The sequence below is a fragment of the Calonectris borealis genome, chromosome W, assembly GCF_964195595.1.
Source record: "Calonectris borealis chromosome W, bCalBor7.hap1.2, whole genome shotgun sequence".
Taxonomy (NCBI): Eukaryota; Metazoa; Chordata; class Aves; order Procellariiformes; family Procellariidae; genus Calonectris; species Calonectris borealis.
Window position 1 is genome coordinate 5215514 of NC_134351.1, and position 141908 is coordinate 5357421.

The 141908-nt window shown below is 43.5% G+C and overlaps 4 protein-coding genes and 1 long non-coding RNA gene across 5 annotated transcripts; 2 read left to right on the forward strand and 3 right to left on the reverse strand.

Moving 5' to 3' along the window:
* Window positions 1–642: 642 nt before the first annotated feature.
* LOC142074833 (ectopic P granules protein 5 homolog) lies at window positions 643–57589 on the forward strand. The gene is made up of 44 exons (XM_075135728.1): window positions 643–763; window positions 4537–5466; window positions 7307–7550; window positions 8427–8563; window positions 9116–9223; window positions 10236–10309; window positions 12078–12186; window positions 12715–12829; window positions 13395–13545; window positions 14533–14688; window positions 15047–15204; window positions 19226–19380; window positions 19959–20099; window positions 20309–20473; window positions 21653–21772; window positions 23301–23560; window positions 25261–25401; window positions 26130–26274; window positions 27092–27289; window positions 27818–27928; window positions 28691–28810; window positions 30420–30586; window positions 30788–31015; window positions 32874–32997; window positions 33790–33931; window positions 35020–35191; window positions 36170–36332; window positions 36920–37062; window positions 38677–38833; window positions 39822–40016; window positions 41118–41334; window positions 42130–42290; window positions 42410–42617; window positions 43294–43369; window positions 44286–44389; window positions 45322–45497; window positions 46355–46540; window positions 48801–49010; window positions 49148–49292; window positions 51341–51583; window positions 52442–52661; window positions 54183–54398; window positions 55370–55484; window positions 56805–57589. Exons 1-44 carry the CDS (start codon window positions 710–712, stop codon window positions 56985–56987), a joined length of 7743 nt encoding a protein of 2580 aa, XP_074991829.1. The 5' UTR covers window positions 643–709; the 3' UTR covers window positions 56988–57589.
* Window positions 57590–61170: 3581 nt separating this feature from the next.
* Window positions 61171–72064, reverse strand: LOC142074661 (sialic acid-binding Ig-like lectin 15). Its single transcript, XM_075135432.1, has 5 exons — window positions 72013–72064; window positions 68908–69291; window positions 65424–65783; window positions 64383–64413; window positions 61171–63010 (listed from the first exon to the last, which is right to left on the reverse strand). Exons 1-5 carry the CDS (start codon window positions 72062–72064, stop codon window positions 62914–62916), a joined length of 924 nt encoding a protein of 307 aa, XP_074991533.1. The 3' UTR covers window positions 61171–62913.
* Window positions 72065–81251: 9187 nt separating this feature from the next.
* LOC142074772 (uncharacterized) lies at window positions 81252–96862 on the forward strand. The gene is made up of 3 exons (XR_012670703.1): window positions 81252–81676; window positions 94927–95103; window positions 96724–96862. It is a non-coding gene; the product is annotated as an uncharacterized LOC142074772 (long non-coding RNA).
* Window positions 91018–98980, reverse strand: LOC142074770 (urea transporter 2-like). Its single transcript, XM_075135637.1, has 8 exons — window positions 98833–98980; window positions 97936–98125; window positions 97456–97584; window positions 96189–96381; window positions 94677–94824; window positions 93936–94070; window positions 92924–92973; window positions 91018–92217 (listed from the first exon to the last, which is right to left on the reverse strand). The coding sequence occupies exons 1-8, from the start codon at window positions 98978–98980 to the stop codon at window positions 92041–92043; spliced, it is 1170 nt and encodes a 389-aa protein (XP_074991738.1). The 3' UTR covers window positions 91018–92040.
* An 18449-nt stretch (window positions 98981–117429) lies between these two features.
* On the reverse strand, window positions 117430–129096 carry LOC142074771 (urea transporter 2-like). The gene is made up of 8 exons (XM_075135639.1): window positions 128931–129096; window positions 126429–126618; window positions 125830–125958; window positions 123224–123416; window positions 122227–122374; window positions 120538–120672; window positions 119194–119243; window positions 117430–117699 (listed from the first exon to the last, which is right to left on the reverse strand). The coding sequence occupies exons 1-8, from the start codon at window positions 129094–129096 to the stop codon at window positions 117430–117432; spliced, it is 1281 nt and encodes a 426-aa protein (XP_074991740.1).
* Window positions 129097–141908: the final 12812 nt, after the last annotated feature.

Sequence of the window (141908 nt, forward strand, 5' to 3'; positions counted from 1 at the left end):
ACTGGGAGAAGTCACTTCTGCTCCCAGCAGGGCTTGGACTCGGTTCCCGCCGCGGGTCCCTGGGGACGGCTGGGCACCAGGGCAGGGATCAGAAGGGACAGTGGTGCCCGGCGCCCCGGGCTGAGCCAGCAGCCCCGCTGTGGCTGGTGGTGCCCCAGTCGCTGCAGGACAGGCTGGCCCACTCCAATGGCACTTCCAGCACAGGTAGAAGAGACCTCACACTCCCCATCCTCAATAGCAGGGGCTTGGCTTCTCACTCCATGTTCCCTCTAGCAGCAGCCTGGCCTCCTCGCAGGTCCTTATAGGGGAGCCTGGCCTCCTCCCAGGCTCCTATAGAGGAGCTTGACCATCCCATAGGTCCTTACAGGAGAGCCCGACCTCCCCACAGGTCCTTATAGGGGAGCCTGGCCTCCTCCCAGGCTCCTATAGAGGAGCCTGACCATCCCATAGGGCCTTATAGGGGAGCCTGGCCTCCTCCCAGGCTCCTATAGAGGAGCCTGACCATCCCATAGGGCCTTATAGGGGAGCCTGGCCGCCTCTCAACCCCTACGGCGGCGCCGCACCGCGACTCGGTATGTCCCTCCGTCCCTCCCGTACCTGCCGCGCTGCTGATTGGACGAGAGCGCCTGGGGGGGGCGGGCCCGCCCCTTCCGCCACCTCCCCGAGCCGCCGGGGCAGCGCCGCAGCGGCGGGGCGCAGCGCGGGGGCCATGGCCGAGGCCGTGAGGGGCCCCCGCAAGGCCCGCGCCAGGAGCAGACCCAAGGTAGGCCGGGGCCGGGGAGTGCCTCACGGTATCGCACCGCCGTCCCGGGGCGGGGGGTCTGGGCCCAGCGGCGGGTCTGTCACCGCCGCCTCCTGTTTGTGGCGGCTCCGGGCGACGGTTGCAGCAGCGAGGTGGGTTTAGTGCAAGGGGGTGGTGTGGGGGGGTGTTATTACGCACCGAGGGACCTTGGTCGAGGGGTTTGGCTCGTGTTTAGGGTTACTGCTTTTTTTTTCGTTTGTTTGTTTTTTAAAGCAAGGGAAGAGTGGCTGCTGTGGGCGGTGTTTGTATCCGTGTTTGTCCTCTTCTGCTGAAAGCAGTGAGGCCGGGGGAGTGTGGGTTTTTCTAAGGAGGCTTCTGAATGTCTGCGCTTTTCTGGAGCGATGTAGGAAGACCTAGAGTAGTTGGCAGGCAGGTGAAGGGTTGATAGGCCCTGTGCTGTGAAAAGGTGTAAACAAACCTTTTATTCTTACGGTGTATGGTCTTCTCAAATAGCTCTGCACAGCCAGACGGCTGGGGTTGCCTCTGCAGCGAGAGCAAGCTCAGGCAATAGAACTTATCGGTGTTTAGCAGTGTTTTACAGCTTACGACAGTCTTACTCCATCTCATATGTATAGGTTTGGCTTTGAAATGCTCAGAATATGAGGCTGCGTATAGCAGTTGTCAGTGTTGGATAGGATGAGAGGAAACGGCCTTAAGTTGCGCCAAGGGAGGTTTAGACTGGATATTAGGAGAAATTTCTTTGCTGAAAGAGTGGTCAGGCCTTGGAACAGGCTGCCCAGGGAAGTGGTTGAGTCACCATCCTTGGAAGTATTTAAAAGATGTGTAGATGAGGCGCTTAGAGACATGGTGTATGTGTGGGTGTGGTGGTGTTGGGTTGATGGTTGGACTTGATGATCTTAGAGGTCTTTTCCAACCTTAATGATTCTGTGATTGATTCTTCATTAGTCACTGGTGCTACAGTTGTTAAGTATCACTCTTCCTAGGTTTTAATCCTGTTGTGTGTTCCTTGTTCATGATGTTAGTACCGACAGCTTTCTGGAAGCTTTGCTTTCCTTGCAGCTGTGCTACACAGAATTTCAGTAGTTTGTGGAAATAATCTGAACTGAAATATGTTGCCTCAGAGTTGAGCCAAAATGGAAATATTTCCCTTAATTGCTTAACTTCTACATGTTGTAAACTGCACCACATAGAGCAAAGGCATTGAAGTCATGGCTGTTAAAGCCCTCTAAAAATAAATTAATGGATTAATTGACCACTGTTTTGTAAAACAAGGGTTAGATCCAAGTATCAACTTGTATTCCTGAACTCAAGGCAAGTAAAGATTGGAGGGAAGAGCAGTCCCAGAAGAATAAGTGTGTCATTGTTTTTGTTTTGATTTAGCCCCATAGCATGAGCAAGGCGGTTAACTCCAAAGACTGCTGCTTAAGAGAATCAGTTCCCTGCAGGAAGGCAGTGAGTCAGAGATGACGCTGGTAGTTCATTAACGACACGTGTACGGTGACTCCAGCGGCCGCTGTCTTCGGCCGTCCCTTCCAGGTGTAATTCACTGTGAAACAATTCACTGGCCATGTCACGTGTGAGAATCCAGAATCCTTCAGTGTTACACATGACCCATTCCTGGTATTTTTGTTGCTATTATTATGCTCAGCTCTGTTAATAGGCAGAGGTGTTTAAGAATGCAGTTTGGGGCCCAGTTACATTAAGAACTTTGCCATTCCTGTGCCTCAGAAAAAGCCATAATCCTTTGAACAGCTGAAATTCTGGTGAGCTGGGGGAAAGGCTGGCTCAGCTGCGGAGCTGCCAAGTGGTAGAATGGAGCCCAGGGCTTTCTGAAAATTGTAGCCCCAAACTTAAGCTTGTCCAGCACCAGTAACACCAGACTGATTCAAACACAGTGAGGTGGCAAAACCAGTGAACCTGGAACTGGTGAAGATGAGGCTGTATGTCTGTTTGCATGTCCGTCAGTAGCACTCAGTTACTCCAGAGACGTCTCCTGAAAAATAAGAGGTGTCCTTAGAGCTTGAGGTGTCGTTCACTGATGTGCTAGGAGAGGAGAATGGTTAAGCACGGGACAGGGCTAACGAGCAAGTGTCGTCTTTGACTTAAAGGCTAAACCCTCAGGAGAGAACAGCAGGTTTTGCTTTCATGTTAATTTAGGACCTGATTTCTGTCATCCTTTCTCAGATGAAATCCCTGTTAACGATTATGGCATTTTTCTGCCTTGGAAAGTGAGAACTGAAAGGCACTTCGTAAATTTTAAAAGAAACTATTTTATCTAACAGTAGCATTTGGGAGAAATACAGAGTGCTACTCAAAGATAAAGAGAGTTTCTTCTGAACAAGGACTGCAAGAGGGAACTTTGAGATTGTAGAGGGGAAAGGACCAGCATGTGTTTGTAAAGTATGCGGATCAGTACACTGTCAAAAATACGATCTCGTGATGTAGTATCCTGTGGAAATTACTGACTTTGAGTTAATTGTCAGGACAGTTTTATTATAACTACAAGCCCTAGTTTAAAGAATTGTGCTAATCTATTTTTAACCTCTCACCTGTAGCTTTAGCTAGCCTTGCAGTGTGTCAGAAGTGTTTTGTGATCAGAAGTGTTTACAGCTTTTAATACACTGGAAAACGCAGTCTGAAAGCAAAGCCAGCGTATTGCCATTTTGTAAATGAGCTGTGAGCATATGCTTGATGTAAAAGTAGGCTTGAGATTGAGGTTAGCTGGGGCTTTCATTTGAGCTGTTTTCATATATGCCCTTTCATAAGGCGAAATCACAACAGATGCTTAGTGAAAGCACATGTGATACTGTCAGCAGGTTTCCAAAACTATCAGCTTTTCCTCAATCACGGAAAAGTATTGAGAGCTTTTCCTAATTTCATCTGTGTTCTTTGTTATATTATCTGGGTCATCAAAAGTGGAGCGCTGTAACCTGACTCTTCATTTTGCTTCTAATAAACTGGTAGGTGTACACAAACAATTTACAAATTGCCAAAACACTTTGCCGATTTTTTATTTTGCAAATTGGCAAACGATTTACAAATTGACAAAACCATTGTTGATTTCCTGTGCAGTGTTATTTCCCATGCTGTGCTTTGGGAAGGAGGCTAATCTACACCTTAGACTAGGTTTATGGGAACTGCTTACTCCCAAACTGATCTTAATTTAGAAGTGGGCAATCCGTTTACAATTTTAACGTCACCGCTAAGTTTTTCTACATCTCTAGTGTGTAATAGCTATTGAAAATAGGTGTTTCAGTAATTGTACAGATGTTGTGATGGTTTTAGAATGTAATTAGGGGATGCATTCCAGACTTTGTTTGTTCTGAAGGTACTTTTTTGAAAATAATTTTTCATTCATTAAAACATTTCTGTAAAACTTAAGACGAATCACAAAGTAACTTTTTTTTTTGTAATATGGTGAAACCTAATGACTCTTTTTAGAGATCAGGGTCCTGCTATTTTGATTATTTTTTGTGTTAATGAAACATTCTGTCCTGTGATATTTATAGCTTTTTATGTAGAAATGTTGAAACATTGTTCAAGAACTGACCAAGAAAATAGATACTGATAGACAGTCTTCAAAGGGCAGCTAAAGAACAAGCAACTGTTTGGTACATTTGTTTTTACCTTTACTATTATGAAAATTAATGTGATAAGAGGAGCTTTTGGAGTTGTGATGTTGACAAATACTAGTTTTGGTGATGGTGGGATTTGGGATGTGAGGGGGAGAGATTCATTTGGTAGTGACACTGTTAATTTTTTTTTTTTCCTAGGAAAAAAAGAAAAAAAGTGAGGAGTCCCAGCTACAAGAGTCTGATGATGTCTTCTTCCCGCCCGTGGCAGAAGTGTCTTCTCGAGCCAGTAAAGTGCAAGTGGAACATCCTGCAGAATTTACAGAAATTCGTCTCAGTGATGAAGTAGAGGATGGAAAAACTATAAATGATGTGTGCGACATCCCCCAGAGTAATTTATCTTCAGCAAATGAAGGGTCTTCAGCAGTGACTCTAGAGCCTCCCACAGATGCAGGAGAGCTCAAAGCTGATCCTCCCCATGAGGAATGTGGGGAGGATGTTGAGAAGAGTGGAAAAAGCAAGTCGGACAAACCTGAGAGCCCTGTGGAGGCGGTTGCTAGCGGATCAGGAAACTCTGATTTATTGAGTAGTACCTCTCATTCCAGTGCTGCTGGCTCTCAGACAGCCTTTGTACAGGACAAAGGAACTGAAAACGTACAAGATGTTAAAAATCCTGTTGTCCATTCTTCAGAGAAGTTTCCTCTTAGTATCTCACAGCTCTCGGAGAAATGCAAAACACGTATTCAGCATTCGGGATTGAAACCAGTTTATCCAGACTTGTCAGCTGAATTGTCCTATGAGAGACCCACCGTAATAGCAGTTAAACCGCTGTTGCACAATGAAAGGCTGTATCCAGAGCTCCCAACCGAACCAGAACTGGTGCCATTTACTAGAGAACAGCTGAAAATTTTTGAGCCGTGTTCATGGTTGGAGAATGTTGACTCCTATGCAGAGGAATTTGAAAGTGTTGCTCATCAGGACAGGCATGAATTTTATGAACTGCTCCTGAACTACATGCGCTGCAGGAAGCGGCTGTTGCTGGCTGAGGCAGAGCTGCAGGCTATGACGACAGACTGCCAAAATGTTAAGGGGAGATTATGGACTTTTAAAGAAGAACAGAAAACTGTGCAGGTGCTGTTGTTGAAGCTACTTTTGAACCCAAACTATTTGGACGTGATTCCAGACATTAATTTTACTTGCTGTCACGTTTAGCGTATTTAAGCTGTTTTATTCTAAAAGAGATGATTGCCTTTGCTTTTCTGTCTCCACTGATCGCCAGTACTTCAAAGTATCATCCTGTTGAGATTTAAGACAGTTTATTGTTTGATTTTTTTTTTTTTTTTAAAAACCCTGACGAGTGTAGGGTAGTGGGATCTCTGTTAGTGATCTTTTCTGGAGTTGGACATGTTTGTAGTCAGTCAGAATGAGCCTGTGTACAGCCAGTTCTGCCTGTAGTGTTGGGTGAGGTTTGTGCCGCGGTACTTGGGGTAGATGCAGGAGATACGCGGTGCAGTAGGACTTCAGAATGACTGTAGCGGTGATGTCCCATCTGGTCCGCTGCCTGCAGTTTTTATTGACGTCATTCCTCTCTGTCCTGCTGTCAAGGCGGCAGCTGCAGAGGAGCTTGAGTCATGCTCATGGGCGACCCTGTTGCTCAAAGCATAGGGAGTGTGAAGTCCATCCGCTTTCAGTAACTGTTGCTCCATAAGTGGTGCTGTGGTTTTAGCTACTTCCAGGGTGGTCATGGTTCTCGGTAGCGTTTCTGTCTGCAAACCAGAGGCGTCTGGGGAGCTCTTTGGTGCACGCATCAGAAAATTTTTTCCCCCAAACTCATTCTGTGTAACTTGTTTTTGGAGCTGGACGTTACAGTGGGAGGGAATGAAATTGTTCTGGCGCTCTGATGCTGTTTATAGCCAACACACCATCAAAATTGTCCAAGGGTGCTAAGTACCTATGTATGTGGTGGCTTTTACTATTGTTTCTGTGAGTGCAGTGCCTCTCCAGTGCAGCTCTTAGGAGTTGAGACCTTGAGGGACTTTCACTGAACAGATTTGACTCTTTTCCTTTTTACTAGGGAATAACAACCCATATCACTGAACCTCACTGGGCTCTCAGTTTTGTGTTGATCACTTTCTACACTGAAAGCAATTTTGGTTTCACTCTTACATCCCCGCTGGTCATGACACAGTTGGCCAAGCTTGCTGCTTGCTTTATTCCATCCTGATTCACTACGTATTTATTGTATGTTCACAGTAATTGTTGTCTTTATACTAATTTAAAATTCTTATTCTACTAACTTAGGAAACACAGGGATACTTTCAAGTTAAGCTTCCAAAGTGCTGATTCTGAAGCGTGTTTCCTGATTGTGTAAAAGAATAATAGGAATGTTATGTATTGTGGTTTTCTTGTGCTAAAGAATTAGAGATAGGACAGAGGAAGACTAGTTTCAGCTTTTAATTCCGGTTTGGGAAAAAGTTAGACCACAGTTCATTTCTGAAAATTTTAAATGTATAATGGGAAATTGCTGTAAATATTCAGTTCTGGGAGCTTAGAAAAAAATTTATCTTGTTTCAGTAGCTATTTCAGCTTTAAAATAGCAGATCCAAATATTTATGGAAATCTATAAACTGAGAAGCAGGTGCTCTCACTGGGGAGTAGAGAGACCTGGTTTTGTATCACTGACAGATGTGAACAGACAGGTCACTTCACATCTGTTTCTAAATCTGCGTTATTGAAGGTTTATAGAGTCATTTTGTCACAAGTCAGGGATATGCATCTTCAGTAATCAGCAGCTCTAAAAAGTATGTAGGATGTTCCGACATGTTTGTCTTTTCCACCTGTGAAGCGGCCCCTTTTATTAAAGCATTGAAATCTGTTGAGGGGAGGGATCTGTCAAGGTTAATTTCTGTAAGCACACTTGACCCGACAAAATGACAAAGACCCTTAAATAAAATAATTGCTTTCTTTTCAGGGTGTCTGTGCAGATCAGTGCAAAGTGACAGGTCATCATCGCTACCAGACAGTGGAGCTGAATGAAAGTGTGTTGGGGGAACTGAAAAAGCTGTTTGAAGCCAAAGCAGAGCATGTGCATCAGACACTGGCGCTGCACTCGTACACTTCGGTGTTGTCCCGCTTGCAAGTGGAGTCATATGTCTACAGGTTGCTCAGCAGCTCGTCCCTGCTGAGATCAGTGGCTCTTCAGCAGCAAGAACAAGGTGTGTTGCTGATCTAGACCGCTCCCCATGCTGTTTAGGGTGCCCAGCACCTTGTTCGTGTGCAGTTTTGGAGTCTTGTGGTGGAATTTGTATACTGGAGTGTTTCTCCTCTGATAGTAAAACCTGCTGATCTTATGTAGGGGTCAGTGAAACCTTTTTCTCACAGGAAAAACTCCAATTCTCTTACCTTATTCACCTGGAGAGTGGAAGCTGAATGCAGGAGTGCTGCCTTCTGTCTAGGCTGTATACTGCCGCTGATTACTGTAAAGGAACACTGGGTGGGGTGGAACACCCAGACTCTAATCTCTTGTTGTCAGAGGCAACGTATAATACAGTCCCTTTTCCAAATTGATTATGCACAATTCTAAAACCAGCTGGATATTTTTCCTGCTTTACTTCCTCTTGGAAGGCCATTTGAATCTTGCAGCTCTAATGCTTGGAAATCTTTTTGGTTTTCATCCTAAGTGTATTACTTATTTGGGTTTGTGCCAATATAATCTTTTAGCTAAAGTATTCCTCCCCCTTCCTCCCCAGATATTTATCCTTCCTAGTCCTCCTCCCTTTGCCCCCCACCTCCCAGATAGTTTATATGTGTAGTAAATGGTGGTTCTTACAAAGTTTATGTTGAGGGAAGGCCTTTTATGAGAGTAACCATAGTATATTCTTCTTGTAATTAGCGTCCAGTGCTTAATTATAACATTAAATGAAGTACTCTAAGTGTTGTTCTCTGTCAGATTTAGCAAGCAGCTGTGTTGAAATATCTTGCTTTCTGTGTCTATAGATATCAAGCTTTCTATATAGCCCCAAAACCACTACTTATGCTACTCTTCTAAGAGCTGCTCGTCAAAGCTTCTTAATTCTGTTTTTAATTTACAGTTTCAAAGCAGTCAGAAAATCTTTCTTCAGACTTGGGCCACTTGAAGGAATGTATCAGCGTCCTTTTCAGTTTCACTCGCAGAGTTATCGAAGATCCTCAGTTTCAAAGCGACCTTCTCATGTGGCTGCAGAGACTGGTGAGGGAGTAAGCATGGGTATATCAGTTTGATCCAACACGTGGGATGAATTCAGGAGTCATTTCTGAAAGTGTTACTGTTTCTCTCACTGTCCCACATGCAATGATTTTTTTGGGTTTGTTCTACCTGAGGAACAGAATCTGTTAGTGAATCTGTAGAACGAATTCCCTTGCCTGACGAAGTCAGTGGAGGTCAGCAGCATTAATGAGGACTGGTACCTGAGCAGCCAACACTGCTCAAAGTGGACTGAATAATCAATATTCATTATGCTTTTACTTATTTTGAAACTAAAACTATCAGACTTACTTTAATTAAGTAAATTAATTTTTAATGCAATTGTAAAGTAAATAATTTTTCAAAGAAAACGGTTTGTGGCTCATAAGCCAAGCAAGCAGACTTTTAAATATTGTTCTCCTGTAACTTGCTCTGAAAATGGAGGCTTGTTGTAAAGCATGGGAAGAGAAATGAAAAAACAGTATTTCTCTAGTTAGCAAGACTATAAAGGAATGAACCTTGAAATCGTTTACAAGATTCCAATACACTTCCCTTTAGGTGTCAGTGTTGCAGAGAATTGGCTGTCCAGGTGACCATCTCTTCCTCTTCAACCACATCCTTCGGTGTCCAGCTGGGATCAGCGAATGGGCTGTTCCGTTCATTCAGGTGTGAATGTTTAATTCTTCATTGTCGGAAGGTTGGAGTGGGAGTGGAGTGGGTAGGAGAGGAGAGTGTCTTGTGCCTGGTCAATCCCTCATGACCGACACCATGTTTCCAGGTGTGTGGAATCATGGTAACAGTGAGGGGTTTGTCAAGGGATGTATTTACCCACGTTAGCCCAACCATGAGCAGGTTAACAGGGAAACACACTTCTCGTTCTTGGCTAGAGAGACCCCGTGAAAGGGAGTCAAGGAGGTGCGGTGCGGCTCAGGCGGCCTCATGCAGCAGCAGGTTTTGAGAGTGCTCTCCAAAAAAAGGAAAGAATATTTAGACTTGAAGCAGCAACTGGATATGAGACAAGTGAGATTGGAGCCAGCTCGGTAGCGTATAAGGGATGAGGAAGAGCAGATTTTTATATCTTGTACGTTGAAATGGGACTGGTTTCCCTGGAAAATTTATTAGTTAGGTAATTTCAAGGGCAAGGGTTCACTTTGTATAGAACAGAGGGAGTGCAGGTATCCAAAGGCACTAGGGAGTTCTTGCAAAGAACATTTTTACTCCTCCAAGTGAGGAAGATGTTGGAAATCTAGCTGTAGGAAAAGGATTGCAATTACACTAATAGGGGAAAGGCAAGCAATGAAATAAAAGGATGATTGGAGGTAGCGTCCTAACTTCCCATGTGCTCAACATTCCAATTCCCCTTGGTGCCAATGTACACATGAAATGAAGAGAGAAGTTGTCTTTTTGTGAAGCTTTTGATTTTTTTTTTCTTTTTCCTCCTTTATATTAATTTCTATACACACTTCTTTTGGAAAACTCCCAATATTTTGCCATAGCAATACTTTCTCCAGGGTGCGGGAACTGTCTTTTATGGATACTTCTTAGTCTGAACAAAAAGCTAGTGAAAAATGTGAAAAAATTTGAATTTCTCTGATAAAACTAATTTTCCCTTTGTTTTACTTGGAGTGTAATTTTATTTAGATTTACTTAGATTTTATTTTTTTGCGTTTAATTTCAGATCAAGGTCTTGGGTAACCCATCAGGTGTCTTTCATTTCATGCAGTCTCTTGCCTTGCTTATGTCTCCTGTCAAGTAAGTATGAATATGATTTTGTAAATATGTTTTGATTATTTAAGAGTAGAAAATACGACAGAAGATCTGCTTGTAAAACCGTGAAAGTTCATTGCAGGCAAAGTCATAAAAGCAGGCACAAATAAGAGATTCACAGTTTAATTCAAACTCCTTTTACTCGTTTATCTTCAAATACAGCTTTGGCAGTACATTCTCCTGCTGTGCACAGTATGATGCAGCTTGCTTTCAGCTGTCAAATAGCTTGTGAAGGTTGACATACCCACATGCTTTGTTACTGTGACTTCTGAAATAAAGTTCTTGCCGTGCACGATGGCCTGTTTGCTATACTGTCTCTGCAACAGAAGTCCTTGAGTAAAGGGTTTGCTAAGTCGGTGTGTGTGCTGATTGGGCTTCTTAATTTATTTTTCATCCTTTTTTTTTTTGTTATCTAGAAGGAATAAATGGTGCTTGCCTCCCCCCCCACCCCGGCCCAAATTTTAATGTCAAAGAATCAAACTGCTGGTATTCAGGGTTGTCACTGTGGTCTTGATAGTCTTTGACCCTGAGTTAAGTGGAAGTCCTCTATATTGGAGCCTATTATTTTAAAGGGTTTTGTTTTCACTTCTCCTGTCTAGAGCTGCCTGGGGAAACAAGTGTATCCTGAAGGCACGCATATTGCCAGTGCATTTTGATCCTTGTGTTTTGAACAAGGGCTAACTTAAGGTGTCTGGAGTGGTGCTCTCAACTGTTGATACAAGAACGCAGAGCCTCCATAATGGCTGTACTTCCTGGTAAAAGAGCTGAGCCTTGTCTGTTACAGCTGCTGCTTGTCAGGAACAAGTTTGAATTTTGAATTTGGTTTTTGAAATCAGTATCTTAAAACTTACATTTCATTTGTAATAGGTTCATATGATCAGAGTGTAAGTTCAAGGAGATCAGGAGGGAGATACTATGGCGGAGTTTTGTGGCACTGTGTGCAGAGTTCTGCCGGTGCATTTCAAGCTAAAAGGAAGTTGGATGTTAGATTTTAACTTAGAATCATAGAATTGTTTAGGTTGGAAAAGACCTTTAAGATCATCAAGTCCAACCGTTAACCTAACACTGCCTAGTCCACCACTAAACCGTGTCCCTAAATGTCCATCTACACGTCTTTTAAATACTGCCAGGGATGGTGACTTCCCTGGGCAGCCTGTTCCAATGCTTGACAACCCTTTTGGTGAAGAAAGTTTTCCTAATATCCAATCTAAACCTCCCCTGGTGCAACTTGAGGCCATTTCCTCTTGTCCTATTACTTCTGGGGAGAAGAGACCGACCCCCACCTCGCTACAACCTCCTTTCAGGTAGTTGTAGAGCGCGATGAGGTCTCCCCTCAGCCTCCTCTTCTCCAGGCTAAACACCCCCAGTTCCCTCAGCCGCTCCCCATCAGACTTGTGCTCCAGACCCTTCACCAGCTTCCTTGCCCTTCTCTGGACACACTCCAGCACCTCCATGTCCTTCTTGTAGTGAGGGGCCCAAATCTGAACACAGGATTCGAGGTGCTTCAGAACAAGCCAGGATGCCGTTGACCTTCTTGGCCACCTGGGCACACTGCCGGCTCATGTTCAGCTGGCTGTCAACCAATACCCCCAGGTCCTTTTCTGCCGGGCAGCTTTGTGACATGCTTGTTAATTTCTTGTTCTTGTATCTGTGGTTTTTTTTTTTTAATATCTTCTTTTAACTAAAAGATGACTTAGTTCAGAATTTCTAATTTTCTAATTTTTTGTAAACTTGATTTTTCACTTCAAATCAGAAATCGGGTGGACTTCATGTGCCATATGAAACCAAGTGAAAGGAAAAGTTCCTCTTCATCTGGGAAAGAATCTGGAAACTGGACCCTGGTAGATGAAGGAGGAGAAGAGGTACAGCAAAAGACTACTTTTTTTTTCTTTTCTTTTTTTTTTCCTTTGTGCTTTTGCTCAAGATTGTGGTATTGATTTTGTGAAATGGAGAAAGAAAAACTGACGTTCAGTTAAAAAGCATCATTTGAAACTTAGATCTATTTTACTCTCCTTTTATCTCTGTGATACAACTGTAGATAGTGAAGCTTCCAGGATTGAGTATTAACAGATAGAATTTAAACATTTGAGCTATTGCATGCAAAAGGAGAATGGAAGTAGACGTATGTTTGCATAGGAGCTTCCCTTCAGAAGCTGGTTGGACTAACACAGCGTTGCCTCTAGGTCTGTTTCCTAGCTGATGAGGGCTTCTATGTAGAAGCACAGAAGAGGAGTTTAGAAGGTTGTGTGTGTGAAGGAGAATTAATTTGGACTTTCTTTGTTTTCCTCTTACAAGCAAACTGTAATCAGTACAATAGTGAAGCCCTTCTACCATGTGTTGTATTGTATATATTTATTAAAGCTACTAAAAGCGACTGTATTTGTCTATAGGATGAGGATCCTGAAACAAGCTGGATTCTGCTTTTGGAAGATGACTTGATTTCCCTCTTGTCACAGTTTCCATTTTGTGAGCTCTTTCAGCAGTTCCTTGGATTTAAGTCTGGAGGTAAATCAGTTGTTAAAGAGTTATTCTTCATTTTGCTTATGCTAGTTATATTAACGACTAAAAGTGCCAAGAATGCTACTGCATTGTGAGAGTCTCTGAGTGAAGTAATAATGAACCTGTGCAACGGCTCACTGACTAAATAGATGAGGTGGAAGCGTGTGCCATGAGTATGGCAAAACGTTAGAGTCCTTTCCTTAGTTTTGATCTGCCTTGGTAGTTATACTCACAGATGTGCTTTTGGAACTAATTTTTCCTCTTTGCCTCTTAGCTGTAATGTTACGGTGATTTTTCTCCCATTACTTACTAATTCTTTATTTTGATAAATTTCTGGACAAGTACATAAGATAACGGCTTGCTGGAGGTCTTATAACCTGCATAGTTTGTTTGTACTTTCATACTTAACAGGTATTTATTGTTCATTTTGTAAACAAAACATAAATTTCAGTTCACTATATAGCTGGCAAACAATGAATTGTTGCTTTGAGTCCTTGTTAAATTACTTAAAAAAAAAAAACCCCAGAATTCACACTTTTTTTTGAGACTTGTTTTTCTGTCTTTGTCTTAGGTGCTTATTTTCCTGAAAAAACAACTCCACAGGAGATGATGAAGATTTTTGCTTTTGCAAACTCCTTAGTGGAACTTCTGTCTGCTGGGTTAGAAACATTTAACAGAGCACGATACCGACAGTTTGTGAAGCGAATTGGTCGGCTGATCAAGTAAGAGAATATCTTCTGTGTGGTACGATTAAATCTTTTTCATACAGTCTGGTTTAAAGTTCAGAGCTGCTAACAAAAACCACACCACCAAACAAACAAAAAACCCCAAACCGCATCAACCAAAACAAACAAACCGAAATAAAAAACCCAAACAGTTCTTGGGTAGATTTTGCTCTGGGAGTTGGTCAGTTTAGGGTTAGCTGATCTGGGAATCTGAAATCCCAGGGTTCCTGACTCTAAAGCTGCCTGTGAAGTGGGGAATTGCAGAGTCTAAATGCTGTGGGTACAAAGGAGCCAGGTGAGTTGTGGAACACCAGGCTGACTTCCATCGAGGATGTGCTTAGGGCTTGTCTTGGAAGGTCACTGATATCCCAACAAACAGTTGCTTGAATCACCCCTATTTATAACTAGTGTTACTGGCTTCTTTCTGTTGTAATACAGAGTTGTTCTAGGGTTTTTAATTTCCTCCTTGAAAATCCTCATATTGTTGCAGTAAGCAACTGTAATTGGAACCTGAAAGTTGCTCTTCATTTTCAAATCACTTTATATGGCTACTAAGAGTGTGTTTTCAAGGGGGGTACAGTTAAATCAGAAACAAAATCCATGTTTTTCTTTGTGTTATTAGAGCAGTAACTTTCTCAGTGTAATTATTCTTGTATGAGCTCTTTGCATGTACTGCCACTTCAGAATGTCGGACTACCTTAAGGCTCCAAAGTTCATACACAAACTAATTTGGTATAACAGAATATTACGCATTGTTTGGTTGCAAAACCAAGGAAGGATAACACAGGAATTTTAGACTAACCCTGTCTGAAGAGGGGAGGGATTTATATTTCCATATTTATATGGAAATCTCTGGAAACCAGAGGAGAAAGGGTTGAACATGTCTCTTGTGACTAGACTCTGGTCTAGTTGCACTTTCTGTGGTTTTATATGGTGATGACATGCTTAATGATCCTTCCTTGACTTATTTGTTCTGCTGTGTAGGATGACACTTTGTCATGTGAGTGACCAGTGGGCCCAATACGTTAGCAGCAATAAACAATATGGATCAGTAGCGCATCCCTACTCTGTGGAAAAATTGCAACTGGAGTTTGATGAGCTGTTTTTTAGAGCTGTCCTACATGTTCTGAAGGCAAAAAGGTAGGCTGTCCAATGTGATTGATACTGGCTTTGTCTTGGAGGAGTTAGATATTTGAAACTGGGAATTTCGGTAGTTTTAAATACTTAATGGTTTAAAGAAGACTGCAATATGCAGGATTTTTCAGCATATTGGTAGTATTAAGATGGGGAGGAATTACACCTTGAATTCTAGCTTCTAGCAGAAGCTGTGGGGACTTGTTCAGTTCAGAATGAGGCTAACTCAGAATGTGAGGTGCTACGACATATCCTCACACTTCTAATTCTGTTATATGGCAGAGATGGGGGCGTATGTCTCCTTTTCAAATGTTGGGATTTATCAGGGTGAAACTGTTTCTATCTGCCTCTTCAAATCCAACAGGTTGGGAGTCTGGTTGTTCATGTCCGAGATGCCTTATGGAACGTTATCCAGCAACATGCTTTGGAGGCTCTTCTTTGTCATGCACTGTGCGGAGAGTGAGCACCTGGAAAAGCTCTGCTCTACTCTGCAACCTGCCGACTGCAAACAAAGACTCAAAGGTAGAATTCCTTCACTCAGAACCAATTCTCATAGATTCAGCTACTGCTGCATCAGCTATGGGTTTAATTCTTTGCAGGTTTCATTGTTAAATACACCCTCAGCAGCAGCATGACTGGTCCAGAGGCCTCAGAAATGTTTTGGGCAGTGCATGGGCTTCCCGTACTTGTTTGACCAAACTTTCATTTTAACAGGAATTGTTGTATCTACAGTCCTTTTAGTTTTTTCTCTGACAGTGACTGCTACTGGCTGCTCCAGAGAGCTGCAAAAGCGCCATGCAGTAGGTACATCTTGTGTATTCTTGTATCAGGTCCCATCTTGACCTTTGATTGTATTTGGAGAGTGAGATTTAAATCCTGAAATAAAGAATTTTGTATCATTTAGGAGAGCTGTTGACTGTTGTCGACTGTTCAGCTGTTGACTTGTATAAATACCCTAGTCCTCCTTTTCTTTTACCCCCCCCCCTAAACTTGCTAGTTCTGGCTTCAGTAACTTACATTGTGGGAGATCTGCTAATCTTCCACAACTACAGATGTTTCCCTTATCTCAAGCCGCCTTCTGATGCTTTTCTTGTCCTATATGCCACCTTTTCTTTCTATTTCCCCTTGACTTCTGTCCTGTGTTGATCTCCACGGTGATTGTGGTGGCTTCAGCTATAGCAGAGTTATTTAGAAGCCAGCTGGAATGCTACTTCCCCTTTGCTGCTGCCTTCATGGAAAATATTTCAGGACTTGATTGACAGGGAGACAGGTAAACAAAGCAGTTACTCCCTACTTCACAGCCTCTTTGCTGTCTTCAGGGAGAGCAAATCTCACTCTTAGTCAGTTTTACTGTTCAGCTAGCTGGTAGCCCAGACAGCTGTCACCACATCAACCAAGTCTTTTGATGGAGAAGCAGAAGAAAATGGCGATCTTGAGAGGTTACTGAGCGTATTGACTCTGTAGAAGCTCAGCTAACATTTAAGGCAATTTACGCGGAGTGGGAGAGGGATATCGAGACTGTAGCTGTGTACACTTTATGAAGTGCTCATCTGTTTTGGCTGGCAAGTGCTAATCAGTAACAGTTACACTGTTTCAGTAGGACTGTATTTTTGCTTTTGCAAGAAGCTTTTACTGCATCTCAAACAAAGAGAATGTAATATGATGTGGTGGGTTACAGCTCTGACAGTAACAAACACTGATTTTTTTGTTTTGTTTAGGCTTTGTTTTGCTTCTAGCTAACTTTTATGTTTTAAAGTCCCTGGTATGCTGATGCACGATATTTTTATCCACTTCATTCTCCTCGATGGGTTATGTCAGCAAAATACTATTTTTCACAACTGTCTAGACAGAGAATATCAACAGTTCTTTCAGTGAAATCCGTGTAATCTTCTGAAATAGCTTCTTTTGACTGACACCAATATAATGCTGAATTAATTTCCTGTAATTCAGACTCTAGAAGAGCATGGCATTAACATTCCCTTGGGAGAGAACCTTTTTTATTGATTTCCCTTCCCAAATTAAGTTTGAGAAGTGTTGAGTGGTGAATCTATAGGTCGTAGCAAGCCTTGATAACTGATGGAAGCTTTAGGCTTGCACATATAGAGGTGGGAGCATACCTGCTTTTAAGGGATAGGTAGAAATAACATGATAAAATGGAGTGCAGTGATGAAGTTGCACTTAATAAGATGACTTCTGGACTATGAGACCAAATATAAAATAACCCCCTGGGGAAATATGGGAAGTCCGGTTACTTGAGGTATTCTTGAGTGGACCAAATGTTAATAAATTTACTGTGGAACACACATTTTCACTGACAAACAATGACCTAGTAGTTTCTTCTTGATGTTGAATACCTGTGTGAGTGCAAACGTGTTCTCTGTAAGTTTTATAAATATGGGATTAACAGTTCTGTCTTTGCTTCCATTGCAATTGGCAATGAAGGAAGAACAGCGTTTCTGGTTGCAGTTTCTTTACTGCTGTTACCAGGGTTTGAGGAGCCACTGATTTTTAGGGTGTCTCTGAACTTGAATTGTAGTGTGATCAAACGTGCAGAGGAGGAAGTGAATTGGCTCATGTAGCAACTGTGTAGTGAAGATCTCATTGCTCCACTGTGAGATGATAGGATTTTAGTAGAGTCTCTCTTCCCTTTTTCCTTGTCCCCATCCGTCTGTCCCAGGCTGTGTCTTGGTGTGGGTTTGAGGTTGGCACGGTGCCTGCAGCGTGTGGAGCCCACAGTGAAGAGGAAGGTGCAGCTGAAGCAGGAAGCTGGGAGATTGCAGAGCTGTGACTGGCAGCAGAGAAGGTCTAGCGCACATGGGCTCAGCAGCTGGCACCAGCCCTCCTCCTTCCATTTATGGTCTTTGTCCTCAACTTTACCAGATCCCTTTTTGTTCTTCTGTCCCCCTCCAAACCCCTTCTCTGTTGCTTAGCTGGTCTATGCCTAATGAAGCACAGATGCACACATCATGGTGCTAAGATGACAATTGCTGTCATAGAGTCATTTGTTACTTGCGTATCCTACCCCTTCCCCTCGCTGTGAGTCATTCTGCTCTGCCTTTATATATAGTAATGGCATAGTCTTTTTTTTGTCCTTCTGCATTACCTTAAAAACCCCAAACAATGACAACAAAAACCACAGTGCTCTGTAACTCCTGATATAAGGATAAAACGTAGCATTAGCAAAGGGAGATGAATGGATGGGACCTCCCCTATATGTCTGCTGTATCTATCAGGAGTGATAGATAATAGTTTATCTTACAATATGGAAAAACTCTTTACTTAAATTGCACAATCCTCTAGCACACTGTTCATGAGATGTTTCTGCTGTACAAGTCTGACCTTCTCAGGTTGAAGTACAGTTGCAAAATTCTTGAAAGCCCTTAAAATAGAATGTAACGTAAGTGGAAGTGTTTAATCACAAGCGAGCTGAGTGCATGGCTGTGCAGATTAAGTAGTTGAGTGGCACAATGAGTGCTTTTTCAGTATATGCAACTGCTATGATAAGATCACTGTAAAGGTGTGATGCTTCAGAGGAAGCAGACCACTCTCCAAACCATTTTACAACTCAAATGCAACTTTCAATGCTTGTTTTGCTGCACAGACTCTATTTAAAGTTATTTGGAAGAAATAAAAATAATTTTTAAGTCCTGTTCAGGTTTCTGTGTACATTTCCCGTCCTGTTGTCCCCCACCCCAAGGAATGAAATGTTTATTTGCATTTGGCAAGATGTCACGCTTGGCTTCAAAGAGGAAACCTGCCTTGAATTCAAGTGAGAGCTCTCTTAGCCTTCCTGTCCTGTGCAACTTCAGTTCTCTGTTTTCAGAGATATTTTCCAAACAAGTGCATTCAGTAATTTTCTTGTATTGAGTTTGAGAAACTGAAACAGTTGCTCTGTGACTCTTGGACATAATCTGGGCCCAGGGCTAGACGCTTGAAGTATTTTTAGTTGTAATCATCATAGAATGATCTCCCCAGTTTAATTGCTGCTTGAGATCATGGTATGTGGAATCGGCGGAGTCTCTCAACTTGATGAAAACCTCTCTGCTGTGCTTGGATGGGCTTAGTTTTAATCTTCTCTTGCCTGTGTGCTGATTAAAACTAGAATCTTTTCATATAATTTGGACTTAATCTGTGGAATAATATGTGGATTTAATCAGCTCCAATATGTAATGGAAGCCAAAACCATGATAACATTTTTGAAAAGCAAAAAGACTCAAGCAATTCTTCCTGTGGATGATCGACATTGCATATTTAAAATAATATTAAAAATTGAATTCCAGCTGTTCTTGAAGCAGTTTTAGCTTTCATTATGAATTACTAGCGTATTTACTGAAGCATATGGACTCACTTGTTTTAACTGCACCTGGTTTTAAAGCAGCTGATACCAGCGACTTCTGAAGAGAGGATACTAACCCAGTGGTGATAATGCCTTTGTCACTGATTCCTTCTCTGGGATTGGACTGTCAGTAAATGTATAAATATTGATGATGTATGTCCTATAACACTTCTTTTATCACGTTTCTTTCATGTGACTTTTTTCTAGACCCAGACCACCTTGAAAATTTTGAAAAATATCTCAAATCAATGAACTGCTCGGAAGAAATTTGTCTGCTCACCACGTTTGCTCAGATGGCACAAACCAAACGGGCTGACGTTGATGAGGATTTTATCAAAATCATTGTTCTGGAGATATATGAGGTGAGTAATATTACTGGAAAAGGGTGAATGTGTTCTTTTCCTTTCTAACAGTGGAAGGTGTGAAACATTCATGGCTTCTGTAGTTTGTTCTACCATGGAACTAAGAAAGCGCTACTTCTGAGGTTTATAATCTAGTACTGAATTAAAATATCCTGAAGTGCATATTTTTCTGGGAGAAAGAACAGCTTTTCTGTAGACTAAGCCAGCTGAAACAAATGAACAAAAATATCTTTGTTTTGCTTTACTTTTCTCGCACAGGTCTAACTTGTAGCTCTGAAATTCCTTGTGTGGTGTGGTTGTTTTTTTTTTGTGGTGTGTAGTGGTTTTTTTTTTAATGTTTGTGGCATTGTTGTTCCTTTGTTCCTACGATTAGTTTTGGACTTTGTTTTTGGCACTATGACACAATAATTTCATTATCTTCTAGGGCAATCAGTTTCAGTTTTAATATTGGCTTTTATCAACCTTGTTGTCCAGGATCACCAAGAGCGATTTGGTTCTCTGTTTTCCAAAAGATATTTTATTGCGGTGTCAGTGAAGGTCAGCCATAACCAGTAACTTCCCTCTGCTCATCTTCTCAGGTGTCTTATGTTAGTCTTTCCACAAGAGAGACATTTTCAAAAGTTGGTCGAGAACTCCTGGGAGCAATTGCCAGCATCCATACACAGATTATTTCTGTACTGCTGGATCGAGTTAGAGAGACCATCGAGAAAGTTGGGATGGTAAGTGCTAATGTCCATCATTTAAAGCAGGCACCCAGTTAAAACGAGAGGCCATACCAGACTGTGTTATAAGATACGGCTTGGTATGAATGGGTCGTGTTAAAGTCCTGTCCATGTTTTTTTGATCATATCACTCTTGGAGAAGGGCATAATGCTGTTATTGTTCCATACTGAGTACTGATTAGCCTTTTTCTTTTCTGCCCTCAAAGGTTTCTTTATATCTGTTTAAAGAACTGCCGTTGTACCTGTGGAAGCCTTCTTCGTCTGAGATAGCACTGATTCGTGACTGGTTATTAAATTACAGTCTAACGACAGTGGAGAATAAACTAGCCTGCATTATCTTGGAAGGGCTAAACTGGGGATTCGGTGAGCATGTATGTATTAAAAACAGGAGGCCTGAACCTGGTCGGTTTTTCAGAGCAAAAATATTACTCAACCTGGGGCTATAACTGAATTTGAAAACAGTTAATTACATGCTTTTATATGATGGCTGTACTCTTGATGGCGTAGGATGGGAGTAATTTTGCAGGATTCTGCCTGAGGAGTTGCTTGTGCTGCAGCTGAGATTGAGAGATATTTAAGCAGGAGTTTCCTCTCTCTAAACAAGAGGAAACAGCTGACAGGATAATTTTTTGAGTCACTTGATTAAGATATCTGCGACTGCAGAAATAGAGGAATCCTCCAAGAGGTGTGTATGGGACTGGTGTGACTGTAGTTTGCAGGCTGATAGCAAAGTATGTTTTTCACAATGCAAGAAAACTAATGATTGAAATTAGCATTATTTAAATGATTGGAAAATATTCCATAGAATTGGGTTACTCCAGGAGCTCCATCAGTTCAGAATCCAACTGAGGGTGAATGTTTTTTCAGAGAGAAACAAAAATTAGATTGGGGGAAAAAATCCTGTTGCCTGTGTTCAGCGATCCCTTTTAGCATTGTAATCTGTGCATTTGATCGGACTGAACTCTTCTCTTGGCTGTGCTGATACTTGTACATGACGATTGCCTTACTTTTTCTCCCTGTTTCTTGGTGACACGTGAAAACAAAAGAATTGTAGGGAAAATTGACTGTGAGTTGTGTGCTGTGCAATAACAGTGTCATGTCTGTACCCTTTGATATGGGGAAAAATAGTTCTTTACGGTGGCAATTGGTAAGAGGAATTACTGTGTCTTGATACAAAAAACATGATATGCTTTTTTGGTTTTATTTTGTTTTTAAAGGCAAGATTTTTTAGCGTCTCTACTATGCCATCTGCGGATCTTTGGATTAATTGCTATAAATCCACCAAATGCACATGAGAAGTGATTATGGTCACTTTTTTCTGGAAATAATCCAGCTGTTGAGCTTTGTATTGCCCAGTGTGAGCTCTTTATTCTTCAATGTTGGGCCGAAATTTTTCTTACTGGCCAAGATTTTGCTTAAGTATTACAATACTTAATTTGAACAGCCAGAAGATGATTAAGATTTCTTTCTCTGTAGTGCAACTGAATGATATAATTGTAGAGACATTTTAAATGAGGCAAAATTTTGTGATATGATTCTGTTTCTAGCAGGATGCTCTTCAACTGGATCCAGCTGTGCATTCTGAAGTTGCACTGATGGTCCTGGAAGCGTATCAGAAATATCTCTCTCAGAAACCATATGCTGGGCTGCTTTCTGAAAGCATAAAACAGGTATTCCTTCTTCAGAATGACAGGGAATAGCTTATTGATAGTGATAGACAGGAAAAACTGCAGGGCAAGACCTTGTTTTCTTCTTTTCACTTTAAAAGCTATGCTATCTTGATACTACTAGAACATCATAATACACCAACTCTCAGTATTTTTGTACCCACAGACCTATTTGAAGATACTGTTAGACTTACATTGAACATCTATATGAGAAATAGAAATTTTAAATTTTTCCCCCTTTTAGGTTTGCATTATTAGCCAGCCTGTAGTTGGAGAGTTGCAAACTGTTCTTGCAAAACATCCTTTACTCATGCAGAGTTGGACAGTACTTGCTTAATGAAAGACTGCTTACTATTACTGGTGAACATAAGAGACATCCTTCCTGTGTCTCCAGCTAATAGTCTTACCTCATTTAAAAACTCAAGGTTTTAGGAGCTTTTCAGTAGTGATCAGTGCTGTGTTACCTGAACACCCTACAAACATTTATTACATTGATTTTACAGCACACTGGTGACTGAGGAAGGTATGGCTCCAAGTTACAGAAGGGGAATGGAAGGATAGAAAGACAAGGTTAAAAATCCCTTTTTTGGATATTCAATCCAAGATGCTTCTATTTATTTAGAGCTTTTAGCATTGTGTTGTGCTTTGACTTCTCAGTATTTCTTGTACAGTGCTTTCTCCTCCCCTCCTCTGTGCTTTTTTCCCCAGTCTTTTCTTCCCACACTTTGAATGTTCCTTGATGTCTCTGCTCTTTTCTGACTTGCTTCTCTGCACTACTTAGTCAAGGTTTGTTGTCTTGTGCCAGCTAGATGAGCTGTCTTTTTAAGTCTATTTCAGCCTTGGTTGCCACTTGTATTGGTGAATCTGTCCTGACTTGCATGAGCTCGGAGAGGACGAAATATCTGCATTGACTCCCAGCTCTGCAATTTACACTGTTCTCTCAGAGCATGTACAATATTTTTTCGCAAAGATTTATAATTCCTTCAATCTAGACAGGGTCTTCGTAATAATGCACACATGTACATGACACAGAGACTCTGCCTGTCCACATTACAGACTTTTTTCTAAGGAGAGGCTGCCAGGTTTTAGGTTTCTTGTTGACAGATGTTATTTTTGTATACGGATTTTTTGTTTTCCTTTCACTAGCAGTCTTAAACATCACTGAAGGTTGTGTGTGGGTGTTTTTTTTGGTGTGGTTTTTTTTTTTAAAGTGGTAGAAATAAAATTTAATCCAAGACCAGTATCTAGTTTGGAAGACTTTAGCCAAACAGTATAGGTTTTACCTAAAGGGACGGGTGGGGGGAGAAGGGAGGTAGAAATCAAGGCCATAGAAACAGAGATTTCAGATAAACTTAATTGATGGTGCTGTATGGTATGTCTGAAAAATAACTACTGTTGCCCTGATCTAGTGTCACGGTATTGTGATAGAAGAAGAAACTCATCCAAGCTGACCTAAGCCCTAGACTAGTGCCATACGTGCTGCAGTATGGCTGTGCTTCCTCTCACTCCTGTTCCTGCTGCTTTGTTCCAGGTCTCCTACTTAGCCAGCATTGTTCGTTATGGAGAAACACCAGAGACTTCCTTTAATCAGTGGGCATGGAGTTTGATTTTGAGGTTAAAGCTGCACAGAAATGACCGTGGCATGCAGCATGGCTGGCCCGCAGTCCCTGTGTCTAACAGCGTGCTCGACATGACGGAGTCGGTCACGCTTCACCCCCTCCTGAAGGCTGTTAAAGCAGGCATCCCTATCGGCTGTTACCTGGCACTGGCAATGACCACGCTAGGTCACAGGTGAGTGTCCTTTTGCGTGCTTGCCTCGGATGGATGGTCCCAGCAACCTACCTAATGATGAACTGAGGGCTATTAACATCTTTATGCTTGTTTAAAGAATAAAGGGCTTCTGATGCAAGGGATTGAGCAGGCTTTCAGGGACTGTAGTTCCAAACAACGTGCCGTTTTCTTTATTTTCCTAGTACTATATTTTTGCCTTCTGCACGTTAGAGTCAAAATAGTAATTAGAAATAATATTGAAACTGAGGGATTAGCATGATTGCTATGGATGGGAATAACTTTTAACCACACTTACTGAAAGGGTTGTTCTACAGGTAATTTTTTTAGCAGGGCTGCAGCAGAGAATTCAGAAAATAGTGAGGAGAGAAAAACCACTCATGCCAGTAATGATAAATAGAGAGCTTTATAACCTTGATACTGAACCTCCTAGTCCTGACCGTGTTCCAACACAGTCTTTTCCAGTGCTTTCAGCTGGTTTGTAGGTAAGGCTCTTGAACATAATCAAATGTACTAGTTGATTAAAGTACAGAGCCAGGCATAGATTAATCAATCTCTCCCAGGTCTATTTTCCCTGAATCTGTCATCTCTCTAATTATCTCTTACTCATATTAAAAATTTTGACTAACTTGTTTTCTGCATATAATATTGTTTTACTCTTTAAAGAGAAATTGTCTTGGCTTTCTTTTCCTTCCCTTCCCCCAGCCATTACTTGATGCTAAGGTTATGCCATAGATACGTACATGCTTCTTCAAAGCACTAGAGTAATTTTAAGACTGATATGAAGGTATTCTGGTTTGAGAATGGAAGTTTTTTACGTGACTTTGAGCATGGAATGAAAAACAAGAAACCTCTTTGCTTCTGGGTGGTTCCCCCCCTCCCCTCCCCAACCACTCTGTTTGTCCTTACAAAGAACCATTTGATATCCGTCTCCTATCTAAAGAATAACACTGATATTTACCACACGCAAAAGTTCAAGGCCAGTTATGTTAATGAGCAGAAGAAACAAAGTGGTGTACTGTATGCTAGTGACTTAATAGAATATTTCATTTTCATGACCTCAGAGTAGACATAGGATTAACGTTTTACATCTTTTCCTAATGTGCAACCCTTCTCAGTTAGCACAACTTGATGCAGAGCAGCGTACCAAATAAGCTGCCGCTAGTGAGTTTTCTGGACAGTAAAGGTAGGATTCATCTCAGCTGACTGCAACCATGTAAATACCTACTGTAAGGAAACCCTCTGAGCTCCATCGGTAGGTAGCGAAGAAAGATGTCCGGAGCATCATCCAACCTGAGGAGGTGTCAAAGCTAGGTAATACGAAACTCCCTCTGTAGGCTCCTCCTTTGCCTGGAGAGGGAGGCTAGTTGGCTTAGGTTAGGCAAGAACTCTGAGCTTTAAATTGATTGAAACTTGATGGATGAAGACCTCCATCTCCAGTGATTTTTGGAAGATAGGACACAAACCCCCAGAAGGACAGGAAGTACTTACCAAATCTGTCAGCAATTGAATGACTCCTACAGCTGAAGAAAAAAGCCTGTGGATTTAGCTGTTTAGGATTTCAAAGATGAAGTGTAAAGATATGAATGTCTTTACATCTCAGTTCATGAAAAAAAAAATCAACACCTTGTCTCCCTTTCTACTGATAGTAGATAATGTGTTCTTCCTTGTTAATATTTTTTTTTTTTTTTTTAATTTGACAGCATTGAGAAGTTCTGCGCTGAAGGGATCCCTCTTTTGGGTGTACTCGTCCAGTCTAGATATCTGAGAACAGTAGTCCATGTGCTGGATAAAATTTTACCCTTATTTTACTCTTGCCAGTATTATCTGTTGAAGAATGAACAGTAAGCATTATATGTTCCTAATACGTTTATTGATGAAGAACAATGGAAGTTAATCTTAACTGTTAAATTTATCAGGCTTCATTCTGGGTTTTGCATCCAGTGAGAATGTGACGCAGGTGATGGGGAAGTACGTCTGGTTTATTTGCCGAGTTACTTTTTGACGTTGGCTGTGGTTGAGCAAATTGTAGAAGTGTCTCCTACTGACCTCACATGTACAATCGTCACTGATGCTGCTGCTGTGCCACAGAAGTGGTCTTCAGACAGCTGTATTGACAAGTAGCTGTTGTAATTAGTTGAGCGAGAAAGATAAGCGGGCAATAGTATTTAGCCGTGTTCTTACTGGTAAGTTGGGCAGCTGGGAGCCTACTCAAGTGCTGGACCTCAGCTGTCTGTCCTGGTAAATTAGTAATGTGGTCCCTGGGGTGCTTTTGGCTTGGACCACCTGGCAGTTTCCCAAACAATTCCCGGACTACCGATGTGGATCAAGAACTGTATTCAGTCCTGATTTGCTGCCCGGAATTACAGTCTGCCGTGCACTGCTCGTACTGTGCCTATGATACGGTTAAAATGGAGCAATTAAACTTGCAGCATGGTTGTGAATCAAAATCCTTGTGTATGGGTGTCACCAATGCTGTTGAGCTGGTTTTAAATTTTCTAGAAGTAGCTTTTCTGTATATTATGCTGTAGAAGAAATTTTAGAATTTAATTTAATTTGTTGACATCCCTAGGTTTTTATCTTACATCCAACTGTTCCTTCATCTGGATAGTGGAGTCCCTCAAGGCGTGACCCAGCAGGTTACCCATAAAGTAACACAGCACTTGACAGGAGTGAGCTATGGAGAAAATGTTAAGCTGCTCAGTAGTATGATACAGGTAAGAAGATTATTTTAAAAAAAAAAAGGGGGGGAGGAGGTAGTTTTTAAAAAGAGGTAGGCTTTTTTCACTGAGCTAGTGCTTAAAATTAGAAAAAGGATACTGAATCTGGCAGTTGTGCAGCCACGAGGTACGAATAGTTGGGTTTGGTTTCCACTTAAACTTGCCTAAATCTGGCAATACCTGTGATACTGGAGATAGCAACAATATGTGCCTTCCAGACTTCTTGGAAAACACGTTTTCTAAGACCAGGTCAAAACTGCCTAAAAAGGGAATGTAATACGCAGTCCTCCTTTCTCGCTTGTGTTAGTTGAGGAATGCAGCAGGTATATTAATGTTTGAAAGCTTTGATTTTGACCATTGATTTATGGCTAGGGTATGAAAAAATTTTCCCGTGTTAAGAAACTAGTATTTTTTTCTAAACGCAGAGAGGTCAAGAACCAAGGCCCACTAATATTAGAGAGGGGTAAGGACTGAAGGGAAGCATACCTACTCTGGGGAGTCCTTTTGCAGGAACAGCAGGCTACGCTTCAGAAATAGGTGCCGTTTATACCTGCAGGTCGCAGGGGTCCCACTTGTGGCTTTTGCTCTGTTTCTGCTGATTGCACAAGATGCTCAGCTCCCCAGGCTGCAGAATCTCTTACGGAGGTTGGAGAGGACAAAGCTGTTTTTACATGGGCATAGAGAGCATCATCGTAAATCCTTTATTTTAAGGATAGGCCCACAGCCTTATGCAAGTTAAGCAGTTCTTCAATAAATTCTTAGCCTTTAATTGAAGCTGCAATCTCTTGAATAATTTTACCCTTTAATTTGGCAGACTCACATTTTTCTAAGTGACCAGCCACACGGAGTGGGGCCGGCTGCGGTGCTGGAGTTCTGGGTTCAGGTCCTCACCAGCCAGCAGCTGTGGCACAGGGACCGGGCAACACTCTTCTTGCTGGATGACTTATGTAAAGCTGCTTTTCAGTACAGTCAGGAGGACTGTGTACAAAAGCTGCTTTACCAGCAACACAAGGTAAACGGGTGGGGTATGATGGTGTGGCTATTGAGTAAGTGGTCAGTTCGTGTGTTGCTCGTTCTAATTTTGATGTGAATGTATTTTCCTGAAATGTAACAGGAACAATCATGATTGAGTGGTAATGGGGTTATGTTATCTGATTTGTTTCTGAGTAGATTGATTAGTGAAATACCTGATATTTGAATAATAATAATAACAGTAAGAATTAAAACCTATTTGGAATACAAGTTATTCACGTGAGTTCTATCATAGTATATTAATTTGTAGTCTTTGCATTTCAGATGCTCTGTAGTGTATTTAGAACAAAAGTAGAGCTTCCTCCTCTGAAAAACAGACACTGTCACTATAACAGAATCTTTTCACTGAAAAAGAAATAAAGTACAAGCAAGCACTTCAGTAGTGGCTGGCTGAGCTAAGGTTGGGAAGTGAGGCAGAAAGGAACCTGGATGAAGGTGGCGTGACATCCCTGTAGCTTGTAAATCATCTGCTTACAAAAAAACCCAAATGTTTTCTGTTTCCGTGCAGAACGCTTTGGGCTATCATTGTGACAAAGGTCTGCTGTCTTCGCTTGTTAGCTGGATTGTGGCAGGCAATGTGACACCTTCCTTTGTTGAGGGCAATGCCAATTCCTCTCAGGTAAGTGGTATGATGGTGTTGTATGAATAACCCTGGGATAAGCAATATAGAGGCGTTTAGGGTTTTTTCTGCTTTTGCAGGTTTTTGCAGATTTTACTCTTGTTCCCTCTTTCTTCCTATCCCTGTGTTTGTGAGTTTTCTTGTGATGAAATCCTAATTTAGCCTAAGAGAATGCTTTGGGTTTATTACACTAACGGGAACACGGACGTTTTGCACAGAGAAAGTTTGTCTGATCTGTATCCAAGAATTCGTATAATACGATTTATTAGTTAAGATTTGTTTTATCTTCAATTGTTCTTGATATGTTTAATTAGAGAAAATACGTAAAGCCTGACTCTTCTATTTGATCAGTCTTTTTCTGATAAATATTTTGAATACCAGTTGCTTTCTCTCTGCTTAAGCAAGTTCCTCATTTGAGTGAAAAAGAAAAAACCTGCAGTACCCCAACTGGAGATGTGTAGTGCAGGTGGGAGAGAGATCTTGTTTGAGCAAGTTGTTTCCTCCAGAACTCTCTGGATAATTCTATCAGTTGTCCCTGGTTTCCCCTTTCTTTCCCAAGATCGTATAGAATACAAAGGGGATATTTGAATGTAGATAAGGAGGAAACTGGTTTTCAGTTTTCTTGTTGAGATATGATGCTGCTTTTGCAACTTTGTAATGAGAATCTGGCAAAGACGTGTTCCTCTTAAGAAAACAGTAAGCTTCCCCATCCTGCCCCTGCCATTTTGTTATCAATGTTTCGGTTATTACTGTGTTGTGCAGGTCTGGTTTTCATGGATGGTGTTAAATATGGAGTCAATATTTGAAGAAGATTCACAGCTTCGCAGAGTTGTGGAGGGGGAGTTGGTTATTAATGCTTTAACTCCTGATCAAGCTTTGAAGGTGAGAGAACTGTTCCTCTGCTTTTATCAGAGAGAACTGGAGAAAAATGTTCTCTTGTATTGTTTAGTTTTTATCTCATGTGCTTTTTCTTACCAAGATAAAAGCATAACTAATGCTTTATATCATTGGCTTTCCAGGAGAAAATACACCTCAAAAATTTTCCTTTACATTTTGAGTTGAATGTTTAAAAACTACGATGCAAATACCTGTTTTTTAATATACCATTATTTACAGTCACTAATTAGTGGTCTTGCATGATTTTCTGGATCATCTGAATGCCTCACGATCTTCAGTGGATTTATTCTATACCACTGAGATGGGGAGTGCAGATACTCTTATTTTACAGGTGGGAAAATGTGTCTGTCTTTCAAAGAGCATTTCTCAGATGATTTGAGTTTTGCAGAGGTTTGGGCTTTACTTTTCTCTGTATTTGCTGAATTATTTTTTCAAGACTTTCAGAACTGTTTAGGTCTCTCCCTTAACAAGACGCTTAGTCAGGTGTGCTTTAAGCCATGTTGCAGCATTTTCCAGGTTCTTTGCCCAAATTCATTTAGAAATTCTGGAATGAAGCAAGTGGAAACCAAAGCTGTCCAGTCGCAAAGCGTAACTTTTGGCCCATCCTTCATCTCAACTGTTTCAGTGTGTTTTAATGAAGAAGGTAGTCTAGAAGCTCTACGAAAATAGGATTTCTTGGGCTATGTCCAGGTTGTACATGTCTTGCATCCTTGGAGACTAGTCTGGAGAACATTTGTCCCTTGGCTTGCGTGTCTCGATTTACCTGGAAAACAGTGAGACAGTGTGTGGGGAGTGTGTGGAAAAGGGTGCTGAGGGTTCCTGGGGTCTAGTGTGGGTGATGAGGTCGTGCCAGGGTCTGCGCTGAGACCTGGGCACTCAGAAAAGCCTCCCCTCCCCTGCTTCAGGCACAGTCCATGCGAGCTTGACCTATGACTTTTTAATGATTTAGTGGGTCTGTGGAGTAGTGTTCTGTATTGCTAATACGGAGTGCTGCTGCTCATATGTTGCATTGCCTTTGTTCTGGTTTTTCAAGAAGAAAAATAATTTTTTTTTCTTCTGTATTCTTTCTTCGCATTAGTTTTACTTTATGTTTTAGATTTTCAATAGGGCTGTATGGAATGTAGTCTGGAAAAAGTGAAAAGTGTAGCAGGCTGTAGGATTCTGTGTCCTCAAATGGCTTAAGGCTGTTATTTTTACTGCTGTGTGCTTTGCTGCTGCTGCTTTGTTCTGTAACACCACCGGTCTTACGGAAGCGTAAACCAGGAACATCTACCTCTGTGAGGAAGAACAGTAATTAAGTGTAATTAACATCAATGGCGCATATGTTGGCCTTGCATCACAGTAGCCTTTCCATGCATTCTATTTTTTTTTTCTTTGTTTGTAAGCATCAGAGGTGTAGCACTGCTCTTTAACAGCTGTCCAACGCAACTGTGAGCTGGGCAGCTCTTCTGCTAAGACCTGTAACAGATGTGTGAATGTTTCCAAAGTTTTCTCCTCCATAATTGCTGAGTTTTCATGCTGTGTTAATCTGTTGGGTTAAGCCTGTTACAAGGAACAACAGCAGAACGCTTGTCTGAAAATGTTCTTTTTGCAGAAAGCACAGACCCAGCTGAAGCTGCCCATCGTACCTTCCCTTCAGAGGCTCATGATTTACCGCTGGGCTCACCAGGCTCTTGCTACCCCTGCCGATCACCCTCTCATGCCACTAATCTGGCAGAAATTCTTCCTCCTTTACCTTCACCGACCAGGACCACAATATGGGTGAGTCTGATCACAAGAGCTTTAGCAGAATAGGAAGCACTAAGAAGTTTGCACTGCAAGTGAGATTAATAAGTGCCTCACACTAAGACTGTGTCCGAAAGCGGTGGGTACCAGCAGCTTTTCTAAAGAGTCAATTTATTTGCAGAGATGCTGATTTGACGCTTGCAACAAGACTTTGTTGTGCTTTTTGTTCATTTTTAGATTACCTGTAGATGGCTGTATTGGAAGACGTTTTTTCCAGAGTGCAGCTCATATTAACTTACTGAATGAAATGAAGCAGCGCTTAATAGAGGTAGCAGACTTCCACCACGCTGCCAGTAAAGCACTAAGAGTGGAGAGTCCCGTGGAGGGCAGTGACAGATCACCAGAGAAGGCAAGCTGCTCATCAGATTACCTGACTTCACCAGAACTGCATAAGGAACTTGTCAGGTAAAAAAAGCCTGCCCAGTTCGATCTTATTCAGTGCAACCACCTGAGCAACGACTAGAGCATGGTCTTAGCTGTGGGAGACGTGAAGCAATGTGACCCTTGGCTAGATGTACTGCAGGCACTTGTTATATCTGGTGGTGAAATCTGTTCCTCTGTTGATAGAATATTTTTTGTTTGAGGGGGAGCTGATTTTACTACTAAAAATAAAAACATTGTCAATAGAGTTGTCCTTAGGAGAGAGCTTTGCTTTTTCATTAATGGCATCCCCATACTGGTAAAATATTTGTGGTTTAGACATACCTGCTACTGGTACGTATATCACTAGCTATAAATGTGAAGTGCTACTTTGTGCGTATACATCTGTTTGTCACAGACTAGGGCCCAAACTTAAGTCTGAATAAGATTACTTCTTCAGGGAATTTACTGGATATTTCAACACATGATTTAATTAGTGCAGTTTACCCAGTTATCGTGCTAAAGTTGAGCTGTGAAAAGTGTGTTCTGCCCCAGCTGGAAAGTGATATGTCTCCTTAAGCAAAACGTTAGCACAAGACGGTCTCCTTGTGTTGGAGTAGGCTAAGGAGATGTGCATGTTCACTCACTGCAACCCGGTTGATGAACGCTCGTTTTTGGAAGGAGTGGTAACTTCGAAGAGCCACGTATCTCATGCACACTGAACCTGTAGCTATGCTGTTCAGAAGTCCGTGGTTCTGTTACACAGAGACTTTTGGTTTGAGAAGTCTGCCTTAAGAAATATTTGCAGTATTACACGATCTGGATTTTCCTAGAAACTGTAGTTGAAAGGATTATTTGGGGAGAGTCCCTTGTTCAGGGGGTTTGGGCATACAGGATCTGAGCTTCTTTTAAGTGCATCCCCTCCAGTAATCAATAGGTACTGTACAAACAAGCAAGGGAAATCATAAATCCTCCTCGGTCATATGTGAAAAATAATCCAGAGATGCTCACTGGGTGGAACTTGATTAATATTTTGTCAGCCTTTCATCTCAAAGGAGTTCCACACTGCAACATAAAACCAGACTGCTCTACAGCCAAGTAAATCTTATGCTCAGGAAGTTTAATGACCACCTAGACAGGAGGGAAGATATTGGTTGAGTTCATAAGGGCTGACTCTTAGAACTTGACTACTTCCATTTTTTCACCAATGACACTGATACAGAAAACAGGAGTTTGCTAGTGATATTTAATACCACAGTGCAAAGATTTAATGGTATTCTAGTTCTCCCTTGTATTTAATCAGGAAAGCTTGGATGATGCAATTATAAAAAAGGTACCCCTCAGTAGAGTGATGTCAGTTGAAGAAAGAAGTATATTTATGTTAAAGCACAGTGTTAGCAGAGGAGGAAATGGGAATAAACTAGCCATGAATTTGAGTCTGACAAGAAATTAAAAAATGTAACTCAGGTGTGAGCGTTTAGAGCAGACACTCTACAGAAGTCCTGGGGTGAGAAGCCAAACTTGCTCAGATGTACTCTCTTTTTTTTTTTTTCCTTCATTGGTCTTTTGAATGGGGTTGTCAATATGATTCCCTGACGTAAAAGACACTTCCAGTCCTGGGTCATGTTTGCTAATTTGCATAAATGTTTTCCTTTTCAAAATTTGTCCTGTTACTCTTGGTTATTGCCCTTCATGTTTCTCTAAATAACTTCTTTCCACTGCTGGTCTTTGAACTGACACTTAGTACACTAGTCACAAAGCATCTGAAACACCTACGTTTTGAGACATGTCACCTTGTAGCATGATTTGTTGCCTTAACTCTAAAGCCTGTGTAATACATGCTCTGCGTACAATTAAAGTTCACATTGATTTATTGTTTTCCTTTTTTGATTTCTCTTCTCAGGCTTTGTAATGTTTTTGTTTTGTGGTTGGAAGAAGAGAGTTTCCAGAAAGGAGACACATACATTCCTTCTTTACCGAAGCAATATGATGCACATAGACTTGCTAAAGTCATGCAGAATCAACAGGTGAAGTGCCAATGACGCTGGCAATCTGGGATCCTGTGCTATCCCAAACCATCTTCCTTTATATTTGAGCGAGGACTCATGAGCAGATTTCTTGCATATCTTAAGGAGAACACAGTCCTTATTCTGTACTGTTCTGTAATTCTTTTTATGTTCTAAGATAATTTTAGAGAATTATTGAAGTTGGATCTTTAAATGACAAAAGACCAGAAGCCTAAATCTGCTTATGTTGATAGTCTGTAATACGTCAGGGTCAGATATAAGTTAGCGAGTGGGAAGCATATATTATTCTGTCCAGTAAGTCTAAAGAGTTAGTACAATTAAAAAACCTGTAAGAGGGGAGATTTTGGACGGGCATTTTCTCATGCCCGCTTTGTTTTTACTCCTCCAGTGTATGTGACTACTAGAAACGCAGCCTGCTTTAACCTGATTGCAGTTAATCACACCACGATGTTTTAGCCTGTTTTGGTTTCCTCTGTGTTCCTTTTGTAGGAACGGAGTTTTAAGAATCTGTACCCTTTCTGTCTTATTTGTTAGAAATTATGCTGTGTGTGCTTGTCAGATTTCTTCTCTAAGTGTCACGAATGCTTTTCAGTGGCTTATATGTGATAAAAATTCTGCAGCTTTTTTCTTCAGTATAGAATTTTTTTTTTTCCTAGTAATAATTTTCCTGTGACTTAAAACTGCAGGGTCTAGTTTTACGTACTTATTTTAGTTCCCCAGCGACTGGGATGGATGCACGATATATGGTACTGACCAAAATGGGAATGATAACTTAATTCTTTTGTGCTTTAGGATTTGTGGATGGAGTATGTCAATGTTGAACTCGTACACCATGAGTTTCAGGAAGCTCTAAACCTTTGGCTGCCGGTTCAGCTTGAATCACATACAACCTGTGTTTCTGCAGGGCAAAGAGATTTCACCAACCCTTTATCAGGTAAGAGATAATAATATTGTTAATGAAACTGGGCCAGAAAGAATATTAGTATGTTGAAGCCCTGGTTTCTTTAGGAACATAATAAAGTCTGTGAATAAAGATATTAATACAGTTTGTTTTCTATGAGTACAGTATTTTGCATGAAGTTTTCATGGTGTTCTCACCAAGATGCCCATGTAGGAGCTAACATCCATGTTTTTGGTTTAAAGTTTGCCGCATCACAGAACAGCAGGTCATATTATGCCTAGAGCTTCATGGGTGAGCTTCCCAAAGATTCCTCCACACGGAGCATACTCCAGACAGGTGGAATTTTCCCAAAGTTTAGATAGAGACGACTGCAAGCAAAGGCAAAAACCACTGTAACTGAAAACAGAAAGATTGTTTCTGTTTTTAGTTTTTTTTTGTTGTTGTTCCCAATGCCTTTCCTTGCTGTTTCCCTGGAATTTTGATGTGGTGAAAGGGTTGTTCTAGCACAGAAGGGGATAATAGTCATGGTAGGTATATTAAGGATATGATGAGATGGGATCTTTTTGGGGCTGATTAAAAAAGCGGAGGGAGGGAATAGAAGGAAACTGGAATAGTTTCATAGGTGAATTGGCACTGTTTGGGCAAAGGAACTGAATGGAAATCATCAGGAGGAGAGAGCTGACCCGGAGAGAGGCAGTGCTTTGTGAAGGAATTGGAGCTGACAAGACTAGTGACGAGGATGAATTGTAGGGAAAGGAAGATGAATTTGGCTTAGCAGACTGGGTCTGGGAGCCTCTGTCAGACGAGGGGAATAAATGGGGTGTTAAGAGGAAAATTGGAAAGGTAGAAGGTAGGAGTGTCTGGGGAAAACAAGGAAAGCAATGGAGCCTTGGGTCCTAATGTTTGTGTGATGGAGCTGGTCATGAAAATTAGCTGTGTGAAATAAACTTTGTCAACAACACCAGGAAGATTAGTTAAATTTTTTTTTTTTTTAAAAAAAAAAGGGAGGAATCCTGAGAAATATGTCTGCTGGTAAAAATATTTCATGCAAAAAAATGTTTTTGTTCAGTTTCTGCTAAACTCTTCTTATTGACAAAACTTGCTTCTGCTTTCTTTTCTAGCCAAAGAGAGGATAATGAATAATTTGAAGAAGTTTGATACTCCCAAGCCCCTTCTTCCGCTCCAGACGATGAAAGCTCCTGTGCCGGTTATTTCCTCTGCCAGTCTAGTAAGTCAGAAAGAAGCAATTCAGCTCATGCGCATGGACCTTAACGTCTTGCAGCGACATGCCAAGTAAGACATAGCTGTTGTCCTTCTGCCTGACTAGCGTGTCTAGCGGTGTCTTCAGGTGCCCTTTACAGCAGCCTCATTTGTGGTGTTGGCACAAGACTATCAGTACTTGACTTCTGCTTCTTGTCTCAGTTTTTTTTTTCTTTTTTTTTTCTTGGCTATCATGTTATGATTCCACTCCTTCAACTAAGATAAGAGTACACAAGTCTTATCTAATGACTGAGATTACATCAGTTGACATCTAACTTCTACTATTTCTTTTCTCATTTGTCATACTTCGTAAAATAAAGCCTATTTGTTGACAATAATTTAGTTAACCCTTTTGCACTAATGTAGTAGCTGCAGTGTGAACCCCGAAGAGAGAAATCTGATTTCTGGGACTATTGGCTTCTGTGTGAAAGAGAAGATACTTTGTTTTTAATATTCCTACTAAGAGAATCCAGCTGAAGTATTTTCAAACACAGCTGATGAGTCTATAGCTGTTCTTGCCCAATGTAGTCATTTAATATCAATATTATTATTAAAAAAAAACCAAAACCCAAACAAAAGAAAACCCCAAAACTCACTAAGCCCAAGAGAGGATGTGTCTAAACAATTCCAGCAGCAATTTTAGGTGGGCTTTTTTTTTGTTGACTGAATCATCCCACAGTCTGGCTTTTTTTGTCTGGTGGAAAATTGCATTTCCTACAGAGGGGGATCTATTTAATTTCCTTCCAGGTTGTCATATAGAATGATTAAAAAGAACTCATGCAGACTTGAGTAGGTTTGTTCTTTTGAACCTATTTCTTTATTACTTTGAAGTGCTATTACTTTGAAGTTTTAAGTCAATTTCATTTAATAACCTTTTATGTTTTCTAGGAAAGTGTCATGAGTCTTTGTACAGCACATTACACTGAAGGCTCATCTCTTGCTTATAAATTCGTAGCATTACTGTTTTCAGTAAAGATTTTGGTAACTTTATTATTAATAAATACTTTTCAGAACTGCGGCTCTCTGGGAATCTCAGCATGTTGCTCTCAATAGTGAGATATTGGACACAGTACCTAAGCTCTACGTCAATCGGGAAGAGCAGATCACCCTCCATTTGGAGTGCCGGGGAACTTCAAATAAAGGCTGCCAGGGAGCAGCTCTTCTAACAATCCAGGTTAGAGACGTGGCATCACTTCTGTTTTGGGGCTGTGGATAAAGAAAGTGAAATGACTGGTTACAGGAATGGTAGCAGTTGACCAAATAAGTCCGTACACACATAATAGTTACCTGAAATACCTAGTATGTAATGCTCAAAAGGAGATGCAGATCAACAGCTGAAGAATTAAGTTGTTGAATAAAATTTGTTTTGTTCATAGCGTCCATTCTAAACTGCTTCCCGATTTGTGAATGTAGGAAATATGCTTACTGATAGGAATAGAAGCATGAAAATGTTTATAGAAATATTCCCATGTTGTTTGGTGTATGAATTTCTTGATCCTCTCTAAGTTTCAGTCCCTGTGGATTTACAGTCTTAGATAAAAGACATGAATTACATTAGCGTGTGATAATTAAATAGGAACATGACAAGAATGTGTGCTTGGGCACGATGTACTAAATCTGATCGAAACTCTCAGGGGAAAACCATCTATATTCAGAGTTCTCTTATTGGGCTCTGCTTCATTTTTACAAATAGGTGCAACATCAAAGAATTTTAGCAAGAGATATTATTCTGAAATGAATATGTGTCTTTTTGTCATTTAGTTTGAAGGGAAACATAAAAATGAAGCAGTGAGCCAGCAGCTTCATGCTTTGCGTAAAGAAGTGAGACAACTGCAGGCAGAAGCTACGAAGCCACCTTCTCTGGGTGTTGTGGAAGCAGCAGTACATGTGGAAAATTTTATAACGTAGGTTGTTCAGACACTATTTTAGGTAGTGATGTTTTATATTTCTTTTTCTGTATATTAGAGTTAAAATGTGGAACTTGTTTGTGTGTTTTTCGTAATGCTTATCAGCTTGGGTCAACAACAGAGCTGGAATCCTGAGACCTGTATGTTTGTGACACAGACCTCTAAAGGAATAACTGTGTATTATCAGAAGAGCTAACTGCTGGTCATTCAGCCTCCTCAGGGCACACAGTATTGTTTCCCACTTCAAATTATTGTACTGTGTATTAGAATAGCCCTTCTAACCCTGCAAAAGCACGCTCAGTGATGATAGGGATGCTATCTTAAACTTCAGGAAATGGCAAACTTGTACCACAGCTGTTTCAGCCATAAGCTAAACTATATGTTTTTTAATAGATCTCTGTGTAGGTTTTTCCCTCTAATACTCAGGACATAACTCTTTAATAGAGAGTTATGAGTTGAAGTAGCTTTTCAATATGTGAAACAAAATCGTGCAGTGGAAGAGGACTATATAATATCACTTTTTTGGGGGGAGGGTGAATAAATGGACTAGTCCAAGGCCGCCTTCCTCTTGAAGGCCTTTTAGAGCTCATCCCAGAGGTCCAGTTTTGCAACATCATTCTTCTCAGTCTTTTAGATTTCTGCTCGGATTCTTTTCGTGTAGTTGGCTTCCTACAGATTGTACTCACTAAAAATATTTGGTTACTATTTCTACACGTTCATTCTTGATCATTAATCTGAAAAATTCTGTGAATGAGCTAGTTCTTGGGATTTACATCTGTGGAATTGCATGTTCTTCATGTTTTAAAGTGAAGATGGGTGTTTGAGCTCAATAAAACATTTATTTGGCAATACACAAGAAAAGATTCATTCTGTTTTAATTCTTTTATTGCTGAGCCTGTTAAGTAAAATGAGGTAAATTTTCTTGCAGTACAAATGTAGTTGAGAATGGCCTAAGAACATGACGAACCTGTGATTTGAGGGAGAAATAATCTATTGGAACTATGCTGTGAAAAATCTTTTGATGATCACTTTCTGACTGATTATGGAGCGTTTCTAAGCTTTGGAGGTACCCATTTCAGGCAGCAAAATTACTTGAGCTAAACCTGGGACTGTTCAGCCTGGATATGAGAAGGCTCTGGAGGTTCTCATCAATGTATAGAAATACCTGAAGAGAGGGTGCAAAGAAGATGGAGCCAGGCTCTTTTCAGGGGTGCCCAGTGATAGGACAAGAGGCAGTGGGCACAAACTGAGACACAAGAGGTTCCCTCTGAACATCAGGACACATCTTTTTTACTGTGAGGGTGACACAGGCTGTCCAGAGAGGTTTTGGAGTCTGCATTCTTGGACATGGACAAAAGCTGTCTGGACACAGTCCTGGAGAACTAGCTGTAGGTGGCCCTGGTTGAGTAGGGGGGTTGGTCCAGATGTCTTCCAGAGGTCCCTCCCAACCTCAATGCTGTGACTCTGTGAAACCATGCTTGATTATCATGTAAGCCAGAAATACCCATCTCAAGGCTATATATTGGCCAGAAAACTTTCTTTATTATCACAGGTTATTTTCCATAGGTAAATTTAATCTGCCTTTTCTTTTTCTTTTTTTTCTTTCCTCAGGGCCTTAATAAATATCTACAAGGTGCAGCCTATGCCTGCAATTAAGAAAGTCGGAATTAGTTTGTTTTTTACGTTAGTGGAATATGTGTGCGATGAAACTCAACGCAATCCTCCCACAAGACAGTTCTTCACGTCCTGCATCGAGATTCTAGGCCAAGTGAGTTGATTCTCTGATTTTTGGATGCCTAATGCTTATCCCAATTGCCTGCTGATGTTGGGGGTCTAAAACATTCAGAAGCCTGAAAATTAACTTCTAAGTTTCTATCCCATTTTCCTTTCAACTAATTGTATGATATGCACAGTCTTTAGGAGAGTTCAAGCTTGCATATAAGCAAAATAAAAACTGTTGCTCTGAGATGCCTGCTTAGTGCTAATAAATGCTCGCCGTGTTAGTTAAATGCTAAGGTAGGCTGTATTTTTGGGCAGGTAACTAAAGTTTGGGTACTTCCAGTGCATAAAAGAGTGTTTTGGCATATATTTTGCTGTTACAGATAATTTTCTAGCTGACATATATCTTGTCAACCTCTGTGTTTAGACACCTCTCTTCTACAGCCTTGCAATAAATATTCTTTGTGTAGAGTTAGCCAGAAGTTTGCTGGTAGAGCACATAAGTGCTTGTTGTTTTTGGTAATATTTGCCGTGGGGAACACATTATGTGGGTACTCTAAGAAAAAGCATTAGCCTCTGCTTTGGGTCCAGGCATTTATTTTCATCTCTTAAATGCAATTTGTTTCCACGTGCAGCTGTCCTTAAGCACCTCTAACAGCTGAGGTGCTGAAGAGCTCTCTGTGGGCATAGTTCTGTTTAAACTTTTCCTAAGGTCAGGAGGGCTGCTGAAATCTGGATTCATTTTCTTTTGTTAACCCATCAGAAAAAATTGGATTTCTAGGTATTTTTATGCAATGTGTGTGTAGTTACAAGTGCAGTTCTTAAGTGTGCTAGGGAAACATGTTTATTTTACATTGTATTTTGTGGAACAGCAGTATTTAGTTGACCTCATACAGTGTGTCATTTTTGAGAAAACTTTCTTTTTTTAAAAGGACCAAAAATTGTGCTTGTCTTGACAAAAAGATCTAAGTTTGTGGATTTTTTTTCCCAATAGATTTATACGAGGCTTTTTTTCTCATCATTCCCAATTCCCTCAGGTGTTCGTCAGTGGGACCAAGTCAGAGTGCAAGCGTCTCCTCCAGACGATCCTGCAGAATCGAAGGCTCTGTACTCTCCTTTCTCCTTACTTCACTCCTGTTGCCTCTCCTAACGAATTTGTGACCTTATACGAAAAAGTCGTGGCCTTTCTGAGTGAGGATAACAGTGATGTTGTCTTCATGCTGCTGACAAAGGTAAAGTACTCGTGAATACTGCATCTGGTTTGTGGGTTGCTTTTGTGGGTGTTCTTTCCCTAAAGAACGTGACTTTAGGCTGAGGAGGAAAGAGGTGCAAATCTGGTACTTCAAAAACAACATTGACGGGTTCTATAGATCTGTGTTGCTCATCCTGAATGGTATGTGTTGTATTTAAGCTCAAGAGGGGCTGGAGGCGAAAGCAAATAGGAAGCTTAAGCTACCCTTTCCTAGCCCAGATAGTATCAGTATGTGCCTCCTAGGGCTTACTCTTCAGTGCACTCTTACTCTTGAAATTAAAGCAGGCTCTCCGTGGCTTCTTCTGCCTGATATCTCTGCAGAGACATTCATCAAAGTAGCCGCTGAATCCCAGATATCTTAAAAATAAAAACAAAACAAAAAAAAAATTCGGAACAGTGTCTGAATCTTCCGTCTCTGTTTGGCACCCATGTCCTTCCTGCCTATCTTAAAACATAGAGTTAGGTAGGAGCAAGTGATTTGCACATCTCTTGTTTCAGGGCTGCATGATACTCTCTGCGTGTATTGTCAGTGGAGCAATTACTATTATACTTAGGCTTTGATATCGCTCTGATTCTCTTCGTTAGTTACACAGAGGCAGGTTTGACAGCTGTGAAGAGCAGACGATCTGTTTTGGGCATGGCTCTGAGCTGTCCTTAGTGGCAGAGGTCGTCATTGTCCCTGCTGACCTAGGTCTGAACAGGTGGCCTAAAGGCTACAAAAGCTTTGCACTTCCACCTGAAAATGTATGGATTATGGAGATTAGCCCATCTAATGCTTGTAAGTGTTTGTTTGGCAGTGGTGCTGAAGCGTGGAAATTCATACACATCTTTATGAATCAGAGAACCCCTTCCAAGGGTTGTTTCATAAATTCAGGGACTTCTGCAATATGCTAAAACATAACCTTTGGAGAGTGTTACCTTGGTTTTGAGTTAGGCCTAATGAGGTGCAAATTCATTAGTTTTTTCTTAAACATATAAAAACTTCAGGATTTTTTTTTCCCCTGACAATTTCTCCCTCCTCCTAAAGGTGTTGCGGTTGTTAAAGCTTCTACTTACAAATGCTTCCTGTCCTCTGTTCTAGTTTGACCTTAATCAATGGTTAAGCGTTGCTAAGCCACCTCTGTCTGAACGTACCAAGCTTCTGGACTCTATTCACTTGGCTCTCAATGCATGTGGCCTTGAACCTGAAGAAGATATTTTTTCGATGCCATTTAATATCTTCTGCAAGCATTGGACTAACCTTCTCCAGTATCAGTTCCCTGATCACTATAGCGATTTCCTAAGATTGTTCGTGCAAAGTAAGTATCTGAATCAATGCATGCTAAGCCTTCCGTACGGAATTCTTCTGGCTTAAAAATATGAACTGCAGGCAGTAGAGTTAAATAGCAACAAATACGGGATGATTTAAACTTTCTTAAGTTTCTATATGTACTTTTATGTGCATGCTATGTGATATGTTTTTATTAGACATATTTTAGCTCTACTGGAAAGAAATACTCTTTTGCAGATCAAAGTATATGCATCAGTGACAACCGATTTTCAGCCCATATTACAGGAGAAGGATGGAGGAGAGGTTTCTATTAATGGAAGCACTTATTAATTATAATTATGCCACAGTCTGTAATGCAGCATCCTTGTTCTTGAGCACCCTTCAATGTCAAACTGAGAACTGGAGTTACGGAGACCTGGGACTGATACTGAAATCTGCCGAAAATGTCCTGGTTGACATTAGATGCTACCTGTAATCCGCTGTGCCTCCACAGTGAGAACAAAAGTACTTCCTTTCTGTCAAACCATATGTGCTGAGGCAGCAGCTGTCTCTTAGTATGTGTTTGTAGCCAGGGATGTACTAAGTGCCTGGGAAACTCTCTCAGAAGAGAGCATGTGGATGCCAAGAGGAATGTTAAATTGCTTATGTTTGGCAATTAGAGATACCTCTCACCCTTAAACTTGGGGCTTTTAAACTCATGCCTTACCTAATTTTCTTTAGTAGTAGGGAGCTCTCATTTTAACCTTTTCTGACTCGTATTGAGAAAAGGACTAATATCCTTCTCCTGACTTTCACAAATGCATTCCCTTCCCTTTCTCCTAAGGCTCATCAGAGCAGCTTCTAAGCCCTGACTGTTGGAAGGCATCGCTTAAAGCTTTGGGATGTGGTTCACCAGTGACTGAACAGGGAAGCTTCAAGAAAAGTGATTCTACTGAAAGTCCTGTATTGCGGGATGCTGCAAAAATTCTCCTCTCTGCAGAACAGGTGGGTGCCTCTTTGGTTGATGTATTATGTTTTTCAGCTGAAACAGATGCCCACCAGTGACAAATAACACTGCTGTGCAGTCTTTCTGTAGCTGATTAATAGTTCCCTTCTTTTTACAGGTTAGAGAGACAATAGAATGGCTTTCCACATCTTTCTGCAAACTCCGACTGGCTTCGACGGACTTCAGGACTTTTGGCCTGTTTTCAAAATGGAGTCCTTATGTAGCGGAAGTGAATAAATTTCTGGAGTATCTTATTAAACGACTTATTGACACCGAAGTTGCCAATTTAGCCCAGGAGCCTGTTGGCAGTAACAGAATTCTAGCAGGTAGTGTGTCTTAAAAGCAAATTACTTAAGAGCAGGCACTCAGTTTCTCTAATTTCCTCTGTTAAAGACATTTTAAATATACAGTAAAATCTTCTTATTCTGCATTTGTACAATCATGAGAACATTAAAATACAGACAGGAAATGTTGATGCTACTTCATGGCCATGTGGGACTTTTATGCTTTATCTTCATGCTTGTTGGAGGAAGCTTGTTTATATTTGAGCTTGCTTTAAAATTATTTTTGAAGAGATCATACTTTCTGCAAAGCAAAATACAGTCTTTTGCACTGAGCAGAGGTTTGGGAATGAAGGACTACTGAATTTCATCATCGTGTGATTTTGATTTGGAGAAAATCGCCAAAACCTTTTATTTTAGTATATGCAGGTTTAAAGTGTGAATCATCATTACCCCCACAATCTCAGATGTGTTAAAGTGATATTAATAAAACATCTAAGCAATGCAAAATGCTTATGATTGTTGTTAAAACAATCATATTGTTAACCAGAGTTACTAATAAGCATACTGTATTTTAAATTTTCATTTGACCAGGAGGAACTGATTAAATGTTGGAATAAGCAAAGGACATTGTATTCAAGTTTGGAAAGGTGTAATATGTTCACTGTTGCTAATTTGAGGGGAAAAAAAGCAACTTCTATGTTTTATTTCCTTCTTCTAGCATTGCAGTCGTTGTATTCAGTCATTGCTGGACTCTTTAAACCATGGATACTGGTCTTGGATAAGGAAGATGCAAGGTATATAGTGCATTTTAAAATTAAATGAGTTTTTGCTCAAGTGAGGACTTTAACCCTATAAGAATGGCTTTCGTTGTTATCTGATTTTTTTCTAATTCATGACTGCATTATGACCTTCCCTTAAATAGCTGGGACTTGTGTCATATCCTTAACAATTACGGAACTAATTCATGAGTTTCTTAAGTCAAATTTTCCAAGACTTGGATTGAGTAATTGTTTTAGATACAAGAAATATAACCAAGCTCTTGTCAGGAAGCAGAGATGAGAAAAATATGAATTGCACTTAGTTCTGGAAACACTCAAATTTGGATTTTAGATTCCTTTTTTTTTTTTTAGCTTCTGTAATACCGATAACTCCTTAGTTTAAAACGAAACAAAAAAGCCAAGCAAATACAACCCCAAATGCCAGTGGTACGTAAAGAAACTGTGGACTGAATCAGTCCTGTGATGATCTACTGTCTTGTGTACCTCTGTCTTCACACAGAGAGTTATTTGTAATGTTACACACTTAAATTTGACTTTCTTCCAAAGCCAAAAGCTTTCTGAGCTGTGAGCGCATCTCCAACATTTAATTAGAAGGTTGACTGCAGGTGGTACATGCTGTCACTCAAATTCCTGTGTTTCGGTATTTAATTCAATTATGAAATGCCAAACAAGTAATCTCTGCTTACTCAATGGTATCGTGGATCTTCAGTGTGACGTTAAAATCTGTACCTCTTTTAAGGAAGAAACAGGCAGTTCTAAAGAGTTGAGTTTGAATGAAAGGACTGCTGATACCTTCTATACTGATGTACTATGTACTACCTACTATATTGACTTACTATGCTTTGGAATATTTAAATTGTTTGAGTGTTTGTGATCTGTTTATGGTCTAGTAACTCAGCATTGAAATTTGTGTTGCTTCACTTCTTTTAAGTAACCAGCCCTGCTACCCTTGGTTAGAGAGCGACACTCCTGTAGCATCCACCGTGGTCTGTTTGTTTACAGATTGCATCAAGCTTTTGCACGAGAGCTTTAAAGGTGGGTAAAGTCCACGCAGTTTTAATGTAGTGGCACTTTCTGTTCTGTCAGACCAGAAATGATTTTTGATTGAGATGTGGAATGTGAGGGGATTTTTTTTTTGTTATGAACTTTTAGCCAAGATGATCACTGCGGTGGTGCCAGAAGCATTTCTTTATTTCATCCTTAAAAGACAGCTTTTTTTCCTTGCCAAGGGTAGATAACGTGATTGATAAATGCGTATCTGTCAGATTACAAAGTTAACGTGAAGGAAAGCAAAACAAAATGAGCTGTCATGAGAATTGCATGACTTCATTCCAGGTCTCTATATTGTCCCCGTACAACATACACAGTAGCATGCCACGATGACCAATACATTTGTTTCAACAGCTAGTCTTGCGGGTAGTTTAATCTCCAGGACTGATCATTTTGAGCTCCTATTTAGCATTGCTTATTGTGCCTAATGTGTAGTTAGATAGAGGAATGGAAAAGAATTAATTTCACAAATACCTCTTAACAACCTTTAGGGTTGAACTAGATTCAAACTTATCTTGTAGAAATAAATAAATAAAAATAGCATATCATTGCGTGTTTTGTAATATTCCAGATTCATAGAATCTTTTTTAAAAACAAAAACAAAACAAAAAAACCCTGCATAAAAACAGTGAAGTTCTACATGGAAGGAATATTTTATAAGCTTCAGATTATTGTCTAGCAGCTCCTCAAAAGATTAAGGAAGGGCATGAAATCATAAGCTTCCCCACTTGTTGATTTGGAGAAAAAAAATCTAAAAGCTTAAAAATGTGCTGCTTTTTTTTTTTTCCCTTTTGATGCATGTATTTTGGTGTAACTTGCATTTATGGTTTTTCTTCTTCAAAATTGGATTTTCTTCTGTAATCAAGCCTTCCCTGAATTTTTTCTGTTGTTAATTCAACTGTTTCCTTTGAATCTAGATAAGCTGTTGCCAAGCCACCATGGGGCTCTCTGGTTACATCTAATGCATTACTGTGAATGTTGCACAGCCCCCAAAATGCCTGAGTTTATTCTCTATACTTTCCATAATGAGTTCAGAAGGCTTCCATGGAAGGAAATGCATCCAGACCAGATGCTTATGGAAGAGTTCTTTAAAGTGAGTACGTGGCATCTGCTGAATTAAGTCCATAATCAGTGTTGCCCTTGAAAATAGCTGGGGAGCTGGAGACAGTTCTTTTAGCAAGTAAGCTTTTAAAGTTTGTTGTAGCATTCCCAGCTGCTCATTTTGTGATTGAAGATTTTTGCGGAGGAGTGCTATTGAGTCTTATACAAAGTTGTGGGGAGTTGTAAAGCTGGCAGTCTCTGTAATCTGTCATTGCGCTGTCTGAATGTCTCATTTATTAAATATATCATGGAATCACAGAATGGTTTGGGTTGGAAGGGACCTTTAAAGGTCATCGAGTCCAACCCCCTGCAATGATGAGCAGGGACATCTTCAACTAGATCAGGTTGGTCAGAGTCCCGTCCAGCCTGACATATTTAGTGTGTGTTTGGTTAATGTTAATGTATCTTACTATTGCCATGTTGTTCTCACTTGCAAGTTGTCTGAGACAAGGTAAAGCTGCAGATAGATGTGGAAATGCTCCAGGATTTACTGCTTGTCTGTTTGGGATGGATTCTTCATGCAGTTCTAAATAGGTTCAGAGTTTCTTATTTTCTCTTAGAGTGAAGAGAAATAGTTGCAGTAATGCAGCTAGGAGTTTATAAGAAATTATTTCTTTCTGGTTTGCAGCAGCTTGATATTCTGTACTGGTTGTTTGAGAGGCCCAGAAACTTACATGTGCAACTCTTCTGGTGGGGGGCAAAATGATGGAGAAGCAGTGTCTGTCTACTCCTCTGCTGACCTAAAATGCCGCTGTGGATTTATGGTTGGCTAAGGAGTTGAAAAGTATGAATGTATTTATATCTTACATTGTTTTATGTGCCTGCCTTTTTTTCCTTTCTCCTTCCTAGATTGAAAGAGGCAGCCCCAAGAGTTGTTTCTTATTCTTGGGTTATGTTTTATGTGAAATCAACTGGGTCAGTGTCCTCTCTGATGCCTGGAATCCCAACCCTCATCCTCAGACTCACAACATGATTGTCTGTTTGCTGTACATGATGGTCCTGTTGGCAAAGGAGGAACAACTTATAGGCAAAGAGGTAATTTTTGAAAAGGTTTATACCTGTCTGTCTTAGAAGAAGAATAATCCTTTGCTAGCAAGGACAGAGGCTATGATGACTTTCTGACTTGCAGAATGATTATCTCGGAAGTGCCTAGGTAAAATACCCCAAATAGTGTTCTAGAGATGGCCAAGACTAAATCCTTATGCGAGGCATTTTGCGTAACTTCTGTGAGAAAAGAAGAGCTGCTGTTTGTTTTAAGAAGCTTCTGTAGGTGCTGTGATTCAGTAGTCTTGTAAAGAGTAGGCAAATAAATACAGTTTCCTGGAGTTACAAAATGACTCTTTGGGTTTTGGAAAGAACAAATATATGTGTTAGTTTCATTAGTGTTTTAAAAAAAATATTGTTATATAAAACTACTGTGCAGTTGTTTTCATAGTGAAGTATGGGATGCTGCGTAGTGTATCTTTCTTGTCTCTTAGGCCAGCCCTTGATTAAGATGTCTGTTTCCTTTTCTTTTTCCTGATTTTGGAGGACCTTAGTTATAAGCAGATGCAAAGCAGAGGTCACGCTTCAAGTTGGTGGTGTTAAGCACAACTCAGCAATGGGATTAGTCCCTGTGAGGTTAGGAGCAGCACTTGATTCGAGTGTAGTTTTTTTTCCGTAGCTGTCTAAAAGGAAAATATTTATTTGTCTGCTTGAACATGTTTCCTCAGGAGTTATAAATCTCAGAACTGCTTTTGCAAACATTTATTTCTTACCCCCTAAATCCATATGATGTGATGACAAGTCACAATGATGGAACAACATCTTGAAGACCTTATCTTTAAGAAGCTTGTCACTGTCTGCTTCTGATGAGTTACTGGGGACAGATTACCTCATCTGTTGAGTCTTAGGTTGAGTTTTCTTGTTATTTTGCTCTGAAGGGGGATTTCATCATCTCTGATTTCTCAGCACTTTTCCCATTTATGGTTGCATTCCAGTAAGTCTGATTCCAAACTCTGCTTTTGCCAAGAGCTCTGTGTGGGTAAATCTAGCACAGTCTGATTCAGTCCATTGCTTCTGGAGGACCCTTCCAGAGGGGCTGGGTAATTTTCAAGAAGTCCCATTTCACATCTGCCAGCTTTCTCCCACTTGCAGCGTCCTCCGTTTTCCATGTCCTCTGAGGCGTTACGAGGTGCTGTGTCAAGATGTCACCAGCAGCCTTTGATCAACACTGTATTCCAGTTTAGGAAAATTACCGGAGTTCACGTGCTTTGACCTGAATGTATTTGCTTATCGGAAGCTTCTCAAGCTTCAAAAGATACCTGTTTGTACATTGTATGAGTCGGCCTCAGGAATTCCCTCCTAGCCTCCAGCAACGTGTTAAACTGACACGCTGTCACTCGTTTTTTACCTCCCAGAACGCTTCTGTGACACCTTGACCCTAAATCTCAAACTTTCTCAGCCCAATGTTCCAGTGCATGCGCAACTTGAAGTACTTGATGTACCGGTGTCACGTTCTTGTTGATGTAGTCTAATTTGGGTTAGTTCTGGATCCTTAAATTCTATAGGTTGTGTTGGCCATCGACACAATTCCGGTATTTGTTCATTCTATAAGGTGTAGGAATTTGGTGCTTCTCAGTGTCCAGGGGGTGCCCTTTTGTATTGCAGATGTGTACGAACCCATGAGAGAAGGATGGCGGTAGCTGAGGCTAGGCTCTGCGCTGCGTGTAGGCAGAGAGACTTTTCCATCTGCATGCTTGCGCTGCCTGTGCGGGTTGTGGACACGGTAGGCTGCTGTAATGTTCAGGATGGTGTTTATGAGAATAAGCACTTGAGGAGTCCCCCAGGTTAGTAGATGATTCACTGAATGGAAAATTGAGGGACCTGGCTTCTGTCCCTGGTTCTACTGTGAACTTAGGTGAATTCTTTTTTTTTTTTCCTAATTTTTAATGCCTTTTTTAAACCTCTACTGAAGTGACTTTACCTTGTAGGGTCTCTATTTCTTTCTAGCTGTCTTTACATGGTTACATGTCAAATTTTAACGTCTCTCACTGACTTGTGCTTGGTTAGAGCTGCTGCAGCAGTCTGAGTGCTGTAATGTGAATGCTAGAGATGACATACATGTGTTGGCTTGCTGCTTGAATGAGGAGTTGCTTTTCAGCCAGACTCCCAGTGGTCATCTATTTCTGTGGGGTTTCTGCTCCATCTACTTCAAATCTTGGAGCCTGGGCTTCCTTCCAATATTGAGTACTGTGAATATTAATTTAAAACAGTAAAGCAGGTGGAGCTTAGACTGATGTCTTTAAATCTTCAGGAATCGCCCCTCATAAATCTTCTTGGACAGACCAGTTCCCTTCCTTGGCAGCTTGTGGGCATTTCATCTTACCAGAGCATCATCAGCTACTGCAACAGTCACTACCCTCCTTCTGTTATCCTTGCTAAGGATGCTGCAGCTGAACTGATAGTGAAGCTTCTGAAAATCTCAGCAGGCTTTGGTGCATCTTCAGATAGTCACATCCACCTTGTAAGTTGAACTGGTTTTGCAGTGTCTCTGAGCTGTTCTTGTCATTTGCAATGTTCTGCTTTTGTATATTATGGAGTGTGGAAAGAGTTCTAGGCATGATTTTTTCTTTTCTAATTGACTTTAATTTTGATTACCAGGATGCAACACTGAAGTGCCGAGCATACATTCGCCAGGTGGTTCAATTTCTCAGCACCTTAGAACAAAGCGGAAAGATTACTCTTGCAGTTTTGGAACAAGAAATGTCCAAGTTGCTAGATGATGTAGTCATCTTTAATCCTCCAGGTTTGTAAAACTGATCAATACACAGGAGCTGAGGGATTCTTTTCTTTGCTGTCCAGTTTTTAAATTTTTAAAATTTTATTTGGCATTTGCATCTTTTTTAAAAGGAAGGATGACACAAATACACTCTCTTGGTCCTGAAGGATCAGGTTCTAAGAAGGGATACTAAACTGTTGTGCAATTGGGAAAACCGACTATATTGAAGTGGGGGAATTATATTGATGTACACTAGTAGTATGGTGTGTCCACACCCACAGCGTTTATATTGATTTCAGTTTTAGTACTAGGATCATCCTGAGCTTCCTCTATCAAACTAAAACTTCAGGTGAAATCAGTCGTCTCACGGTACTACACGAAATACTTGTCAGGATTCGTGACTCTTCCTGTCCATGACCCGCACAGATGTGCTAGCAAAGTGAACAGAAAGTCTCTGAAAATCTGTGAGAGTGATAAGTACTTGCATTGCTACTTGGCCAATCTCTGTAGGACAGCCCCATCGTCAGCAAAACTCTGTGTGACTTGAAGAGAAGTGAGGGGTTGCCTGTTGCTGCTGACACTCCTCGTAGCTGAGAAACTTTGGAGGAGACGGGAGCTCCAGTATAAGAGGAGCAGCTCTGTTTCATGAATCCCTGAGCACACTTACATGTGTTAAATGGCTGAAAGAGAGAATGCTCCGTGTTGCTCAGCCAGGCTGTGGAGTGCAGGAGGATCACTGGTGCGGAGCGGCAGGAAAGCGGTGGTGTGTATCAGATTTAGCTTCTCTGTGAGGTTTGGAGGGGGCTGGCAGAGGTTTTTGGAAGAGCCTCTGGGGCAGCACCTTCTGTTGACGGCAGCTGGAGAGGAGAAGGCTGGACTTCTCGCACGGGCACTGCGCCAGGACTGGTCCCAGCAGATCTGGTGGGCCTTGGTGTCAGGTGTCTGGTGATGGTCCTGCTTGGTGGTCCGCAGCCTGTGAAGTGGGACTTGGCTGTAAAACTAGTTGCGATCTTAGGTAAGTCAGTTAACCTCCTGGCATCATCTTTCTCGGTTGGTTTGTGATAAGAGATGTTTGCCTTACGGGAGAGCTGTGCCATGACAGATGACTTTTGGGGCTTTTTTTTTCTTTTTTTCTTCCTTAGTAGGTAGATACAGACAGAGTAGCTTAGTTTGGAAGGGACCTCTGGAGGCCTGTAGTCCAGCGCCGCCTCAAACCAGGGCTAGCTTCAAAATTAAAACAGGGTGCTCAGGGCCTTCTCTGGTGAGCGTCCAAATATCTGCAAGTGTGGAGGTCTCAGCCTCTTTTGATGATGTTTTTCCAGTGATTAATCCCTCTTTGTGCACAACTTTTTTTTCATAACCAGTTGAAATTTTTCCTTCCACAAGAAGCCTGATGTTGCTTGAAAATTTTCTTTTATAACAATGGTGGCTTTTTTTCATCAATATGTGCAAAGGTCTACTCTGTAGTTAGACTTTTAAGAGCCAAGCGCAGGAAACTTTTGCTTCGAGAGTGCTGTTACAGGTGGCCCATGAAAACATGTTCAGGCAATGCCAAGAGATGGTTTCAAAAAAATATTCTGGGGCTGAACACTGGGAATTAGCAGAAAATCTTGAATCCTGGAAATGCATGAGGGGACTGCAACATTTCAGGACTCATCTCGGTCATATTTCAAATTGAATCATCTAAAATCTTGGTTGTTTCACTCTAAGCTGTGTTTTAAACTATGCTTTAATACCCTAGTTTTCTTGGAGACTCTAAATGTGCTTTATCATTCAATTTATTTGCACTGTAGTCATGGTAAAAGACCCTAGGTGAAAGATGGGCTCCAATGTACTCTGTTCTACAGTCTTATCAGCTGTCTCTGTTTAATGAATAATGAGCTGTCATCAAGGGAAGATACTGCGAGGAACGGGTGTCTTATTGCGGTTTCATAAGTACAGACAAGGAATTGAGGTGTGCGATGAGCAAGAGGCTTTTCTCAGTATCTGCAGAAAGGGTTCAGTGGTGAGTTGAATTTGGGTTCTAGTGTATGACGTGATTGTCCCAAAATGGTTCTCTTATTTCTGACTTTCAGATATGGACCTGCAAACACGTCATATGGCCCTCAGCAGTCTCTTTACAGAAACGCTGATGATGATGAACAATTCCAGCGTTACAACAGCTGAGTCGCTACGGGGGAGCTTACGAAAGTGGATCGATGGCAAAGTGCACGGGTTGCTAGCGATGCCCCTTCTCACAGCAGCGTGTCAGAGCCTGGCCTCTGTGCGACACATGGCAGAGACGACAGAAGCCTGTATCGCTGCTTACTTCAATGAAGGTTGGAGCCTCTCTGCTGCTGCTGCTTGTCTCAAAGACTTTGATCAGTCTTGGATGCCCATTAAGTAAAAATCATCTGGAATCCTTATAGCTTCACGCTGCCCAGTGCTGGAACTGGGTTTTAATCTGGTTTCTGTAATCAGAGCTCCTTTCTTTGTGTCTGATGGCTCCCAACTGTCACACATATATGTGCTGTAGTAACTAGATGTAAAAAAGTTAGGCCATTGTGGTTTGGGTTTTTCAACTGCTCTAACTGTGTATTTTCTTAAAAACTATACCTGTCTCTGTGAAAACAGATTTGCTCTGTGTAATGGTTGCCATTTTTCCAGCTAAAGGGGAGGACTTTGTTTAAAAAAAAAAAAAAAGGAAAAAAAAAATCATCCCAAGAGGACAAAACAGGTATTTGTCCCCTCCTCTAGTGTTCTGTAGGCTAATTTAAGAAAAAAATACTCTCGATTGATGAAACTCTGAAATTCTGTGGTGTGGGGTTTTTTTTTTCCTTTCTGTTTACATAATCCTTGTGGAACTACATTTGGATTTCTTCCACATTCTGTGTGATCAGATTTTAGTACACCTGAAGGGAAGATTAAAAATTCCATTGCTAAAATTTTCAAATTTAATCCTGACTGAATGCTGGGAAAATATCTCGCCTTGACCTCAAGGAGGTGCCCTATGATAGTGGAGTTTTTCTTTCCTCTCCGTCAGAGTTGCATGACAAACTGATTGCCTGGAGAACAGCTAAACCAGCCCAAATTCTGTAACTTACAGAAACACAGTGAAGTAGTTCTAGTTCTTAGGTTTTACTAAGTGCTGCTTTCTCACACGCTCTTTGTTCTGTCCTTTTGGGTTTTTTTTATAGATTGTCCTCACCACCAGGATTTAGGCTGGGGCCCTATACTCGCTTCCCTCCAAGTTCCTGAGCTAACCATGGAAGAATTCCTGCAGGAGTGTCTGTCTTTAGGAAGCTACTTGACGCTGTATGTCTACCTGCTGCAATGCCTAAACACTGACCAAACTCTTACCAATGAAATGAAGATCCTGCTAACCATCAGGAAATGGCTGGAGCAAGTGTACCCAAGGTACCAAACTCGAGGCTTCTGAATACGCCTTGACTTTTAAATAAGGCTATAGTTGTATAGCCAGTATAATTAGGTGGCCAGGTTAATTAGGTTGATTTCATCAGGCTGCTGGATGAAATGGCCAGTCCTTCTGGCCATATCCACTATTACGGAGTCTGCCCAACCCCAGTGCCAACACTGATAGTTGTTGTGGTTAAACAGAGGGAATTTTATCTACTTGAACACTTCTGGTGCAGTTTTGGTCAGTTTTCAGTCAGAGAAGCTTGATTGCAATGGCAGCCTGGATTTGTGCTCAGTTAAAATGACTTTAAGCAAACCCTAAATCACTGTGGGTTCCACTTTCCAGAATGTCCGCTAGGTGGGATGAGTTATGTGCTGAATATTCAGTTTGACGTTCCTGAGAGACCTGGTGTTCAAAGCTCCTCAGTGGTGACTGTCAGCAGCTCTGAACCAAACCTGAACCCAGTGGATCTGGTGGGGTGCCCAGCGTTAGCGGCCTCTATTGCTGTAAAACAACTTATTAGATAATAGGGTTCTGGTGGGAAAGGATGGATAGCTTTGGGGTTAAAATGATAATACTTTCTACTTAAAGTATGTAACAACTGTATTTACAGTTGCTGCTGAAATAGCCAGGATTTAGCAAACGTGGTGAATATTTTTCCATATTAATGTTGGTAATGTTCATATTTGCTGTGAAGGAACATTTTGGGAAAATGTACGCTCCCACTGTTTCTTGAAATTCAAAGAATACTTTCGCTTTTGTAGGTACCGTAGTAATTTGATTGCCAAAGTGTGAAGGAGACAGCAAAGCCACCGTACACAGCAAATTAAACCTTGCTCTAAACATCAAAGCTGAGGGTGCCTGGTATGGGGAATGACTGGGCGGAGTAATGTGAGGATAGTCTGATGTAGGAAACTCGTGCTGATGCTTTATGTGGAAAATCTGAGCTTGTTAACTTAAACTGCAAACTGTTTGGGGAAGGATTAAAAATATCATAGGGGGAACTTCACTTTGTGCTTTGCTCAACAAAAAACTTCAGTGTTTCCTTTTCTAGAAGATCATATTAAAAGTCGAAATTGTTGTGGAAACAACAGCTAGTGCTTCCTAAAGTGTTTTATTCGTAAGTAAAGGAAAAAAAAAAAAGAGTAGAGATACGGCTTCATTCTTTTTATACCAAGTCTTAGACAAGTTTAAATCCACTTATGACTGCAATATCATTTATTCTCCCTTGTAAAGCTTAAAAGGAAGCATTGTTCTTTGTCATCTTACAGGCCCTTAAAACCTGCTAGCTGATGTCTGCATCAAATCCACAACAACAGCAATTACAGCAGTATAATAACTGGTGGGGTAGTATAGTTATGCTATCCTCGTATAGTAAGATTAGCTATCATTAATTAACCATCTGAATTCTTCATGGGCCTAATGGGGAGAGATACAAACTTCTTAACCTATGCATCTGACTTTTTTTTTTTTGAAATTTATATTTAGTTTTGTTTTTATTCTTTAAATCTTACCTAAAGCTCAGCAAAGGAAGAGGCAAAGCTGTTTCTTTGGTGGCATAAAGCCATGCAGTTATCCTTGATTCAGATGGAGCAAGATGACACCATTCTGATCGAATCTGTTGTTCGGACGCTGCTGTCAATCCAGGGCCGGCAGAGTCAGCTGGCTGAGGAGAGGCTGACTTCTGGAATACTTGGTGCTATTGGGCTAGGCAGGAGATCTCCTTTGTCACCCAGGTAAGCACAGTGAATTAGTTGATTTAATGAGAGTCATCATGTTAAAAAAGCTGCAGCCTCGATCCAGACTGCACAGTGCAAAGTCAAAAGATATTCTGAATCCATGCTGTCCCCCAATCTATAAATTTGTTTGGACCCATCACAGGAAAAAACGTAGCGAGTGTTTTAATCTGGTTAAGAAGTGAATATGAACTTCTGTGAAGTTTGTGGTGGAAAAGGAAAGAAAAAGTTGTGATTCTGGCTTAATGTCCATCTCCAGCAAAGTTAGTAGGGAAGACTGTTTGTTAGAGGAAAATACTTTCGCCTGGTCTGAAGACGACTGTTCCAGTTGACCTCACAAGAATTTTGAATGATCACATGCACGTTTCCGTTTGTATCTTAACCTTGAGGTGTTGGAAATGTTAGGAGAAGCTAAAAGAAATACGTGCTTGCTTGTTATTCACTTTACCTTCTAAAGAGAGACACCAAGTTTGGTTGTTAGGTATTAAAATCAAGTTCGCTATGGAAAGAATGCCAAGAAAAAATACATAAATGTTTGTGGAACACCAATTCAACACGGAACCTAAACATAACTGTATGTTTATAAAGACCACCTGGGATGCAATCCTGTTAAAATTGTTCTGAAATCTTAGTCCCTTTCAACTCATCTCTTGATTTGGCTGATGTGGATGTTTCAAAGGCTGTGAAATGGAGGAGTATTTCATATGTGGCCTCAAGGCTGCAGCTAAGCTTGGAACAGATGCTACATTTCATACGTACGGTATTATCTTATCCTCTAGTATGTATGATATACTATTATGTATATATTAAAGTGACTTATTTTTTTCTAATGCATTGAAAAAGGTCCTGTAAAGCCTTTACTGTGTTCCTCATGCAAGAGAGATCTCACGGATGGAACTTCTAGTTTATCTGCTATTGAGGACTTGCAAATTTGATACCACCTTCTCTCTCTGTGCTTTTCCCTATGCAAGGTTTCGGGTGGTTGCCCGCAGTTTGTCTGCCTTCCTCTTGGTGCAGATTCCTGCAGAGAGTCAAGTCCGCCTGAAAGCGGGGTCAGAGCCAAAGCTGTCGCAGAAGGCCCAGCAGGTAGCGTGTGCCAGCTGCTGGTTTCGTGACATGCCCTCTTTGCGTGCTTGCTCGGTTTGTGGGCTGAGGCTTGTAAGAGTCACTGCAAGCATTGCTTTGAGCTAAATCTTACTTGCTTCAAGCTCAATCTTACTCTCAACTTGTTGATCTTTATTTGGCGCTGAATGCCTTCAGTCTTTTTTTTGCAAATGCTTTACACCTGGCTCTAAATTCTGAATTTCAGAAATAGCTTGTTGCTCTCATTTGCCTTCTCAGGGAAGGGGGTGCATCACAAACTTGAGTACAATTTTGCTATCCATCAAAACACCATCTCGGAATTTGCCAGAGACAAGGCCAGGGTGCAGCATAGGCCAGGTGATGATGTGAGTTTGCTGAACTCTGGTTGCAGGACTGTGTGTCTGAGCCCTAACCTAAAGTGATCCTAGGTAAAACTGTTTGTACAGCATTCTGTATTAATATGAAGGCATCAGTTTCTAATCTTATACACTGAAAAGGTGCAGACAAACTTATGTCTGTAAACCCTGAGTTCAGAAACTTTGGAACGTAGCAGGTAGAAGGAATTTAAAACAAACAGGAAAGAACAGTGCTGCTGTGGTTGCACTGCTTTTCAGTGATAAAGCAGGACTACGTTCACACTACCATTTGTTTATGTGAGATCAGGGCTTAAAAGCCCTATGACAAATAAACATTCCTTCTTTAGCACGTGCACTGACCGTATTGTTTCAGTAACTGCATGAGAAGAGGAAGGAGGAGTTGGTTAGAAACCAAAGCAAAGTTACTTACTTGGTACAACTTGTTTCTCTTCTCTAAGAAAAGAATGAAACTTGTTCAGACATATTTCCAGCATTTGCCCTGACTGGTACTGCCAGCATAGTTTCTTTTACATATAATTTCTAACTTGACATTGTCTCTGTAATATTATTAATGGGAGCAAAATAGTACTTTTATGAAAGTCAAAGATGCTCATGAGAAAAACCTGAAGTGAATAGTTAAGTTGCAGTTTGTAATTTGGTGTAATTTCCTTGAAACCATGTCTTGAGCTCACGAAGTAAATATTTGACAAGATTTGGGTTACAGAATCCTAGCAAGCCTTGGTAGAACAGTTGTTGTATTGCTCTTGGGGAAGGAACAGCTTGAAAAATATGAGATGACTTGAAACACTATTAAGTGACTGTATTTTACAAATGTTTTGTTCCAAATACTCCGGGATCTCTAGTAAATAAGGGTCTTCTAGTGGAGTTGTGAATATGGTGGCTCATGAGCTGGTTTGTTAGGGACCGAAGTACACCCAGCTAACAGAATTTTCCTTTGTATCTATAGGCACTGAATACTCTTGAATCTATGGCATCAAACAAACAATATATGGATTATCAAGAGCAGCTTTCCCAGGCTTCTGAGTTCATCAAGCATCCAGAACACTGTCTTCGAGACGGCAATAACCTCTTGGCTCTCCTTATTAACACTCTGTACCCAGAAGTGCATTATTTGGACAGCATACGATAGCAGCACTGAGCTCGCAGAATCATGCAACGTTGATTACTCTGGTTTACATTTGACGTTGTTATTGCACAAGTAATTTTTACCTTTAGAGTTCCACTTTAATTAAGTCAGAAGTGTGAATGGGAACTGCACACTGGCAAGTTTTCTCCTCTTTAAGGCTTGCTTTCTTTTCTTTTGATTTGTAGGCCTGTGGAATTGCTCAGTTTTTGTTGACTGAAAACACTTGAATATCTTCCTGTGTATGGTGCACATCTGAGAGGAGGATACCCGAGGGCAGATGTAGAAATCATTAGACGGCAAAGCTCATCCTGTAACATCTTAATTTTTTTGCTTTGCCTTTTTTATTTTCCAATGTGTCATCACTCAGGCCAGTTCAAAGTGAGTGGAGGATTGTGCGTAAAAGAGGTTTTGACTTTCTTAACCATGATACCTCTAAATCTTATGTGAATGTGTGTTTGGAGACTTGTGAAGTCCCTGTATTTGGAAAGATAGTATTTTAAACTTTGACTTTTTTTTTTGCTATCCCACAGAAATCTGTAGTTGAAAGGCATGCCTACAATCTTCTCCCACTTCTGTAAATAGAAATTAAAATTTGAACTAAAGAACTTTGGGTTTTCCTGTTTTCTAAATATTAGTGAGTCTGCATCCATATTGCTTGATTAAATGCAAGTAATTTCTAGCCAAGTTCTTTTTAAGTCAGGTGATTTTCTGGATCCCCAGTGTCTGGGGGGAAAACAGTCAGTCATATTCGTGTTAGATAGGATTCCTTAATTCTGAAAGTCTGTTTAGGAAATAATGGTCTAACAAGTGGACACCCACCACTTAAGTTTATTCTTTTCTTCCTAGCTGGGCATGACATGACAGGATTTTAGATGACACTGTGAAAAAGGTATTTATCTTGTATTAAATTTGGTGATCACTTGTTAAAATTCTATTGCCAAAGCATGAACCATGAGCCTGTAAATCTATTGTTTCAGCTGAATGATCACTGGTTTTGTTGCCTCGTCTGGTCATAAGACGCACCTTTGTTCAGGGAAAGCAGAAGGCGAGTTTCCCCGGTTGCTTGTCTAACGTTGTCCCTTTTATCACTGATCTATCTGAGGTAGCCCAAGGTCCGGCAGTCCCAATCTGTACACCTCTATGAAGGAACAAGGATCACTTCTTCTCTTCCTCCATTAATTGTGCCTTTATGTTTAGAACATGGTTATATGTTAAAACGTTAGTTCTGGTCACTGGGGGAAGGAAATGTGCTACCTACTGTTTGGTCAATAATGCTTTGAAGTGTTGCTCTTAACTGTGGTTCTGGTGCTGGAGAACAAATCACTTTTTTCTTCTTGACAGCTAACTATGCCAGCTGGGTCATTAGATCACCTTCATCTTAATGTGGTCTTAGAGTTCTTTGCTCTATCTGCGAGCCTATAAATATATATACATATATATATACATATGTACATCCCTCTGTATATTAACCAGATGTTGATGCAGCATGTTTTTTAACAGACTCTTTTGGAAAATTCACATCTGGAAGAAGACATTCTGCTGCTTTTTTCCCCCCAAAGACTTAAAAGCACTGGTTTTATTAGATTCAATGTTATTGATCAGTTGCATAAAAATGTGAAAAAGTCAGGAATATATGTGTTTGACATGCACTTTTAAATGAGGTATTGTTTCAGCTGTTGAGTTTTTACAAATGTTGTATTTATAACATGCTAATGTCTGCAAAGATCGTGCAAAATAAAAATGAAAAATCAAGTAATTTGTGACAAACACCATGATATTTTTAACTCGCTGGCAGAATCCACATCGGGTAATACGTAATTGTTCTTGGAGATGAAAGTATGATGGGGGGATGCCACACAGTTGCTCAGTTGATGGAGATTTGGAGATTCTTCTCTTTGACATCCTAGATTTAACATGTATAGGATACAACAGCCTGTTTTTGAGCCTAGAACCCAGAAGAAAGCTCATCTATGTAATGGCAGAAATAACATTTTTTTGTCCTGGCAAAATTCCCCTATTTTGCAAAGAGGGGAATAATGTGACCGCGGGATGATGCACTGGTTCAGGTCTTCCAGCACTCGCACCTGACCCAGACTGTGGAATTTGGTATTTATCCCAAATGAGGGGAAGGCTGGTGGTGAGGAGGGAAGTAGGGGAAAACTATGCCCCCAGTGCTGGTGGTACAACGTTCCTGCTGAGGGCTTTGCTGGTGGGCAGGGCCGGACCAGGCTGGGATCACTGCTGTCGGCAAACACCATTGACACCATCATCATGTCCATTTGTCTTGACCATCGAAACAGCTTCTTTAATAACTTACTGCTTAAAATGTGATAGAAATGATGCTCTCTGACTTTTTTCCCATTTCTCAATCTAATAATTGTGATGAAAATGATTTGTTTTATCGTGGTTAAAGTACTCTCTGGATAATACTATGGTAGGTCCTGAGAAATAGGGAGAATTCACAGTGAGCTGCTATTTTTGATGTACCAGTCTGCTGGCTTCTCGGAGAGTGTGGTAGAAGCCTGAACCTGTGCTTTCCTCAAATACAGGGCAGCAGTTTTATGAACTAGCAGATCCGCTGGCTGCTCTCCGTCACAAATGTGCACGCCAGGGCTTGGAGTCTCATTCTCCAAACGGTGCCCGACGGATTGACTTTTTGTTTCTTCTAGTTTTACTGGAAAGGCTTTCAGGTTCTCGGCGTCTCCTCCCCTGCCTCCTACCCCAAACTGCAGTGTTCTTTTTCACAGCATAAACGTAACCAGGTAATCTCAGAGGAAAACTAAGTTTTATGTTGTTTTTAGCACTGTAGATTGCAGTGGAAAGAGATGAAATTGGAATGTCAGCTACTTAATAACAAGCGTGCCTTTGCAGTTTAGTCGGAGAATGAATATCTGTGGCTCTTTGAACGTTTGCCTCGCACGGCAGTTGTTGCATCGGGATAAATTGTTGCCTGTGGATTGCAACTTTATTTATTAAGAAAATAAGGCCAAATAGGGAAATGGACATAACCTTAAGTCGGTGGAATGGAAAACCAGAAGTCTGAGCAGCAAGATGCCCAAAACGTGCGGACAGTTGCTTCCTACGCAGGCTGACCCTACAGCATCCCGCAGGGGCCGGGGCGTTGTGGTGGTGGGAGTTGGTATCCTTGACTCTGGAAGTTCAAGTGCTCAGCAGAGCAATGGTCAAATCCTCCCAAACCCTGACTGTGCATAAACTGGTGGGGGAAACGGGGCAGGAACTGGAACACATTTATTAGGCCAAATGAGGTCAGTACTAGAAACCTCCTGGCACGTGCCTTGCTGTGTTTTGTCCCTCCAGTATATACTGGTTTGAGTGGGTGGTTTGAGTCCTCCGTGAGGACCAGGGTCTGCCAACGTGGGGCTTCTTCCTTATGTACTTCCTGGGCATGTGGTCTGCAGTGGACAGCCACCACACCGTCACCTGGGTCTGTTGGCCTGCTCATGCTGACCTCTAAGCTCTCAGCTGGCTGATCGTCCACCCCCGGCCAGTGCGTTCCCGCTGTGCTCTCACGTAAAGGACAACTCCTCATCCTCGCTGTCCCAGCTTGTCCTTCCTGAAAAGGCTGTATCCATCCATGGCAGCACTCCGGGCTTGTAAGCTATCCCGCAGCATCTCTGTCATCCCAGTGAGATTGTAGCCCTGCAACTGCACGTGGACCTCTTAATTCCTCCTCTCGGAAAAGGTATGAGAGCTTTCCCCACAGCGCTGTCCTGTAGGCACTTCTTTGTTGTGCACGTACACCGAAGTGGGCTCCTTCTACCCCCTTTTGTTGATTACGAGGTCTCTCATCTGCTCTTTGCTTTCCAAAGGACAAAACAGCGGGTAGCGAGAGGGAAGCGTTGAGAGCAAACTCTGCCCATTGCAGATCAATCTTGCAGGGGTTTGGGTGGGTTAAAGAGGTCCCTCGCTGGGCAGAAGGGCAGGATTCAGGCCAACTCATTTCTGTGCCTTTCCTGGTGTCCAGGGGTGTGGTGGGTTCTTGTACCTGGACGTCCTTGTTCTCCCGTTTGCTGCACTAACATGGGCTGTGCTCTGGAAGCCAAGTAAGTAAAAGTTGGACGGTGCTGATCCAGGAGTTTCCTCACATCTAAGCTGCTGCAGCTGCTCTGTGACGTGCATTTGCTGGCAGTGCGTAGGGTGCTGATAACGTGCAACCGGGCACACTCAGTGGTTTTGGGGCACCAGGTCTGATGCTTCTATTTGGACCCAAACTACTTGAGTTAAAGAAGTAGTTTTCAAGAGAAAAAAAATCCTGTAAGCCAACCCTCAATCTCATACACGGGTAGAAATGAGTTCTCATTACTCTAATGTATGTCTATAAATCATAAGGGCTCAGAAATTCAATTCAGTTTGTCCAGTTAATCTCTCTGAGGTCTCTTTCTTCCTGTGACCCCTGTGAAACTGAGCTTACTGGTCCATGACTACGCTGTCTGCTATAACTTCCTTTTCCTCTTGGCATCTCTTCCTATTTTTATTAAACCTGGCTTTGCCACTGCTGGGATTTTAAACTGGGGTTTAAAAGATCAGGTTCAAATATTTCCTTGGGTTTTTTTTTTTCTTTCTTTCTTTTTTTTTTCCTTGTTATCCTGACCAAATCATTTAAAGTTGCGCTTTACTTTCCCGGTGCAGATGTTAGGAAGAGGTGAACTTTAAAATAATAATTCCCAGGCTGGGGGGGTGAGCTTGCAAGCAGGACCACAGGCTTGATGGTAATTCAGTAGCAGCTTGGGCTCCCGGCCAGTTGCTACCAGAAGCGGGATCGTTAGGAGAAGAGTTTTGGAGCTGCTGCGCTGGAATGATTGCACAGAGCATCGAATCCAGTGATACAAACCTGAAAGTAGGTTCTCGTCACATCATCTTCTTTCTTCATTCTTTCTCCTCCTCCTCTACGCCAACCCGTTGCTCTTCGCAGTCCTCTCCTGGACCTTTGCCTGCCTGATCAAGGCTCCAGGTTGACTTGCGTCATCCTGTACCATAAGCTGGGTCTCTTCACCTGGTCTTAGAACGTGTTCACAGTGGGCTTAGAGACTTGTCTGTGGATGGCCAGTGACTTTGTAATAGTGACTTCATCTCAGAAGAATTTAAGAGATGAGTAGTCAGGCTTTAAAGGAACTTTCTCATGTAACACAGAGATGGAAACTGTTTAGAAATAATTTTCTTCTTTTTTTTTTTTAAAAAAAAAGCCAATTTGGTTTATTGCAACGTTTTCACAGCATATTTATCACAAAGCTCTGAGATTCTGCGTGTGTGCGCACACGGGCACTAGGAGCTGCAGTAGATTTACAGTATGGACCACCCTTTGCATGTCTTGCTTTCAGCTCTACCAGCTTTTGGAAAACCTCTTCCTTTTTGCTTGGAGTCCTCTTTGAACACGTTAAGATTTCCTTTAAACTCTTAAATAAACTCTTCTGGAAGTTAAGGAATAATAATAATTACAAAAACCCCTGCAGAAATTCCAGTAGCATTTTTTCACAGCTGGTATTCGAAACTTAAAAATACTTCACTTGCTGGCTCGAGGAAGCTGCACGTGGTTTGAGAAGTGGAGCGGTGGAAACTGCTTTTTGAAGTAACACTTGCAAAATGCCATAGCAAAAAGATGTGAGAAAATGGTAGACTCTTATCTGCTTGCTAAACACTATGTGATACGGGCTAAAAACACACCGGTTGGTTAGATCCTCTTCTGCTCTTCCAGCTCCATCCCTCTTTGTTTTTTCTTTCTTCTGTCTCCCCTTCTTTCCTCTTGCTTGTAAGCAGCAACAGGGATGGAAAACATGCACTTAGAAGGCCTGTTTGACCTTCTGTGCGTCAGTCAACACCAGTATTGTGTTCACTGGGAAAAGGCACCCTGGTACAGAGCAGGCAGCAACTCGAACCGTGCAAGCGGGTGCGGATGAGACCGCCCAGGTCCTCAGCTGCGTCTCGATGCTGTTCTTTCTGTCGGCAAAGTCTGGCCGCCGCCGTGTCTGCGGTCAAAGTTCTCGTAAGTGGAGTCTTGCAGCTGTGGCCTGGCAGTGGAAGAAGTAAATAAGGTGAAGACACATTTCTGGCTGCTCGGGACTTTATAAGTGGCTTCAATGAGTTAAGGAGTGTCAGAGGAAGGGTCTGGTATGGATCCTCCCTCTGCAGCAGGCAGTTTTTAAGTGTCTTGAGTTGCATCTAATGTTTTACATCTTAAAGCATCCAGACGGATCTCCTACACCATTAGCGTTAACTCCTACCAGTGTCCTGCTCAGAGCCTCAGGAGATAGTGCAAACCTCTCCTGAGAAGGATCTTCTCATGTAGAGTGTGGAGGATCTTGGGTTTTAAGCTTTCGTCTATGTGTGTATCCATACAAATATTATCAAGGGTGCAGTATGGTTTAGAACTGTTAAATCAGCAAAAACTATGCTTTTGCAAATAATTCTTACAAATTTAACTGTAGGATTAAATTCCCCCTTGCCCCTTTGGCTGTGTCCTGATGCTGTACACATGAGTGTCCTGCTGAAATGGCCACCTTTCGTGGGTAAGGTGGGGGAAGGAGACATCACATAAGGATAACTCAGGTTGGGAGGGAGCAGGCAGATGTAATTATACTGACCTTAGATACGGCTTCTTTAGGTTTAGCCTAAGGATTGGTTGTGGTTTTTCAGTTTGCTTCTTTAGGTTTTTTTTCCCCCCATCCCTTTCTAACTTGGCCACCACAGCTGTCAGGAGTGTCCAAGAACGGCGTTGTGCTGGGTAATGGGAAATGCCAAGGGTGCTGGGGGAGCGTCGTATGGATACCAGCCAAAGAATCGGGCCCTGCCGCATCTGAGCTGGCTCTGAGGTGGGCTGTTTGGCACCTCCATACCTTCTTCCACACTTGGCAGAACTCATCGGCTTTGACGTGGGCCCTTTTTCTGCCCCATTAGAGGCTGGGGTGCGGGGGGGGGCAGGTTTCTGTTGCACAGTTTCCCTCAGTGGTTCATCATTCATCAGCCACAGATGCCATCCCAGCCTGTTCCCCTCACCTGTCCCTCGGGTGGGTGGTTCTTTTGCTAGTTTAATGTGGCTTCCTACCATGCTCTGGGCCTGGAGCCCACCTAAACTTCTGCTAGCCCCTTGCTGCTGTAGCATCCATGTGCCATGGTCTCTCCAATCTGCTGCCCCAGGCCCTTGTCCTCACATCAGTGGGGTTTCTTCTAGCTGTACCCAAGCCAGAACCTCCTCCCAGCAGTGCCCAAGCCTTGGTCCCTCACACCGGCTCGCCTGGCCATCAGCCCAACCCTGTCCTTGTCCCAGGAGCCTGCTCGTGGGCCAGAAGGTTGTTGCCAAGACCAAGGACACATTGCATTTCTCTCCTTAGCCATCTCCACCCTCCCGCTGGATAACATGAGTAGAAGGCAGGACATCCTTACCGGGCCAGGCTGGACGGGGCAGAGGAGGGACCTGTGAAGTGGGAAGGAAGATGTGGGTTAGCAATGTGGTCGGAGTGAGCTGGAGAGCTAGGACTGACCTAGAGCTGTTGGGAAGCTGCACTGGCGGGTGGTTGTGACACCCCAGTGAATGGGGAGAAGACCTTTTGTCAGGCGTGTGGTCCCCTTCACGAGGGTGGGAATTTGGCATTGAAATAGAAGGAGCAAGGCATTTCTGATTTGTCTTACAGCTCCTACAGTTTGAGGTAAGCGGTGGCTTTTGCAAGGTGTTGACATCAGACTGTCTCTTAGAGATGAGTCACGGTGATGTGACATCTCATCTCTGAGAGGCAGAGCCCAGAGTCCCTCCCGGTCCCCTCCTCCTCGTGCCATTGCACAGCAGGGAGGTCTCGGGGCTTCTTGGGAGGTCTCATCCCTCAGTCCATGATGCTCATCTCCTAGGGTTGGGTTTCCCTGCTCTCATGGCCATGGCTCCCATGGCCCCTGGAGGATGGGATTTCACTAACAATGGGGAAGCACCTCGGTAACGAGGCCTGAGGGACCAAGAGGGGCCATCTGTAAAACAAGGATGCCCACCCCAAGGAGATTAAACTGTTGTGCGGGATGCAGCAAAGGTAAATCCTGCCCGCAGGCTACAGGGGAAGAGGTCGTAACTAGTTTGCTTCAAGGAAAAAAAAAAAAAATTAAAAATCTGGTTGTGAAGGCAGCGGGTTCTCCGCTAATTGCCCATCTGTTGGTTTATTAACCTTTCTCCTCGGGTGCAGGGAAACTCCTGCTCCCTCTGTCTTTTCAAAGGTCCCTTCCCAAAAGAGACCTCCTGTGAGCAGCCACCCAGGAGGTCCCTCTTACTTGTTCTTAGATTTCCCATTAGAAGTGTCCTTCTCCTAGGGTGGAACATCATAAAATCATTGGAAAAAAAAACCCAGACAAACCCAACCCCTCCTGCCTGACTTTATCTGCCGTGTCCCGTCGCTGGTTACCGGTCTGATGAGGAAGACCACCGAGGGAAATAGCGATACGTACCTCCTCTCGAGAAAACGATGAAGCCCAGTATCACCAGCAAAATGAGCACTTTAATTCCCAGCGGCACAAAGATCAGGATCAGGAAGAAGGAGCTGTTGGATGCTTTGAATTTATAGAAGTACACGGCCCCCTCTGCTCTCCCGTGGCTGTTGACAGCGGTACAGGTGTATTTTCCATCGTGGGTCAGATACCGGAGCTCCTTGGTGACGCGGTGGTTCATGCTGGTGATGGAGGTGAGGTTGCTGTAGGGTGGTCCGGTCCAGGTCAGAGCGGGCACTGGCTCCCCCTCGGCGGTGCAGCGTGCCTGGAAGGTGCGATCCCCGTTGGAGCTGACGGTGATGTTGATGATCCTGGGGGCAGCTGCAGAAATCACAACAGGAGAAGGAAAGTGCATCAGATTTCAAAGACAGGTCTAACACAATACACCTGGAACGAGAGCTTGGTCTTGGTGGACCCTCAGCATGTTATATCAGGGTAACGTTGAGATAAAGCCTCCCCTTCCTTGTTTTTCTCGGCACTTTCTCTCCTTAGGTGTCCCCACCCTGCCTATGTTGGATGGAGGTGCAAAGCCTGGGTGCGGGGGGATGTGTAATCTGTTTGCATTTTATCCCTGTAATGCTTTATGCAGTTTTCTGAGCTTCGGTCAACTTCAGCTGCCGTGACCTTCCATGGTGGCAGAAGGCAGAGGCACCGTGCCCTAGCAGGGCAATCATCCATGAAGATGGGTTGCTTTCTGCAGCTGCAGCCCAGTATCATCTGCGATGTATGCACAGGTGCAGCTGGTGACCTTTTCGGACTGGCGGCATCTCCACGTGGTCCAGGACAAGGCAACCATGGTGCTCTCCTGCAAGCGTCTCCTGGCTGATCCCTTGGTCTCTGACCTCCAGAGCACACGTGGAGAGATCCATTTGTGCGAGCCCTTTGCTCGGTGCCTGAGACTTGCCAGATTTGGCAAATTATTGTCAGGGAACATTTCCACTCTCTGCAACAACCTATTTTTGATGTTTTCCTCCAACCCTGTAGTGACCACCCAACAGCTGGTGTAGGCTCCTGGTTGATCTGCGGTAGCACAGCAATCCCGAGACAGGGCCACTAATTTTGTATCCTGTATTTGTAGCGTATGGGATTGTGTAACTGAAAGAAGAATGGTAAACATCATTTGGGGAATGCAAAACATTGAGAGCCACTGTTGAACGCGTCGTCTTTGGTCTGGTCTGCTAAGGAAGTGTAGCTGATATGACCAAGCTTGTCTTATCCATTGGTCCTTTCCTCTTGGACCTGTTGGCCCATTTCATGCATTTGGTTCCTAAAGGTGTTGTGAAAACTGAAGGGAACTAAATGAGTGTCCTCATGGAGGAAAAGCAGGAGTTCAATATTTACCTTATTTTTTGTCAGACTGGACAGCGAATGCATAGCTTGCAACCACCTACGGCACGTCCTCCCCCTTGTCTATGTAACGCAGGAGGGGTTTGAGGCTGGAGGACTGATCTGTAAGAAAGCTGGCTGTGTTAGTTCTCGTGTGTCTGCGTGTTTTGGTGTTTAAATTAACCGTTTAAACAGTATTTAACCCCTCCCACCCCAAAGCGGGGTGCAGCCTGGGTATCGTATCTGCTTACGTTACCTTATGGTTACCTTACGTTATTCTTCTGGTGTTAAAATCCAGGCAGCCCCTGAGGGACAGATCTTGCTGCCATCCTGCCCTGGTTATGCTGTGTGTAGGAGCTGCTCCAGCTGAAGGAGAGCCTTGACTACGCAGAAGTTCCCAAGAAGTAACCGAGCTCATCCTCGGGTCCCGTGGGGACGCCGGCGGCGCACAGCGGGCGTAAGGCAGCCTCGCCTCACAAGGAATATCGCCCGACGCGCGGCACCTTTGCATTACGAGTAAGGTCCGAGTCTTTTCCAGAGACCACCCGGGTCTCCTGCTGCTCCCTCGATCTACAAGCGCTCCCGGGGAGGTGGGATTAGCGCTTTCCTGAACGGGGTCTCCTTATAACCGAACGCTGGGTCTGAACAAAGCACGTCGCAGCCCAGGGGTGCGTTCGGCACAGCCGGGACTGCGTGGTCCGTGCTGGAGACTCACCCCTGCTTGCTCTGCCGTGCTGAGCAGCTCCAGAAGAAGGTGATTTTTTCAGCCGTGTTATTCAGCTGGCAGAGCAAAGGAGTCCTGCCGCAGCGATGAGCTCCCGCGTTGGGTTTCTGTACGATGAGCAGCGTGTGGGCTTCAGTGGGAGCCGATGGGCCGCGTGGGCCTTGGAGACTCGGATTTCGGCTGCTGTGTGGTTCACCTCTCTGCTTTTCTCCCTTTCCCTGTGTCTATTTAGACTACAGGCTCCGCATGAAGGAGCAACACCCTGCGAACGTCCATCCAACAGCTATCGCAATGGGTCCCAAGCTTATTTGGGAATCCAAATGTCACTTCCATGCAGACGTTCACCCCGTGGATGGACTTCTCACCTCGTGACGGTTGTCTAGTGTTGCCTCAAAGGTGCTTTGCCTTGTGGCTGTTGCCCCTGTGGTTTCTAAGTGATCCCTTGGCAAAGACTGGAGGAGCCTGAGACCGTGTGCTCTCCAGAGGGACGGGATCAGGTGTGCTTAGCGAAGTGTGACCATGGCAGCTGGAGATCCTGCTTTCAGCCAGATATGGGTAAGAGCTCAGGTGTTTGTTTTTTTTTTTTTTCTCAGGATTCAGAACAGTGTTTCAGCCCAAGCTGGAGACAGTAAGAACCTTCAAGAGGAGGTGAAGCTCCTCCTTATGTCCTCTAATCTGGGTGTAGCTCAATGGTCAGGTGAGCCCAAGGATCTTTAGGTGTTAATAGAGATAGCCAGCTCCCCAAGTTTGACATTTGTTGATCAGAGCTGGTTTTCAGGCTGTTTGTACTTAACCTTTCCTGCTCCAGAGGAGTTTGGACCTATGGCACGTGAATGCTGGGTATCTTGTCTTCCCAAACCCCTGTTGCCATCCAGGTCTGCTTGTGCTTACATTCGCTAATACTCAGCAGCCGGGCTCTCCAGTTTAAATCCTGATAACAAGGACATCTTTTACTCCACCCCATGGGCTGCTGACCCCTCTCTGCTGCCTGCACAGATCCTGTGCTACAGGGACAAAGTGGGATTGCACAATCACAGAATGGTTTGGGTTGGATGGCACCTTTAAAGGTCATCTAGTCCAAGCCCTCTGCAATGAGCAGGATGCCCAGGACTCGGCTGGTTCTTACCCCGGCAGCCAGAGCCTGACTATTTCCTTACCCATTTTGTTCCTATTCCCATCCCTGCGCTGTGCACACCACCTCATACTGGAAGGCTGCAGAATACAATGAGTATTCCCTGCCCAAATGTTATAAACTACCCCCAGAGCTGGAAAAGCCAACCCTTTGGAAGACTATCTCAGGTCAACTTCTGTTACCATCTCATCAGTTTCCACATCTTGTGGCTCTCGCTTCCCTACGGGGTGGCTTTGCCTCCTTTGGCTCCCATGCCCTCTTACCAATCAAATGCAGCTTTATCCCATTCCTGCTTTCATACTTGTCATGGATGTCTCCGGACAACTCCACCCGGCAGAAGTATCTCTCGCTGTCGCTCCAGGTCAGATTGTCAATCCTGATGGAAAGGTCCTTGTACCGAGGGTTGCCAAGCAGTTTGTACTTGTTTTTGTAGCTGATGGCGGTCTTACAGAGCTCGCTGGCGCTCTGACTAACGCACTTGAAAACTATTGTGCCATTGTAAGGTTCCTTGATCCTCCAAATGGCGGTGAGGGTCCGGTCAAATGTTTTGTAGGGGTGTGTGAAAGTACAGGGCAGGATAACCATCTTCCCAAGTTCACCAGTAACATCAGACGGGACATGAACGGACCAGCCATTGGACTGCACACCTAGAAGCCAAAAGAGATGTTCAAGGTTGATTTATATGGAGTGTTTAAGAGGGAAATTGGGCATCCTTCCTGCACTTGCCGTGTTGTTGCTCAGAAAATGGATGCTCTGTTCCCTTGGTGGGCCCTGTGCTGTCCTTCTTGCTGATGACTTGCGGATGATTACATAGCCCAGTTACGGTGGCTAGATACGGTACCAGTCTGCAGCAAAGCTCAGGGGACCGACTAGCTCATATTGAAAGTGATTTAATTCCTAAGCAGGCTTCTTTTTTTGTAAAGTGAACAATAGCGTCGTAAGTTGTTTAACACAGTCTTTTGCAGTTAACAGACATTTATGTGCTTGGAGGAACGGACTTCTATTTTTTTTTAAAAAAAAAAAAGCTAAAAAGAAAAGTTTTGCATGTATTCTGGTGGCTTTAGGCACTGAAATGCAGTAAGTGTCGCAGCCCTGTGTCTGAGTGCACGCACGCACGCTCCTATGTACGCTGTGGTATTTTTACACTAATCAGTGGGTGGCTGCGTTACCCCTGGGGAAGGCAGTAACAGCTGATGCTCTAACGCTCCGTGCTGCTACCATCCCGAAGTAGCATCTTATTCGTAAGACGCGACAGGATCTGAATAAAGACTTGGAGGTACTCATCATCCAAGGACTGGTGAGAACGGGCAAGTTCCCTGTATCAGCTCCTGTCGGAGGAAGGAGGATGCCCTTGACAGTAAAGCAAGCATCTCGCTGTTAGCAGAGGGGGTTGTCACTACGTGGTCTCTAGCTGCCAGTAGCTTCCCAGACAGGCCTTGTCCTGGTGTGACGGCGAGGGAAATAGGGAGTTTTCCAGCTGGGATGTCACAAACGGTTGGGATTTTGCTCTTTTGGCCAAATTGGGTCACGGTAAATCCTAGCGCAGTCTGGGGAGCTGAACCTCAGTGCCACCAGACCCAGTCTCATCGTTTCTGTCCAGTGATGAAAACAGACACTCCCCACCTTGGAAGTATATAGGGAAAACTCAACCTCTCATCTGTTTCCCTCCCCCAGGAACCAACAGCATCAACAAACAGCACCTATAGGCAGTGCTTTCCATATAGATATGTGTATCTACCCACTGTCTTGCTAACTGCAACAGCTGTAGCAGCAGATTGTGGCTTCGGGAATGTCTGTGGCTATGTTCCTGTCTTATAAAACTCACTTGATGGCTTCATAAAACCAGGAGCTTTCCCCTCAATAGCTGAGAATAACTGTGAAAAATGTAAAGGCGTCCTGTAAATAATTGCCACCCATCCCCGGTCTAGCTGACTTCACTGTGGTCTGTGGGCATTCAGCTGTCGGGTTAATCGTGTAAACTCAAAGATAAGATTTGTTGCTGGTTCATATATCTGTCCTCCATAATATTTGACGAATACCTCAGTGGCGGCGCAGCTCGTATTAATCTATTGTGTGCTGCACAATGGACAAAGGCCAACGTAGGACCGGTTCTCTGCCATTAAGTTGTTTATCTGGAATCAGCGCCAAGCCGGTATTTTGATTACCGAGATCTGGAGTCGGGCTGCCTTGTCATTCGTTATAACTACACGAGTACCTTTGGCAGCCTAGGTAGTCTAATATACAAGGTTACATGGCCACAGGAGCTCCTGGAAGCTCATGGACTTTGAACATAAGGACCTGGCAGTGAAAACAAAAAATGCTGTTGCTTTCTAGTTTATTTCATGTTATTTTGTTTATTTTACGGCATGTCACTGTAACCCTTGCTTTTGGAGAGCTGCAGATAATGTGCTTTTGAGTACATGATTTGCTTTTCTCTGCCACCTTTTTGGTTTGCATTTTTTTTAAATCTTAAGCAAAGAACGTTATTTTTAGCACTTAAACGTCCCCTTGCCTTCCGCATGAGAAATAATGTTAAAAATAAGTGCTTCTAATGTCACCAGCTCCACCCATTTCTATGGAAACCTAGTTTGCCTAGGTTATGAGTGGGGGGAGTTGTCAGCATCTTCTGTATAATTTAACCTTAACCTTAAAGCTTCAGCATGGTAGGTCTTCCATGTCTTCCTCTTACTAATATCCAGCCTCCATTTGTTCCTGGGATTGAAACTCTCACAAGAAACAGAGAAGGTCATAGGCAAAGAGCCTACACACCTTACATGAGGGAACTCCTCAGGAGTTGTCAGGTCAGTGTACCTGCTAGTTGTCAGTGGAAAGGTCATGAAGACAATAACAAGATCAAGAGCTGGAGACCACCACAGACACTAGCCTTGCTCTAGCAAACACTGTTTGACAGTATATCTAAGCAAATCCCATTGAGTTTAATGGAACTCAAGTGCATACTTGAAGTTAAACGTGAGCTTAAGTGCTCAGTGGAACTGGAGCAAATTAAGTTGTTGCATAATAATTCCTAGGAACATGAAAGAACAGTTCTGAGTGGGGATGGAAATGCTGCATCTAACTGCCAATGCAGGGGAAAAGATAGATGAAGATGAACTCCCTGCACAAGTTAAAAAAGCAAAAAATTAAAAAAAGACCCCAAGCCAAAGACCTCTCTGACAATTGCAGAATCAAGCTTTTGAGTTTTCCCAGTATTCTCACATGCACCTGGAATTTCAGGATCCTTTTAAGCAACACAATGGATGGTACAATTCTTGGAGAGTTTATTGCACCAGCAATTCCCCTGGCACTTTGACTAGAGCGAGAAGAAAAGCTCTGATCAGACAGGGATTCGTAGCAAGCCCAGAACTCACCCTTCCTGGAGATGTGAAGGAGGCACAGAAGAAACAAACCAAACTCTCTCATGCTGGTTGACGTTCTCCACTGAGGTCTATCAGCAAACCAGAACAGTCTCTACTACATCTGAGCTGCTGCTCTTGCAGTCACAAAAGGTTTTTCCAGGGATGGAAGAAGTTGTGGTTTTCCTTTCCTAGGAGGGAATGAGTTGTCTAGCTGAACCAGCTCTGGATTCAGATATTAATAGTTTTGTGGTCAGTCATGTGAAAAATCCAACAGGGGGAATCAGAGTATTACCATTTTCCATCTAAAAGAAGGGGACTGCAGATTAGGGCTGCAAACACCCACTCCATGTGTGTGATGGTGCAAGATGGGGACAGCTTTCAAGTGCTCCCAACTCACCGATCTGGACGAAGTCCTTGCAATCTGCCTAAGGAGGTGGCAAGTGAGACCCTTGCTCTCCTGGCTTGAGGGAGTTCATCCTCCCGAACCCGGAGCCTGCAAACCAACTGTGTTTTACCCCTTATGCTCACTGGTGGCTGTCATCCCACCCTCTTCTTTCAAAATCAGCTGAGCACTTGTGCCAAGGTTCAGTGGTGGAAGAGTGCTCTGGAGTCCTCTGGTACCCTGCTCTGTCTGGACTCCCATGACCCTGAGGAGTTGCAAGTCATTCTCCTTGTTGTTAACCTGCATTTGAAACAAGCTAAGCTCCAGCTTTTGCCCAGAATCCTTGTGCAAATGCTCACCCTTTCCTTCTGGGCTTAGCTTTAGCAAACTCGCTCTGCAGTTTGCTAATCTGCAGAGCTCTGGACTTGTGGAGCGCTGACCACGCTGCCCTCCACGTCATCTCCCATACAGTGACCCCGTGACGTTGTTAAGTTTAGCCAGCAGAGATGCCAGGGCTCCTCTTTTCTCCCCACCTCTTAAACTCTCCGCACGTGTTCCCTTCTTAACTTGCTGTGCAAAAGCTCCCAGAAGAGGGACTTGGAGATTTGGTTTTATTACGTGTGTTTGCTGCTTTCTGAACTCTTTCTTTGTTCTGCTCACAGGTAGAGTTACTCTCCCAGTGTCTGTGAGGGGAGGGATTTCTGTTTTTGAAGGAGGCTCTGGGAGTACCTAGCTATTATTTACGGTGGCTTGGACCCGTGGCTACTCAGCAGAGGGTGGTATTATTTCAAATAATGACTTAGAGCCCTGTTCAGTCCCTATGCATGTCCTCCCAGAGCAGGAGAATCAGGACCCAGTGCTCTAACTGCTTTGCAAATTGTCCTTAACAGCTGTAAAAAGTAATACATGCCATTGCCAGCAGAGAAACCCGAGGGCGTGGGTGGTGGAAACAGTGAATAAGAGACCTGTATCCTTATCCCATCTGTGTTATGTGTCTTTTCTGTGTACCTTCCCCGTTTTCCTCCACGTACTGTTTGATTTTATCTATCTGTGATGTCAAGTTTTTGGTGTTGTGACTATCTCTAAGCATTTCGCCCTTCTTGGCCCAGCAGGTCTCAGTGGATTGAAGTAAAAGATTAAAGTGGAATCCGTGCTTAAAACATGTTGTTACAGTGAAGCATAAATGATCAATGTAAAGAATAGCTGCAGTTAACAGTTAGTATGAATCTCTCCCTATCTAATGTTTTACTCCAGCATCTCCTAGGCAAGCATTTGGTAAATCAATGCAGAAGTATGAATCCTTCAGATTTTCTCTAAACTGGTTTTATTTTCAGACCATGAAATAGCTATTTGCAAGTTGAAAATGTATAGCTGAAAATGTTTGCAAACTATTTGAATCAGCCAAAAAATTTTGTAAACGAAACCATCCATGGCTATATGATCCACAGCCTCTGTTATCCGTGACCTTTTTTCCCAGGTCTGTGCTTAAATGGTATCTAAGATTTCTGTACGGAGGGCTGCTTCTGGTGCAACACCAAAACCAGGCTGGCTTCCATATTCATCAAATTCTGGTTTTCTTCCTGGTAAATCTTTTTTAAGGACTGTAGGTAATGACAGCAATTGTTATGATACTTCACTAATATCTCCCCTCAGTGCTTGTACAGAAGCAACAATCACACATCTGGTCCCAGAGACATCCCAGTTTCTGGTGCTTTCTTGTGCTATGAAAATACACGGAATCTGGAGAAAGAGAATGGAATTTGTGGGTTTTCCCGCTCAGAAAATGGATGAACCCATTTAAATAAAAAGAACCTGTAAATAAAAACCTGTAAATACAAGTAAGTAGCAATCGAGTGTAAGCCAGTGGCAAATTTTCAGCCAAGGATAGGGAGACATCTGCCCATCCTGCCATTGGTATGGCCAGTTCACGGCGTGCTTTTTGGCAGTTGAAGGGGAGTATCTCACGTCCCCGTCACCGTTATGGCTGCATCTGGTCCTGTGAATAGCAGTCCTGGGTTTTGAAGGTTACCTTTGAAAGATGGTACCGACTAAATCAAACTGCCTTCAGCAAGTGCCAACATCAGCCTTTGCTCCTTGGACTTTGCCTCCTCTGGCTGCCCCGAAGCCAGGTGATGGCCTCACGAGGCATTGAGAAAGGTGAGAGATGTATGGTGTCTGGGTGTTGCTTTGGCTGCAGCAACTATGTGCGAGTGGCACTGTAAGGATTAACGTACCATACCATATAGGTTGCAATTTACAGGTGTGATCTGGTGGAGAAAGCACAGCATGAAGGGAGAATGACATTGAAATAAACTGATTGAAGTGGTCAGTGGCTGCATCTCACTAATGCGAATGTTTGACTGGACCAGCAGCATTTCCCAGCTCCTTCTAATCTTTTCTAGTTGGCTGCCTTCTTGTAGAGGCTGACCTCTTGTAGAGCGTTCACCTCTCCTACCTCCCTGAGAAATTCCTGCAGCGTTTTGTGATGGATGGTTGACAAAACTTGCAGGGCAACCCAGAAGCATGCCAGGATGATTTCTTAGCAGATGTGCCCTCCATTCAGCAATACCCCTTGCACCACATGCATTGGCAGACAGCAACTTGTTAGCCAAGACCTTTGGACGTGTAAGAAGCTGCTCCATGCCACCTTGCACGCTTCTCCACTGACCGCCGTGTTAAACTGCTTCAATCTGAGCATCTGTCTGGTCTTGGGGGGTGGTGATGTGCACCCGGGTTGCAACACGTGGCTGGAGATGGGCACAGCAGAGCTCATGCCTCCTCGTCCCATGTTTATCGCTGAGGACCTCCACAATGAGCTTTTCTGTGTGGCTGTACCTGTGCTGATCACGCACCTGCTTATCCAAGGACCAGAGTGGAGCCGGTTGTTCCTCCTCCCTCCCTTTGGGTCTTAATTCCAGCTCCAAGGTTTTCTACTTCAATGACTTCAGTAGCATGTGGAAGTCCTTCCCCTAGTCCTTCAAGTGTGCCAATCTGCACGTGTTCAACGCAAAAGCCTTACGTTTTGTCAAATGTGACACTCTTCCCTGAAGGGATTGGGTCTGTGAAGTAGCTGGGAGGTGAAGTGCGGAGACCAGAGGAATTTTCCCCCTGCCTGGTCTCTGCCAGCAGAGCAGGAGAAAGCCGAGCCGTATTGAGCTTCTCGGGGAGCTGCTGTGGGCTGCTGATCTCCCCTGTGCAACAACTTCATCCTCACCGAGCTGGAGGGAAAAAATAAAATCAACAGGTATACCTACAGTGCAAAGAAAGTAGAAGGGGTAGGAGAGATGGAGGGTGTCAAAGCCAGACACCATTCCTGCTTCCTGGCACCGAGTGCCGTTGCAGGGTACGGTCACTGCTGCGTCAAGCTCCAGCTGATCCACTTTGAATCTCTACAAGTTGGGTCTGTGGTGTTTGCTTAGCCCCTTACAAATGCTCCTGACCTGGGAAACTCTCCTGCCTGCCATATCATCGCTGCAAAGTCTTGGGCGGTTCCGTCACCAAAGCTGCGGCGGCGAATTGATGGAGCAGCAACATGGGTGCTGGTGAGCCCTTGCTGCCTCTGGTGAATGTCAGCTAAAGAAAGTTAGATGCATATTTGGGTGCGTTTCACCTAATGGGCAATTACTGTATGAAAAACATAGCTTGCATCTTATTATGGGCAGAGCATCATGGATGGAAAAAGAAATAGGAAGCGTCTCTCTGGTAACTTGTTGTCTGTTGACTTCTGCAGTCACATCCACGTATTGAGATGAAGAAGAGTTCTGATCTCCCACACCTGTGCGTTTCTGTCCCCGCTGCTGCCTGTACAAAGCCTCTGCTACGACCAGGAAGAACTGGATTTGGGAACCTGAGGACAGACAGGGACGTGCTTAACTTTGCTCGTACCAAGGTAGGTCAAAACCATTGAGAGAATGAGCCCGGGGCCATGATAATGCTCGTGCCCGCCTTCTGCAGGCAGCACTAGAGCTCAGGATAAGGCAATCTTTTATTATAGGCTTGCAGAGTTGACAGTAGGGTTGTCTCATCTCAGTGCTGGGCTTGGTCCCAGGCTTAACCAACAGTGTAGATACACCTGATTTCATCACCGCTTTGCCCTGAAATGCCTGATGTGGCCATTCAGAACGGCAACCCTAAGAGACCTTTGACTCGCAAGGGATATATGTCTACATGCTTAATGGTAGCAACGGAAAGTTTTAGGACTGAACCCAACGCTCCTTGGACCCACGCGAGCTTACCGGCTGCTGACTGTCCTCCCCTACCCTGGTCACCCTGTCGTCCAAATAAGCACTGAAGGTCTGGTCTCTGTGTGACGCTGGGGTTAGTCTGAGCGAGGGAGTGAGCCAGCTGGCAAAACGGGGACACTGAACCTGTCCTTTAGCCTAATCCGAATGACGTGTCTGATTAAAGGCGTTTGAAATGCCACCAGAAAAGAAGTCCCTGCCCACCCTTCCTACTGAAAGTGAGCCTGTGAAGATTTACGTGCTCTGTCTTTCCCTGCTGAATGAGCACAGCTGGTGATTTAAGAGATTCATGCTCCTTTAGCTGTGGATTTCATAGCTCTTCTCCGGGATGAGAGATGCGTTCCCTGACGCTGCAGCTTGGGAAGGGGTGTGGGCTGGTTACATCCATCAGTCCACACGGTGTCTGAAGCAGGTCCTGAACTTTCCCTTGACACAACACTCTTGGCCAGTGAAGCGACGGGGCTGACGCGTGGTCTGAGCTCTGGCCACCACCACCTCTGTGTGCTGTGTCTCCCTTCGCAGACTCGAAGCAGATTCAAAAGCACTTAGACTTAGATCTGCGGCGACGAATAGAAGCGCAGCTCTCTAGGCTGTGGCTCTGCAGAATACCTCTCTGCCTCTTGTTTTTACTCACGCTCTGCCTTGCCTGAGGTCCCGTACCCAGCCTCTCTAGACTGAAGGTTAGTGTGGCATCCTCTCTGAGAAACATACCGTTCTGTTGTCCTTTGTCCTTCCTAAAGTCTGAGAGTCTATAGTGTTTCATTGATCCAAACGCAAAATATAACTGTGATGATGTAATTGGTGGTTTTTTCTTTTTTTTCCTTTTTTTTTTTTTTTAACTTTAGTGCCTCAAGCTGTCACGTATCTGAATTGTGATTAAGGCCTGGACCGTTCAGCCATTTCCCCTTGCTCACTGGCAAACTTGAGCTGAATTTCTCCTCTTGCCATTATCTGCCACTGTACAGCTCGAAGTGCTTTGACTGCTCCTCTGCTCACCCTGCATGGTGAGGTTTTTCATCCTGCATGGATATCTCACCATCATGCTTGCTCTTAAATATAGCCCAACATGTGTTTGAAAGTGGTGGCTTTCAAGAGTGGGGTTGAATGGCCAGAGGAGACCACTGCACCATCTAATCTGACCTGGTATATAAATTCTAGTATAACATAGATTGTTTTCATCCATTTGCTTCTGAACTGAATTCCGAAACTTGGATTGGTACTGAAATACCATGCGTGGTAGGAAGGAATGAGGAGACAGCACCCGCAGCCCTGCCCAGCCACAGTGGGCAAGCGTGGGAGGAAAGGTGAGTTGCAGATGTGAAGCCAAGCTGTTGAGGTAACAAATGAGGCAAGGCTGAGTGATCACTCTTTCCAATGAACTCTGTCTGGAGGCAATATTCTTTGACAGCCTTGACCTGATTGTCCCAGGATTGTCTACATTGCAGTTAAATCTGCAGCTGAGTCATAGGCAGAGGCAAGTGTGTTTTGAGGGCATTGTAGACACTTTTGCCTTTAAGGGGACCACTGCAAATAATTTTTGTAGGTAGCTCATGACCTGAATGAAAGGTAGGCAGTGTCGGTACTATTGAAAGAGGAAACCTTTACTTGAATTCTTGGCAGAGCCTGTCAGTGCAAGGTCAGCTCCTTTCTAGCTGGGACAGGAATTAGGTGAGATGAAGGCAGCAACTTTCCTTGCCTTGATGGAGCGACCGGCCCCTGGAAGAGCCGGGAGAAGGAATCATTTTTGCTCTCTATGGCAGGAGTTCCCCAGAAGTCAGGTTGAAGATGGGATTGTGTTGTTATTTTATCTTATTCAGGGTTGTTCTGCTAGAGTTCAGTTTGCTCAGTGTGTGCAATATTTTGATGGATGCGGGCAACAGTGCTAAATAGGCCATACCGATAAAGTAATACTTTACGCTTTACCTTCACCTCGGGAAACATTTCTGGTAGTAAATGGAATATTGAGTGGCAATAAATGGCAAACTGTTTTGAGCGTGTCTCCAGCATGCTCAATCCTGCCTTCAAACCACGACGCTTGTGCGTGTCTGCGTTGGTAGGTGCCCAAAGCTGGCAGTTTCTCTTTCTGTGGTGTTGGTACTGGGATCTGCTGGGTCAGAAGGTCCCAGCGATGGAAGTGCCAGGAAGAGACATGTGAGTTGTAGCATATTAAGGCATTTACTTTTGCTTTCTCCAGTCTCTGATAAGACAGAAGTGTTCGCAAACAGCCAGTGCTAACACTTTCAGGCCAATGGAACCTTTACTTAATTGCACTATTGCCATAACCTCATATGGCCCTTTAGATACCAAGTGAGATAAGGTCCCTGCCTAGGGGAGCTCACACTCATTAACAGTGATGGATTATGACATTGATTCCTGGGATGAAGATCAGAGGCTGATAAGGCGGAGGAGAAGTGTTATGGGGAGTGCATTGTTCTTATCAGTTCTCACCACTCACGGGGTTGAAGCAAACAATAGATCAATTTACATCACTTAATACACCCTGCTCACAACCATGTGTACAAGTGGCTGTTGACTCACCGGCAGGACCTTGTTGAAAGCTCAGTGTTCCTGTCCAGGCAAGATTAGAAAATGAAGTTGTGCTGGAGGAGGGAAGCTGCTTGGCAAAGAGGTGGCAAAGTGAGGGAAGCTGAGGAAGCGTGGCAGGAAAGTGGGGTGAAGAAGAGATGCAACTTGGGGTTGGGCAAAGATAATGCTACAGTGTTGGAGAAGAGCAGAGCATAGGGGATGAGGGAAGGATGGCCCTTCCACGAGGTGGACATTTCCATACAGTCATTTCTCTTCTCTCCAACCTTGAACTCCCTTTATGGTTTGTGACCTTTGGTCATGGTCCCTTTTGAAAGAGATTGCCTTAAAGCCCAGTAGGATGGAGCCAGGGCATCAGCGAGATGAAATTTGGTCATGTTGCAAGGTAAATAAAATACTGGTAGTCTGAAGCTGGGAATCAGGTAAAGCAGGTGGGGAGGGGAGCATGCTGGTTAGGAGTGGACGTGATAAATGGAATGAGCAGTTATGGCACTTCTTGGCAGGCAGGGCAGGCAGGTTTCTCACAAATCCCTGCTTCTCACGTGACGTCTTCAGAAACCTTAGCCAAGTTAACTAGAGAGGCTCTGCAGTCCCTGAAAGCAAACTCTTCCTGGGTTTTCCACAAACTGTTGGGTTGGGAGTGAGCTTATCTTGGTGTGTTTGAAAACCACCGTGCCTTGTTGCAGCATGTCCTTAAGTACCTAAAGAGTTAAAAATACGTGACCCTAGATTGCCCATGTTGCAGTTTCCAGCAATAGAAGGGAAAAGAAGGTTTCTCTTTCTGTTAGGGAGCTGGGTGACTTAGGCCATCCACGGGTAGGCTTTCATGGAGTAGACTGCAGGTGACTGTGTCATACGGAGGAGTTTTGATCTAGCCCACGTTGGTGAAACAGAGCCAAGTCCTTGTAGGCAAAAGGCATTACTTTGTTATAGATAATCGCATTGTAGAAAGATTAGTCCATGATTTAGTAAGGGAAGGAAGAACAGACATGTGCATCCTCTGAGGCGCAATCACTCATTTGCCTGTCAGGCTTGATTATTTTGAATAATTAGGCCTTTGGCCCTTTTTCTCTGAGTGTGTAAACGATTCTCAGTTATCCTTTGAATGCTTTTGGATGGGTTCCCAGAAGAACTTAAATCCTGGATGGCTTTGTGACATGTCTGAAAGCAGCTGTCTTCTCCAGCATGGTATGTGGTTGCCTCTCCCATGATCAGGAGAGACCTGGCTATGTGTATTTGAGGAGCACGTGAACAACCCCACATGTGTAAAGTCAGAGCTGTTTGGGTGCATTTCTTTCGTTGCTTGCTCACAGCTTCATCTAAAAGCACAGGTTTCTGCAAGTCTTACAAATAGCCATCAGTCTTTGAAAGGACAATGGAACAAATGAACATGCAAAACTCGCCGGCGTGATTATCGGTCACATCCCAAATGGGGCCTCTGTTACCTCCTTAGCTTTATTACGTAAATCTGCAACATACAGGTTAGCGGCCTCCTCTGGGAGAAGGATTGTTGTAAGGACAATGTTCCTGCACGGCATTCTTGCTGACATTCCTCCTCTGCTATTGTAGGCTTCAAAAGTCCTTGACCTGCCGGGTGCTCTAGCTTGAAGGGTGGCACTGGTTTTGCCTGGCTGGTCTATGCGAGTCTTGCGGATTCCTGCTTGGTTGCAGAATTGCCGCCCTGGGAGGCAGTGAAATGCTTACAGCTGTGGTTTTCGGCTATACTGGAAAGGAGCTGATGGGTGGTTTGACTTGCTGTGAAGGACCGTTCCACAAGGTCCCAGCAGAGTTTAGCCTGAAGCTATGAATAATGCATCCCTCTTGTGCAATTCCTTCTTTGGCTCCTGCTGCTTGTTTGTGCTCAAGAGGAGAGACAACTTCAGCTTCCAGGAGGTACCAGTCAGGGGAAAGTTTTTCTTCTGGAATTTTCATTGCAGACAAAATATAAAACATTTCTGTACTAAAGGAAAAAAAAAGCTTTCTGTATTCAGTGGAGAAAATCTAGAGGTCTCAATCCAACTGAGCCCATTTCTCAAGCACATTTGTGTAACTTATTTCTGTGACACCCTTCTGCTTCTTTTCAGCACATCTGCAAACATCTCGGAGATAAGGATAGATCTCTTTTTCTGTTCTATTCCTGCTATTCTGCTCTTAATCCCCAGCACGACTTTCTGTTCACAACATCTATCATTTGGTATGTTAGTGGGCATTCGCCCTTTCAAAACGAATCTGGTTCTTCTCTCTGCTTTGTATCAGCTTTGGCTTAGTAAAATAAAAAATTATAATGTGGCAAATTCATCTCAAAGCTGTCTCACTCATGTTTTGGCTAAATGTAATCTCACACGCTGCCTCATGTAAAATCCCCGCTATGTTTTGGGTGGGCTGGTGTGTCTGCTGCACTGTTGCGTGGATCCTCTCTTTCCTGAATCCATTTTTTTTGTCTTTTCCAGTTAAACTAGTGTAATCAAACAATGTCTTCTGTATCGTGTGGATGAAGGGTGATCAAATGGTATGTAATCTGCCTGCATGAAATCTTAACTGAATGCCTCCATAATAGTTTTGTTGTTGTCCTACCCCTCTGGGAGCACTGCTCTTGTACCTGGGTGGAGCAAGTCTCTAGTGCTGTGGACTCTCTTGCCAGGTCACACATCTTTCACCATTCTCCACCCTATAGAGATGAAATTCTGTGCCTTCAGGTGTTTCAGGAGAGAAATGAATGGTATGTACTTTCCAATGAGCTGCAGAGGGCAGCAAGGGTTGAGTGAACTCCAGTGAAGAGTGAACTCCTGCTCGTGGATGCCTGTCTATGGATGGACCCTGCTGTAGCAGGAACGTGGGTGCAGGGAGAGTCCCAGAGCAAGCTCTGGTAGCAACAGGAGGGGCTTGTGGCTGAGGATATTCGAGGCTTAGTGAAGTCGAAGTGGTTGGTGGTGCTGGAGAAGCTAGAACGCTTCCCCAGAGGGGTTGGTGGTGATGTCCATCACCAACAGCACACCATGACCAAACCGGGAACAGGGAAATGGAAAAGCGAGCGAGGGCTCAAAGAGCTATTCATGGTGGGTTGGCCAAAATGGGAAGGGGTTTCTTGGGGTGAAGGTCAGAAGTTCAATATCTCCTCAATTCTTTTGAACTTGCAGTTCTTCCAAATTGTTGCTGTGTTCCGTGTCTCTTGGATAAAACTTGGGTTTATTACATGTAGCAAGCCTGCTAGCTTCTCACAGTGCCTGGCAGAGAAGTTACACACAGAGGTGCGTCTCGTGGCTAATCCACCACCGCGCAACACTTGCTGTTAAATGGTATTTCTCTCTCCAGGGAGGGGGAGTTTGTATTTTGAAGATATTCCGTGCGTAGTTAGGGTTGAGTCATCTACGCAGTTTAGATAAGGGTAAGTTGAAGATAAGTGATCTGTTGGGTTATGCTGAAGTGAATCAGAGAGATGTGTCAAGGGGGGTTATCATTCTAGATCTTCGTAGTCAGGTGAAAACTGCTGCTTTGTATGCAGGGAGTGTATGAACATAGGGAAGGGTTGTGTCTTCCTCTGGCTGAGAGTAAAGGCAGGACGTTTCAGGCAGCCGGAGGTGACTGAGCATCCTTCATTTGCTGTCAGATGCTGCCACTTGCTGTGGGTGTTCTCTGTCATGTAAGTAGAGGAAAACAACAGATAGCAAAGGGAAGATGGGGATGAGCTGGGAATGTGTGATGAAAAATATATAGCAATTCCAGATTTCTTATTTTCTTGTCCTGCAGATGAGAGAAGGTTCAGGTCAGGGGAGACAGACATAACACAAGCTACTACTCATGTGGCCTGTTTGTCATCACAAACAAAACCTCATCTACCCTTTTTTACCCACACAAAAGGTGTTCAGCATTAGGATGGCTAATAAGATGAGTGACCGGTGCGCTAGGGCTGGCAGATGGGGTGACAGCATTTCTATAGATTAGCAGTGAAGAAGCCTTAGACAGATGCCCCTTGACTGCTTGCCGAGAGTCTTATTCGTGTTTTAGCATCTCAACACAAACAAATCCATGTTGTGTTTGTTTCTCCCATGAAAAGGTAAACCCCAGAAAATGTCATATTTTGAGTGTGTAATTCCATTCTGTTTTTTTGAAGAGTAATAAAGACCCACTCCCAGTTTTATTTACAGAATAGGCATTTTCCACTTACAAATGATGTTCTTGCTTTCTCTAAAGGAACGTGACTTTCCACCTCCCTCTCTCTTTCCTTGTGTGAGAAACCAGGGTTCAGAACCACAACTTGAAACAAAACTAGATGCAGTCTGCTCTCCTCCATGGGATCTAACTCCCTAGATCGTGGTGCTATTTATCATATTAAATTTTGCTTCTCAGAAGGGCAGAAATGTTGGGATCCTCACTGGTCCACCTCTTAGCCTCCAAGTGCTTTGCTCATGATTGAGTGGCATGACCAGGGAACCAAGAGAGCATCATGGCGGGCAGGGAGCTTCCTGGACTACCCAGTAGGAAGGCTTTGGGGAAGATGAGGCATAAGTCCTTCAGAAACTTTGCCCGTTCCTTGAGTTACCATCTAGAATTAGGCCACTAAGCTGTTTCATGTTTTCTCAGTAGACTTCCAGTACTCATGACAGAGTAGGGTAGAGACTTCAGTCTCTGTTCAAGTAAATACATAATGTGAGATAGTTAGAGCATATAGTAAAGTAGATAAGGGTAGGATATGTCTTATGTGGTATGGTGCTGAATACAGGTACCAGTTCAGGACAGAGAAAGGAACACCGTTTCTTCCTCCTCTTGTGTATGTGGATCTGTGAGTATGCGCTGAGGTGCTCATGCTTCCTGCTGGATTAGACCCTTCAGGCAAGTTAAGTGGAAGGAGCCCTTCATTCAAGAGGGTTATTGGCCAGGCATGAGTGGCTCAGGATGCAGATGGTTCTGGACATGTCTAAGAGCAAGGAGCTGTGCATGTGGGTGAGGTCATCTCCCAAGATGATAAACCTACTTGTTGGTGTATGCGCAGGAGTAGTCATCCAGGCTTTTGTTAGGACCAGTGTAGTTCTAGTCAATATTGTCCATGGGGTCTAGAGAGCGATTCAGCACACCCTAAAATTGACCCCCACGTTTGACCATTTGAATTGCTGTCTGGATTCCATGGATTGCATTGATTTGATCTCCATTGACCAGGGTAGGACTTTGACATTTAATACACATGTACGCCAACACATAGACACCTAAATTTAGTTTTCTTAATATGTGGTCTTCTGGATACTTTATGGGTAAAGCACAGTTAGGCAGGGGTTTTGAGGATCTAATCTTGAATTTAGGCTTAAGCTGGCTGTTAGCCAGAGTCGTGCAGTATCTCTCGGGAGCTGTTTCACTGTGGATGTAGATCGTTTGTGGATCTAAGCTTAAAGCCCAGATTTGTCCCACCTAACTTGATTGTCATTAAAGTGGTTGTCTAGTTGCCCTCAGCCCCTTCTGTGGTCAACAGAGAAAGATAAGCTGCTCCTACTTAGCTAGCTATTTCAGAAAGGGTTGTATTATTTTACTGAAGTGCTTCTCTGCCTTGAATCTCTCTCTCTCTCTCTCCATGAATTGTATAAAGCATTTGTAGCTACCAGACTACAAAGTTTGGCATTTCAAGAAGAGTCTCTGAAGCCAAACGGGGTATATCTAGGCCTTAGTGGGGCAGCGTTTGGTGAGAACCAGGCACTACTATCACAGAGAACGCAGCAGGAGACAAGCGTTGCCTGACCACAGAGAAATCTAAAGGGTAAAGACAGGCAAGGCAAGTTGAAGAAGAGTTTGAAACGTCTTCCTTTTAGAGAAAAATAAAATGCAGAGGGTTTGCCCAGTATATGTGTAGTCAGAGGTACATATGTTGGATTCTTATGCAGGGTGGTCAGTACAAAGCCATGTTCCCATCCTGATTTTTTTCAGTATAAGTCCTAGAGCTTTAAGCACAGGTCCTTAATGATAGAGGCTGTTAAATTTGTATCTCGCAGGTGTTCTGAACCATTTTTCCTGAAATCTAGGGATGTATCTGCTCTTCCCTGTTCTTTTTTCTAGACATGTGTAATTGCCTTGCCCTGCACATTTGACGGTTGGACTCGATGATCTTAGAGGTCTTTTCCAACCTTAATGATTCTATGATTCTATGATTCTATGATTTGATTGGCATGTGTAGGGCCTTTCATCGACATTGCAACCTCTGCAATACCCCTGCAGAAGGTAACCTGCCAGCAGGGCAGAACGTCCCACCCTGTGCACGAGAGCGAACGCCAGCACAACTTGCGATGAGAGTGCAGGAAGGGATCAGGGAGGTTACTTCTACTCACATCAGTTTGTAACTTCCCTCTCTGCTTCTTAGAAGCTGTTTTCAAGTTTTGTTCTCTCTTTTTGCCTACTCTTCCTGTGTCTCGTAAGCAACAAATAGGGAAAGGGAAGGTAGCATGAGACTATTAGAATGGTTTCTTTAATAGAAAAGAAAGTTCAAAGATAGAGATGTGACCCTTAATTCCCTTCATTTAATTTGTTTTTAAAAAAATAATAAATCTGTTGTTAGGAGACAGTCCAAAGATTTTCTATAAAGTTGAAAACTACACTGCTGGGTTGCCCTACGCTGCGGTATGTCTATGTGGTACGAGAGCATAGTCAGTGCAGAATAGTGCTAGGAGTAGTGCCTTCGCCTGTAGCAAATCCTTTGTGCGGCAGTTTGGTCCAGAGTGGCTGATTTTCTTATAGAGTAGCACATCCTTCCCCCCCAAAACTATATACTACAATGTGTTTTATATGGCTGAGGCACCAGGTCTGTTTGCTGGAAAATTCCACTTGAAAAAATTCCTTCTTTTCCCTCCCAGTGTGCCATGCCAGGGGCACGCTTGTCCTAGTATTATTTCTTTAATTATACTAATTAGCAAATCTAATCCTTAGCCTCCCACTGATCTCAGCCTTAACCGATTAAACTGATGGCTGATCCAAGAATGTTTAGTCTAAAGTGAGGGGATTTATAGTTTGTCAGTTTTCCAAACCCATGGTTCCCATCCATTTTCTAATCTATATATTTTCACAGGAGGCAAAAGAAAGGAAAATACAGCTTTTCCTAGAAAGTGTTTGCATTTGAACTCCCAATTTTGAGATCATGTGCACATGTAGTTTTATTTTACTCGAAAAAATAATCTCATTGACCTCACTGGGCGTAAAAGTGGAAGCAATTGCTCCGATGTTACCAGTACAACTGAGCCGTATTTCCCCACACAGGTACTTCTGTTTGATCGCAGGATTGATTTTGTTGCTCACTTCTAAGCTCACTTCTTGAATTTGTTGTGAGAAATCCTTCTTGTGGTGGTTGAATATGCTCTGCGTTTGGGGCCAGCTTTCAAGCTGCATCGCTCCCTAGGGCAGTTTGAAATACTGGTATTGCGGGCAGGATTTCATCTGGTCTCAGACTGGATCTGGTTGCCCCAGTCTTTGAGGCTCTTGCCGTAGCACATGAAGCAACATGAGCTCCTCATGCCCTTTCAGGCTCCCTTTCGCTGGTTCTCAGTGGCATCCTTCTTCAGCGATACCCTTGGGTGATGCCCAGAACCACCAGGTTGCAGAGTTACTCGTGTTCCCTCTCCCTCTTTATTTCTATTCCTCTTTCTACCCCAGGTGAGTGCTTCTGTGTCAGGCAAAGGGCAGGGCTTCAACGCCGCTGTCTCCTCATGTCTGCCAAGGACATTGTCGTGGTTTAATCCCAGCTGGCAACTGAGCACCACGCAGCTGCTCGCTCACTCCCCCCGGGTGGGATGGGGGAGAAAATCAGAAGGGTAAAAGTGAGAAACTCGTGGGTTGAGATAAAGACAGTTTAATAGGGAAAGCAAAAGCCGCACATGCAAGCAAAGCAAAACAAGGAATTCATTCACCACTTCCCATCGGCAGGCAGGTGTTCAGCCATCCCCAGGAAAGCAGGGCTCCATCACGCGTAACGGTTACTTGGGAAGACAAATGCCATCACCCCGAACGTCCCCCCCTCCTTCTTCTTCACCCAGCCTTATATGCTGAGCATGACGTCACATGGTATGGAATAGCCCATTGGCCAGCTGGGCCAGCTGTCCTGGCCATGCTCCCTCCCAGCCCCCTGCACATCTGGCAGGGCATGGGAAGATGAAAAGTCCTTGACTAGCGTAAACATTACCTAGCAACAACCAAAACATCAGTGTGTCATCAACATTATTCTCACACTACATCCAAAACACAGCACTATACCAGTTAACAGGAAGAAAATTACCTCCATCCCAGCCGAAACCAGGACAGACATCTTTGGCCCCGATGATCGAGGCAGGGTGGGCAGCAGCCCCACGGCGCAGGAGCTAAACCCCAGCCCATGCAGGATGGGGAGGCTGCACTTGCAAACCGTTAGGTACAAAAGTGATGAAAAGTGCAGGAACGCTGTGAAGCAAAGTTGTTTTACTTTGCGTTGAAACGTGATAGCAAGTCAGGAGGGCTCAACCTCAAGGCAGGTAATTTAACCTTCAGAACCTCTTTGCAAGTGAAATATCTTTAAATATTAGCTGGTGTAGGAAGTACTGAGGAGCCAAGAGAGGTCCACGCTGCTTGCTGAGCTGTGTCTAGGCACCGTCTGGGGGATGCTGGTTGGCAAAGGCTGGGACCGTGCCAGGGCATGCATGCTCAGTCAAACAGGATCATTTACCAGCATGGATGTAGCCTTTGGGGACCTAAGCCCAAGTCTTCTGGCCCAGTTCTATGAAATATTAAGACTTCCAACTCCTGCTTAAACACTTTCCATTTGTATGCATGGGAAACTAATTGCTAATTACCTTGATCTATCTGTGCCTTTGAGAAGAAGCAGAGTGAGGGTCTGAAGTTGTTGGGTTGTTTTTGCTTTGCGAATTATACCGTTTCCCCATCTCATTCAACATCTCGGGTAAGCTGAACTCCTGGTAACAAAAAAAGGCCTTACCACCTGAAGGCACGTTTCCATGGCAAGACAAAGAGAAAGCATCAGAAGGATGTTCATTTGTGTCTAACAATTCGCTTGCCATAGTAGCCTTTGCAATGTTTATACTCTGAGGGAGGGGAAAATAATCAAGTATTTCTTTTGAATGCACAGCCCTGCTTCCTCATGGCTGGTGTCTTTCTTAGCAGGTGAATTATTCCTAGCTATGGCCAAATTCTGTGTCAATTCTACCCTTTATACTAAATGTCAAGATTCAAAAGATTAGGTAATTATCAACACAAGCATTCTTTATACTCTTTATATTTCATGTACAACATGGTAAAACCAAACAAAACCTGCAGAAGTCAGAAGTTCTGGAGGATCAGATAAAGATAAGGGATTGTATTGTTGCATGTCCCCAGATTTGAGCATCTAGAATGCGGCTGTGCTGCTCTCATACCTCCTGGTTTCAGTCCTGCTTCTGCAGCCGACTATTGGGTCTGGTCTTCAGGTGACCCAGCCTGAACATTTCCTCCTCCCAGTTCAGCATCACCAAGGGTGTAGCGTCTTCGCTGCATGGCTAAATATTGGCCTCTCGTGCACTTGCCCAGATACTGGTTTGCTGGGGGAAGGGGAAATGAGGGCTGTACCACTTTTTGGTACCGCTGCTGGTGTTGCCAACATGCCCTGGGCTCCGTGAGGGGAGAAAGGTGAACTCTACTGACAAAAAGCTGCTGGTCCTTGCTCAGCGTCCCATGGTTGCTTCTCTTAAGTTGTCATTCATGCTTTTCCCTCCCCTTACGTCCAATAGCAAACCCCATGCAAGACTGCGAGGTGTGTGGCTGCAGCCAGGGCTAGTGGGCAGCTGAAGCACAGCAGAGGGTACTGGGGAGGAGGAGACATGCCAGTGTCAAATGGTGGAGACTGGGGCAGTTGCTTGACATGGAGCTGGGAGTCTTGGAGAAAATTGTGCACATCAGACAGAAGCTATGAGAACGGCTTAGGAAATGGCAGTGAGGTAGTTCATTTGAGTTAGACTTTTGGATGAAATCTGTTTTCCAAGCAGATGTCATTGTTTTCAAGTGGTTTGGTGTTGTGGTTTTTTTGTTTGTTTTTAATTTTTTTTTAAATTTTAGAAATGTTAAATGCAGTGACATCTCTTTTGCTATGTTCTGCTGGCACTGAGAGGGAAGCAGTCCAGGAAAGAGCCCCAAAACTCCTGCCCAGCATAAATGTTTCTTACGAGTCTGATATCACCTGTGTGCCAAAAACAAGAACGCAAAAAGAGTGCTTGAAAAAAGATTTGTGACTTGAATAGGATTTATTTGATGTTAAGGGGAAAAAAAAAAAAAGAAAAAAGAACAATTTCAATAATAAGATAAATTAGTCCTGTTAGCAAAGACTGCATTAAGAACGATAATAGGAAAAAGCATGATATATTCTGACTGATGTACATGTCAAATTACCAAATAACTGTTATTTTGCATGGGGTGATGGGAAGAATGAATTCTCTGGATACTGTAAAATGAAGAATTAATTCTGAATGATGTGCAAAATCTTTCTAATGGCTGAGACATGGTCTTTATCTTTTGCTGTTTTTTCTCTTCTGTGCATATGGTTTCTTTACAGTACTGCCAAAATATCCCTGTTGCTCAGCAACAGCAAGCTGAAATAGCACCAGTCGGAGGGAATCTGCTGATTTACACTGGTCATAAAGTGTGTACTCTTACCTGAGTGCAGATTTTGACCTAAGAGTGAAAGCTGGCCTTCGTAGGTTTGCCTCTCTGGGGCACACATGGTCCTGGGTGGGGAGATAGTTCAAACACCAGAAGATCTCCGTTTCCATCACAGTTTGACAAATGGAGAGGTGCATCCTCTGGACAGAACATGACCTTGCCTAACCCCAATCTGGGGTTCAGCATCTCCCCTAGGAACGAGTCCTCATCTGGTCTCGAGGAGGTTTCCAGCCCCGACTGTAGCTCTGCAGGCACAACACCGTGCCTTTGGCTGATCGTACCTCCTGCACAGAGGCAGACTCTGCATCTGTACATTTAAGAAGAGATTGATACAGCAAGATGCCGTAAGTACAAAGAGCAGAAATTAGAACTTTCTTAAGAATCCCCCATACACTGGTTTCATAATTTTATTTTCCAGCATCTTCTAGACTACTTATTTAAGAGAGAATCTATCTTTGGAAGAGCTTAGTGATGATAAATAGAGGAAATCTTATACCAAACTCAAAGTAGTATGAGTATTTGTTTTAAAAAACAAATCCACACAATATTTTGTAGGTATTTATGAAATAAAACACAGCAAATGGTACATTTTTACAAGTGATCTCTGGAGTGTCAGTCATACAGAAATACTGTCAAACATCTGAAAGCCTAACACTTCACTGGAAAATACTGCCAGCAGTTCGTCCCAAATATTTTTTCACTCAGATCTTTTTGGTGTTCATAAAAAGACATGGTTTTTTTTTTCTCAACCTCAAAAATCAGCAGTAGCACTATTCACAGGCTACTTTTTCTTTCCTCTGCTACAAGAGGAACAGGTTTTGTTCTGCTTTCCCAGGAGCGACGGTGCTGCACGTAGGCTAATGCCAGCTGAAGGACCTGAGCATAGGGAGTATTTGTGGTGAAAATGTCAGCTTCATCATGAGATGAAGTATCTCGATGAGCCAGGCAGAAAGGTGGCTGAGTTAACATCCACTGAGGTGACCGGCACTATTGAGTGCAAGGTCAGCTTCCTCCTTCCATACCTGCAGACCCCGGGAGCCTCTGCAGAGGTGGCACAAGGCTGGTCTGCTGCAGAGCTCTGCTACGTCCACCAGTTCTCCAACCATCCTCTTCCCATCGCGGTATGGAGGGAGATGGCAGAGCAGCCACTTCGGCAGCAGGCTGGGACAGTGCACCGGTTTGCTGCTTGACATTTGTGGGCTGAGGGGAACGGTGTAGGGAGAGAGGTCAAGAAGATCAGCTCAAATTAGTTCTAGTTGTGCATCAACTGAACTGAGCCAATTTATTGCATAGGAAAGGGACAGCAATGACTTTGTTATTGTCCCCTCCTTTGCAAACCCATGACCAAGTTCAAGTATTAAGAAAAATCATGAGATTAACATAAAATCATGAAACGTCTTTCTTTTTTTCCTTTTTTTTTTTTTTTTTTTTTTTTTTTTTGTAGAAAAAGATTCTTTTCACTGGCATTTGCTTTCTTGGACGTAGGTTTACAGGGTAGGCCTGAAACATTTTTTTTCATGAAATGTTAGAACCTAGTACAAACTAAAACATCCAAGAACTGGGGCTTATAAACACCCCCTCCCTGCCATTATTGTGATTTTTACCACAAGTCTTGCAAGTGTTAGCAACACTGCCTGCAATTTATCTGTGTCCATCTCCTGTGTGATGATTGCTAGTGCACATCTCTCTCCACCGGGCTTGAGAGATCCTCCAGGCAGGATTCTTCACCACCTATTTTCTACTTAACAAAAGGTACTCTTTATTCCACTTCTCTGCTATTATGAAGCTCTCTAAGACGTATCCTATTTCCATTGTAAGCTGGTTTTAGCCATTCGTTAGGAGTCCCATCAGATGCTGAGAGATGCTCTGCTCTTTATTGCTTTATGTCTGATTGCTGTGACTTGGATTTCACAAACAGATCTTCCCCCCCCCCCCCCCCCCCTTCAATTTCTAAGTCATTTCCCCACTGCTTAAAATTCAAGTGTTTTTTCAGGCATATGTGCTTTTAAATCATTACAGACTGGTCTTGGGAACTGTCCTTCCAGCACAGCACAGTCCTATCTAATCATGATAGAACAAACGAATGTGGTAGAAAAAGTCTCTCCACTCAGAAGGTGGCGACTTTTTTTTTGGTCTTTTGACTTGGTAGCACACAAATCACTTTTTTTGGGGAAACACCTTGCACTCTTCCTTTAAAATCTGCAAAGTATCTCTCTTCTTGGGTCTTTATACTTCACAGCAAGACCGCTGATGTTTCTTCATCTTCAGATAATAAGCTCGGTTGGCTTCTGGATAGGTGACTTTGGAGAGCGGTAGCTTGTAGATGGCAGAGTTGTTTGTGGTTATTAACAAGAAGGTCAGCGCAGACAAGCAAAAAGACCAGGTTCCCGATGGCACCCCAAACTGCAAAGAAGAATACAAACCACATATTTACTATGTGTCTGTCTTTCATTAGATCCCCCAGCCCTTGAACAAAACTCAGAGCCAGGCAGCTTAGAACAAGCTTTCTCAAGGAAGTCTTGGCTTGGTTTTGCATGAAGTCTCTCCCTGGGGAGGCAGGATTTCTTTATGAGATCTTGACATTGTGCCTTAACCTGCAACATCTACCAGCTCTGGTGTGAAGGCTGCCTTCTCTATGTGCATCTGCAGTGGTCTTGGATGGAGATGAGATAGGAGTGGATGGAGATGAGCTAGGAGTGGATACCAGAAGCATTCAGCTTTTCCGTGGGCAGTTGTACTGACTGTCTTTTGGCACTTGGGCAAAGCAATTAAACCAAATTTGATGTTTCTTTACACATGTAGAGGGCCCTTTTCTCAATCACTTTAGGCACAAAGTACAAATATGTAATTATCTCAGACGTGTTGAAGACTGAGCTGTGGAAGTTCATGCAAGCTCTGAGGATGAAAAGTGGTAGGTGATGATTGTAAGTGGCCTCTTTCAGTGGAAACCACACCAAACCCCTGGGCAGATAGTGTCCCCTCTCCCGGATCACTTCTGCCTTTGACTGAATTGTTCTCAGTGTCTCGGTGTTTTGCCTGACAAGCCAGGAAGGTACACAGTGTTCAAATCTGTTGTTGGAAACAAGACCTTAGCTGATACACCACTTACCACAGACAACATGTTAGTCACTGTTGCTCCCAGGTAGGCACTGAAGAGCGCTGTGAAAAAGAAAGGTAGTTCCTGGTGAGTTCGGCTGCTCATGGAGAAGAACAGTAAGGACAAACATCTCTCACGCTGCCTTGGGTAGCTCAACCAACGTTTATGACCATGTCTGGACAGCCCCTTCTTAAAGCTCTTTCCTTTGCACTGTGTTCCCTCCGATCTGGAGCTCATGGAAAGGACAAAACAAAAAAAGAACTGGAGTGATGAAAAATGTGACTATGGAAACAGAGGCTTTTGAAAAATGTACTGACGTGGAAAATATGTAGCTTGATGGATGGGGTTAAATAGGAAAATAACCCTTCCATCCCCATCTCTCCTGCCTCTAGGGCTAGAATGTGGGTCAATGAGATACAAAACTAAATCTTTTTTATACGAGCACTGAATGAGCAATAGTTTCACTCCCAGCTCACTCTGATATTGAAATTTCATACGGAATTGCCTTATAAATAATTCTTCAATCATTCTGCGTTGCCTAGCTCATGCCTTTGGTATTCATTTCAATAGACTGGGGAAACTGTACTGTCTAACTACAGATGCGAACTGATTTTGAGCTCCAGTTTTCTCAAAGTTTAGATATGTCCTTCTCCAAAGAAGGAATTTGAGCTGGTATCTATGATTGGAAAAACCAATATGATTCATCCAGCAATGTTGAACAAACACAATTAATGCCTCAAAACTAAGCATCTAATTTCAAAGATCTTAGTTAATCAGTGTCCACTGATTGCATCTCTTGTTTTGAACACAACTCTTGGCTGAAAGCGAAAGCGCTGCTTTTATTTTGTCAGGGTACGTTAGAGCAATGTCTCCAACATCCGGCTCCATCATTCGTCAGTCTCGCCTAAGTCCATCTGCCTGTCTAGAGGTGGCCATCTGGCTTCAGCCCACCTCCAGCATAACTGCATCTCGTCTCACTTCAAAAGGAAACACGGCAGTAGTGAAAAATCCATAGGGTACATACCGCAGGCAATTGCCAGCAAATGTGTCTGCCAGGTGAAAGCGTAGAACATGCCTCCGATCGCAACGCATGAGAGGGAACTGTTGTAGCCCCACAAGCCGGAGTAGATCTTGCTAAAAGGTGTTGCTAAGCTCAGTGCTGCAAAATAAGTCAAAGATGTGTCATTCCTTGGCCAAAGAGATAAAAGCAGCTAGAAATGGCATGAATTCAACTTTTTAGGGCTCTAGCCTTCATACGTACACTGAGTTCCTATTTGTAGTTGTGTTGCTACTGTCTAAGATTAAAGACGCTTTAATCTGATGCAATCGTGGCAGAATTTCCTTGGTGCTGCTGAGCTGAATTTGGCCATACGATTTCAGCAGAAGATATATGAGTGAACGAGCATACATGTGAACTCTAAATGCATCCCTGAGGCCTGCGCATTCAGACTGATGGCTATGGCTTTTATTAAGCTGCTCCTAAAACCATCAGAATATATTCAGAAATGAAGTATTTCATGATAAAAATTCATTTCAATCAAAAATACTCTTCTTTCTTCTGAAGATTTCCTCCATCATAAAATGAGGTAAGAGAATGGGGAAGTTAATCAAAAGAATTCTTAAAAAGAAGTGTATATATATTTTTTTTTAAGCAGTCATTCTCCAATGGAAGAAACATTTGTGACTGTAAATGCTCCACTCATTGCAGTTCATCTTTTATTCTCCGTGCTTTTATATAAATCTGTGACACAAGTCAAATCCTTACCTGCTAGCATCCCCACTGCTGATCCAATTGCTGCATGCAGACAAATGAGCGGAGAAGAGATAAATAAAGCAATTAGGAAAATTCCCCCAGTCCAGGGGTTATCGCAGCCATAAACCTGACCCACCCCAATTGGAATGGATTGTAGGAGCTGCAGGAATTAAAAAAAAAAAAAGAAAAAAAAAAAGACAATTTGTTATTGGCTTTGTAATGTCATTTTTTTCTTTTTTTTAAACCTCTTTTTCTTGGCCAGGTTCGTGTTCAGCATTTGTTGGATGCAGTCTTTCTTTCTGGACTGTAAGTGGAAACTTTGAACACTTCTTGGGAGACAGCAGGGCATTTCCACAGGGTTTCCCCTTCGATGAAAATGCGTCATGCCTTGTTCCCTAGCCATGAGCTCCTCTGCTGGGTTTTTGCTCTAATATCAAAGGTAAATGCCTTTTGTGAAAGGATTTGGAAGGGTTTGCACATCATCTTTACACGTGCTGCTGACTTGGCCATTTTTGCATGCTGTTATGGAGCATGACAGTGAATCTAGGAAATGGAAGTGCTCAGGTAGATGATGCCTTTGAGAAGATATTTGCCTCTGAATGGGCAGATCCGAGGATGAAATGGCCAATAATGGCTTGGCCAGAATTACAAGGCTTTACTCGGGTAAGGCTGTATCCCTGATGTGTTTATATACCTGAAACTCCCTTGGGATTCACTAGGAATATGAATGAGAGTTGTTGGGTTGGTGGGACAGAGCCCAACTTGGTTACAGCTTAGAGATGGTTTTGTCAAAATGTGGTGTTCCTCCATGTGGAACAGTTTATTTATGGTCCCTCTAAAATTATGCACCATGGTGAACATTCTTTTAGAAATGTCACTCGTGTGGGTTGCTATTTAGTGTCAATTAACTTCCTTTTCTTAATCACTCCCTGGGAACCCCTTAAAATAGTCCACTGAGCCTTAGGAGAAAGCTGTTACTCTAGTAGCTATGTTGTTCACCGTGCTATGCAGGAGAATAAATTTTTGTTTTTTGAAAGGTCCCACTTGAATATTAACTAAAAATATGTGAACACGTGCCTGCACCCAAGTTTGTAACCATTCTTCCACAGTAACATCTGCTTGCTCATTTCTAATCAGAAAGATGCAATTTTAAAAACACAGCACACTTTATGCGGAAAAATAAAATTAACCTCTGAGTTAACTGGTAGTCTCAGCACAACCTTATCTATGGGGTGCTGATCAGTATATGCGTAGTAATGGGTAATTAGATTCTAGAGGCTCTTGGAAGATTATAATTTAGATCCAACTGTAAACGAAAGATACCACATACCAAAAAGATTCTTATTTTCAAGCTATCAAAAATGTAAATTCCTAGAGTAAACCTTTATGTTTTGGATAATAGCTACCTTATAAATGCAATTTTGTATTGCCAGGCCGTAATGTAGTAACATAAAGGAAGATAATATGATTCTATAGTGGTTTTCTTTGCAAATGGAGAAGGTTGTTGTCTTTAGGGCATCCTACCATTGGCATTTCAACATCCGTCCAGGTGATGTTTGGTGTTGCTGTTGCAGACTGAATGACAGTTGTAGGGAAGAAGAGGTTATGGGGTCCCGATGCAGCCAGATAGAGGGTCAAAGCCAAGTTGAAGGGCAAGGTGAAAACAGGCAGATCCCACTTACAAAAGACTGAGCCTAAAGCACTGGTGAAAACAGGGCTGAAAGAAGAACAAAATGGTCTCACTAGGAGCTTCTCAGCTAGGCAAAAAACCCCAAAACCCAACAAAAAAAACAACTATTTTTTTTAAAAAAAGCTGTTTAATTTCCTCAATCTTTCTGATAAAATCAGAGATATGTTAGGGTCACTCCGTAAATTTCTTACCCTTCCCAGGGCAGTTAGCAATGTACAGATTCCTGTCATGTTATGCAATATATGGGGTGAATTTGGTGACCACGAAGGAGCCAAGATCCTCTACTCATGTGGAGGATCCAGTGATTTAATGGAGTTATTCCACAGCTCAGTCTCAGTGTTTACTTTTTTTTTTCTTTTGTTCTTGAAGTGGACTGAATTTAGGACACCCGTGCCAGGTCTGAGTGAAGTGTGAAGGTGGCTGTGTGTCCTTGTTCAAGCTATGGATCAGAAGTAAAGGCTGACATCAAAGTTGTGCTTATTAAAGTGAGTATAACACTGCATGGACTTCAGGCACACAGTTGATATGTGTGATTTAGCAATCTCTAACTAGACATTTGGGGGCGAAAGACCAGCTTTCAAAATTTTTGCTGTCCAAATACCTAGCAGATTATGGTGTCATATATATGAGTAAAGTATGATTAGTTGTTTGTTTTCATTAGCATCAACCATCATGTCTTGGGACCACTGAACAGCTTCTGTGCTTGGAGAGGTAAAATTTCATGACATTTTTATATGGTGGCTTAAATAGATGAAACACTTGTGGTTGATGGTGGCGGGGAATGGTTAAAATAATGTTCCTCTTGAGACAAAAATGAATTGACGCATCGCAGCAATATGGCTGACATTTAGGGCATTGAATTACATATGATCAGCCATCGATTTTTCCTTTTCCCTGTTGGGTTTATTTGTGATTATGTGGGTATTTTATTTGTTTCGGGATTACATCCGAGTTTAAAAGTGCAATAGATTTAGTAGCACATATGTGCTAGTTGGGTTTCTTTCCCATTGTAGTCTGTATAGTGCATAAAAATGCAACAGCTCAGTCTCAGTGTGGGGACACTGGGACTGGAATAAGAAGCAGAGGAGCCATCCGACTTACCATGTCACGGACACCAGTACTACCGGCAGCAGAAGCCACCAGTGGTAGTCTCCCTTAGCAGAGAAGACGGCCATGAGCAATCCCACCAAGACCCCGTTATAGCCATACAGGCCTGCTGCAATGGCTGATCTATGTGAAAGAAAAAACCATCTTGAAATGTTCTCCCCTGCGGGTGCGTGGCTCGCATCACCCCCTCCCTCCCCACGCAGTTGTGACTCTGTGTGATGACGACCTGCCAAGGCTCGTGCACCGACCTTCAATTTCCCATGTCCTCTCAGCCCCCGCTACCCCTTCCGCAGTTATGTCCGGGGTCCCTTTGCATCAGATGCAGCTGGTGGGAAGGTCTATCTGGTCCTACCAGACCAGATACATAGCCAGCGAAGGCTAGATAAGTGCTTTTCATCCATGTCGCTTATTTAACACATAAGTCAGCATTGAAGTGACAGTCTGCTTTGGAAGGGGAAAAAAGGATGGACTTACCTGTCCTGACCCAGAATAAGTGCTGTTAAAGTTGAGACAACTGTTCCTAAGCAGCCTGTGAGTGTCCACCACGGGTTCTGCACCAAGAAACCAGCAACTACAATAAGCCCACTAAGGGGATTGTTGACAAACATCACCTGGGATATCCCACGCAGCACCCAGTCAATAAACTGGATCATGAGAGGTTTATCTGGAAAAGAATAAATTAAATAATAATTAAACAAAAAACCCAAAACCCCAAAATGCACAGATGATACTGATTCCGGATGGTTTTTCTGAAACTCAGGAAGAGTTTTGGCAGTGGAACTTGGCAGCACGACTGAAGCAATGAATCAACAAGACTGTAAAACCTGACTAGGATTTATTATGGTCTATACTGAAGTTTTACAGCTGGAAAACTGAGCTGAACAGTGTGCTTGCCAGAGTCCCCTGTTATAAAGTACCCTGGACCAGTTTCATATGAACCAGCTAATTTATGATGTCTGTGCCTCAGATGGCAAATCGTGTGTATATCCTGTTGCTGATTTATTATGGGGACCAAACACACCTACCTATGTGCAATTTAACTTCACAGTGGCATTAAGCTTGACAGAAACTGCTCAGCTGAAAGGACAGGGAGTGTTATGAAGAATGGCAGAGCACAGAATAACCATCCCGGGTTATGTTCTGTGGGACTAAATTCACTTTGTACATGGCATGTTGGAGGTAAATGTCATCTCAGTCATCCCCAAGATTTAAGCAATACGTGGATCTCTGTACAAAGCTGATTTTTTCCTAGAAAATGGGAATAAATCAGGGCAGAGGTAGTTTCTGTAATACTTCAACTTGAATCACGTTACTCCTTTGATGTAATTCTTCTTTGGAAACCCCTAAATAGTCATGATGAAGTAGCTTTACCCTTTAGCCAGGCTCCAAATGCCTTCATGTCTCCAGTGATGTACCCAACAGCTCTGCAGACTCTCTTCCCAGCTTTGCTCAGTGGATTCTGCTTTATGGACTTTCTTTCCCCCTTGGTTTCTATCTTGACATCAACAGTATTTTCCATGTTGATGTTCTGACCCTTTGGTAAAATTCAAAGGAGAAAAAAAAAAAGAGTTTATTATAATGCCTCTTACTGATTCCTGTTTATTTTCTCTACCACATATTATTGCTCACCACATGTTGTTTTGGAGCCAGAAAGCGGAAAATCCTTACTCTGAACAGCTGATTCTCATGTCTCCATGAGCACATGGGCTCTTCATGTCCTCTTGGGACCCTGTGCTGTCCTTCCAGACTTTCATGCAGTCGTAGATTTGAACACCAGAAGGAACCACTGAGCCTTGTGTCATAGCGGTATTTCACCTGATTTTAACACCTGCTCAGCTATATCGTGTTTTCAAGAAATCAAGCAGCTCTTGATTTAAAGGGTGACTTCAAGAAGAGCAAGAGAGCATTAGGAGACACTGGCTTCACAGAAGTTAAAGCTTACCGCAAGATTCAAACTGATAGAAGTTGAACACAGAAGTTGGTAGAAGTTGAACCACAATCTAGGAAGCTGCTTCAATGATTAAGTTTCCCATGCTGCTTAACCTGTATTTCCAGTTTGAATTTATCCATCAGCCATCAATAATAGGTACCTAAAGTTAGGCTTATGGATTTTATACAGTCACCTACTGGGATCAGCTCAACCTTTCTCATGAGCATGGTCTTAGCTTGAGAGTTGTTCATGGTGCCTTACTCCATTATTCACATGCGTACATACACGCATTTTTTTTCTGTGTTGAATTGTACTTTTAGCTGTCCCATCTTTAGAAGTACCCAGCACCGATTTAAGAGCTTAAAGGCCAAATTCAGAGTGCTCGCTTTCCATTCTACCTCAGTCATGTTGCCGCCTTCTCTCTGCCAGCTGCCCAGTAGGGCGTTACATGGTCTGCACTGGCCTTTGCTCTTCAGCATAAGACAAGATAGGTGACCACATATTGGGACCTGTAGCAAGAAATCCTCGGGGACTAATGAAAAGACTCTTACTAAATTTAGCAGGCACTGTATCAAGACTTAAGTAAGGTAGGGCCAAAGAGGTGTTTAGGCCTAAATAAGGTGTTTGGAGCATCCACGCAGGGCTGGCAGGGACAGGGTCCCCTATGGGAGATGTGCCCTTTGGATTAGGAGCTGCTGGAATACCCTTTTAACAGCTCTAGACAGCTTCATTCAGGCACATGGATCAGAGACTTACACCTAACTGTAAACACTGGAATTTAAAAACAATGTCCTATAGCCAATTTGTTGTTTAAGGGCCTTCTCTCAATATGAAGTCAGCAAATTTAAACCAGCCAAACCTTTCCCTGCAGTGTATTCAGTTTCCCAAAGAGTAAGACTAATTCTTAATAATTGTCAAGACAAAGAAAACACAAGACAAGCTACGTTGTTGAGCGAATACAGAACCAGAGCTGCTTCAGGTCTTGCTGGTGAGCAACAGCTTGTGCCAGAAGTAAAGAATTTAAGTTGTGAGTGAATAGTCTAACTAAGATGATTCAAGCATGTAATTATTGGAGTTAGTCCTTGACTCACTTGCAACTTCAGTAAAAGCCTTCATGGCAGCTGGGGAAGAGAATTCATACTTCAGAAATAGAGGTGCTGAGCACTTAAGCTAAAGCAGCCTCACCCCTGGGCATTACACTTGCAGACCCAGACATGTGGTTAAGCAGCTCTGAGTCTTTGGGGGGGAACGGCTGGTTAATGGACATCCTGGCCAGTTTCTCACTGTATGTTATCGGAAGGCAGATGGTGACATTTCAGGAAGCAGTTAATATTTGCACAAATAATAAATAGACGTTTTCTGCTTTCTGGAAGGGCCCTGCTAATGCAAGGATAGGTTCCACATGAAAGAGGGTGAAGATGGGACCAGTACATAGAAGTGTGTTGAATTTGACTTTGTGTAGGACACGAAGCCAAGGAGCTTAACTAGAGGAGGAAGAAAAGAAAAGGGTGAGAGTGTTGCTAGGGATGGTGTCTCGGTGCTGGAAGGCTTTTTCCTGGCTCAGTTATAATTCATTACCTTGATTCATTAACCTTCGCTTTTTCTCATATTTTATTCTGAAATAATGGAATAAGTGAATTGGATGCACTTTCAGTTAAATCAAAATTTCCAGCCAAGATAAATGCTCTTCATTTGGTGAAAGTGCATTTACATTTTCAATTTAAAGAATCTTCCTCTTTATGTAACTTAGGCTTTCTCTGTTGCTAATCCATAAAGTCAAGGGCTGTTGGATTTGCATTTGCAGAGCGATGTTGTGTGCCCTGCGCTAGCGTGCCCGATATGTTTCCCTGCATGCTGGGTGAGGAGCTGTTTGCACCGCAGGAATCTGCAGCGTGGGATGTAATGTGCATGTGAAGAAGTATCGGAGTCACTCTCTGGTCCACTCACACAGCGGAGAAGAAAATGGGTCAAGTTGGAGGCCCTAATTCATCAAACTTTGATGAATTGCTTTGCCTTAGGAAGGCACTTAAGCGCATACTTAAGGCAGTACTGCACGGTGCAAGTTTGAGGCTGCGGAACTCCTTTGCTCTGGGTTTTCATGGGCAGAAATGAAGTCAGCTCGATGCACTTGGCACAGGAAAAAGACCAGGTGACTTAGTGAGTCACTTCCACCAACCTTGAACTTCACCTCCGATGAAGGCTGCGTCAAAGCCCTGCGTACCTGTTCTTCCAGAATATTCAAAATCACAGTGATTGGGGGGTGATCACGGGTACCTTCTGGCCAGCAGCGCTGGTCAAACTCACATTCATTATGTCCCTGTCTATCAAGTGATGTGTCCCTCTAGAGAGGGATCACATGAACTTTGGTTCATCTTCCCTGTAAGCTTATATATACTAAAGGGGAAGGAAATAATTACGAAACACCCCCATCACCTGCAGAGCAGGCTGGTATGTAATGGGTAGGCTAAGAGCACCCTTGGTTTCAGGTAGGGTCTTTGTGACACCGTAAAGGTCCAAATTCAGTCCCATTGGCTTCATTGCCACCCCAAATCACATCCCAGGCGCTGCGTGAGGGCTGCCTCTTGTGTGGGGTGGTTGGGCCATCACCACAGCTGTGAGGCTTGTCCCATCTGTCCAGATGATTACTTCTACTTAGTTGTCCAAAGAAAGTATAAAGGAGCAATGAACCACTTGGAAACCAGCATAGAATTTTTTTTGGCATTTTTAATACTTTTTGGCATTGTAAGAAGCAGTAGCTGTCACATAGGCTCAGATTAACGTTCTGCTAACACATTACCTTGTTTCAGGGAGTAGGCAATAGCAGCTATTTAAGAAAGGACAGAAGACAAACGGTGTCTCATCTCAGAATAATGGACATGCTTGGAGAATTTTAAGGCAGTGATGTTTGAATTTTAATTGAAGCTGAAGTGTGCGTGTTCTGAGGGGATTGCATGAAGGCCAGTCTACAGCAGGTCTTTTGATGACCTGCTGTTGAAGTTACGTTAACACGCGGTTTTCAGTCAAAGTGGGATTTTTCTCTTAGCGCGCGAAGGAAATGGAAATAATTGTGAAAGGACTATTCTGCTGGAACAGAGCGCTTGGCTTCTGCAGGGAGGCAGGAGTTTAAAAAAATTTTTTTATTCCTTATTTCTGTTAGTTTGGGAAAGTGTTTTTCAATCTCAGATTCTTAACTAAAGACTGTGTAAGTCCTGCTCTCGGACACACAGCTTGAAGTGCACTGCCTGATCTCATGTATGCTCTGGAGAGGTGCTCCGGAGAAGCGTTTGGTAACGCAGCGCGGGCTCCCGATGCTGGTGTGTAACTGGTGTGAGACAGGAGCAGCAGCGGGACTCAGGCAGAGCGAGTCTGAATGTGATTTTCATCTCTGTAGTGGAAGGATTGATTTGTGCTCCGCTGCAAGTGCAGAGGAACTATTTAAAACTATTTTCCCAATGGTCTGCAGTGGAAAGTGAGAGCTAGGTTTGGGGCACTTTCCCCAGTGATTCCAGATGTTTGCTGCCTCCCCTTGCCTACATCTCTTTGTGCTGTTGGATAATATATCTCTGCCATCCTCCTAAGAATGCTCACGTAAGCGAGAAGGAAAGTTTTGCAGCTAAAACTATCTAAATGCTTTTATATCAGCTAAGAAATGGAACCCGTGAGAATAGAAACGAAAAAAAAAAAAGATGTTTCTCTTGCATGAAAATGAAATCATCACAGGGCCGAGAAGCTAATCTATTGTTTTTTTTATCATCTTTTCAGAGTTAATAAATGTCCTGTAGCAAAGCACTGACGTTACGCAACTTCACGTCTCCCTAAATCAATTTCTCTTCCACTTGTGTACACTTCTTCCATGTCACGCCATACCTACGGCATCTCAGTAATGCCTCGTTAAAGCTGCAGCGAAGCAGATTCCGTGCTGGTCCTGCACTCCTGCAACATCTGGCCTGCAAATACTTTTTTATTCATGTGCTGAAATGGAGACAAACGCGGTCACACATTCGTTGCGTGTAATGCACGGTAAGAGTGGTGCTGTGCTTGCAGCTGGGAAAGGAACAGAGGCTTTTATTTGGCTAATTGTTTTAATACTGCCAGGTAATAGTTATTTCCAAGCTAATGCCTGTGTTGTTAGGTGTTGGGTTTTTATCTCTGAAAATGCAGCAAAATTATCTAGTACTTTCTCTTTCTGGAATTTTTCTCTCTCCCTGACAAAAGTCAAGTTACTCTGTAAATCAAGAGGATTTAAATTACTGTGTGGTATTTGTTTGCCCAAGGAACTGCTACCGCACAATTGCAGTCATTGTATCTCGCATTCTCTGAATTGTTGCTGTGAAGTGTGCGGGCAGCCAGCTCTGCGTGCAGCCTGTTTTTAAAGGAATTCCTGCATCCAAGTACAATAGGAGGAAAGGGCCAGATTCTCAGCAACTCTGATTCCAGCATAGCCTGTCTAATGTTACCAGGGTAAAGCTGGGTAAGTATAGCGTTGTGTTATGTATAGGAACACATGCATGCACAAGCATGCTCCCCAAAACAGAGATTATAATGCACTTGACCCTCAATGTAAAAAAAAGTTCAAGTTTTCCCATAGAAGATACATTTCAAAGCATTAGTTCAAAAGAAAGCTCATCCCTCAGATTCAAATATTCATTAAGCCCATTCGCAATTCAATTTTCAGAGATCTGTCTCTCGGGGACAGAGAAATCCAGAGATACTATCACATTAACTGCATATTATTACTATCTGGGCATTTTTCATTTTGCAGAATAGAAAGGCAGTAAAAGAAGATGTTAAAGAGTTCCAGTTCGGTTTGGTTTTGTTTTTTTTTTTTTTTCCTTTTTTCTCAAAGGTTCAGCCAACTGGGCTAAGCAGTACTAATAAATCCTCACCCTGCTAGAAAATTCTCAGTAATTGAAATTCTTGTGACATTCCCCAACCTCTGTGCTCCTCCTGAGCCTTAGCTGCTCTAACTCGGGAGGACTGTTCAAATGCTGTTTGTTAGGTGTTTTGGGGGAGAAGAAAGATCCAGGTAAGGCGGTAAGTCAGTAACGGGGTACGTGTTTATTGCTGCGCATTAAAGGGAACGAACCGAGTGCTCTTACCTCTCCGATGAGTTCAGGGGTAGCTGTTGCTTTGCTGGCTGGGACAGAAGGGAAGCAGGGCTAAGAAAGTGGGAAAAAGAAAATGCCCCACCAGCTTATATAGGCTAGCGTGGCTCCTGTCCTGATATTACTAATTAGTTTGTTTCTCCTCCTACTTGGTGAGCTCCAAGCAAATATTAAGAAGGTTCCCTCTTGAATTCTCCACCTTTCCTCTTGCTCTGTCCTTGGTCTTTTGCCAACAGCCTCTCCAAATGTCCTCTTCCCTGCTGCTTTTTTTTTTTGTTGTTTTTTAACTAACTCTCCTTTAACTCTGTCCTTTCTTCTCCTCCACCACTTAAAAGGACTCAAAGCGGACTCTCGGTATACCTGAGCTCGACCCCTCCGGCGTTATTCTCCTTATCCAAGACAGCTCAGCATCCTTCCCTCTCAAAACCCTGACCTGGGACTGTGCATCACAACGTGTCGTGTTCAGCAGCCTGTCGAGTTTTCCTGTTGCTGGGTAGTTTTTGGAGGCACTATTCTGTTAACACGCCCGAGCGAAGGACCTGGTGACCTTCCGTTGTTTAATTGCTTTTTATCTGTTATTTGAGAAATTTAGGGGGTATTTTTCCTTCTTTCTTTCTTTTTTTTTTTTTTTTTAACCTGGCCTCCCTGTCTCGCTGTGAGGAATCTGGAATATCAGAAGTGTGACATATTTAAGAGGTTTATAAGGCTGTGAAATCGTTGTGAAAGGCAGTGAAGAGGCTGGAGAGGGAAGTCTTGAGAGAGTGAATTAGAGGAGAAAAGGGCACAGAAAAAGCTAGTGAACTTAAGGAACCTGTTAGGCTAATTTAAACCACAGTTTAATTCACTTTAGGACTCTTTTACAGTGATGGCTTAGAGAAGCAACCCTGCAACTTCACCCGAGTGCCAGAGTGAATGGTTCGTTGTTGAACCAGAACCCATCTAGCTTTATGACTTTTCTTCCTCCAGCCCTGTGGAAACAGCCTCAGCACCTAGGTGAGCTGGAGCGATGTTATTCTCGCCGTGTTCATTCCCAGGGTGCCTCTCTTTTTTGATGGAGATGTTTTTAACAGGAGACTGGATTTTTATCAGACAGTATCTGATAGCAGCTGTCAGCTTAGCATTGCTGAATGAGCAAGGCTACCTCTAATTAAACAGGCACCAGCCGTTGTGAGTGAGCCGGACGCTGCCGTCCACTGACTTTGCACCCAGTAGTACACGTTACATGAAATTTTGCAGGGGAAGCTGCTTCATTCCAGCACAGTGAAATTTTTTCCCTTTACTATTAATTTCTCCTTGGGCTGCTTTTGCTTTCTCACTGGTAAAATGAATCCTTGCATCTCAAAAGAAAGAAAATGCATTGGGTAATTTGAATGGGAGACCCTCATAGGGAATCTGATCGGATTGAGTTTTAGAGTTCACATCTTTCATGTTTCAGGGATGCTCAGGCCTGGCCTCAAGACATTTAAAACAGCATCTTTTCTGCTCTCTGTGAAAGGGATGCGGAGCAGGGGACAGGCAGGATTCGCTGTCGGGCTGTTGCAGTCTCCATCTGCGGCGCGGTGGGGTGGCTCTTTCCTCCAGGAAACCAGATTCAGGAACGCCCTGTCCAATTCTGGCGCTTTAAAGAGGTTGTTGACACGTTGGAGGGTATTCACAAAAAAGCCACTGGCTTGCAGGTCTGTGATGGATGTCTTGGAGCGATGCTTTGTTTAGATTATCAGAGCTGGTTAATAAGTAACAGGATCACAGTCTGCTGATGCCTACGTGGGAATGAGGTCCCTGGCAGCAGCTCTGTGAACTAGAGGCAGAGCAGAGATGATCTTCACTGCCATGTGACAGGTTCACTGGATCATAGGTGCAGCCAGCTATGGGGAGGGTTTAACAACTACAGCAGCTGCCTTAGGGAATCCCTAAATTTCCAACAATTACCTTCTGGAAAGGTCTGGGCCAGATCCCAGGTTGGGTGCTGGAGTCAGATGCAGGAACGCCTGCCTGTGGCTGTGTGCCTTAGATGGCCAAAGCGCTCCTGGTTGCCTGAGGACTGAGATTCCCTATAGGATTGGTGCAGAAGGGTGGGAATGATAGAAAACCTCCCAGGTGTAATTCAATCCATGCCAAGTCAGGTGCCCATCGTTAACCTCCAGTGCTGTGCACTCAAGGGCGTAGGTATCTACTCCTGTCTTTTGGTCTTTGGGATTCAAGGTGGGAAAATTAAAACAGCAGAGCCCATTCCTTGTCAAAAGGATCAAGATGTGCCATGTGCCTGTCATGTAGCTATCAGATACCATCTGCCTGGGAATGGGCCACCAGCTCTGGGTGAGCTCTGGGTAACCATGTAATGATGTGCAAACTGAGCATGCAGGTGACACTTACAGGTGACTAGCAAGTTGCATCTTTATTTTAGGCATATGTGAAGACCACTTGGTGCTGAGGACAAGGCAGCTGGGTTGGTGTCCGGCACTTAAGTCCCGCATCATTAGGAGAGCTGAATCCGTGGCTTAACTCATCAGTTCTCTGGCGGTGAAGCTGGTTGATGCATTTCTGCCTGCTGTGCTCTGCAGGAAGGTGGCTCTGAGAATGCCCCTTGGACCAAGCCCAGTGGTTGACGTGGTGAGAAGAGGCATTGGTGGTTGGATCCCAACCTGAGCTGTCCCAAAGAAATGAATGATCCCTGGCTGTGTTAGCTCACCAGGCAGGAGCTGTCTAGCTGCGTTAGCTGGGTACAGCTCTGCCAGAAAAGACTCTTATGGCCCTAATCCAGCTTCACACGCTCTGTCTCCACACCTCTCTCAAGGCTCAGTGGCCTTCAAGAGGTGCATTGAAAACCACTTGGTAGCAGATTGCCATTATACTGCTGGTTTTGGCTGTGCTCCTCGGCTCAGGTTGCACTGCAGGGATTAGGTCTGCACAGGGAGCTGCATCAGCTCTTGGACTCCAACAGGTGCTTTAAAATGACGTAAATCCATGTACGGAGCTGTGCAGATTGCTAAAACCTCAAGTTCTGGTCTGCCTTTGCTAGGTTGGGCTGTGGATGTGTGAAATGTAGCCAATGTTTGTAGGGTCCTCGTCATCCCTCATTGGTGGGGAGATCACTCCCAGGAGCTGAGCTCCTGTCGCTGGGCACCGCTGAGAAGAGTCTGGCTCTGCCTTCTTTACTCTCCCCATCAGATATTTGTACACATTGATAAGATGCACTTCTCCTTGTTGAACTTCATGAGGTTCTTGTCAGCCCATTTTTCCAGCCTGTTGAGGACCCTATGGATGGCAGCATGACCCTCTGGCATATCAACCATTCCTCCCAGTTTTGTAACTTCCTCAAATTTGCTGAGGGTGCACCCTACCCCATCACTCAGGTCATTAACTGAGACGTTACACAGTTTTGGCCCCAGTATATATTACCCCTGGGTTATACCACTAGTGACGGGCCTTTGGCTGGATGTTGTGCCACTGATTACAACCCTCTTGGGCCCTTCCATTCAGCCAGTTTTCAATCCACCTCACTGTCCACTTATCTAGCCCATACTTCATTAACTTGTCTTTGAGGATGTCACGGGAGACAGTGTCAAACCCAAATGATGCTCCTAAACTACTCTGGTGACTTAGGACTGTAGGATAAGGGACCTCTGCAACTCACGTGGTCTAGCCTCCTGCTGCAAGACTGACTATGACTGAACTCACCATTTCACTTCCAGAATTTTTCCCAGTCTGTGGTTTCCCTGGAGGGGCATGGGGAGGTGACAATGGAAATGGAGGTATGGCAGGAGGAGGAGATAACTACACCGTGTATTGAGGGAGAGTGTATTGAGATGTGTAGATGAGGTGCTTAGGGACATGGTTTAGTGGGCATGGTAGTGTTGGGTTGACGGTTGGACTCGATGATCTTAGAGGTCTTTTCCAACCTTAATGATTCTATGATTCAGTCCATGTGCTGGCTGTGGAGGCAGCTCCTCTGGCCGGGTAAGGGCTGACCCATCCTGGACGCAGGATGAAGGTGCCTGGAGGAGCAACATCAGCAAGTCTGTGCCCATTGGCATCTGTGGCCACATTGCTTTTTATCATCTTGTTTTTATGAGCAAATGCAGAGTGAAAAAATCTATTTCAGCACAGAGAACCAAGGGGTCTGTCACAACCTTGCACTTGTCTGCTGAGGGAAATAGTTTTGGGTTTATACAGAGTGGACCAAAAGCCAAGCTGGTGTGGGCAGCTTCTATCTCTTCATTTTGGCCTGTAAAAATTCTCTAGAGAAAGCTGCTATTTGACATTCCTCTGTGCGACAACCAGATAGCGTTTAGCAAGTGGCCATCAGGATGGCTGGAGAAGAGCGCCGTCCGACTCCGGTGTCCAGCTCCCTCTCCTGGTATGTGTCTGGCACAGCCACATGGAAATCAGAGCAAATATTCAGATGTCAATTTTTAGAGGGCTCATAAACAGCAGTTCCCTGGCCCTGGCATTGTCAAAGCTCCCCATGCTCTGAGCTTGTGTAAGGCTCTGGATAATGCTGCTGATATATGCTCCCAAAATAAATGGTTCCCCTAATTCATGCACATCACTTCCTCCCCTGCCCACCTGCTCTGGAGACCCACTGTCCTTTCTATCCAGCCTGATGTGCTCTCGGGACTCATCTTCTCAGTTCATGCAGCTGCAAGAGTGCAAAACTGCTGTCTGGAAGTCCGGTGGGATAGGAGTGGGGCAGGAATTTGTGAAGAGGGGGTTATAAATGGTTTATGGCTAGAGTAGGGTGTAAAAAAGGTCTACGCTGTCATGGAAATTAGGTACCAATTTTAGGCAGACTCTTTTCCTGTAGGCTAGTGCTCTGAATACTGGAGTGTTGGGTTAGCAAACAACTCATCTCTTTTAGTTGCAGATTTTTCAAGATATTTGTTTAAAACTTTGCTGCTAGTGGGAGGGAAAAATTGCTTGGAAGTGAGCTAGTTGGCCAAGACCAATGCATGCCAAGGACTGTGCTGGTGGTTCAGCATCTAGGTGATGACGAGCTGCCACCTGGCACCATTCCCTTCATTGGTGTAGAGGTGGCCGTGGTGTCCAGCACAGGAAATGTCTCTGAGACCCCAAGAAAGACTAGGTAGTCATATCTCTCATGAAACCCAAGGAAATACAGGTCAAAGAAAAGCCAAGTCTGTTCATCTGGCTGGTTCCCCTTGTTTGGATTTGTGTTCCCTGCCCTTTTTCCAGGCAGCACTATCACTTTTCTTATCAGCAATGATCACTGCTATAGGCTGGCCTGGATGGCTGTGGAAATGAGATTGAGTCACAAGCACCCATGGGACCTCCGCTGGAAATCGTTCTCTTCACCATCATGATCCTAGCTCCAGTTACTTATCGTGGCAAACTGGCTCCCAAGCCAATGTGCACTTTGGCTGGAAGACACTGGCCTCTGGTATGGTTGTCTTCAGCTTCAGACACCTTCAGATCCTCTCCTCTCTCCCTGTTGTGTGCATCCGTTCTGGGGGATGGAGTATGAGTTCTTCCCGGCTTTTGACGTGATCCTGTTTGTTTCTTTGCTCTGGGACTCAGGAGTTGATGGTGAGCAAAGCTCTCCACTTCATACCATGAGCCTGAACCCCAAGGCTGCTTGTTTTTCTGGTCATCTGTAGCATTGTAGACTGTGGATCAGCCATACTGAAACATTCTGAAATACTAGAGGGTTTTGGAAGCCCGAGGTTAGCTGTAGAGCTGTATTTCAGGACCAGAGAGGAAATTGCAACTCAAACAATTCTGAATTCCAGTTTCAAACCCCTCTCCTGTTCTCTTGGCTCTAGGGAAAAGCCCAAATCCAAAAGGGCTCGTTTTCCCAACCTACCTCAAGACAGCAGGATCCCCATGAGAATGACAAAGCTGGCCAACTTGCCTCATTTTTATGGCACAAGGCAAGGTGTTTTTCTGCTGCTTCATCCACTTTTGCAATTTCGGTGTCAGTTCAACTTAACTTCGTTGCATCTAATCTCAGCTTGGTAGAATTTCATGCCCTTTCCCCTTCCTTTGCCCAGATGGGGGGTGTGTGTGAGTCTCACTCAAGGCATGCCTGCTTTCAAGGAAATAATCCATTCTCACAAAGCTATACGTTGTAGGAAATGAATGTCTTATGCCTTAGCAAAGAGCAGAATACTATAATATTTCCAACAAGAAACTCTTTCAGCATATAAATCCCAGTGATTACTCTTTTCTTGCCAAGTAGGTCTTAAAAGAAGTGGAAGGTGCTGTACATAGCATGGGTTGCAGCTCTGATCAACAAGAGAGAGAAGACTGGTAGCATCCAGAAATGACCCAGCAGACAGTAGGAACAACTGAAAATTAATAATCAGTGCAATGGATAGAGGTAGAGTTACACTGGTTGTAGATGCTTATGGGGTTTTGCAGGCAGTACTACAGAGCAGCATTTTCATGCACAAACACAAACAGACATAAATCCATTTTCAATAAAGAAGCACATTTTGTAGTAGACAAAAGAAAAAAAAAGTCATCTCTGTTGGATAACTCAATTTCTGGGAACGGAAAATGTCCTAAACAGGATTTAATTTACACAAGTAAAATAAACTCACTCAGCTACAGTAAGAAACCAACGCTGGCTGATAGTTTGTCATCATCTTTGCCTTTCTGGTTTTCTGCACTGCGAGGAAGTCGCTGCCTGGCTTCTGGTTGAGCGGTTTTGCAGAGCGGAGATTTGTGGATGACAGAGCAACGGAGCTGTCAGCACTTATTTGAAACAAGGGACGTGCGGAGAAGTGGGGTCAGGTACAAGCTGGGGGTGCCCTGGAGCAAAGGGAAAAAGACTCCAAATCATCCTAGTTGCACAGGTCAGGGATCTCTCTGTCTTTGCCTTTTGCAGTTCAGTGCACGGCACAATTTGATTTGCAGCCGCTGAGATGTGCGAAGCAGCCTGCACCCCTGTGCGTTTTGGGGGGGTGAGGTAGTTGGATGTTTTTGGAAGCGGTCTGCATGTACTTCGTGCTTCATCCCCGCTGTGCTGTGTGAAGATGCACGTTTTGGGAGCACGGATTTGGGTCTGCCTCAATTCTCTATGCAAAGAGAAGGATGTGAAGATGCAGCTCCACAACAGCTTAAACTACTAAATGTACCAAGGCAATTGAGTGTGCTCAGGAGCTGCTGAGCTGTAGTCAGAGGTGCCCAAACTCATTCCCAGGGAAAATGTGGTGGAAGAAACCTTTGCTTCCCACAGAGCTATCCTTCGTTTTCTCATCCTGCCACTGTGATGTGTGAATTCCAGCTGTGGCAACAGCTGCAGGAGTTTGTAAAAGACCCCCTGAGAACTGGAAAATCAACAGCAATCGAGGGTTTGTTTCCTGTTTGAACTCCTTCCATCTTCCAAATTAAAGCACACCCTTCTGTTGAAGGGGGGAGCGAGGGGGACGGTGTTTGGCAAACACATCTTGCCCTCAGAGTGGTGGTATTTCTGTAACCCTAGCAAATGTGATCCACAAAAAACCCAGTCAATCTGCAGCACTGGGGGATGCGTCTATCATCACCGACTGGAAATATCTGGCACGGACAAAGCACAGAGCAACTTCCCAGCAGCTGGAAATTTTAGAGGCTTATCTTATTTGGACATGTTGTAAACTTTGGGGTTTTTCAGCTTGTGGTGAAGCCCTGTGTTGCTGGAGCACCCCTCTGGAACATAAAACCCTTCCTGATATTTGCTGGTGGCTGCCAGGGTGCTGGCTGGCCCCACGCACAGGCTGCCCAGGAGTTGGGAGGGGGGTGTTTGCCCTCCCTGTCTGACAACATCACACCCCTATTTGCACCGATCTGTAGTTGCAGGTATGGGAAGAAGAGGTGTTTTTCAACAGGGGGGCTGAAAAAATGTCAATACTTATTTTAAGCTCACAGCAGTATTGAATGGAGCAGGGAGAGGAGGGCCCAGGCTCTGCTGCAGAGCAGCTCTGGCAGCTTCAGGGTGGAAGCCAACAAGAAAACCTGCTCAGTAGCAGCAGAGTTTTACCCATTGTGCTTTACCTGGGTCTTGCTTCCCATACAGCGCTGCAGCCGCTTCTCCCCATCACTGAAAGCATAGCAGCAGGTTTTCCAGCCCTACAGCTTTGGGTGTCCTCCCTGGGCTGAGAGGTGTCACCATCTCCTATAGTGGCCTCCTTCTGTACTGCTGTTTCTGGCTGCTGTGGACCCCAGTAGTACGTGTGGGGGGTGTTGGGTCTCAAAAAAAGGTCATCAGATGAAGGAATCAGGTGGTAAACATCATGCTCCAGCAGCTAGGATGCTCCAGTGCGGATGGCAGCTCTGCTACAACTAATGTCCACTGAGAAGGCAAATCCCTCCCCTCCACATTCCCTCAGCGCAGCTTTGCTAATTGTTCATGAAGAGTAATTAACAGGTAAGTCATTCTGGAGTCATCAGTACCCAAGCCAGGACATCTAAAGCACTTGCCTTAGCTTTTTCTGTAAGAGGTTCTGTGACCGATCTTATCGACAGAAGCACCTTTGTCTATGTGAGAAGAGCTGGGAACGTCCTCTCAAAGACCAAAATTGGTTTGTTTTTGTTGTTTTTTTTTTTAGAGGGTAAGGAGCAAATAGAAGAGTAAGAAAAATGACATCCAGAGCAATAAAGTAAGCATTTTTCTTAGAACCACATAGTATATGTAGTATTTTTACATTGGACTCCAGTTATAAGAGATTAGATGGTCTTCTCTGTTCACTGGGGAGGTCTCCTGCAATTCCTTCGTGTTGCTTAGTCTGCTCCCATTTGCCACTGCTGCTCAGATTTTGAAGGCAAATTTTCAGGAGGTTGTTTTTATATATGTAACTGCTAGGCGAGACGTTGATCTGTACAGGAATATTTATTTCATTTTCTGTGGACGTGAGCTGGGTGGAATGACCGCTCTAGCTGTAGAAGAGGCTTTTGTTTTTACACTTTTTTTTTTTATGGGCACATTTGTTTTATGTTAGCTCACTGGGAACTGGCTAAAAATTATTAGTCCCATTGAAAACTGCACGTTTTCTTTTCTTAATGAATATTTTCTGTAGAGCTTGATAGACAGCAGGCTGTTGGGGCTACCACTGATAACTTCAGTTAGTGCTTTTATTGTCTACCGCTCCCTTCCAGGAGACACTTGATTTGTCTTGACTGTTTTCAAGAATTATTAGTACTGGCTATAGTTACTCAAATCTTTTGATTAGCTAGAGACTTAATAAAGCTGTTTATACCCTATATTTTATGGATGGCTTAAACTCTAGAAATTGCTTTACTAATTGATTTCAGGATGGATTTGCTTGTGGCTGAGGAATTAATGTCTGCAGCGGCTCTTACATGACAAATTCTTTCCAATAGCCATATTGTGCTTGGACTTCACTCTTATTTTTAAGAAAACAAATAATAGGCTTGGCATAACTAACCGCAGTTGAGGTTTTTCTTCAAGATATGGTTCTAGCATTATTTTAGCTGACTCTATTATAGTATTTTTGTAACTTTGTGTTGCTATTATTCAAATCTTTCTCTAATGCTGGATTGTGTATGAGCTAAATTAAACTGTGCAGAGCAGATGAATGGGTCCTTCGAGTTTGCATGTGCTTTATATTTCATTGACTGCTATAGAGGGAAGGTGTTCGGGCAGCTATGTATCACCTCATGTGTTATTCTGCCTGCCTTTGTTTTTCTACAGCAGCAGTAACATTGGGATGTCCCTGATCTTGCAGTCTGTAGCGGCCAGACGAGCCTGCTTTTTTTACTAGCATTGGTTTGCTGGCATCATGGCTCAAAGGGCAGCTTGGCAGCCTGTTCTCCTGTGGCTCTCTGCTTTCTTCCCTGCCTGCTGACATCTTTTCTGATGGTGTCTTTGCTTTTTCTGGAGTCACCATGAAGGAATAAGCAGCTGTGCGTGCAGCCTACAAATGCCCTTTAATACTGGCTGAGATTGTAGATCCATTTGCAGCAGTCCTCTGTGACAGCTTTAAGGCTTAACTGCCTTTGTGCAATGCCTGGGTCACGGGTTGTTTTTTTGCAAACAATCTGTTTCTCCTAAATTAGCAGTTCTTATCTCCTGCTCTTGTGTTACAGAAATACACCTGTGCCTCTGGGCTCCTGCTGCTTCTCAGAGCTCAGCATCTCCGGGAGGCTGCTGGGATTTGCATGGGAGGTTTTGACCACTATAGTGCATTTGTTTTTCTGCTTGCTGCAGTTGTACATCTGTCAGATCTTCCTCTCTCTAATAGAGAGAGGCCAGGTATTGAGCTGTGGTCAGTCCCATGCCTTTTTGTTTGCCCTGGGCCAACAGAAGTCTCACAGCTAACACGTCAGGCAGACTGCTGGGATTCTTGGTCTTTTATTAATCTCCAAGAAGACTTGTGGCATGTGGGAATGCCAGCTCGTTCCCTCCGTGCTTTCCTGGAGGGCATTTGTAAGGTCAGATTCAGAGGTTAGCCTGAGGTCTAAAATGGGACAGAGGTGTAACACAGGTGCTCAGGTCTGAGGGTGGACCAGGTTATAATGGCTACAAAGCTTGCTGGATCCCTAAATTTTCAATGACAGAGTGTCGTGGTTTAACCCGGCAGGCAGCCAAACCCCACGCAGCCGCTTGCACACTCCCCCCCTCCCCTCCAGTGGGACACAGATTGAATCGGAAGGGTAAGAGTGAGAAAAACTCGTGGGTTGAGATAAAAACAGTTTAATAGAAAGGGAAAATAATAATAATAATAATAATAATGATAGAATATACAAAATGAGTGATGCACAATGCAATTGCTCACCACCCGCGCTGACCGATAATCAAGTAGCAATCGGTACTTCCTGGACCACACCTACCATTCATATAGTGAGCATGACATCATATGGTATGGAATACCCCATTAGCCAGCTGGGCTGGCTGTCCTGTGTTCCCTCCCATCTAGTGCACCTAGCTCAGTTGGTAGAGCACGGGAGCTGTCCTTGACTAGCGGGGCACTTAGCAACAACTGAAAACATCAGTGTGTTACCAACATTCTTCTCATACTAAAACCAAAACACAGCACTAGAAAGAAATTTAACCCTATCCCTGCCGAAATCAGGACACAGGGTTATCTTGGCTGCTGAAATTTGGACTTATCTGCACGTGTGAGGCTGTCCTGCCAGGTCCTGCCATCTCAAATCTGTTGTCATCCAGGAGCGGAGGAAGTAGGACCTAAATTTTACCAGAGTCCCTGCAATGGCCTAACCTGTTTAAAAAGCATCTGAACATACTTATATGCCACCATATTTTTGTCTCCCAAGTTGAATTCAATCTGGGATGCTGCTTCTAGGGGACATTTAGAGGGGCTGGCCGTTGCTGGTGCTGTTGGTTATAAAGTTGCCTCAAGTTGCGCCAAGGGAGGTTTAGATTGGACATTAGGAGAAATTTCATTACTGAAAGAGTGGTCAGGCCTTGGAACAGGCTGCCCAGGGCAGTGGTTGAGTCACCATCCCTGGAAGTATTTAAAAGATGTGTAGATGAGGCGCTTAGGGATATGGTGTAGTGGGCATGGTGGTGTTGGGTTGACAGTTGGACTCGATGATCTTAGAGGTCTTTTCCAACCTTTATGATTCTATGAAAGGCACAAACAGTCCCAGGAGCAGCACCTAGGCTCACCTTTTTTAAAAAGGTCCAAGTGCTGGGTTGGAGCTGGCCTCCCCCCTGCTCAGACCCTCGTGTGAATCTGCAAAACAGCCCTACATCAAGAGGCAGAAAGGACAGCATCTGACCTGAATGTTTGTGGTTGCATAGCCTCTTTGGATTTTAAATCTTCAAGTCCTTTGGGTCTGTGATTTTTAAACTGATCAAGTGAAATGACTTTAGAATGAGGAAGCCTTTCTGTCAGGCTTATTTTGCAGAGGAAAAGGTTTCCAAAAAAAGTCCCCTTTAGGGCAATTGGCCCTTCTCTGTTGTAAGGACTTGGAGGAGGCATAAAGTGGCAGTGTCCTCCTCGCACCTTTATACCTGTTAGAAACCAACCCCTGCGGAGAACATCGGCAGGAGGGTCCTCAGCTTCCCATCACTAACTCTGATGATGCCTCATGAGGTTTCTCTGGGACAGGCAGGGCACTGAAGACCCACGGGAAGATCCCAGTCTGACACCCAACAAACATCAAAGGGAGCCTTTGACTTGTTCATTGCTCGTGGCTTAATGCAATTGCTCCCCTAGGAAAGGGAGAAAAAGAATAACTGCCACCAGCAGTAAATGTTTATCTCATTCTTTACATGAAGTTTTCCTATTTCCCACTGGCTGCGTGTAGGGATTCAGACCTGCAATCCTGCATTCAGCAGGAGAGAGGTCTTCTATTTGTAAGACAGAAAATGATGCAAGGAAAAGAAAAATGTTTGATCATTGCTAGCTAGTCACTTTTCTAGTCTGATTAAAGCATATATAGTCATACCTTCATTGTCTTGGTGCTTAACGAGGAGTCAGGAGATGGCACCAAAAATAGCATATTTACCTGTATATGTTGTAGCTGTTAAGAGGGATTAAGAGGTTTAGACATTGATGGGACACAAGAAAGGAAGAGATCACTCTGTTTATTCCACTTTCAGATATACACGTTCTTAATTTGAAGTGCAGCTCTTGACGTAGTTCTTACATTATTTATTATTACTAGATACCAAGTCCTTCTCAGCATACTTATTGTGTTAAATTACACATCCGAAATAAAATACAACCTCTTGTCAGCGTTAATGTTCTTCTGCTTATTCTTATAATTATTATTGATAAGAGATGACTTTCAAGTTAACAACGTGTGAACTGATAAGGCAGCCGTTATTATGTTACCTGAGTGCTTCTTGGCAAGCTTAGCTCAAGGGCAAATCGTGTTTCCTTCAGAGCGTGGGGTGTTGAATCCCCAGCCTGCAGACCGCTGCCGAAGGTGGTGTTTGTGGCTGTAGTGTTCTTGGCTAGCATCTGAAAAACTACCCCAAAACTGTACACTCGTGGACATTTGAAATCAGTAAGCATGGCGGTTTTTGGGGGTGCACAGGGGGGTGCCTCCGGTGCTTATTTTTGAGTCACCGGAGGGTTTCTGCTCCCTTTGTTTCTGCTCTTCTCTCCTGCTCTCTGATGGTCTTCTCTTCGTTCTCAGGTAGTAGATCCGGTTGGCTTCTGGGTAGGTGACTTTGCAGAGGGGGATTTTGTAGATGGCTGGGTTGTCTGAATTTATCAGCAAAAAGAGAAGTGCGGAGAAGCAGAAAGGCCAGGTGCAGAGCGGCAGCCCAAGCTGGAAGGGGAAAGGAGAGACAGGCAGGTGCATTTTGGTACCTCTTTTTGTACGTTACTTCTGCCTGTTGCTGAATTCTTGCATTTGAGAAGCTGGGAGAGCTTGCGCTTTCCCTGAGGACAGTGTGACATAGGACATGCCTCCTGAAATGCCCCATACAGGATCCCCCATTGGGATCCAGAGGAGGATGCCCAGATGCAAGTGCCTACATGCGGGCTACGTGTGAGCTAGGTTCCTGCTGGTCACTGGAGGTCTGGGAAGCTCCTCTGCTACCAAATGTCGATTCAGTGGCTCACACAGAGCCACTGGTTTATTTGAAATGTACGGGGCTACATAAGGCACCCACATTGGAGACCTCAGTCTTTTTGGAGATGCAGCTGTTGGCCAGAATGGCACTTGGCACCAGTATTGAAGCAATTGAATCAGGGTCCAGAGCTCTGTTGATTGTGATGAAAGCCAAGCCACTCAGCTCACGTGTAGATATTTAAATTCTCTAATAAATGAGCTGAATCCTACCCTCACTGTCCTGTAAAATGCCATGTACTGAGAGTACTATTCACACATATTGACTGTCCGCAATGCCCATGTATTACTGGCATCACATCCAACCCTCAGTCCTGCTCTGTGACTCCACCTCTTGACCTGACTTGAGGTCTGCCAAAAACAAGATCACAAGAAGAAAAAGTAAATGTTCCTTTTTTTCTGACGCATCCCGAAAGCAGCTGTGCTTAACAAAGCAACCCATCTGCAGGGACCTACACGGTACTGAGTGGATGCCAGATGAATACATTTAATGCATGAAGCTGCTAGTTCTAAATTTTTTTTCTTTTAAGTTACTAAATCAATTTTATTAAAATATGGTTTTGCTTTAATCTCTCAGATCTTAAAGAAGAAACAAAGCTTGGCATTTCTGCTTTCACCTCTTTCTTGATCTGTCCAGATACGACGATTTGGTATTTAAGAGAACAGTCTCCCCCCCAATTTTAGTTATCATATCCAGATCAAACTTAAATAATATCTGTGGGTAGGGTGGGAGAAAGATCTCGGAAGAAGCAAGGGAAAATTTAGACCATTGGGAATTGTTCAAAAATATTGCCTGCAACTAAGCGTTGCATTTCAAACCACTTGCTGTTGCTGGAATTCACATACATATATGCACGACCCTGCTGTGGATGACATGCTCCAAAGTCTCTGAAATCTTATTATCAGCTGCAGATTCTGCAAGTGCACAATCAACTGACACCAAATCTGTATAAGATCTGCCATTGGCTGCAGCATTTTAGGGACATGGTTTAGTGGGCATGGTAGTGTTGGGTTGACGGTTGGACTCAATGATCTCTTCCAACCTTAATGATTCTATGATTCTATGATTCTCATTTCAATGCTGTCAAAACTGACATGGAGAGTTTTGGGGCACTTCCTTAGCATTATAACAAATCAAAATACAGTTAAAACAAACAAACCAAAACCCCATTAAAAATCCCTCAAACTTACCACAGATAGGGCATTAGCAAGAGCTGCTCCGGAGTAGGCACAAAATAATGCTGAGAAAAGAAGACCAAAGACAGTTCAAGATGAGGAAAATCTTGCTCATCTCTCCAAAGAAATTATCGGAAATAGTAATTGTCCTGGTTTCAGCTGGGATAGGCTGCACCTCGAATCCTGTATTCAGTTTTGGCCCCTCACTACAAGAAGGACATGGAGGTGCTGGAGCGTGTCCAGAAAAGGGCAACGAAGCTGGTGAAGGGTCAAGAGAACAAGTCTGATGAAGAGTGGCTGAGGGGTTGCTTAGCCTGGAGAAAAGGAGACTGAGGGGAGACCTTATCGCTCTCTACAACTACCTGAAAGGAGGATGTAGCAAGGTGAGGGTCAATCTCTTCTCCCAAGTAGCAAGTGATAGGATGAAAGGGAGTGGCCTCAAGTTGCGCCAGGGGAGGTTTAGATTGGATATTTGGAAAAATTTCTTCACTGAAAGGGTTATCAAGCATTGGAACAGGCTGCCCAGAGAAGTGGTTGAGCCACCATCCCTGAAGGTATTTGAAAGATGTGTAGATGTGGCACTTGGGGACATGGTTTAGTGGTGGACTTGGCAGTGCTAGGTTAATGGTTGGACTTGATGATCTTAAAGGTCTTTTCCAACCTAAATGATTCTATGATTCTATTCTATGATTCTATGAAATTCTCCACCAGTGTCTGTCCTGTGGCTTCAAATCACAAGCAGTTAGCAGTGGGTCTCCTTGCCCCGGGATCTCAGAGGTGGCAAAGCAGGAGATAAGGCACCCAAGGGTAAAGTCAAGGAAGGGAAAGCTATGGAGTAATCCAGAAACTGTGCTCAGGACAGAAAACTATTGAAATGCAAATGTTGGAGGCTGGGTGAATCTTCACGGGAATTTTATATATGCTACACTGTTCTTAAACTCTTCCCATAGAGTCTGTTTTTGGCTGCTGTTGGAGGTGGGGTCTTTGGGTAGATGGATTTTAAACAGACTTTGTGCAACAGCTCTCTTCTTATGACATGCTTCCTCTAATGACACCTATAATGAATCTGTTGAGTTGTTAATTTGTTAAACTTCTGCTCATGGCATAGCTTCTGCTCCTTTCACAAACAGTGCTTCCGCCCTTTCTAGATGTTTTTAGGTTATGAGGGCCTAAAGGCCCTTCTCTCTGCACTTGCAGCTTGCACATCCAAGCTCAACTCTGATGCCATCACAGAATTAGCTCTTGCATAGTACCTCGTTTTGCAGCAGAGTGGTAGCCCGATGTTGACTCTCAACCTGTACTACTCAGACTGCCTGGCTGCATAAATTTTTTTCTTCCCTTTATGTAAAAGATACATACCACAGGCAAGTGCCAGCAAATGAGTCTGCCAGGTCAAGGCATAGAACATGCCCCCGATCGCAATGCATGCGAGTGCGCAGTTGTAGTTGTGTAAGCCAAGGTAGATGCTGTCAAATGGTGATGCAATGCTCAGTGCTGCAAGACAAAAGGCAGGGCTGTGAGGTCAGGTATGAGAGGTATCTGCAGGAGGACCCATCACTTGCTGGGAATCCATCATCTCTTACCTATGACATCTAGACAAATTTAACCATGCTCACGCTTGCGTAACACGCACATGCAGAAAAAAGGATGAAAACAGAAGCAGCTCATTATTTTGGAGCTCTGATAATGCCCCTAGGATTGGAATTTGGCCCAGTCTCAAAGGTTTATTTCAGGCAAAACTTTCTGCGTACGCACTGAGTGTTTTATAATTAGACCCCCAGATGACCAGATGTGCAGCCAGGAGTGCAGGAGGACCTTCTCACCTGGGTGTCCTTCTTGCAGAAAACTGTGCTCACAGGTACTGTTTAAACCTCATACGTACCCCGATCTTGCATACCAGAGGCACAGCTGAGTGTCTTTTGTGGGAGTAAGCTGGGTTTTCCATCTCTTCCTAGTGACCCTTGCTAGATGTGATCTACATACTAGATGTGGTCACTCCACCATTGCTGTGGAAATTCTCCACTGGGTTGGGAGCTGAGGGTCTGCTCCAAACCTGACCTCATAGGTACTTCTGCAGGATTTCTTAGAGGCTTCAGGAGTACCAGTAAAAAGAAGAGCACAATATGTAGTGCACAGGCCACCTTCATGTCACTCTTAAGATTAATACATTTCCTGCTATAATGTCCTCATTTATCTTCTTTTTCATCACCATGCTTATCCTCAGATACTTTCCCCTGACCTTTCCTTTCTAGATTAAATGTCAGACCTGTACAAAACTTGCCAAATGCTCTTAACCATACAAATTGTGGATAGTTTTGTTTAAAAAAACAAACATAAGGCAGCTCACATCTCGTACAAAGTGCTTGAGAGCACAGAGAACTTACTGTTGGATGACTGTGCCTTTTCCAAGGTTGTTGTCTCAGACTATACTTATTCCATCACATTTTTTTTATTAAAATCGGTCACATAAGTGACATTAACCTTGTCTAACTTCAAGGGTCAGATTCATCTTGCTTAACTTAAGATTGTTTCTCTGGTTAGTGGAGAGACAGGCCATTTTGAGTGGCATTCATTTAGCTATTTTTACAAATCTGCAGCAGGGTAGAATGAACTGCATCCTAGAAAAGTCTGTTTCTTTTCATTGACTGATCAGATCCGAGGTAGACATCTGCATGTGGTGGTAATTGAAAACACTTGTGGTGGCAAGAGATCAGTTCTGAGACTATTTCTTTAGGTTTCTTTATCATCATCTCCATGGGATTCATCACATCCAATGGCAAGAGGGTTAAGCAAGGTGGAACAAACCACCTGCCTGAGTTACAAATCTAGTAACAAATTCAAAGCTTAAAGAAAATCTGCTTCTGTTCTTGCCTTCACCATGTTGTGTGACCTTCAGTAAGACCTTCCATATTTAGAGACAGTTTCAAAAATGGGAGTGTTGTCACAAGTATGCCCAAGCCCTTGCAACTCTAAAGTCTGGACGGAGTCATAAAATGGCTAGCGTCAAGATACCCTAGTTAGAAAATGACTTTGGTAAATATTTCTTACCTGCAAACATCCCCACTGTCGATCCAATTGCAGCATGCAAACAAATAAGTGGGGAGGAGATAAGTAAAGCAACAAGGAAGATGCCTCCAGTCCAGGGGTTTTCACAACCATACACTTGACCAACACCGACTGGGATGGATTGCAAGAGCTGCAGGAGCCAGTAGAAAAGGACATGTTATTGTATCTCTGTACTCAGAAGGACACAGCAGTTATTTTGTCCAAGCTATTGGTTAGAAAGGAAGGAAGCAACCCTGGCTTTGAGTGGACTGATGGGTAAATGCCCTCATGCCTTTCGAACCAGAGTTAGTTCACTGTTTGGTTTGAACTTCATCAGTCCAAGATGGACTTTTATTTCTTTTGGGATGGTAATATGGTGGATGGGGGAGTGGGGGATTGGGGTTTTGGCTGTGGTTTTTTTTAGGTGACTTCAGTGAGGGAGAAAAACAGTAGCCTTCCTAGGTGATAATACTATGGTGGGCCTGGTTGATTTGAGTTTATTATGTATTATATGAAGCATATCATTACCCTTATGCTGCTTTGGGAAGGTGATCCTCCAGAGCTAGAGCTAGACCTGAGGAAACTGGGTATAAATGAGTTTCTGTCCCTTCTGGAATCTTGATGTTTCTTCTGTTTTTTCATATTGTCACTGACTGTCTTGCTGATGTTCTTTTAACCACATCTGGACAGAGGGAGTGTATATCCAGATGTGCTTCTGTACTGACAGCACTCAGTATTGGGGCAGTCCAATTGGGGCAGTCCAATTTTAGGTGAAGTGAGAGGCTCTATCAGCCTTTCTGCTGGATCAACCGGGACTTTCCCTGGGGCTTTTATGGCACTGTCCTCTACCGACTGAACCGAGCCACGTATTTCTGTGAATTGTTACTGGTTGTACGTATCATATAGCCATTCCGACCCATGCGAAATCGTTATCCCAAGCCGAATACCTTCACATTCACCTTTTTAATGAATAGCATAAACTTCTTGGAGTGAAGCTTACCAGTGGCACATTGATTGCAGACCAGGTGATATTGGGCACTGCTGTTACAGGCTTGATGAGGGTTGTAGGGAAGAAGGGGTTGTAGTGTCCTGTGGCTGCCAAGTACAAAGTCACCGCAATATTGAAGGGCAGAGTGAAAACAGGAAGGTCCCATCTACTGAAGATGGATCCCAAAGCACTGGACAGGACTGGACTGAGAACAGAAGGAGAAGAGAAACAAGTATAACTTGTTCATAACATTTACAGTGGTGAAACAGCCTACCACTTTGGTCATAAGCTCTGGTAAATGCAAGCCAATGCCATTTCTTTTAGAAACATCAGGTAGCGAATACCTTTAATTTATTAGTCTGCATCAAACAAATAGTTGCAGAATGCTGTTCATCTTTTTGCAACAACTATCACACCCATTCATGGATGGTATAAACTTCACACCCTTCTCTCAGGACAGTTGGCTGGTGTGCAAGCGCTCTGCTAGCTCTGCTGGGTTCAGGAAGACAACAAAGAAATGCTTTACATTTAGAATTTAGGCACAGATGGAGAAAGGTAATCTGGCTTCTTATTTATTTAGTGGAAAAATGTAACAAGAAACAGAAGAGCAAATTTTGGCAATGCCACATGAAGAACTGTGGAGAACTTTAGATGGTCTAAAAAGCTGCTGTCTTGAGGAGGCAAGAGGGAGTTAGAAATGATCTAATTTGCTTTTTTTTGTTTTGCTTTGTTTAAATAGTTTGAAGGATATCAGAAGGTGGTTCTGGAAGAGAAATAAAGCAGCAGAGGTGATCAAAGAGGATGGAAAATCTTCAGTTAAGAAAGATGGAAAATATTTACGATATTAGACAGTATTTTTGGGGAATGAGGAATCCTTAGGATATACGGAGCCTAACAGAGGCGTGACCCAGACCGTGATGCTCCTGCTTATGTCAATGAGGTTGATGTTACTGTGTGCTGCCCAGGTACCACCCAAAATCATATGGCATTTTCTGAAAACTGAGCTTCCTTCTTAGAAAACATGATTGAGTATATTTAGCACATAAATTATTTGGGGTTACCCTCAAAACATTCAGAGACCGAACACTAAAAAGCATGCAAACCTTGAGATACCATGACTTTTCCCAAAGTTCTTGGCTGTAGAACCTGGGATATAAACCTGATCAGATCTGCTTTCCTCAGGACATTTCCAGACTGCCTTGTTTCCATTTGAAGTGGGTGTCTTGCATGAATGCCTTTGTGGTAGCATATTGGCAAGATAATATCTGGTTTTTATGGAAGCATGTGGAAGAGTGTGAAAAGCCAGGTCCTGTCCTTGATGCCAACAAACTGTGTTCTGCCAGCTGAGCTTTCCTGATATAAGTGAGCTGAGCAGCTCTTATGGTCAACCTCCAAGTAGCAGTGGACGTTGCACAGTTTACGAAAATTCATTTTAAAGACTTGAATTTTTCAAGAAGCTGCATTTGAGTCCTAGAAAGTCATTAAGCTGGTTCTAATAAAAAAACCCACCCAAATTATTTGGCATTTGAAAAGCAACATCTTGTGTCCTGTTGTGTAGATGGTATCAGTGGAAAAAATGCTTTGTTCTCCCTGGGTAATCTCAAATGAAGCCTATTCTTTTATGACAAATTTGGTTCCCAGAGCAGTTTACAGATTTCCTTGCTTGTAGCTGTAGGAAAAAAATCAGCACTTCAGTGAAAACTGTGTCCTAATTTCTGTGCTGAAATACAAAGCTTCTGGCAGTTATACATCTTGTCAGAAAAAAAAAGAAACAATTAAAGAAATGCTAACTTCTAAAGCTGAAATTCAAAGTATCAGTTGAAAAAATCCCTGAAAAGTCTAATTTCAAAATCTTTCAGCTCTACCCTTGAGTCTTGTGAACTAAAAGAATGAAGAAAAGTTTGAATAAAAAGCCTCAAGGAATTCTGGCAGACAAGACAAACTAAACATTCTTGCAACATGTCCTGGATTTTGAGAGGTTGTTACAAAATGACCTTTGCTGAGAGTGACTAAAGAAATAAAATATCAAAAAAGATCTGATTTTAAAAGCAGTGAAATGCAATAATGACTTGCATCTTATTGCTAACAGTGATTAAATTGTGACTCTTGAATTAATTTCAGTTAGGGCTGTTAAATAGATTCTGCAGTGTTGTTAGGGTCCATATTTAGAAATGGTAAATTTAATCCTGAAAGGACATTGTCTGGCATTTGGAGTTACTTGGAGAAATTAATTTTGCTCATGACTGGTTGCATGTCTGAGAGGGGGAAGATTGAATTCAGCCCGAGGGAGAGCACCGGGTCGGTTCAGCGCCTGGATGAGGAAGAACCGTCACGGTGTTGGGCACAATGACGTCCCCCTGAAGGTGTCCTGCTCATAAGGGCCATTTGTAGACTGTTGAAGTGGGGCTGCTTTGTCCATGTGCTACAATCAGAGTTGTCTGTGCACTCGATCTCCTACCAACGTTCCTCACAAGCTCCGGGCAGCAATGAATGCCTCTTTCCAGTGCCACCATGGCTGGAGCTGCTGGTGTAGAGTGGACTTCCAATGTGTTTGAACTGTATATAGCAGGACTTCTCATTCTCTGAGAATTGTCCCTAGGAGGAGAAGTGGCACTTACCAGGCCATTGATATAACTGCCACAGGAGGAAGAAGCCACCAGTAGTAATCCCCTTTGTCAGAGAAGACGGCCATGAGCAGTCCCACCAAGATCCCGTTATAGCCGTGCAGCCCAGCTGCAATGGCTGATCTGCGATGGAAAGAAATGTTTGCAAGGTAGCAAGCAGTGCTGAAGGTGACCTGTCACAGGGACCCACTGAAACACCATTCATAAGTGTCCTCCTCCCAGTGAAGGGAGCGTAGGGGAAGGATGAAAAAGCGGTGAGGTAACTGCCATATTGCATTGCACTGGTGTGTGGAAGGCAGGAGTTTGGAGACTGTTGAATGATGATGATCCAGGGGGTTTCCCATGACCCAAAGGACCTACATGACTCTGACGATGGCTACCGGAGAAAGAGAACTGTCTGCTTTCACAAAGACAGCCAACTATGGGGACTGGACCACACCCCTGTCCTCTCCTAACTGCTTCCAAACCATCCATAAGGAAAGCCGATCTGCTGGCTCTAATGCACTCAATCGTGGGGCTATGACCCGTCAGCAGGTTCCTGCTACCATAACGATCAATTTTTATTAAGTGCCCGGACGTGAGGTATCACCTACCTGTCCTGACTGAGGGCCAGCGCAGTTAATGTCGACACAGTTGTTCCAGTACAGCCCGTGAGCATCCACCAAGGGCTCTGGATGAAGATCCCCACTAAAATGATCAACCCGCTGAGAGGGTTGTTGACAAACATCACCTGAGAGGTCCCTCGCAAGATCCAGTCCACCAGCTGGACCATTAGGGGCCTATCTGGAGAAGATCAAATAAAAACCCTGGTGATAAGACATAATTTCAGCAGGACTCCCTCAAAGCACACTCATCTCTACAGTCGCTTTCTGGCCGCAGAACAGAGGCGATGGATCAACAGGACTGTAAAACTGCTCTCTGATTAATTGCTCTCTGAGCATATTTTGCATCTGGCACTTGAAAAGCTAATAGGGATGGACTGGGCACGGCTGTAAAGTTCATGGAGGGATTAGTAAAAAAAGTGGTTTATTTATGGTGGTCAAAGAATAGTCTTTCTTGTATGGTAGATTGCTTAAGATTCTGCTATAAATTTGATGAAGAGAGAGTCCCTTTTTGGTGTATAATTCAGATGCAGAGAGGGACTTAGGCAAGGACTGAAACTAGTTTCTACATGGATAGGGAAATACGAAAAGGAAACATTTTTGCTGTTTTAGGGACCCTACACTGTATACGTAGGGTCAAACTGTCAAAGGTGTCTAAAAAAGTACTTTGGGAACTGAAAAAACCTAAATTAAGAGAATAGTTATTATAGCTTGGACTAAATTGAGGGGAAAGAGGCATTTCCAAAGGACAAAGAGCCATTGCTCTTCAGAGAAGACTATTGAACCTGGACAGAGCAAACGGACACCAAGCTTGGGTACCTTAGGTGAGTGCAGGGGGGAGGTGGGATGTGTGTTGGGCTGAGGGCAGCCTGTCTGAGGGCATCTATGTACAGTGCTCCTAATGATCTCCAGGGGCAGAGGAGGGTCTTGTAGCACTGCAATAACATTTTGCTGCTGGTTTTCTACTGCAAATTGACTTGAGGTCTTTTTCTGCCACGCTTGTGGGAAAGGTGTAACCATTTCTCTATTGCTGTGCATTATTAAACACGATATAAGGAGAATAAATGAGAAAGAGGGGCTGCTCACATGTACAGTATGTTCAGGCAATGTATATATGCAGCTTTCATCTTCTTAAATTAATTCAATTAGTTTAAATTTTTAATTAGACACAGCATAAAGTGTCAGACTACTTTCTGAATCTGGGCAATGATTTATTCCTAAAAACTCCTCTCTTCCCCACTCCCTTCTTTTCCACTTCCCTGTGTTGTATTCACAGTTGAGTCTCAAGTTTTGCTTTCTGATGAGATTTGCTTAAATAGAGGATCTTTGAAGGGCCGGGTACCACTCTGCATCTCTTCAGCATCACCGGGAGAGCCCTCCCAAGAGGCTGGAGCGCAAGTCGAGGGACGGCTTCACAAGCATCCCTCAGGCTGTGCGCTGGTGGGGAGCCAGGCAGTTACAACCAGGGAGGAATGGGTTCCTTAGAGAAAAATGACCAGGTTTGTCTGAAATAATTTTTACTAATATTTGGTGTTGAGCTATGAAATATATCAGTAATGTTCATGGTTTTAGACACAAGTATATCTGGAAGTATTCAAATATAACCAGTGGGCAGTGGCCAAAGCTTTTCAGGACATTGAGTAAGAAAAGCTGTCTACCAAGCACGGACCACTGGAGTAAAGAGAAAGCAGGAGGAGAAGTTCCCCCGTGGCTGGGGATCACACTGCCAGCCTGATGAGCTCCCTGCCTGGAGGCATCTCAACCTCCTCCACCAACGTTAGCCACTGCACAGCCTGGCTGTACACGGCTGCCTCTTATTTCTCTCCCATTGCTGGAGTTGTACTGCTAACGAACCTAGCCTTGACAGAGGACCCACAGTCCTACATAGCCTCTCAAAGCTCCAAATCCCTAATAATTCTGGTTAACGCCGACCATCTGCTCATGTATTGTTCCTGTCTGGACAGTAAACCTTTGAGATCTTGAGTACTTGCTTTGTATTTTATAGCAACGTAACAGCCACAGTGCTTATTGCTCCCCCAAGGCTGGTAATACAAGAGCCTTTGCCCACACAATCAGGAGTCAAGTCCCCATCGCCAGCCCACACGCGGACGAGGAGGTGGTTGCTGATCCAAAGCACTTACAAACAAGACGAAATCCCCAGCCCTGACGTGTGATTCCGGGCACCGCTATAAGGAACGTGATGCTAATGACACATAACTGATTAAGTGTAAAAGACGCCTTTTGCCTGTGCTGAATTATGCCTGCAGCCATGGGAATGGCAAGAGGATGCAGTGAGATCCCCTTCCTGAGAATAAAATTTGGATTAAAAGGCCAGAAATTTGTAGTGAGCTTGGACCGCGCTGCCTCTGCTCTACCTCGGGGGGTGAAACGGCCCCTCGTCAGTGCCCCAGCACTGAAAGTACTGTTGGCAATGTAGATCTTCCCAGCTAGCTCTTCCTAGCCAGAGAGCCCCAAACGTATCCCTCTGCTTACTTTTCATCCACTCTCCATATTCTTTCATTTCTCCTGTGAGATACCCGAAAACTTGGTGGATCCGATTTCTGCTTCTCCCCAGCAGGTCCTGGGCTCTTGGCTTCTGCTCCGCGTACAGCTGCCTCTCACCGGGACGTTCAGCCACAACGATCTCTCCAAGCTCCATCTCTTTTGGATGGTGAGAAGAGGTAACTGTAAATCACAAAGCCCGTGTGTTAGAAAACCTTTTGGATTGTGCCCTGGCAACTTTCTCCTGTACTTTAGAGCCCCATGGTGATATCCTTTTTCAAAGATGGGATGTTTAATGGAGAAGGGACCTGCCTGAAGCACTGCTGGGAGTGGTATGCGCTGCTGCCCCGGGCAGTGGTGTCTCCTCTTGGGGGTGAGGACCAAGAAATGACCCACTGCTGTCATGGAGCTGTGGCACAGAGCTGCAGGAGGAAAGAGGGACGTGACATAGGTGCCCTGCAGCATCCCACCCTCCCTCCAGCTCCTGATGAAGCTGCTGGTTGGACAGGAGACATAACCTTTGCCAAGTAACCGAGTGGTACCTGCATGCTGTTGCAGCTACCAAGGAGGGAATCTGCTGATGTTTGGCTAGCAGTGAGCTGGAGGGAAGCAATACAAATTGCCAGTATGGTAACAGACAACAGGAGACAAGAAGATACTGGAGGAGAGGCTGAAGCCTGTATCCCTTTTGGTGGTTTCAGCTGGTGCCTTCATCTATCACAGCAAATCTATGGCCTTTCTATGCTCCTCATTCCACATCTGCCTTTGATAGACCATCAAGAGCAAACTGGGGTGGCATCAAAGTATTGCACAGAAATCAGCATCTATGTGTGGCTTTATACGAAGATAAGCACCTTGGTTCAGGGCTGTGTGCTCTTTACTCAACAGGTGAATATCTGGGCGGGATTATGGATGTAATAAACTTGTTATTACAGTTGCAGGGCTCTGTTCGTTAAAAAGTCCATTAAGATATAGACCCCTAAGAGCAAATACACTGCACCGCACGCTGGTGAGCTACACTGCAGGTCACATCTGCAAAAATGCCACCCTGCTTTCTGAGGCATTGGCTGGCCTGTGGGTTTGCTCTAATGATTTTGGAGAAGTGTGGCTGGGTTTCTAGGTGTTGCCCAAAAGTAGATTATGTTCTGAAGTGCTTGCCCCGTGTTTCGTGGAATATAGGCACCACCTTCTGGTGGGAGCCTGGTTTTTGGTAGCTCAAACAGGCTGACTGTCAGTGTTAAAGCAGCAGGACAGGCTGGGAAGGGATGCCTGGCTGGAGGGAAGGCTGTTTTGCAGAGAGGAACACTGACAAGCGGATGGGTAAAAATATCTGAATGCCCTAATAAGAAGGTCCTTGAGCATCAAAAGATGTTTTCCCTTCACCCCTGGCAGCACAATGCTAAGTGCAGCCCTGCGAAGGCATTGCGCAGCGCTTGTTGTCTAGTGCTTTGGCTCTCTCTGCCGGCAGCTCCTCCCCACCGCAGCAAGTCTTTGTGATGACCTTCGTGCACAAGCATCAGCCTGAGGCTGGATGTATGGGCAAGGGATGTTGTTATATGTAACTGTAAAAACTAAACCTAACCAGCACTCGGTTTGCTTGATCTTAAGGGGGAGGAGGATTATAGAAGGTATTGAGGGGTCTAAAACAACAAATGTGGGTGTGCAAGGAGTAGATGCCCCCAAAACCTTGCTCATGAGTGTCTCATGGGGTCGTGAGCAAGGAGGTTCCCGGGTTCTGCCCAGCTGTGCTCAGTGCAGGAATGAACAAGGAGCAAAGAGGGAGGGTGTGGGTCCGTTGTGTCCATCATGTGTCCTCCCCCCGCCTTTTTTTTTTGCTATCTTTAACCTGATTCTGGCCAGAAGCTGAGTGCAATCCCTGGTTTCAGTGAAGGCAGCCTTGGTGACTGTCATTTTTGGCTAGTTCCTTGTGGCTAGCCAGGAGGACATTGATGTAGGGAACACCGAGCAGGAGTCCCCTTTCTCCTCCTATATGTCCTCTAGGTTGAGGGAATTTGCTATGGTAAGATATTTGCATCCCTCTGAAGTGGGAAGAGGCCAGGTCCCACTTGGAAACCCAAAAAATTTATCCCATAAACACTTGGCTGTGTAAGAAGTGTCATTGTCCTGGGCTTCCTGGTAGTCGGTGTAGCTTTGGGCCCCTTCAGATGGAAGTCAACCCATCTCAGCTCAGAACTGCCCTCCGAACATTCTTGTTCTTCTCTTTGACAGCTCAACCTGGGTGCTCCAGTCAAACACCCAATGTTTTTTGGGAGGGGCACAGGGTCTGAGGTCAACAGCACAAGCAGAGAAGAGACTCCAGAGCAATGCCAGCCTAGCACCTGCCTGTCATAGAGGTTGCTTTCCCTCCAGAGCTTAATACTCATATTTAGCAGGTGTGGCTGATATCAGAGATATTCATTGTGCCTATTTTGTTTATTTGCTCATGTTCCTTCCAGAAGACTTCTCCAAAGAGTTTCAAGGGATGAGGTGGGCTCAGACAGCTGCACTGGATCCACATCAAGGAGGCTGGAGCATCTCTTAGGATCTTGAAGTCTCAGGGACGCATCAGTAAAGAAAGGTTAGTGGCCCCTTTGCTGTGAACAATATCCACCACCAGCAACCGAGTGCAGCTGTTACCAGCAGGGAGAATAAATGCTGAGTGGTTGTCTCTTTGTCTTCATAGCATCTGAAAAGCTCACGCTCATTTTAAACCTCACCAGGAAAAAATACTGTTGGGTTTTACAAAGCAGAAACATCACTGCAGAGCTTCTAAAGCCTGTATTTACAAGGCTGCACTGTTCAATTCCCTCTGAAATTGAGACGTCGGACATGTATATTTTTAAATATAATTTCACATAATTTCACCGTTAGGGCTTAAGTGCAAAATAGTCATGTGAGAGCCCTTTGCAGTCAATACAGAGAAAGGCTGGTATCTCCAGAGAGCGATTCATGTCCCTTCTCTTACATACCTATCTGAGATGTGAAAAAAAGGGTGCCTGTCTCTCTCTTTCCACCGGCTGCAGAGGGAGCATGGTTGCTGAGATTTTAGAGGGCTATTTTCAGGCAAGAGAAATTCCAGCCTAAGAGATTTTGCCAAGGTCAACCTTGAAGTTTATGGAAGTGGGATCTGGAGTCCCAGGCTAGTGCTTTAAATCACTGAGCCATCTGTAACGGGCCTGTAATCTGCATCAAGAAGGGCATCAAAGCTCTGGGACTAAGAAAAAAAATTACAGTCTCTTCCTACGATTCCTGTTTGCTGTCTCCCTGTGGACCAGAAGGGAACTAAATCTCTGCTTGGAAGGGAACACACTCACCCACCTCAGATGGGAAGGTAACCTGGGACATGACTGGAAGAATTGGCTGAAAAATTACCAATTTTTTGGGGAAAAGAGTAGTGCAAAAAAGAGATATGGAGATGCTGAAATTCTCTATACTGCCGCAGCAGGGAACTGTGGGGCTTTACAGCAAAGGAGCCCAAGGGGTTGCTACAGCTGGAGAAGATCCTGGAGGGCTCGGTGACGGGCACAGTTGTCCCTGCAGGAGCATCACCCTGGAAAACTACAATTTCTTTGCAGCGAGCACCTGTCAGTCGATAGGCTTGTGCTCAGTGGTACAGGCTCCATGAATAATAGAGAAATCATTTGAACGATTAGCTAATTAGGGCTAATGAGAGCCTGAATCACTTATGGCACACCTAGCGCTGATGGGGAATTCCTTGAGAAAAGGGCCTTTTGTCAGCAAACACTGATTCATCAGTGTGGTAATGAGCTGTCCTGTTTCTTATGAACATTTATCAGACTGCAGGGTAATGCCTGGTGGTTAGGGCTCATCTCTAGACCTACCTGTGCTCATTCCCCAACAGACAGCTGTTGTAGCATGCTTTTGAGGTGCAGGATACTCATAGCACAGAGCCTTATATTTTTAAGCCTCCCAGAGTAAGCACTGGTTTTTTTTTTTTTTCGCTTGTGCTACTAGAGAAAATGTTCACAGCCTGCAGTGGTCTGATGGCCCCAGGAGGAAAAAAAAAACCCACAACGCAGGTGGGCTGTGAACAGTGGGATGGTGCATGACCAGGGTGACGGGTGATGCGTAACACTCGAGCCAACTTTTCTACAAGGCTGCTGTTTGTGTAGGGAGCTTAGCCTCATGCTAAGATACCTGAAGCCAAGCCTGGGTGATTGCTCTTTCCTCCTCTATGCTGAAAGCATAGAGGTGATCAGAAAAGCATTGACTTCAAGGGACGTGGCCTCACAAGGGCCTTGAAAAGCAACAGTTTGTAAAAGCATGTTGCTCTCATAAGAAACCATAAAGAAATAGAAAAGAAATACAGTGAACAGCCGGAGGGCAAAGCTGTGGGATGGTGACAGAGTGCTTGGCTGAATCGTAATGAGTTTACCAAGCCAAGCTGTACCAAGGATCAACCCGTGACACCAAAAAAAACCAAAGCAGGGCATTTCAGAACAGTCACCGAGGCTGAATTCAACACAGTTGCAGAGAGCAGGTATGCAACGCTTTTAGCCAGAAACCTTTAAAGTAAAAAAAAAAAAAAAAGAAAAGAAAATCCACCCAAGAGGAAAAAAATGCTCAAGTAAACTGGCTTCCTATCACAGGCATTAAATGAAGCCACGTTCCAGAGCAGCTCTGTCATATCTGTACAAACACGACTACGACACAACAGCTAGTAATCAGGATAGTTTAACTTATGGAGCTAAATATGACTCTTACATCCTTATTTAGATACTTGGCTTTTACGATGTGGTCTTGGAGTCTTTCTGTGTCTTCCTTTCCCAGTCTGTGTAGTCAGTAATGCAATACTTCACTTTGCTCCACGGCGATACTTCACTGCTTCTTCGGTTCCCTCTGTTGCAGCAGTAACTCCCAATCTGCCAAATGGAGGCACATAATTTATTTAATGGATTGTCCTAGTGTCTTGCGTAGACGTTGTGCCGATACCATTTGTATATGGATTGTACGTATATACATATGTGTGTGTGTATCTGTGGAGAAGGAGGGTTTGCCTTCCTTACCATGGGTCTCCTGAACGATGTTGGTAGAGAGGGATTCCTCTTGACTCCCTTTAGCCATTTAAAGACTTATAGTTTTGGTGCTCTCTCTGGCCAACATAGACTGACCGGTATCATCTCTGGGCAGTTCACCCCAAATGGTCAGACATTGTTCTTGGGATGGGATGGATTTCCTTCCCGAGGGGTCTGTCTCATCCCTTTAGTGGCAAAGAGAGGCTGAAATGGGGCTTATGTGGCTAACTGTGAGTATCTCCAGTTTAAACATCTATATCTGAGCAGCTTGCCTTGACTTCCAATGAAGAGCTGGTCAATATATGGATCTAGAGCATGATTCATCCCCTCCCATCCTACACAGATGAATCATGTCCTAAACTCTGTTGCATTTGCTGTCTATAATGGGAAAGACAGACAGCTCAGATACACACAGCTGCACCGCATATACATAGGGAGAGGAGTGATGTATCTCAGCGAAGCGACTAACCCAAGGTCATTCGGGAAATCTGTAGCTGACTGGGGTATCAAACAAGGACACGTTAATGTTTGAACCAAGTGCCTAATACATGAAGAATTTTCAAAATGCTAACTGTTTTTTTAATAATAAAAATAGTCAGACCAGGTAGATATTTTAAGACACAAAAATCCTGTTTTTCTGCATATGGTTTCAGTTATAAAACCAGAGGGGAAAACAAATAGAGAAAATATGAAATATAAAAACCATCGCTTCTAAACAGAATGTTTTTCAAAGGTTTCCATGAGGTGTTGGCTGCTCGGGAAAGCAGACTGTAAAACAACTTTACAAGCCACATTTATTCTAAGAGCTCCACTTATTGAAGTACAATTCAAACTCTTGTTCTGCCGGCCAAGTTCCATAAATTAAACACTTGTCCAATAACACATACCTCTCCACTTGGATTCTCTCTTTCTTCTTGGCTTTGTGTGTCTGTGTGTCTCTCTCAATCTCACTCCTGTTTTTTTTTTTTTTTTTTTTATCCTTTGCAAATGGAAACAAAAAAGGTTTGCTTGTTTTAGGAATGGATTTAAGAAATAGACCAGTAAAAATAAAAATGAGAGGAAAAAGAGAACAGGTCAACTTTTTAGTCCAGCTGACTAAAATGAGACTTTCATTCCATCATTTTTCACCTTGGTGACACCGATTTAAAGCTAAGGCTAAACCCACTGTTTGAAGCTGCATGATGCCAAATGTCTGACTGAAGTAGTGCCTCATCTCTACTACAATGCACTGAGCATTGGGTGTTCAGAGGAACCAGCAAGGTGACCTGGGAGCTGAGAAGGGAGGTGGGACCTGTGCCCTGCCTTCAGAGAGAACCCGGTTTCCCTCCCACCCCTAGGGTGTTATGGCCTTAGAGATGTGACCATCAGCAGGACCAGCCTTTGCTTACAAGAGAAGGGACAAGGGAGGTGTGAGACATTTTCAGACGGCCACCCTGTCTGACCTGGAGCAGGAATGGGTCCATGGATGTGCCAAGGAAAAGCCCTGCCAATAGTGATCCTGGGCTCACTGTGTCTTCCCTTTCCCACCGTCTTTCCTGTTGCTCTCTGTCTTCACCCCTACCCTGCCTGAGCTCTCACTGCTCTTCCACTTCGGTCTAGAGCCTCACGTCCAGGCTGTGTCTAAATCTTGCAGATTCTTTCTGGGTGGTGTCTTTTGAAACTTGATTTCCTCATTCATCCAAGAAGCTCAAACTCTCACCTAAGCTCTCATATCACTTCTCCTTTAGCACAGCATCTGTCATTCCTGCCCAGTAGCATCACCATCTTCCCAACATCCACTTTGACATGACCCTCTTTCTCCTTCACATTGACCGTGAGCTGCGTGTCTTCGCTTTCAGAGGCAATCATTGCTCTGTCTCATCAGGAGGGAAAAATTAATTTCTACATTCACCTGACCCATAACGCTGCCTCCATTTGCCAGAAATATTTCTCAAGATCCTCTCCTGTGGTACAAAGCTTAGATGTCCTAACAGGAGCTCCAATGAAATTATTGCCTTCCTTAATCCAGAGAGTAGCAAGGTGGGAATAATACAGCAAGAAACTGGACGATATCTCTGCTGTCTTGTAAATTCACAGTGGAAACTTGGGGAAGTCAGCTACTGAATGTCTCTCATCAATTCAGGGGTCACCTCATCAAATGAGAATAATCCTTTTTACTCACTATAGTGATTCAGGGACTCTGTAAGGTTTGAGTGTGACAGACATGGGCAGACAAATGTGAATCAGGTTGGAGCAGCTAGAGAAATTACTGTTCTTTGTTGGAAGCTACCTTCTGTCCGGCTGAGATACCATAACTGATGGGTGTGAAAGAGAGGACAGGGAAGGAAACGTGCTTTTAGGACGTTTTAGTGTGGGAGAAGCCAGATTTAATTTAGCTTTTGATGAAGGTGCTTTTAGGCAGCCTATTCATGTTGCAGTAAGATTGGAGCAGCTCTTGTGGTGAGTTTCAAAGGCTGGGGACTGACCAAAAGAGAGTGGGGACATCACCTCCCTTTGAGAGGTGGTGGTTGAGGGTGAGGATTACTTCTTAAACTGCCCTCTGCTCTGCGAGAGGTCAAAGAGGGCTTGATCAAGGAAGTTCTCTAGTATCTCGTTGTGGCTGCTTAGGTGATGTCACGTGGTGTTCTCGCTCCCTGGAGCACCATGGGCAAGGTAGGGTTGGAGCATCCAACCACTGATCCACCACTGATCTGTAGGACCAAGGTGATCTGTGACCTACAACACTTGTCTACACACAATTGGGCTCCAAGTCCAAAAAACCTAATGTAGACATATGCTGAGAAACCTTGTCTATACCATGTAGAGTCAGTTGGTTGCTCAACCTGTAAACCCTTTTACTGGCATTGAATATCTTGTACAAGTCATGACAGCTGGCAAAACCCCTTCATTTTGGTGTGAAATACACTACCGGTTTTGCTAGCTTAGCATGAAAGAATCAAACCTCTCTTCAACAAAGCTTTGCCTGTGAATGTTTTAACTGCAGTAACACTCACACGGTATCTGCTGTTCCTGGGCCGACCCAACTGAATACTGGACCGTCTTTAACAATGCATAGTAAACCACAGACTGTAAAGTGCTAGGTGCTGTTCACAATGAATAAAAATGTCAGAGCTTGGCCAATATTTGGTTAAATCTTGAAACAAAACATACAGCATTTTAATAGGGTAACCGTAAAGGCATTTCTCCATATAGTTCACATCGCTTGCTCTTTAATAGAAAGTTAATGGGGATTTTCTTTTTTAGATAGCAACAATTTATCATGTGTTTCCCTGGTAACTACGACACCGTGAACCTTCCTTGAAAACTCTGTTGGGATTCGTGCAATGTTAGTGAGCATAATGAATGGTAAATGTAAAGCAAACCCATTGAATCACTTTATTTTAAATTCTGGCAGAGATATAATTTCCCACAGTTCATAAACATTTACAAAAAAGGAGTTTACATGTAGAAAAACAGTTGTTTTTATCACTCAGATCAAAGAACACGTTTATCTGGATGTACGGATGCATTTTCAGCCAACTTTTGAGAAACTCAGGTGACAATCTTTAAGAAGCTTCACAGACTAATACCGAACCTTTGAAGTCTGCAGCTTTGCTCACCTGAAAATCCAGACATCACTTCTGCTCTCTGCTCTGCATGAGTCTGAAGTTTGCACTTCAAAGATTATAGACGACAGGCTAAATTTCCCGAGTTGCTAGCAGCCCTGGGACTTACTGACTAGAATAAAATGAAAAAGTAGGGCACGTTGCAGGATACGGGGGTTTTGTATCCACGCCCACTTAGCGATTTTGCTGCCCGTCTGCCAGATGAATGGCAGTTGTGCACTGGAGAAATGACCTTATGCCTTTTGGAAATGCAATGGAGGCTTTCCCCTGATGTTAATGACCTTTTCATCAGACCCTAAGATGGAAGAAGCGGAGAGGAGCAAGAGCTGCAGATAATAACTTTGCAGCTGCCAAGACTCCTGGCAGACCCTGGCACCGCTCCATGGCCCGGGCTTCCTTTTCTTCCAGCAGCTCAAGCCCAGAGTTCACTTGATGGAGCCTGGTTTTCATCTCAGGTTTTATTCCTCTGTAGTTAATGGAATAACACTAATATAAGTGAGAGAAGGGTCATATCCATCAACCTCAGTGGAGCTGCTCTGGATTTGTGCTGTTGTATATATAAAAGCTCTTTCTGGCGCTGTTTGCAAGTGGGGGCTTGTTTACTACGGCAGCGAGCGTGGTTTCTGCATGCTACTGAATCGGTGCGCGTCCCAGGGCAGGTCTGCACCTCCTTCCACTGGTGACTGCATCTATACCCTACGTCTACAATATAAAGCGTATCTATTTATAGCCTGAGAGTTCATGAAAGATTGGAATGTTATTTTGTGGAGGATTTAGAAATTTTGGAAGGGTGCGCAGAGCAACCCCCCTCCTTTACAAAAATATCGAACAAGAAAAATTTAAAACAGCTATTATTTTTTAAATGTGGATCTTTCAAAATATATAGTTTTGCTTTAATCTTTAAAAATCGCAATATCAAGTTAGAGATGAAACAAAGTATGGTTTCAAAATGGAAACCTGGAACACTAGAGGTTGAGTAGCACTAGAGATTTTCAGGAGAAAATCACTGTCTCCTGAGATTTCTGTGAAGTTCTTTGTTTTGTGGCTACAATTTTTTCCCCTGGTGTTTTTTTATTGTGCTGTGAGAACTATAATATCACGTAACTGAAACATTAAATACCTCCTGCCATCAGAAGACATCTTTGGCATATTTTGGTGGCCAATATGTTTGTGTTCAAGTGGGATGCTCAAATCATACATAGGGTTGTGACAAGAATCTAATAAGGTTGAAAGCACGTGAAACCTGATTAAATAATGTTTCTAATTAGAGGCGGGTGTTATTTATCAGAAATTCAAAAAGTTTTTAAATTAAATTTGAGGACTAAGAGGGTCAGATGACATCCACAAATCAGTTTAATCCTAATTCTAATATGACTGGGGGCACGTGGTCCAAGAACTCTGACTGCTGCAGCAAAGCTATTAAATGTGGAATTTGCAGAGAGGACAAAGGGAATTTTCACTCTTCCAGCGAAACACCAGGGAAATTGTTCCCTGGGCAGGTCAGAAGATATTTTGTGAGGATCTCCTTCGAAAGGCACTGCAAGGTACTGAGATAACCTTCCATCCCTAATACTGAAAGGTGAAAGTGGGCAACTGATTATTTTCCTGGCATTCTTATAGGTGGGGCAGAATTCATTTTGGGGGGATCCCTAGGACACTTGCATGTTGGAGGCTGTGTTGCACAGCTCAGCAGACCTCCTGTATTTTCGGTGAGGGCCCACCACTGAGCTTGCCCTAATGCAAGCTGGAGCTGTGGTGGACCTGTTCACGTTGGGACTTGTTTCCTTTCCTATAACCTTCATCTCCCTGTCTCTGACAGCTGCATCCCACCTTGATTTCTTGGTTCTTTGTGCCTTCCTGCAGTGCCTAGACCTGGGTAGACATACCTAAGGTTCTCTCATATGTAAAGTCTTAGGTAGATGACCTTTCCTGTGTGACCTGCTCTGGGCATCATGATGTACGTGTGCCCTTTGTGCTGGGTGGGCAATGGGGACATTGCTGGCTCATGCTGAGGCCCCCGTGGGTTGTCTGAGGTTCAGCCCTCTCCATGGATGCAGGTGATGTTATCTCTGGGTGCCAAACAGGCTCCTGGTAGAGGACTTTAACCAACACCAGAGCCTGCCATTTGTTTTCCAGAGACTGAGTTATGGACTTAGAAATAGGACCAGGGTTAAGATTTGTGAAATTCAACCCAGCACATCCCAGTTTATTGATCTATTTTTTCATGCAAAAGACATTTTTTACCAGTTTGTCTTGACCATGGTGGGAGCTGGGGCCAGTGGATGCCTAGTCCATAGCTAATATTGGGGGTGGGGTTAGTGACCACAGTACAAGGGACAAATGAGATGAAGGTTTGTGCAGGAATATATTTTAGCTCAAATATTGATGCTTCTGAGGAAAGGGAAGGGAGAGCAACAAGTAAGAACATTTTGCCAGACCTCCTTCTGTGTTTCATTTGCAAATGTGAGTATTGTAAACAGCCCAGCCAAGAGTTGGAGATGTGTTCAGGTTGGGCTTCCAGAGAAGAAAGATTGGAGAGCCAGGATTAGGTCAATGTTCGACTCATCCAGAGGAAAGGAAAGGAGGGAAGGGGAGTTAGGGGCCAGATTAGAGTTAGGGTCTGTGAAACAGGGAAGCGGAGCCAAAGTCATAGCCAGTTTCTGCAATTCACACTTAGTTATGCAAGTGGAAAGAGGTGGAAATGTGTATTGGTGTCTCTGTGTGATGTATCCCCAACTTCATCCCCGTGTGTGAATAACACCGGGTTCAGTCTCACAGCTGGGTGGGTGAGCCAGCTTGGGGCTCACCTTCAGGCTGAGCAGTGTGCATTGCCTGGGGTTTAAAGTTAGTTGCAGGTGCAGAGGTGATTTGGAAGAACACGGAGGTAGGTCTTGGGAATTTAAAATTTAAATTTATTTGTTAAAGTTTTTTTTAAATCTAAAAAATATTGGAATTTTAGCATAGGCCAGATATGTTCACGATTTGTACAGTTTTTTAAAAAAATGTTATCTTCCTAATTTTGGTTAGCAGTATGAGCATGTAAGAAGCTAGTGTTCAGGTAGGGTTAGGATCACAAAAAGAATTGCTGCAGAATGAAGGTTAGGATTGAATTTTGTTGACCCTGTGGAGGAAAGCTGTGTGATGTTCTCGTTTGATTTGGTTGCCTTATTTTGAATTTTTGCTCAATACGTATTCCTGGCACAGACTGGGCTTAGACTAGGAATAGCTTCTATGAAACTGGTGACTACAGAGCTACAGTTATTTTCAAATTTGCAGCTTCTGTGATGAAGAACATTGGTATCACTTTACTTGAATACCTTAAGCTCAAGTTTCTTGTGGTGCTTTATGCCTTTCTCATTCCCTATATTATTGTTCAAGTTACTTCTACAAGATCTGAAAGACGAATTGCAGACCCAAGCTTATAGCTGACCTTTGGCACGATGGTGAAGGAAAATATAGAGTTTGCATCAGCTTGTTTTACTCACAGTGAATTTTCACACAGAATAATATGCCTTATCTATAGCCAAGGTTAGATTTAGTGCTAGGTTCTATTGTAATGCTCAAAATGCAACATTTTGTTTCAATGAAGGTTTCCAGTTACATGGAGGAAGCATGTAACTAGTGTCAGCTTTTTTAAACACCATATTCTTAGGCTTGTGTGGCCTTGAGTGCCTTCTGCATGGCCAGTGCTTGGGTAATATGGGGTTTATGAGACTAAAGGATGCATAAAGAGGGTTATAATATAAATTTGCCAGTTGTACTGAGGCCAGTGCGAAGATTGGGATTAGTCTGGAAGGTCATAAGAAGTTGAATTGGAAAGCCAGGGGTTTGGCTAAAGTTTGCCAGCTGCAAAGAGAAGAGCCGAGAGCTGCTTCTGCTTTGTTTGAATCCCTTAGGCTGAATGCCTCATCTGGAGCCAAAGTTGGGGTTAGACTTGGGGTCAAGATGTACCCAGGGGTCCTTGTTATGGACCAAAATACCTCTCCACAAGCTTGCTCTGGGATTTCCTGTGTTTCTAGGAAGAGCTGAAATGCTATGGTGACACAGTCAATGAAAGAAACACACTATAAATAATGTTGCCCTTGACATCAGATATGTCATCTCTGGACCATGGTCTATGTAGACAATACAATATAAGCAAAATTCCATGGCTGATCCCCATGCCCCATCACGAGCAAATACTGCTTTCTAGGCAGGGTGCTGAGAGTTCCCATGCCCGTCCCTTCTCCTTTTGCCATTAGGGATGATAAAGCAGAACCTACCTCAGAAACTACCAGAGAGATTTTAGTAAAGATTTTAGAGCATCTTGGCCAAAAAAATTCATGAGA

Coding starts and splice junctions, on each gene's coding strand:
- LOC142074770 (XM_075135637.1), bottom strand. CDS start 98,980: ATGGAAAATACTGTTGATGTCAAGATAGAAACCAAGGGGGAAAGAAAG. Junction 97,585..97,935: donor CTTATTCTGGGTCAGGACAG/GTAAGTCCATCC, acceptor TCTTTCACATAG/ATCAGCCATTGCAGCAGGCC. Junction 96,382..97,455: donor GTACTGGTGTCCGTGACATG/GTAAGTCGGATG, acceptor TTCTTCTTTCAG/CCCTGTTTTCACCAGTGCTT.
- LOC142074771 (XM_075135639.1), bottom strand. CDS start 129,096: ATGGAGCTTGGAGAGATCGTTGTGGCTGAACGTCCCGGTGAGAGGCAG. Junction 125,959..126,428: donor CTGGCCCTCAGTCAGGACAG/GTAGGTGATACC, acceptor TTTCCATCGCAG/ATCAGCCATTGCAGCTGGGC. Junction 123,417..125,829: donor GCAGTTATATCAATGGCCTG/GTAAGTGCCACT, acceptor TTCTGTTCTCAG/TCCAGTCCTGTCCAGTGCTT.
- LOC142074833 (XM_075135728.1), top strand. CDS start 710: ATGGCCGAGGCCGTGAGGGGCCCCCGCAAGGCCCGCGCCAGGAGCAGA. Junction 36,333..36,919: donor CAGCTCTTCTAACAATCCAG/GTTAGAGACGTG, acceptor TTTGTCATTTAG/TTTGAAGGGAAACATAAAAA. Junction 40,017..41,117: donor TCTTCATGCTGCTGACAAAG/GTAAAGTACTCG, acceptor CCTCTGTTCTAG/TTTGACCTTAATCAATGGTT.
- LOC142074661 (XM_075135432.1), bottom strand. CDS start 72,064: ATGAGAGAGTTTGGTTTGTTTCTTCTGTGCCTCCTTCACATCTCCAGG. Junction 65,784..68,907: donor GATAAAGCTGCATTTGATTG/GTAAGAGGGCAT, acceptor TGATTTCTGCAG/CTGCCCCCAGGATCATCAAC. Junction 64,414..65,423: donor CATCGTTTTCTCGAGAGGAG/GTACGTATCGCT, acceptor CCCACTTCACAG/GTCCCTCCTCTGCCCCGTCC.